Here is a 114,004-nt window from a genome sequence, read left to right on the forward strand (position 1 = left end):
GCATGTGTGGCATGAATATTATTTTACATGAAATGTATTATGATATGAAGGATTTTACGAACAAAGTATGATTTCAAGTATTATGAAAAGATGAGTTATGTTGTGATGAATTTGACGAATATATGATAAATGATTTATTTTCATAATATATATATACTTGAAATGATTTTGGCGCGAGGCCATGTATTTATGTTATCGGCATGAGGCCGTATTTATGTTATCGGCACGAGGCCATATTTATGTTATCGGCACGAGACCGTATTTATGTTTTTGCACGAGGCCATACTTATGAAATTATGAAAATGCTATATTACCATGTACTATATGTTATCAGAACTCGGATGTTAGCTTAGTTCAGTTCAGGAGCTCGGTACCGTAGCTATATTGTAGATCAAATATCTACGTTAGATTAGTGCTAACCATCCCACAAGGGGATGGGAGATGGATAGTCGATGTGGCTTTTAGTAAAGTGTGGACGTCCACCTGGTAGTCCGGACCAAGGTGTGGCGAGCCCATCGTACTTACAGACATATTTGATTCGGCAATGGTCGGCTAGCCATTGTCGAGTCCCGCCTTCGGGCTGCACAACCCGTCATGGGGGGTAATACATGACACCAGCTAGCTATTCATCCTGGGTATATTTTCAGTATTACAGTTATAACGGATGTTTTATGTACGTTATGAGTTATTAGCAAATACAAAAATGTATGATTATTCAGTATGATATGATGAATGTTTTCCTGATTTATGAAACGTACTGTATATGTATAATTGCATTAAATATTCATGTTGCCACACAACTGTATTTAGTTTATTTTCCCTTACTAAGAAGTGTCTCACCCCCGAATATTAAATGATTTTCAGGAAATCCAGAGAGAACGGCGGGCCAGGGCCGCCGTTGAGTGATTGGAGCTTCCCTACTAGAAGGATAAGCGTTGAACTAGGATCGGGAGTTTTTGTTCTTTGATCCTAGTGTTATTTTGACTTTTTGGAGGTTGTATATAGTAACAGTATTTTGATGATATAGTAAACTCTGCTATGGATGACAGGTGTCCTCGTTACCCACGAGTTCGGGTTGACCATTTATTCATTATATTACATTTTACGTTAAAGACAATTAGGGTCGCTACAGGAAACATATAATCACAATATTGTAAATACAAAACATCCACACATTACTACAAATACCAGAGTCACTATACCACTGTATTTCAGTATATACACATCTCAAACAAAATCTAGGGACATTTCCCCCAAAAATTCAATTGTCCCTACCAAAGCTTACCCTTCAAAAAGGGCAGACAGTAGCTTTAATTCAGCGGGGCTTTTCCCGTTTTCCTATCTAGGGCTCCTGAAAAGTTTATAAAATTTAGGGGTGAGACACCTCTCAGTAAGGGAAATAAACTAATATCAGTGTGTGGCAACATGATTTTGTGTTCTACATATACCATAACTAACATATTTAGTAACTGTTTTGTCAAATCTAGGAAAACATATATATATCAAATCATGGCAGCACATATTGCATTTTCATAATCATATTTCATCTCATAAAATAATAATAACTTAAAAACATTCCTAGTAGGTTAGCTGGTTGTTGTCATGTATTACCCCCACATGACTGGGTTGTGTGGCCCGAAGGCCAGACCTGACAATGGTTGGCCGACCACTACCAAGTCAAAAGTACAATCTGTAAGTCTGATGGGTCTACCTGACCTGGTCCGTATACCAAGGGCGATCACACACTTCTTAAAACCACATCGACCATCCAATCTCACACCACTCCGTACAGTGGCGTTAACGCAAATATCATGATCACGAAGACCATAGACACATAGCAACAGTATCGTGCAAGTGCTAGCCTAGACCAACCCAATCAGGTTCTGATACCATATAACGTATATTAAAACTGTGATACATGGATATTTCATATCATTAATTTTCACGTCAATCATATCATTTTGCATATATACGTATATCATGAAAATCATTAGCTCATAAGCCGGTATTACACATTTTATCATAGCTCGGCCTGTACGCCGGCAAATCATAGCATAGCCCGTACGCTGGCAAATCACATCATAGCACGGCCCGTACCCCGGCAAACATATCATAGCACAACCCGTACGCTGGCAAATCACATCATAGCATGGTTCGTACGCCGGCAAACATATCATAGCACAGCCCATACGCTGACAAATCACATCATAGCATGGCCCGTATGCCGGCAAACATATCATAGCACGGCCCATACGCCAGTTTTTTCCCATTATAAAAATCCGTATCACAATCCCATTCCAGAAAACAGTATTTCGTATCATTTTATACTCATACCACACTAACAGATTTTTCATATATTCAACATATCATCATTTTCAATAGTATTTTCCCAAATATAAATCATATATATGTAAACATATTTACTTTCCTGAAATCAAATGCTATATATATATATACATTTTCTCAAAAGAACTAGCTTAGTTTATCCCCTTACCTAGCTACTGAGAAAGCCCCCAAAATATTATAGTCTAACACCTATAGGATTTCCTGACCAATACCCTGAAAATGAAAACTCTCAGTATTAAACTTCAGTATTTCCACGTGTATATCATTTCCTATAACTATCGCAAGACCAAATTTGGTTTAAAAAGTCTTACCTCAACTCAGGGATGATTTCCAACTTGCTTTCACCAATAATCTGCTCCGGCAGATTTTGAGAGAACTTCCCCAAAAGCGTCATGGTGGCTTCGGATTGTCGATCCGGTGTAAATTTAGCCCAAAATCGATGTAAGAGAGAGAGAGAGAACCGAAGGGGAGAGAGGGAGAAGAGAGATTTCTTTAATTTGAAAGTAAAAATATGGATTTTGATATTTATAGAGCAGGGTATTCATCGACGAGCCACGTCATTCGTCGAAGAATCCTTTAATAAATTCGTTGACAAAATTCAGTCCTCGTCGACGAAATTCAGTTGGCTCGAACCTCTCTCGGTTAGGGGTGAGCAAACGGTCGGTTCGGTTAAATTCGGGTAATTAACCGAATTAACCGAAAAATTCGGTTAATATAAACCATTAACCGAACCGACCGAATTAACGAAAGACACCGAACCGACCCCGACCGAATTGCCCATTCGGGTAATTCGGTTAACCGATTTTAACCGAAATCATTTAAAATTAATTGTTAGAAATATAATACAATTATAATTTTTTTTTAAAACCAAATCCAACTTAATTAAATACCTTATTTATTAATTTTATTAATGAAAATAATATTTTACCATAGAACAAAGAATCCAAATAGGTTAATTAAACTTCTTAATGCACTTACATAAGCAAAATTTATATTCATAAATTATATTTAAATCTAATTAATTAGTAATTCGGTTAATTCGGTTAACCGAAATTTTTTTCACCCTTAACCGAACCGAAACCGATTAACCGAAATTTTGTAGAATTATAACCGAACCGACCGAACTGGGATTTTTACCCGAACCGAACCGACCAATTTCGGCCGGTTAATTCGGTTTTCACCGAATTTTGCTCACCCCTACTCTCGGTATTTTTTTGTCGATGAATCCCCTGTATTCGTCGATGAATTCTCTTATACCCTCGTCAACAAGTCCCCTATATTCGTCGACGAATTTTCGTATACCTTCGTCGACGAATCCCCTATATTCGTTGATGAAACCCTGATGATTCCCCTTGGTTATTCCTTCCAAAGTGCAATGTCGTCGACGAAGTCGACTTCCTCCTTCTGTTACGGTCTCCATTTCACTTTCTCTTTATTATTTAAATCCCATTATTATTCAGGTCGTTACAAAACTAATCGATCAGGGTTCTGCTACCATATAATACATAATATAACTGTAACATGTCTCGTTTTCATATTTCTGCTTCAAAACTATTATATTATAATTTATGAATAAACTGTCATATCATAATTTCTTAATAATCTGTTATGTCATAATTTATAAATAAATTGTTATATCATAATTAATGAATAAACTATTATATCATAATTGATCACAGCATAAAGTTGGTTGAACTGTCATAGCACTAGGTTGGCTGAAATGTCATAACACTACACCGGCTGAACTATCACGGCACTGGGCCAACTGAACTGTCACAGTACTGGGCCAGTTGAACTATCACATTTATACTGAACAATATTATACTTTTTGTAATATTTATAACATTTTCTAAAAATCATTATCAAATCGTACTTGTTCTATGTAATCATAAAATAATCTGGTATGCTTATATATACTGTGAAATTTTCATACTCATGCCACACAAGTGAGTATTACTCTATAATATACCATGTTGACCCTATTGGTCATGTCCCGATTTTGATAATGACAAATACTCTGGTATTTAATATCTGTCAAGTTTGTGTGCAGGTTCATAATAATAAGATCATTTGATGGCACGTGAAAACTGAAGACCCTAAAGACTATTTTCATGTTGTAATTCATTTCTCTATTATTGGGTCTGCAATATTTAAGTAGGAAAAGTCTGTAATAATCATTGCATGACATGCATATAGGAACTATAAAGCTCAAGACCTTAGAAATGACCCTAGGTCGACCAACGTTGGATTTTTTAAGTAAGAAAAATGGCCTTAGAAATGACCCTAGGTCCTTGCACAACACTCTGAAAAGTCCCCATTATCACATATGTTATCAGGGGAATATTTTAATTTAAATCTGGACCAAAATGCACATTTTTAATGTGTTCGGTCAACTGAACTGTAATGCACAGAAGCATTCGGTCGACCGAACCTTCACCAGGTCAACAGTTTGACCATGGCTCGGTCGACCAAACTAGACCAGTTCAATTATGTTGGTCGACCGAACATTCCCTGGTCAACACTTTGACCTTTTAGTTGACCGACTAAGAAAGTACTTCAATGCCTTGATCGACCGAAGATCCTCAGGAGATGCCCTAACGCCCTGGTCGACCGAACATCATAGTTCAAAGTGTCCCGGTCAACCAAACCGCTCTAAATTGGAAAATCACTTTCAAATCTCCTGAGACTGTCGTCCAACAACTCAGTTCATTTTTCTCCATGGTCAACCGAACTTGGACACTTGGTCAACCGAATCTCACGTTCGGTCAACCGGTGCTCTCAGGTTGGCAAATTTTTTTTACCACGGTTAAAGTTTTTAAACAGGGTTAAGTTTCTTAATAATTTTTAAAACAAATTTAATAATACCCTTGGTGTTCCCAACGGTCATAATTTTGCCCATGCCTATATATATTTCTTCATTTGCAAAATTAAGGTAAGATTAGCAAATAAGATTAAACCAAAATTCTCTGAAAAATTTCGAATCCTATTTTCTCCTATTAAGTTCATAACACTCAAATACCTTCATTCCTTTGAGAAATCCTACTTTGTGAGTGTTTTATTAATCATTTTTTAAATTGCTAAGAAACCCTCAGTTGCTTTGCTTGTGATTTTCATATAGAGGGTTTAGCTTGATTTTTCCCTCGATTTTATTTGATAAATCTTTGTGTAGAAAAAATTTTACAGCTAAGTGAGTCTTTGCATTGTCATTGAAAGACTCATTAGGGCTTATAATTTTTTGTGTGCAAAAATATTTTACAAACTCGGATTTGAATATCTCATTATGTATTGTTATTGAGAAAATTATTTTGGAGATATTCTAGATTTCTATTAATTTGAATCTTTGAAACCCTAAACTAAGATTGAGAGTTTATCCTTACTTAGTTTCAAAGATTACCTTGTATATACAATTATGTGCTTAACTTGAGATAATCACTATACTAAGTGTTGATTGCGCACGTAGAGCACCGAACTTATAGTTCATACATCACTGAGGTGCATTGATTATATTATGCGTATTGTAGTACATACTTGCTTAGTTGAGAAACACATTTCCGTGTACGTAAATTCATATTGATTGTATTCCAGGCGTGGGCCTGAAGAGGGAGACTAGCCTTTTTGAATAGTCCTGAGCTGGCTTAAACCCGGTTAGGAAAGCTAAGTGCACCATCTTGGTAAGGCGTGATGGTTGTGGTCAGCCTCGTTAATTTACTTGGTTGTAACCGGTGCTGCTCCACTCGTTAAGTAAGCTTTAGTGGAATCATCGGGCTTGCGAGTTAGAGGCGGGGACGTAGGCACAGTTGGCCGAACCCCGATAACATTTCTCGTGCGTGCTTTTAATTTCTGAATTTTAAATGTAACGACCCAAAGAATTATGATATTTAAATAATAAAGAGAAAGGAAAATAGAAACAGTAACAGAAGGAGGCAGACATTCATCGACGACATTGGACTTTGGAGGTGATAATTTCAAAAAAATTTCCTAGGCCTCGTCGACGAACACAGGGGTTTCGTCCACGAAGGTTCTTCAGGACCTTGTCGACGAGGTCCCGTCTCGTTGGCGATAAGATACCGAGAAAGGATTTTTGGGAATTCTAAAATTCGTCGACAAGGGTGCAGATTCATCGACGAACTTTCTACAGGACTCGTCAACGAGGTGTCAACAAATCCTGCAATATAAATAGTGCAAAACCTTGGTTAAACGCAGAAAATCAGCGCCGCTCTCTCTCTCCTACTACCTCTCCTCCATCTCTTTTCGATTTCGGCCCCGTCAGTTGCCGGATCAAATATCTAAGGCCACCACAACGCTCTTGGCGGAGTTCTCTTCAAGTCTGTTAGGGCGGATCGTCGGTGGGATCGAGTCGAATTTCTTCCAAAAATCAAGGTAAGACCTTTAAGTCAATATTTGGCTTTCCAGCAGCTGTAGAAAATGCTATAAACGTAGAAATAGTGACGTTTTGTTCTGGGATATATGGTTTTTAGGGTATTGAGTGGAGAATCCAGTGGGTGTAGGACCAGTCTCAGTAAGGGGTTTTTAGCAGAAAGCATGCAAGGGAAATATGTTATGTTAGGTAGTTCTAAAATGATTTCCAGTATGAAATGTATATTTTTACCAGTTTATTATTCACAGCAAGACATTATACAGATTATTAATTATGAATATTATGTATTAAATCACCGTGTGGCTTGAGAATATAAATACAGTACAGAAGCATGTTTTACAGTATTTTCAAGGTATGTTTTATAGAATATACAGCTAGTGGATATGTTTTATAGTAATTACAGAATACCATGATTATATAGTTTCCAATACCATGACTTACAAATTACAATTCAGTTCAGAAATATAGTTGACACAGTTACAGTTTATTTCAGTGTCATGGTTAATACAGTTATTTCAGAATCATGGTAAATCAGATAGTTGTATATAGAGATGTATTATATAGAATCAGACTCTATTGGACCATACAGTTACAGAGCACGGTACCGTAGCTACAGATATTTTCAGTTCAGAGTGCAACCACCTATTTAGATAATACGTGGTAGTAGCTCGATCGTGCCTAGACGTGGATAGGCTCCCCATCAGATATGGGTTGATCTGACTGAGGGAGTATAGTGGTTTACCCTGGTTGGCTAGCCAAGGTAGATCCCGCTTACGGGCCGCACAACCCTGTCATGAAGGGTTAAATCATGACACATAGTTATCCACAGAGAAATTTCTAGTTATTATTATGTATACATAGATTTACTGAGATAGAAATTATACTTATTTATATTAGAAGTATTTTGAGTAGAAACCTAAAATACAGATATATTAAGTAACATAGAAATGGGGATGGTTTCTATTATTTGTACTGTATTTACAGGTTCAGTTATACATGATTATATAGCAACAGATTTGCCACACACTAGCAATAACATATTTCGTCTTACTGAGTGTTGGCTCATCTCGTTACTTTAACAATTTTCAGGTGATCCAGGTAGGCGAGCAGACCAGGCTCGCAGATAGAGGGGCCTCAGTATTGCCCTAACAGTAGAGTGAGTATTTTTGGGAGTATTTTTATATAGCCCTAGCCAGTTGAGGGTATTTTGGGAAACATTTTAGCACTCTGGTATTATATATAATTACATATGGTTATGTTTATTGATTTATGCTTCTTGCTGCCAAGGTTATTGGTTGGGTTAAATCCAATTTAGTATCAAAGCATTATAAATGTTATAGTATAAAATAAAATAAAAACATGCAGATAAATGTCAGGTCGTTACATTAAATTTCAGCACATGAATGTTTATATTTTACTATTGTGAATGATTGGATTTATAATTACATAGACAGACCCTAGGTTGAGTCATACTACTGTTAAACCGATTGACATAAGTGATAATTTTAAATACCCAATTCACCCCCTTTTTGGGAATACACCAAAGACAACAATTGGTATCAGAGTCTCGTGGCATTGACGTAAACGTTTTTTTCTAAAAGATCAAGATGACTCATATTGGTGTATCCCCATTTGGAGAGGGACAATCACTGTTGACCTTATAGGTCATATCCCTGTTTTGATTATGACAAATATTCAGGTATTTAATGTCTATCGAGTTGATGTACAGGTATTCTAATTGGCAGATCATAGTGATAGCACAAAGAGGAACTGAAGCTGAAGACCCAATTTACAATTGTATTGTATTTCATATCTATGCAAAGGGTATGTAATAGTAAATAGAGATTGGTTTGTAATAAGCTCACACACATCACATGCATGATCTAATAGGTAAGCTTAAACCAACCGTAAACTAAAAATGACCTTAGAAAGACCTTAGGGAATCCCCTTTGGTCGACCGACATCAGATTTTTTCAGTATCTTCAAAAAGACCTAGAAATGACCTTAGGACACTCACCATTGCACTTGTATGTGTTAGGTGTCACACCCTGAACCCGAAAATGGGACCCGAGGGTGAAAATATAATCTAACCTGTCCCTGTATCATACAAATCATCACAGATACAGTACAAAGGATAAGGGTCCAACCCCGTGGAGTTCCCAGGCACCCTAAACACATCCAATCATAATCATATACGCAGCGGAAAAAGTCATTCTATATCAACATATGCAGTACCATACCAGAGTCTATACAAGAGCAGAACATGACTCTAACAAAACGTACAAATTGGGTGCCCAAATACAACTCAAAATGGCAACCCAACAAAACTACAGTCCTAGCACTTACCCAAGTGCTAACGCAGTACACCGCCACTACGCTCCTTACACCAGGATGCTAGTTCCGGTTACCCGAAGGACCTGTGAAAATGTACGTATAGTAGGGGTGAGACACCTATCAGTAAGGAAGAACACAAGTTATATCGGTGTGTGGCATTTGAGTGTTATCATGATACAACATACACGCAGTTAAATGCATTCCAGTACTAATTTACACAGTGCATACACGCACACATACGGCGGCCATTTATACACAGCCCTATCACAATACATACACATGGTCAGTAATCCTCAGTGTCGTCACACTCTTTGGCCCAAAGCCGGCCTGCGACATACGGCATTGGGCCATAGCCAACCCACGAACACGGCGCTACTGGCATATGGCTAGTCCTCGACTCCTAAGGCATCGTATCGGTCCTAAACTGGTGGATCCACACCCTTCGGCTTGATCTGTCGGAATAGGCTCATGCCCTCGGATATAGAGCCGGACACTCTTGCCTACATGGCAGGCGATAACACGCCCTCGGATATAGAGCTGGACACTCTCAGTACCTGGGACAATTTCGAAACCGCATTCCTACTAGCATTTCAACATATCACACACACATGCATGCTCATATAACCAAACAAACCACACTCATTTGGTAATCTAAATCATGGTTTTCCAAAAAAATACAGTTTAAACAAAGTCAAGGTACGGTCATCCCAATATCACTGTATAAATCAAACATATACTCGGTTTTCAACAAAACCCGGGATTCAACCCGTTGCCCCCTTTTTTCCAAAACTGTAATAATGAAAAACCCATAATTTTCCCCTTTAGAACCCCCCAAATAAGTAGTCAAAACACACACAAGACCGTGGACAATAGTTCCACCAAGTCTAATTTCAAAAATAACCAATATAAACATAGTTCCCCTGAACTTAACCCCGTAAGCAAATTCCAAACTCTAAGGTCCCTAAACAGCGAATCGAGTTCCAAAACCTACAAATCACAGTACAAAATATGTTCACAAGATAGTTACCTACAAATCTACCGGATAAGAATTCGAAACCGAGCCTAATCTCGATTTTACGCCGAAACCCAAAAATCTCCGAAACGGGATTTCGATCCGTAGAAGTTGTAGAGAATCCTTCCACGATCCTCGTGGTAGCTTCCGTTTTTCGATTCCGTCAATGATCGGCGAATAATTCTAGAGAGAAGGAGTAGGGAGAGGTTTAGAGAGAGAGAGAGGGAGATAGAAATCTAAGTTTGCTTAGCTTGGAAGAAATGAGAATTTCCTTTTATAGCCCTTTGACTTGGACAATTTCCAATTTTGCCCCTCTCTTAATATTTAAACCCATTTTTCATATTTCAGGTTCTTATAATCTCCCCCCTTTACAAAAATTTCGTCCTCGAAATTTGCCATCTCTCATTCCCAGATTCATACATACAATCAAATACATAGACACAACTTAAGAGCGAACTGGCGATCATCATAGCGCAGTCCCATCATACACATACACATAGACACAACTCAAGACCAAACTGGCGATCACCACAGCGCAGTCCCATCTTACACATACACATACATACCCTCACTTATGACGGAGGAATACCATGGTTACATATACAACAGTCTCAGGAGTTCACAATACTCACACTCTCGACGACTAACCACCTATCCCAACCCCACAGTAGGATCATGTACAAGTGCTCAAAATAACTGTGGATACTTCCAGCGTATTTCAGTTTCCAGTTCGCAAGAAGCTTCCTCAACCTCGTGGTTTCACCACAATACCTTCACTAACGGTATTTCTCTGGTACGAAGCTTCTGAACTTTACAGTCCAGAACTTGAACAGGTATCTCCTTATACGCTAAAGTATCCCCAATTTCCAACTCATCATAACTAATCACATATGAAGGATCCAACACGTACCTCCTCAACATGGAGACGTGAAACACATCATAGACCCTTGAAAGTGCTGGAGGTAATGCAACTCTGTAGGCCACCGGACCCACTCGCTCAAATACCTCGAATGGTCCGATATACCTCGGGCTCAGCTTGCCATTTCTACCGAATCTCATCACTCCTTTCATCGGAGCAATACGCAAAAATACCTTACCTCCCACTTCAAACTCTAACTCACGGTAGCGAACATCTGCATAACTCTTCTGCCGACTCTGAGCCGATTTAATCCTCTCCCGGATCAAACCCACCTTCTCAGACGCCTGCTGCATAAGTTCAAGTCCTAACACCTGACGTTCACCAACTTTATCCCAACACAAAGGAGATAGACACCTCTGACCATAAAAAGCCTCGAACGGTGCCATCTCAATACTAGATTGGAAGCTGTTGTTATAAGCAAACTCCACAAGTGGCATAAACTGTATCCAGCTACCACCAAAGTCTAACACCCAAGCTCGCAACATATCTTCCAATATCTGTATCGTCCTCTCCGACTGTCCATTAGTCTAGGGGTGGAACGCTGTATTGAAAGTAAGCTTCGTCCCTAATGCCTCCTGCAAGCTCATCCAAAATTGGGAAGTAAACCTTGAGTCCCGATTTGATACTATGGACACCGGTATCCTGTGCATTCTCACAATCTCATGCATATACAAATCTGCTAGCCTACTCAAAGGATAGCTAACTTTCATCGGTATGAAATGAGCAGATTTCGTCAATTTATCCACGATCACCCAAATAGCATTCTGCCCATGAAGCGCTGGTGGAAAATTGGTCACAAAATCCATGAAAATATGCTCCCATTTCCACACTGGAATAGGTAAAGGCTGCAACGACCCTGCCGACCTCTGATGTTCAGCTTTCACCTGTTGACACGTCAGACACTGCTCCACGAACTGAGCAATTTGCCTCTTTATACCAAACCACCAGAAGGTCTCATGCAAGTCCCGATACATCTTTGTACCACCAGGATGTACCGTATACATAGAACGATGCGCCTTCTCTAGAATCGTCCTTCTGATCTCATCATCGTTTGGAACACACAGTCTGGTCCCAAAACTCAACACACCTCCCTCAGAGATGTTAAACTCTGTAGCCAATCCTTGCTGTACCTTTTCCATAGCCTCTGCCAACTCTGCATCACTAGCCTGCACAGTTTTTATATGCTCAAATAGGGTCGATTGGACCACCAAACCAGCAAAATAAGCCTGATGATCACCAACCACCAAATCTATACCTGAGCTCTCCAAATCCCCTCTAATGTGACACTGAGTTACAACCGCAAATAAAGTTGTAGGTCCTGACTTCCGACTCAACGCATCAGCCACCACATTTGCCTTCCCCGGGTGATAACTGATCGTGCAATTGTAGTCCTTCATCAACTCTAGCCACCGCCTCTGCCTCATATTCAACTCCTTCTGCGTAAAGAAATACCTGAGGCTCTTATGGTCCGTGAAGATCTCACACTGCACCCCGTACAAATAGTGTCGCCATATTTTCGGTGCATACACAACAGCAGCCAACTCTAGATCATGCGTAGGATAATTATTCTCATAATTCTTCAGTTGCCGAGAAGCATACGCCACAACCTTATCCTGCTGCATAAGCACACATCCTAAGCCCTTTAGAGACGCGTCGCTATAAATCATAAATCCACCATCCCCCGAAAGAATGGTCAACACTGGAGTAGTAACCAGCAGGTGCTTCAACTTCTGAAAGCACTGCTCGCAATCATTGGTCCACTCAAACTGGACTCCCTTCTTGGTCAATCGAGTCAGAGGTCCAGACAGTTTAGAGAAACCCTCTACGAACCGACAATAGTAACCCGCTAGTCCTAGAAAACTTTGAACCTCCTGCACATTCTTCGGCCTTACCCAGTCAATCACAGCTTTAATCTTGCTAAGATCAACTGATATTCCATCCCCAATAACCACATGGCCTAAGAACGCAATCTGACTCAACCAAAATTCACACTTCTTCAACTTAGCATACAACTTCTTCTCCCTCAGAATTTGTAACACTATCCTCAAATGTTCCACGTGCTCTTCCATACTCCTCGAGTATACTAGAATGTCATCAATGAATACCACCACAAACCGATCTAGGTACTCATGGAAAATCCTGTTCATTAAATCCATGAACACCGTCGGAGCATTCGTCAACCCAAAAGGCATGACTAAGAACTCGTAGTGGCCATATCTGGTTCTGAAAGCCACCTTCACTACATTCTCCGCTTTAACCCTCACCTGATGATATCCTGACCACAAATCGATCTTCAAAAAGACCTGCGTCCCCTGCAACTCGTCAAAGAGATCATCTATACGAGGTAAAGGATAACGATTCTTCACAGTTACCTTGTTAATCTCACGGTAATCAATGCACATCCGCATCGACCTGTCCTTCTTCTTTATAAACAGTACTAGAGCTCCCCAAGGCGAAACACTAGGTCGAATGAATCCCCTGTCCAGTAATTCCTACAGCTGCTCCTTCAACTCCCGAAGTTCTACTGGAGCCATCCGGTATGGAGCTTTAGAGATCGGCGCCTTACTAGGCAGCAACCCTATTGCAAACTCGACCTCACGATCTGGAGGTAAATCGCAAACTCCACACAAGCTAAGTACCCCTGACATCCGTCCAAGAGTAGCCTCCTCGCCTGTAGTGCCGACATAATCTGTGGCACTGAACGCACAAACGATCCCACGAACTCGTACTCCTGCTCCCCAGGAGGTCTGAAAACTACCACTTTTCTACGACAGTCAATCATTGCATAACTGGAGAACAACCAGCCCATCCCTAGAATGACGTCAAACCCTGACATGTCGTATGCCACAAGATTCACCGGTAACAGCTTTCCCTGAATTTTCACTGGGCAGTCTATCAACATCTTTCTACAGAAAGATACACTCCCAGATGCCGTAGTAACAGCTAATACCTCATTTATGTCTCGGGTCTCAATCCCACACCATCCCATAAAATTTACAGATAAAAAAGAATGGGTTGCACCCGAATCAAACAGAACAGAAACTTTATTCGAAAGTAATAATGAGGTACCTGTCACCACGTTACCTGCATGCTCAGTGTCCATTGGAGTAGGAGAGTATACGTTAGCCAGAGCTGTATTCGTTTAAGCAGTTCCCCGAGGTATCTGATTACTCCCTCGGTCCCCACTAACTACAGGAACGTCTTGCCTCGGTGCTCGACAATCACGAGACATGTGGCCTGGCTGGCCATAGTTGTAGTAACTACCCCCAAATGACCGACACTCTCCCTCGTGCCACTTGTGACATTTGGTACAACGACCACCGGTCTGGTTCATCTAAGAGTCCTGGCGCTTGGTATTCTGGCGGTAACCCGAGCCCTTGCTCCTCTTCTTCCATGATCCCTGACGAGATCCTGTCCGAGAACCAGAAGGTACAGTCCTCTTCCTCAATTCTTGATCCACCTCGTCCTCTCGGATACCAGTCTCGATCATCGTGGCTTTATCCACCAACACCAAGAACTCGCAGATCTGAAGCATACCCACTAGTCTGCGGATATCCTTCCTTAAACCCTTCTCGAACCTCTGAGTCTTCTCATACTCGCCCGAGATCATACATGGTGCAAAGCGAGACAGCTCTATGTATCGAGCCCCTGCACCGTCAAACTCCCTTGAGTCAGCGCAGAAAACTCATCTGCCTTCACATCTCGTACGGAAGCTGGGAAGTATCTATCAAAGAACACCTCCTTGAATGGGCTCCATGTCATCTCCTCAGGACCAGCTCTCTGCTTCTCCAACAGATTCACCGCAGTCCACCATCGACCTGCGTCCCCAAACAGCTAGAAGGTAGCATAAAGAACTCACTGCCTATCCGTGCAGTGCAGGACCTTCAAGATCCTCTCAGTCTTTTCCATCCAATCCTCTGCTGTCGTCGGGTTAGGTCCTCCAGAGAACGTCGGAGGATGCATGCGTGTGAACCTCTTAATGGTGCACCTCGCAGTAGTAAGAGAGCGTTCGCGTCTCCTTACACTCCACCCTATCTCCCGTAATACCTGCCTTGTCAAACCCTGAGGCACAGAAGGAGACTCATCATTCGCAGTCTCCTCGGAGCCACTTCCTAGGTTATAATCTTTGGGCTCCATTCTGCAACACAATAGGAATCTATCATTATCCCTATAACACATGCAGTTAACACAATGATCTACACTAATCGTGTTAACTACTTCCTTCCAGGTCTAGGTATGTCCTTTCACACCAACACGAAAGTCATCAATGATCTGCCCTGCTTTTACTAGAATCGTCATCCCAGGAAAAACACGGAATACCATCGACAATTTTCGGTATAGCAACCGAACAACCCCTAACCAGCTCTACCCATATCCACATCCTATACTCTGGTATGTACTCATAACTAAGCCTAACCAAGTCTACAAGATCTAGTAACTTAGTTAGCTCTAATACCAAGCTGTCACGTCCTGAACTCGAAAATGGGACCCGAGGGTGAAAATATATTCTAACATGTCTCTGTATCATACAAATCATCGCAGATACAGTACAAAGGATGAGGGTCCGACCTCGTGGGGTTCCCAAACTCCCTAAACACATCCAATCATAATCATATAGGCAGCGGAAAAAGTCATTTTATATCAACATATTCAGTACCATACCAGAGTCTATACAAGAGCAGAACATGACTCTAACAAAACCTACAAACTGGGTGCTTAAATACAACTCAAAATGGCAACCCAACAAAACTACAATCCTAGCACTTACCTAAACGCTAACGCAGTACACTGGCCACTATGCTCTCTACACTAGGACGCTAGTTCTGGTTACCCGAAGGACCTGTAAAAATGTACGTACAGTAGGGGTGAGACACCTCTCAGTAAGGAAGAACATAGGTTATATCGGTGTGTGGCATTTGAGTGTTATCATGATACAACATACACGCAGTTAAACGCATTCTAGTACTAATTTACATAGTGCATACACGCACACATACGACGACCATTTATACGTAGCCTCGTCACAATACATACACATAATCAGTAATCCTCAGTGTCGTCACACTCTTCGACCCAAAGCCGGCCCGCGACATACGGCGTTCACCCGTAGCCAACCCACGAACATGGCACCACCGGCACATGGCTAGTCCCCAACTCCCATGACATCGTACTAGCACTAAACTGGTGGATCCACACCCTTCGGCCTGATCTGTCGGAATAGGCTCACGCCCTCGGATATAAAGCCAGACACTCTTGCCTACATGGCAGGCGATAACACACTCTCGGATATAGAGCCGGATACTCTCAGTACTTGGGACAATTTCAAAACCGCGTTCCTACTAGCATTTCAACATATCACACACACATGCATGCTCATATAATCAAACAAACCACACTCATTTGGTAATCTAAATCATGATTTTCCAAACAAATACAGTTTAAACAAAGTCAAGGCACGACCATCCCAATATCACAGTGTAAATCACACATATACTCGGTTTTCAACAAAACCCGGGATTCAGCCCGTCGCCCCTTTTTCCCAAAATTGTAATAATGAAAAACCCATAGTTTTCCCCATTAGATGCCCCCAAATGAGTAGCCAAAACATACACAGGATTGTGGACCACAGTTCCACCGAGTCCGATTTCAAAAATAACCAATATAAATATAGTTCCCCTTACCTTAACCCCGTAAGCAAATCCCGAACTCCAAGGTCCCTAAACAACGAACCGAGTTCCAAAACCTACAAATCACAGTACAGAATATGTTCACAAGACAGTTACCTACAAATCTACCGGATCAGAATTGAAAACCGAGCCTTACCTCGATTTTACGCTGAAACCCAAAAATCTCCGAAACGAGATTCCGATCCGTAGAAGTTGTAGAGAATCCTTCCACGATCCTCATTGTAGCTTCTGTTTTCCAATTCCGTCAATGATCGGCGAAGAATTCTAGAGAGAATGAGTAGGGAGAGGTTTAGAGAGAGAAAGAGAGAGAAAAGTCTAAGTTTGCTTAGCTTGAAAGAAATGAGAATTTTCTTTTATAGCCCTTTGACCCGGGCAATTTCCAATTTTGCCCCTCTCTTAATATTTAAACCCATTTTTCATATTTCGGGTTCTTACATTAGGCACTTGAATAGGGTGATTGTGGAATAAAACAGGATCGCACTGCACAAGTTATGCACTTTCGGTCGACCAACTAATACAGGTCATTTTGCCCCTAGTCGACTGAATCAGGTCTGGGTCAACATGTTGACTGCAGTCCGGTCGACCGAGCTTCTAAAGATCATTTGACCCCCGTCGATCGAATACCCTTGAAGTCAATAGTTTGACATCCTGGTCGACCGAGCGAAATTTGTATTACACTAACCTGGTCGACCGAGGGTCCTCGAGAGTTGTCCCAACAGTCTAGTCAACCGACCAACTTAGTTCATTCTAGCCCTAATTGACTGAACTGCGTAGATTTTGAAAAATCGCCTCAGATATGCCATTCTGGTCGACCGACGAGTTAGTTCACTTTCACCCCAGTCGACCGAATTTCGCTGATTTGAAAAAATCGCCTCAAACATACTCGTCCGATCGACCGACCTAGGCAATTCATTTCTAGCTCGGTCGACCGAACCATATGAGCTTGGGTCGACCAAAAGTATTCTAGTCGACTGGTGCTCTCGGGTTGCCTTACATTTTTATCGTGGTTAAATATTTTTAAACAGGGTTAATTAGAGTTAAAATGATTTTAAACAATATTAATAATACCCTACATGTCCTAACGACTATAATTCTTCCAACATATATAAATAGCCATCATTTGCAAAGATTAGCAGAGGATTAACAATCTTGATTAGGAGAAATTCCTTGAAAATCCCAAAATTCATACTACTCATTTTCTCACCTCATTCACTCATACTTATCTTCTATTATTGCCTAAACTCTCCGTAAGTTGATTGAGTATTTGTTTGGAAATGTTTGCTCTCTCTGTTTTGCTTGGTTGATCTGATTTTCTTGAGAGACAAACTTAAGTGTTCTTAGGGGACTTTGTTAATAAGTCTCTCCTAAAAAGACTTACATTAAACTTCCGAGTATTGCACATTTATTGCAATATCTTGGGAAGTCTGTATTTGTTTTTGGATTGCAAAAACTCTTTCAAAACATTTTCAAATATCTATTGCGCTTTATCTTGAAAAATATTTAAAGAGACATTTGTTTATGTGATCTTGATCTTTGTGGCAATATTCATTGAGTTATCTATTTTCCCGTATACAAAGATTAAATCTCTTTTTACAAACCAAACATATACACTACTCGAGCATCATACGATTGAGAAAATCTGCTGATTGAAATATATACTTATATATATATATATATATTATTTGGCTAATATCTTTGTTTGAGCACATTGATTGAATACCTTGTGACACAAAGATTATACTGGTCTACACTCTCACACACACATTACACTAATAGTAAATATATTTAAGAGTTGATATATTAAACCACATTGAGCTTACATATTATATCATTTGGTGGTGTATGTGATTGTGCGTAATTGGGTACATATCTGCTTTACATGAAAGTATAATCACTGTACCATTGTATTGTATTTCAAATCTATTGTATTTCCAGGCATGGACCTGAAGAGAGAGACTAGCCCTTTGAAATAGTCCTGGATTGGCTTAGACCTGGTTAGGAAAGTTAGGTGCGCCATCTTGGTAAAGCGTGTTTGTAACGACCTGCTTAATTAACATAATTTTTTTTTCCACTGAAGTAATTAACATACTCTGATACCATAGTATTAACCTAAGCAGCAGGAAGCAGAATCATACAAACATAACCATTATATACAATACAAAACCAATACCAGAGTACTACTGTGTTTCCCAAAATATACACATATAACTGTTTTTCAAAAATTCCCTCAACTATACTGGGATATACAAAAACGATCCCAAAAATGATACTCACTCTCTGCCAGGGCACTACTGAAGCTCTTTGATTTGCGAGCCTAGTCTGCTCGCCTACCTTGATCACTTGAAAAATATATCAACATTGGGATGAGCCAACGCTCAGTAAGGAGAAGTATGCTATTACTAGTGTGTGGCAAATGAGCTACTATATATATCATGAAATCTATTTTCATATAAACACGAATAACTGAATACAAAGTACAGTACCAATAATAAAATACACGACCCCTTTTCCCTATTGCTTAACACATCAGTATTATGGTTATAATTCAGAATACTTCTAATGTATATAAGTAGGATCCCTGTTACTATAAATCTATACATATGTAATAGTAACTGAAACTGTTCCCTGTGGCTATCTGTGTCATGAGATGCTCCTCATGACGAGGTTGTGCGGCCCATAGGCTGGATCTATCCTGACTGGCCAACTAGGAATAAATCACTGAACTCCGTCAGTCGACCTGCCCACCTCAACCCATATCTGGATGGGGAGCCTATCCTCTTCAAAGGCCTAGGTGGTAGACCTTACCACGTATTATCTGAATAGGTGGTCGCACTAAATAAGTAACATAGTATCTGTAATAACGGTACCGTGCTCTATAGCTGCAAGTCCAACAGGGTCTGATATCATATAATATATTTCTATATATATATATCTATTTGATTTATCATGATTCTGGAGCACTGAAATAACCATGATGCTGCATAAACTGTACTGTAAATCTGAGAACTACATAATCATAATGTTGTAACTGCATAATCATAATACTGTAACTGCGTAATCATAATACTGTAACTGCGTAATCATAATATTGATGTTCATATAATCATGGTACTGAAGTATCGTAAAACTAGAATACTAAAATATCGTAAAACATATCTCTGTACTGTATTCATAATCACAAGTCACACATTACTTAAATACATAATTTTCGTAAATTAATACACTGTATAATATTTAGAAATTTCCTAACATAGCATATTTCCCTTACCTTAACTTTGAAAAGCCCATAGGAAAAACAAGTCTAACACCCGCAGGGCCCCCTACAAAACACCCTTAAATCAACATATGCTAGAACAAAACATCAGTATTTTTCCGTATATATCATTTCCTATAGCTGCCAGAAAGCCAAAAACTAGCTAAAAGGCCTTACCCTAAATTTGGGACGAAATCCAACTTCGTGTTCCTGACAATCCACTCTGGTAGATGCGTAGAGAACTCCACCAGGAGCGTCGTGGTAGCTTCGGATCGTCGATTCGGCTACTGGTGGGGCCGAAAACGAAGAGAGAAGGGAGAGAGAGTCGTAGGAGAGAGAGAGGAGAGAGAGAGCGGCGAGAGAAATGGTAAAAATCCCGGGTTTCCACTATTTATAGGGCCAGGTTCGTCGACGAGACACGTCACCTCATCGACGAGCCCTTCACAAAATTCGTCGATGAGACCCTGTGTTTGTCGACGAAGCTGGGCAATTTCTTGAATTTATGATTATTTAATATTATCTCCAAAATTCTGGTTTCATTTCTCTCCCTCTTAATATTACTAAAATGCTATTATTATTCGGGTCACTACAGTGTTGGTTAAGGTCAGCCCCTTTAATCGACCTGGTTGTAAAGGTTGAGGTCAGCCCTGTGCTAATTGACCTAATTGTAATCGGTGCTACTCCACCCTTTAAGTGAACCTTTAGTGGAATCCTCGGGCTTGCAAGCATGAGGCGGAGACGTAGGCACAGTTGGCCAAACCTCGATAACATATCGTGTGTTTGTTTATATTTCCGCACTCTATATTTACCACACGTATATGTTATGGTGTGAATAATGCGCATGATTTAAATTTCCGTACATTATATCTACTTGCGCATTTGAGATTGTATAGAAAGACCCTAGGTAGCTAAATCATATTGACTTCTGATTTAACCTAGGAGAAAAGTTTAAAATTTCAATTCACCTCCCCTTTTGGGAATACACCAATTCTAGCAGTCACCTACTAGTCCTCTATTATTTTGTGGTGTCGATTACACCACCTGAAAAATTAGAATGATCATATTTTTAAAATCTATGGACTGGAGGGTCTAGCTTGTGACTGCTAAACAAAGATGTGCTCAAATAAATGAAAATGATTTTAACATGATTAATTCTATTACCATGGATATATTATACTGTGCTTTAGAGTCTAGTATTTTGCTTGAGGTTTTGGCATGTGTAAGTGCAGGTGCAAAGGATATCTGGGATGAACTTGAAAGAAAATATGGAGAGACCCAGGAGAAAGAGATCACTCCTCCGGATGCTCAAAGTTCAAATGATCAGGAGGAGGTAAATCATGAGCATGTAGCATTTACAGTTAGTGAAGTACATGATTCTCACTCTATCTCTTTTGATGACCCCTATTGCGAATCCTATTATATAACATGTACTAAATCTAATGATAAATCGATTGATGATCCCTGTGCTGAATGCTATGTTGTGTCACATGTTGAATCATCTATTGAACATAATGATAATTCTTTTAATATTGTGTGTGATGATTCATCTATTGATTCTTATAATTTATTTTGTGATGAATCTTCAAATGTTTCTTCTGATGATGATGGTATGAATGCATGCAATGATTCATGTGTTGTTCAGTTTGATAAATCCTGTGATGAATCATTTGATGAGATGCCTTCATGTGGAAAATTAGAAAAGACTTCATTTAAAATGCATAGAATTCTAGTTGAGATTTCAAAGAAGAAAACATTTTTGAAAAATGAAAATGAAAAGGTGGCAAAACACTTAAATGATTTGAAAGAATATCAAGCCACTCTAGAAAGGAGAAAAATTGAGAAGGTTTTGAAAATATTTGCTTAGAAAGAAAAATTAAAATTTATTCTAAAATGTTTTTCAAATCCTCGAGTGATAAAGATAACCTAAACAACCCCTTCTGACTTAAAAAGAATTCTTTTTAAAAAGGATTCAGGTTGTTTACATAAAACCAATAGTTTAGTTTCTCTGAGGAAAAATATAATAAATAAGCACAATCTTTTATATATATTCAATACCTGCTTATTTTGCAAAACTATGTGGCACGTATGGTTTAATTGCTTCCTTAGAAGTGTCAGAGGTATAGAAAAGGAAATGAAATGGATAATCAGCAAAGCAAACCTCATAGGACTTAAAGAAAAGCGGATTCAAATTGAAATTATCTTTTAGTTAATTTTTCCTTAGTTTCTAGGTTTAGGGGTTGTGTGTGTATTAAGATAAAAAACATAACAAAATTACGTTATAATATTATATATTTTGTACAAGCTAACCTAAATTTTTAAAATTTAAAATTTAAAATTTATTTTTTGAACACCTAATGTATGCTCCATAATTGATAGGAAAATATATTGCATTCATTATTTCATTTCATTTATTGTTTTTTTAAAAAATTAATAGCGGGATCGATATTTAGTGGCCAAATCACTTCCTCCTTTTTTTTTTTTCTATTTAAAAAAATGATTTCAATATTAGCAATGCGTCGCACATAATGATTGAATATTAAAAATGAATGATGAATGGATATCCATTTTAAGATAAAATAATAGTAAATAATTCGATGGTAATGATATTAGATGTTTTTATTATCATATCACGTAGGCCTCGTTTGATTATATAAAGAATCAATTAATCCAAATAAAATTGAAATGGAAAAATCGGATCCGATATAACAAAAATAGGAATAAAATTTGAAATGATAATAATTATATGATAGTTGGGAAATCAAAGCCGAAACGAAGAAAAAGTTTATCCAATTATTTCTAAAATGATTCAGCCAAATTTTCTGATCTCATGAAGAGATGTTAGTGGTAGATTTCTTCTCAAAGGAACTCAAATGAAATAAATAAATACATTAATAAGAAAATTTAAGAAGAAGGGTCCGATTACTAAAAACAAAAGGAAATTTGGGACCATGAATATATTGATTTGTGTTTGAATATTGTATTTATTTTATTTCTAGGAGAGTGAAAGTTAAAGAAAGATTCATTCATCCCATTAATTAGTCAACCCAATTATTATTAGGTTTTTTTTTTTTTGAAAAGAGCTGGAAGTCACCTATATAGGGGCTCCGTCCAAAGTTTATTAATAACTTTCACTTATGGGGGAAGAATACTATGAAAACAAAAGGACACTTGAGGCTTACATAATAACCAATAAAATTTTTTTAAAAAAAATTCAGGGATTGGGCAAAATCTGTAGGGTAGAAAAAATGAAAAATAAAATAAAGGTCCTCTAGTACTCTAGGCTCTAAGTCCATCAACACACAAATGATAAACAAAGAATTAAATTTGTCTTTAGTGATTTATATTTCCTTACAACCAAATAAGAAAAAACAAATTCTCCAAATATTTTTGCTTCCCACCAAGTTTCAAATGGGGTCTTAATGTGTGCAATGATCTTTCAACACTTACCTAGTAATATCACATGCTGCACTTTTCTTGTAGATTAGACTGATGCAAATCGTAAGCTGCCTCTCTTTTGAGGCTTCAATAAACCTTAACTTTGTTTTCGAATTGGATAATCCTTCGAGCAAGTTGGGAGCACATTTTCATCGAACCAAGCTGCCAGGCATGGCTGAAATGGGCGGGTGTCACGAGCTAAGCTTGTTCAGGGCATTATGCTTGCCTGTGACCGCTTATCTCGTGTGCTTAGGATGGGTTTCCATCATGTAAATACTAGTGTAGGGTTAATTTCTACTAGTAGAGTCTTTGTAAGCCAAATAAGTCAGTATGACTCATCGGTCACTTTGATGTTTCCTAGTGTCAGGATGATAATTACGTAAAAATCTCTTTAGGGGAGGGTGAGTGTTCATCAATAATTGTAAAACTCACTAGCAATTGTCAACGGGCTTAGCCTACTTGCCTCCCTCGCTAAGTACAACATGTCAACGGAGGATTTGTTAATGAATTACGTTTGCTTCAATGTTTACTGCTTGGTTGCCACGATTTTCATGAATTGATTATTATTTCCGCTGCTATCTGAATGAATGTTAATGAAAGTGCTTTGTGGATGAATGTTGGTAAACGATAGGCTGGCTAGTTAAGTAAGAGTGCTTTAGCTAGCGCCGCACGGCCCTTCACAGCGGTGTGAAAAGAGGCGGACCGTGACAGCGGGCCACGTTACGTAATTCCTGCAAAACAAAGTTGATAAAAGGAAAAAAATATAAGAATTAAGAACCCATCATACCTAGTAAAATCAGGATGATGTATAAATATGACAACATGATCAAAGATGGACGAGCAAAAACCCATACTGGTGATTTTTAGCCCAACACTTTTTCAATTGCCCCGCCAGCTTGTGGATGACCTAGTGAGAACTGGGTCGTAGACTGGTTGGATGAGCAAACAAGGATCAGGCAATGCCCATGATATTACAGACAAACAACAACATATAAATATTTATAAAACTAAAAAGGGGAACATATTATACAGTTAAGTCAACGTATTTGTATAAAAAAGTGCCTTTTGCACCATTTCAGTTGAGGTGTGCACATTTCAGATGTACATATCTTCTGTTACATTTAGCTAGAACCAGTTAATTAGGATGCCCTATATTTGATTAGAATAAGTTACCTAGTTGTAACTTAGATCATGAAAAAAATTTGAACTCCTTAATGCTTCAATTGTCATTTGGAATGGTTTACTTGATGAATGAACTCGATTTACAGCTATTTGAGCATAGATATTTGAATTTCTTGTAAAATTTTACTTGTAATTTCTTACTTATTCTTTATATATATATATATATGTGTGTGTGTGTGTGTGTGTAATTTACATGTTTGAATCTAGAAAATTAAAACCTGCAAAAGACTTATGTCGTAGCGCTATGAGGTTTATGCCTTGCTCATGCCTTTTGATTTCTAAACTTTGTACATGTTAATGCAAATTTGGCCTTGTGCTAGTTTTGTTCTAGATTTCCAACATAACACCAAAATTATGGTTATAGCGAATAAAGACCCTACAATTCTGTACTCGTTTAGGTTTAAATTTCCCTTGACATGGGGATGGTACAAACGGCCAAATTTGAGAATGTTGAGGCGTGCAGTGGTAGTTATAGTCTTACAAGAGAAAGACTGTTTAGGAGTCTAGGTTGAAGGACTGGGAGTGATTGCCCATTTGCCTTTGCTTGGCAAGGATCCTTGTCATTTGGAATACTAGGTTTGCCCATACAGTTGATTGGATTTTGGGGTCTTCTTTTGGTGCGACTCTTTTTGATGTGAGGGATAGAGGTTAGTGGTTGAGAGTTATGGTATATTCCCAAGAGGGGGGTGAATTGGGTATAAAAAATTTCTAGGTCGGGTATCTTAATTTAAGCACAATCAGTATTTCATAATCTAGGGTCCTACTAGCAATCTCAAAGCAATAACAATTTAAAAGCTAACAATACTTAAAGCAAGCACAATAATCACAATAACATAAATGAAAGCACACAAGTGCGGAAATAAAATAGTGTAAGGAAGAGAGAGCGCAAATACAAAGTTTTTAACGAGGTTTGGTAAATCTCGCCTACATCCTCGCCTTGAGCAAACCACCCAAGGATTCCACTATCCGCTCCTTAAAATCGGACGGAGCTTCCCGTTACAATCGGCTTCTTCACAGGGCTAAACTTCCTTTTACAATCCGCTACTTCCACACGAGGTGTAGCTACCTCTCCACAGTTCACAATTTGAACCGCTAATACAAATGATATAAAAATATTTTTGTGTACAACCATATGCTTCTCAAAAAACTTATGTGTACAATTTGAAACACTAAACGCACTCTCAAATAATTTATAAATGAAGCTTGATGGAGTTAAAGAATTATCTCAAAAAATATTTTGTAATTAAACCAAGAGTATGGAGTTTCTTCAAATTTGACTTTTGATAAAATCAAATGAATAAAAACTTTCAAGCAATATATATATATATATATGAATGTATTTATATGCTCAAATCTTTAGAATATACCTTAAAATATTTTCTACAAAAAAATATATTTAAAAAATAAAGAGTGGGAAAAATATTTTATATAAGATTGACCTTTTGAATGCAAGAAGGTTCTCAAGCAAAATATATAAATATAAATATAAGCTCAAGCCTTGCTTGTATAACCCAAGCCTTCTTCAAAGAGATTTGAAAATAAAGGGTAGGAGAAAAATAAACTTTGATCTTCAATGGGCAAAAAAGCTTTTAAGCAATATATATGAGTGATATATGCTTAAACCTTGCAAAGATAACTAAAAAATTTCTCCAAAGAGATTTGAAAATGAAGAATAGGAGAAGTATGACCTTGATCCTCAAAATGGAGTACAAAAATATATTTGGGAATCAAATAATAATGAAGTATGCTTCCAATCTCTTTCTCTAACATTTTTCAAATGTTTTAAGCTTGTATTTATAGGTAAAAACCAAAACTAACCGTTTTACGGCCATTGGGATATTAAAATATAATTTAATTTGAAAATTAGCCGTTTTTCTTCTGTTGGGGCGCTTTATGGGTGGATACCATTAAGTTTTTCAGACATAACTTTTTCTATACATTTCCAATTAGACGTTTTTGATATCAATAGAAAGTTAAGAGAAAATCCCACAACTTTCATGTTGAATAATTTTTAAGATAAGGAGTGATTGATTGATAAAATCGCTCATCAATGAAATGAAAGAAACATGAAGAGAATTTTTCTGCTGTGGATACCTTTCAGTATTTTGTGCATAACTTTTAATATACAACTCTAAATTGAGCGTACTTGTATCAACAGAAAGATAAGAGAAAATCTCTTAACTTTCATGTTTGACACTTTTTAAGATAAGGAGTACTTGATAGATAAAAGTGTTCATTAATGTGACTAAAAAAGCATGAAGGGGTTTTTTGAAGAATTTTGTTCTGGAAAAATGTTTTCATAAAAAGTTTATGTGCCCTAAGATTAATCTAAGGTCATGGTTATTTTGTGAGAGCTTCAATTTTAAATCATGTAAGCATGCATGCACAATTAAACCTTAATTACTATTACACAGGGCCGGCTCTTCACAATATGAGGCCCTAGACGAATGATTTCATATTTGGATTCATATTTTCTCGTTGACATAATTAAATTTCAAAATTAACACTAACTATAAATTGACAAATTATGTCCCAAATAAAAATAAATTTAATAAATCTATAGAAATAGTAGATTGAAACAATATAATCTGATTATTATTATTATTGCAAATCGATTGGCGAGCGAGACTTTAGAGATATCAGATTCTTGCCGGATACAACGCTCTAACCTCAAAGCTTCCAAAATCTAAGAAAAAATAGAAAAAAAAATTTTCAAAGTGAAAATAATATACAAACATTGAAATCAAAATTATAGTTGATGAAAATTACAGAGAATCGGAGGCTCGAAGATGATGAATACAATAGTCGGAGCAAAAATCATAGAGAGACCAAGAGAGTGTGAGAGATGAAAAAAAATTTTTAGAGAGACTAAGAGAGAGAGATGGGAGTAATAGATAATTTGAAATACAATAAAATTGTTAGTTGGGAAGTATAAGACTTGAAAAAAAAAACAGAATTAAATTGTATTTATTTTATATTTTAAAATATAATTTCATTTATTTGTTAGTTGGGAAGTCAATTATGGGAATAGAACATAATAAATAATATTAATATTATTTAATTTTAAAAAAATTTGGGATCCAAAAATTATATTATTATATTAAGAAAAAATTGAGGGCCCAAAAAATTTGGGGGCCCTAGGCGGGCGCCTCAATTGCCTAAAGGCAAGGCCGCCCCTTCTATTACAATACAACTAGAGAAAATAAACAAAAATCTTCATGCTCTACTCCTTTGCAACATAGAATGCGCCGAATGGTGTGTGCGTTTAAGTAATTCTCGGTTTCCATTTTTCATCTGTCATCCGTATTTAGAAAAATGAACTTGGTCATACACTTGACACACATATGAGATATTGTGATTTGTCATAATCAAAACAGGGATCAAACTCAAAAAGTCAATAATTTTTTTTTTTAAATGAAAGTTACCTAAAGTAAGAAATGGTGAAAAAAAATTACTTTATATATTATATGTCAATTCATCTCCTCTAGGTAATTGGCATGGGATTGACTCCCGCGACTTCTTTGGAAAAGCATATAAGAACACAACATCAACATGTAACAGATTATGAATGTCCGGCCGGCAGATTGAAATTTGAGTTTCCGTAGACAGCAGGTGATGCTTAATTTCTAAACAAACCTTACCTAACCCAGTGAAGAAAATCTTTAATGGAACACTAGCTAGAAGTTGAGCAACCTTAATGAATTAGCTATTCTTAATAAAAACAGAGTATGCATATAAATTTTCTAACCTACCTTAACCTCATAAATGATATTCCTGCAAGCCACCTTCCCAATACAAGCAAACTACAGCAAATCTCAAATTATTAATACTACTTTCTCGGATACCAATCAATCAACTAATTAAATCTCAAGCCATCTTATATATGTAGGCATGTATAATTATACATGTTTATTAATTAGTCTCTGCATTATATTTTAATTGCTGCGAGCCCTTCTGCTGAGTCAGTCACAAAGTAGGCTGCCAATTTGCATGAGAATGTTAGAAATCCGGTAGAGACGACAGAGGACGTAAAGACTTACAGACTAAATGAAGCTAGCTAGCAAATTAAATGTGAAAGAAAGACTAAAACGCCTATACCCCAAATGAACAAAACAACAAAAAAACAGGGTTCACATTTCACACAGATTAAATCTTAAGCCATATTTTATATATATATACACGCTTATACATGTGTATTAATTAATCTCTGAATTAATTAATTTCCCTTTATATTTTAATTACTGTGAGCCCTTTTAGCGGGTTATGATCACAGGTAGGCTGCCTATTTGGCTATTTGCATGAGAAGCCTGGAAATCTGGTGGAGACGATGGAGGACACAGAGACTTACAGACTAAGTGAAACTAGCTAGCAAATTAAATGTGAAAGAAAGATTAAAACGCTTATACCCCAAATGAATAAAAAAAAAAAAACAGGGTTCACACTTCATACAAAAATTTTCTGCGTCTTGCTGTAATGCGTGGACAGCGTAGATCGACCCACGCATCAAGGTCTTTGATCCATCACTATTTAGCTGCATATGTGTAAGGTTTTCTGCTAATAAGAAATTAATTTTAGTGCGTACGTTGAAACTAATAATAACGGTTCAGTTCATGCAACTCACGCTCTCTAACTCCGTGACTTGTGCACATAGAAGCAGAAAAAACTTACGGTGGAGGACTTAACTAGATTTATAACTTAATTATGCACTAGTCCTATTCTTTGCGATATCAAGGCATGATAAGGCATTTTGGTATCTCTGAATACAAGATAATAGAATTCATAATTAAGGTTAACACTTTTGTTAGATTTAATACATCATCGCCTGTTTAGTTAGAATAGAAATATTTGTATTAAGAACAGTTATACCACATAAGTAAACGTTATTTTACCACATAACTAAATGTTATATTAATGTTTGGGTTTACTAAAGTAATGCAGTATCTCTAAATTATTTGTAGCTACACTCAATCATACCTCTATGGATCCAAGTGTTATAGCTTGAACTCCTTTAATGTTAGAATTCAAATCTTAACTATGAGGAGAAATATCGCAGCCTAGTTGAGAAATTAGAAATACCATACAGAACACAAAACCTAAGACATCAAGCACGTGCCTTTTCACACACACACACACACACACACACACACACTGTTAGGACTGGAGGAGCCAATGGATGGGCTTGATACACATGGGTGAACACCAACTTGACCCAAAAGCTCAAGCCATTTGGGTCTTGGGTCCATCCATGTATATAAGCACCTATCATCCACTTTTAATTTTCTAATGTGGGACAAGTTCACAAGTGGAATTCTCAAGAATCTCCCCCTCACTTATGAGTTCCTGCTGCTCTCCTTTAAACAGAAATCGTCTCCCTTCTGAGACAATTCTCCAACAGTTGCTCAAGTGGGCTTTACCACTGATGCCTTACATGTGTCAGATTGCATTCCACATGCCTCCGAACCAATCCTACCTCTCACGTCTTGACCCTATTCGAATCCATCCGCAGCCTAGATGATCCTTATTGGTCTCAGCCACACACTTGGTCCTCCAACTGTTAGCACGTCAGGAAAATTAGCTTCCCTTCTTAACTTTTACGATGTCGCTCACCCAGAGTTACGAACTGTCGGCTCTAATACCACTTATTAGGAACCTGTGAGCATCCAGATCAAAGTGACACCAAAGATTTAACGTGGTTCGGTCAATAACGACCTACATCCACGGAGCACATACCAAATATTTACTATCGCTGGAAAAATTACAATTCTCTCTTCCTCCCTTCCTCTCTACTCTCTCTGAGCTTCTCACTCTTCTGTACTCTATATTACCACTGCCACAACCCTCTATTTATAGGGCTTGAAATTTAAATCACAATTAAAATAAAATCAATCGTGAATGGAAGTTACAATGGAGAGGTAAATAGTGGATAAATGCACCGCCTTTCTGACTCAGCTCCTAGCTTGCAACGCGTCTCTAGCCGTGTCTCCTGACTCTATTTATAACACACACACACACTCATATATATATATATACATACAGAAAAATGCTTTAAATCATAAGTTGTGACATCAAGAACTCACATTGTAGTAATAAAGTTGAAAGAGCCACATGTAAGTATATGCATTCTCCACTGTGTTTATGAGACTCATACATTGGAAATGACTTCTTAGTCTTATATAAGAACATAACACACTAACACTACTTATGGGGCGTTTGTTTCATGACATCTCATCATTCTTGCATTTGTTTGAGTATGGAAATTTAACATGCCTACATATTCACATTCAAGGGAATATAAAGATTCTCATAAAACATGGGTATCCTACTCACATCTCCCCTATGGGTAAGTTTCATGAGAATCATATTCTCATAGGAATCTTATTTTTTAGACTAAATTGCCCTTAACATTTTAGATTTTTGACTATAATGCTCCTATAATACAATGTAATGACACTCTATCATTAGATTTTAATAATAAATTACTAATAAAATAAAAGTAAAAAATTTTAATATATAAAATGTTAATTAAAATATTATTATAAAGTTTTAATTAAAATTCAATTCATTATTAATTAGGAAACAATTAAAATTTTAATTGAAAATATTAAAGTGGACATTAAAAAATAATTAACATAAATTTTAGTTAATTTTCAAAGTAGAAATATTTAAAATGTTAATTACGAATATTGATTAGAAAATTTGAATTAATTTTTAATAAAAAATGTTTAAAATATTTATTAAAAGTGTTAATATTTATGCTAATAAATATTTTAAATTTATTAAAAAAATTAATATTATTATTTTGTTAAAATTTAATATATTAGTTAATATGTAAAAATTATATCGCCCTCTATTATTTCGATTAATCGATTATTAAGTGTTAACTATCTAAATTTATAATAATTAAAAATTTTAGGATATAGATTTAATTAAGTACATATACTTAATAAGTTATATATTAAAAAATATAATTATCTTTCATATACTAGTTATATACATATTAAGCTCTTAATAGTCATATTGATATAAAAATTGTGTATATTTTTAAAAATTTCACAAATATATTCACACGAGAAAACAATCTAGATTCCCAAAAATATTATTCTTCCCCTATATTTTCTGGAAAAGTACATAAGTCTTGCATGTTGGGTGATTTAGGGTCTTCTCAATCCCAAAAGCAAACTTATGGGTTAAGGTTTTCCCTCACACTTAATAACTGACCACTAGCTCCTTTCACAACCAATGTGGAATAATCTCAACAATCTCCCCCTCACATATCAGGCTCCAAATCGGTAGCACCACTTACCCGACATATCAAGGAGAATGTTGAACCATGGTTCTGATACCACTTGTTGGGAAAAAATAAAAGTGATTCCCACAAATAAATCAATGGAATAATGCAAATAAATAAATAAATAAAGTAAGATACAAGAAATTTAACGTGGCTCCTTCAAATATTGAGGTACGTTTATGGGACACTATGGTCCAAATTCACTATCACCAAGGTTCGTACAAAGTTGGTACAAAAGACACAAACCTTACAAATACACAAAAGTGTATAACAGATGTAACAAGTGGTATCAAAGCTATGTTATTTGGACTCATTAGAATTGTGTAAATCATGGATGGTAATGTCGGTCGTATGATTAGCTTCAATGGAAGCAATTGAGTAACTTGGAAAATAAAAATGTAAGATCTTTTATTTTGTAAAGATTTAGATGGATCTATTGAGAGTGATGGCCGAAAGCCCCAAAACATGAGTAATGATGAGTGGAATAGACTTAATAGAAAAGCCGTTGGTGTCATCCGTCAATGGATTGATGATAGTATTTTTCATCATGTTTTTACTGAAACTTATGAAAAAAATTGGAGGGTCTTTATGATAGAAATTCGGTTACAAATAAAGTTTTCCTTTTTCAAAAATTGTTGAACTTGAAATATAAAGATGATGGTCATATTACCGAATATTTGAATGAGATGAAAAATGTTATCAATCAACTTACTATTATGAAAATAATTTTTGATGATAAATTACAGGCCCTAATGCTTTTTAGCTCTTTGCGAGAAAGTTGGGAGACTTTAGTTGTTTCAATTAGTAATTCGGTTCCCGATAAAATTGTTAGTATGCACCAAATAACTATCAGCTTGTTGAATGAAGAAATTAGAAGAAAATCTGTTGGCTCTGATACCATACCATATCAGTGTTGGGTAATCGAGGGTCTTCTCAACCCCAATCGATATGGGATAACTTGAACCACGTAGCTAGCATGCCAAGCAGAATGTTGAACCATGACTCTGATACCAGTGTTGGGTGATTCAGAGTCTTCTCAACCTCAAAAGTTAGCTTATAGGGTGAGACTTTTTCTCACACTTAATAACTGACCATCTGCCCCTTCCACAACCCATGTAGGATAACCCCAAAATTGCATTGATTCTAAAAAAAGTATATAAAATATATGTGCCTTAGTGCTAGGAAACTAAATATATAACCCCTCCTAAATCACATTATTAATGCATCCAAAAATCAACAAGCATAATGCAGTGCAATTTAAAAGCTGCAAAGTCGAGAGATATGCGTGACTCCCGCAAGTCTGCTTTTTCTCATTGTACCATTCCGGACCACATGCTATACAATTTTGTTTCCAGGAAGTTGTTGGAGTTAAGTAATCAAATCTTTGTTACCTTAACGTGGCGTATAATGTTAGTATGTTGCCTTAAAATATGAATCGCCCTCAGAAGAAAGAGAAACACAGTAAACCAAATAGAAAAATACATATAAAAAGGAAGGAAGGAAGGAAGGAAAGTAGTTGTAAACCGATAAGCTGCCACACTCCACCATTAGACATCCAGGCCGGTTCAAATTCAATCCCTTCAACCCTTATAATCCCTCTCATCTCTCCCACCCTAAACCAACCATATAATATCCACCAACGTACAAACCTAGGAAGCTCTACCCAGCTAATGGAATCATCGCCGCCGCCACAGCCGCCCCCACCATCGGTGGTCTCGGAGCTGGAGGGAACTCTTCTGAAGGACCAAGATCCTTTCCCCTACTTCATGCTCTTAGCGTTCGAGGCCTCCGGCCTGGTCCGGTTCGCCCTACTCCTGATTCTGTGGCCGGTGATTCGCCTCCTCGACGCCGTGGGGATGGGGGACGCCGGGCTTCGGCTGACCATCTTTGTCGCCGTCGCTGGTCTCCGGGAGCCAGACATCAAATCGGTGGGGAGAGCGGTAATGCCGAAGTTTTACGTAGATGATGTGGAGATGGAAGCTTGGAGGGTGTTTAGCTCCTTCGACAAGAGAGTTGTGGTGAGCAAAATGCCTACGATTATGGTGGAGAGGTTCGTGAAGGAACACTTGCGAGCCGACCAAGTTATTGGGACTGAACTGGTTGTGAATCGGTTCGGGTTTGCTACCGGGTTCGTTAGGGACAAAGTTGGTTCGGTTTCTGATCGCGTCGCCGGACTGTTCGGGGATGAGCCGCCCTGTTTAGGATTGGGAAGGTCCCGACGTGGATCCAGTTCTTCCTTCTTGTCATTGTGCAAGGTAAGTAAAAATTAATGTCACATTGTTTGCTACGAGTAGAATAGAATGAAATTTTGAATAAAAAATAAGTAAAGATTATTAATCACAATTTCCCTCGTCCATTATTACTTACGTAACATAAACCATGCAATTAAGTTTTATTCAATTACGTACATGTATGCAGGAACAGTCCCACCCGCCATTCACCGCCAACCAAAACAACACCGACCACCACCTCCGCCCGTTGCCTGTGATTTTCCACGACGGACGGCTCGTAAAGCGCCCGACACCATCAACCGCTCTCCTCATCATCCTGTGGATCCCTCTGGGCATTTTGCTCGCTACCATTCGCATCCTCATCGGACTTATACTCCCACTGTCCACCATTCCCTACGTCTCCAGCATATTCGGCGCCAAAGTCATCATCAAAGGAAAGCCGCCGCCGGCAGTGTCCGGCACCAACACCGGCGTCCTATTCGTCTGCACCCATCGATCCTTAATGGACCCCGTCGTCCTCTCCACCGTGCTCCGGCGAAAGATCACGGCTGTCACCTACTCCATTTCTCGGCTGTCGGAGATCCTCTCGCCGATACCCACCGTCCGGCTAACGAGGGTCCGGAATTTAGACGCCGAGATGATCAAGCAAGAACTGGCGAAAGGAGATCTGGTGGTGTGTCCGGAGGGAACCACATGTCGGGAACCCTTTCTTCTGAGGTTTAGCGCGCTCTTCGCGGAGTTAACGGATCGGATCGTGCCCGTGGCGATGAACTACCGGGTCGGGTTCTTTCACGCGACGACGGCGAGGGGGTGGAAGGGTTTGGACCCGGTTTTCTTCTTCATGAACCCTCGGCCGGTGTACGAGGTGACGTTCCTGAGCGAGTTGCCGGCGGAGGCCACGTGCTCGGCTGGAAAAAGCCCTCATGACGTGGCGAATTACGTGCAGAGGATCTTGGCTGCTACGCTTGGGTTTGAGTGCACCAACTTTACTAGGAAGGACAAGTATCAGCTTCTCGCCGGGAATGATGGAACTGTGACGTCGTCGTCGCCGGCTAGCTCGTACGGTAAAGCGAAGAAGGTCGTGGACGCATTTAAGCCGTCTATTCACTAAAAATTAATAAGATGAGAGTTATCTCTCTGTTTTATTTTTCTTCTTCATTATGATATATTTTTACTCCATTATGGTGCGTGCATGCATATATATGATATCTCTTTGTACAAAAGATTATGGTGTTTGGTTTTTTTTTTTTTTTTTTTTTAGCCCTTTAATTTTTTTATTTTTTTATAAAAATATTGAATAATAATTTACAGGATGTGACCAAGCTTATCATTTTTATTAGCTATTAAATGTTAGTTATCTAGCTTGTTATGGGATGAGAGGAGATATTATTTTATGTTTGGTTTGCCAAATGGGTGGTTAGTAGAATAGATTGTAATGAAAAATTTTAAAAATAATTATAAATTTGATTTTCATTTTATTTTTATCTACTAAATATAATTTGCAAGCTTGAGACATACTCAGAAGAGATTGATATGCATTTAAGATTTGAAATTCACAAATAATAAGATATTTTGTTAATATTTGAATATAGATGGAGAACCTGCGTCATTTCAAGTGGTTCACTTGTATGGATCTAAAATATTAATATGTTATCTTACAATTAATGAAATTCAATTTTTACGTGTACAAATACTCCATTACAGTTTTTTCTAGTTTATTCATAATTAAGTTGCCTATCTTTTTTGAGTAGAAAATTTGAAATGAAAAGCTTAGCCTAAAATTTAAAAAAAAAAAAAAAATTAGAAAGTATAGAGCGGTGATTAAAAATCGATACAGCAGGCATGCTAGCTACTAAAAAATTATAAAAAGACAAAAAAAAAAAATGTCGAAGTCATATTATTACTTAGTTGTCAACTTTAACCCTATGTTTAGAGAAAACTTTCTAATTTATATTTGTATGAATTTAAATAAAATATAATGTAAAATTGTATTAAATTTCTTGTAAGTTCATATCATGTATAATTTGTACTTTAGTGTAACATTATGTCTCTTTCATAATAAATATATCCAAGGTTCATTTTCAAACACCTTTTCCAATCCAATACTACCTACCACCTTTTGCTGAAGAATTGCTAGTAAACTTATGCTGAATAAAAAATTTGGATAATCTTGGACTAGACATATATACTTTATATCACATATTAATTAACTATGTCTCCTCTTGATCGAACTCTTCTCTACTTGTTATTAAGTTTTAAATACGATAAGACCATGAGTTGAGATGGCCGGCAGCCTAGCTCAGCCCAAGCCCAATTATAGGGCCTTAGCCGCAGACCCCAAACGATGGGCCACATGTGCATAAGTTTTCTCCTTTTTGGGCCACTGAGAAACCTTGTAGATCATCGGCCCATAATTTTTCGTCCTAGTGTTTCAATTAACATTTGGTTACCCAAAAAAAAAAAAGAACTAAAAGAAAACACTTCCTAGTCAGCAATGGCATTTCATAATTTCATTTTTTTTTTTTACATAGAAGTCCTAGATCTATTAGATTTATTGCTTTATGAGTGAGGCAAAAATGTATTTTTCAGTAGGGACAAATTTTTAATTTGTCAAGAAGTCATTTTATTTTTAAAATTTCAATTGAGGCATTTGCCCTTTTTGAGTCACACACGGGTCTGCTATTGCTTGAACTTGTACAAGCCAAAGATATGTTTTAATGTGAATCCCAATAATTATATACCGCATCTTTACTAAATCTAGATATTTACATAACATTTAATGATGAACAAATTTCAAATCTCACATAGATGAATCCTTTATTTTAAGTTTACATTTCGGAGTTCAAAACTCTAGTATTAAAATCATTTAAATTTCTTTAAAATAAATTAAACATTATACACATAAATGTGGTTGCTTGTTATTTTTGTGTGTGTGTGTGTGTGTGTTTTTTTTTTCACTTTTCTATTGCTTTGCAACCCCCTCCAAACCCCAACAACCCCACCCCAAAAACTACCAAAAAAAAAAAAAAGTCTTAGAGTTGGTAGTTTGGCATGGCAATTGAAATCTTCAATTTTTGTGGACTACTGCTTTATTATATATATAATTATAGGTGCAGCAACTTTGACCTTTTTCCTTTATAAAAAATTATTTTGTGTATTTGTTTGGTATGATATGACTATAGACATTTGAGAAGAATGCCTAGTTATCTTAAGGTTCGAGTGTTTTGACTCACTACCCTTTCGAGGAGCTACGATGGTATTTCCAATAGAATGAATGTTTTGGTGGACTACTTGCAAAATTCAAGCCGTCAAGTCACAAAAATATAAAGTTAAAATAAAAAAATATGTAAATTTGTATTCTTTGAATTATTTATTTATCTTGTTGAATTTTTGAAAGTGACATCAATATCGTTTCAACTATTATTTTAATTATAAACAACTCCTTTTACAAGTGAAAATCATTGAATTTAAACGATTATCATCATCTTTTCAATTTATGAATATATAATTAATATTTTTTTTCGGCAAGTTGTCTTTCCAAGTTTAAAGATGATTATGATTAATTAAATTTGCTATATGAGCATGACGGATATATACGTCTATTTTTTACATGTGTTAGAAAATTTTTATAAGAAGGATCTTCAAAAGCAAGAAATTCAAAACATACCTTACAATATTTCCATCGAGATAATCAAATTTCGATGCACTTAACTCTTCTTTCCTTCTATTCCTACTGATCAAATTTCTATTATGTGGGAAATTACTTGACCTTCACTCCCGATACTCACTCTTATGTTTGACTTAGTGATGAAAATTCTATCAAACTTAATTATTGAATGGTGAGAGGGACCAAGAGCCATTTATATAAAAATCCATAAGAGACTCAATCCATCAAAGAATCATAAACATACATGTGACAATTCCCTTCTGCCAAGGTGAATGTACATTGATTAAACGAGATATATTCCTTAGTGATACGCTAATAAATGAGATTCATGACTTTGGTCAACGCATCTCCATTATACATGACTTTGATCATTATATCTTACATACCAATTAATAAGCCACTTGACTTTTGTCAATGTAACTTAATATCCAATGATATTTATTTGGACTTAATCTGAATTTGGCATCGTTAGCCTTATATTTGGGAGTTCAGGTTCGCATATTAAATTCGAATTTGTGTGGATTTGTATAAAACAGAATATAGATATTGTATCAAGTCCCATCTAATTGATAAAGAAATTCAGAGTTTGAATATATATCTCCAAAAGTTGAGCTAACTTGAGCTCGAGTTCATCTTATTTGGCTTGAACTTAGCCAAGCCATACCAACCAAATTCAAGATATTTGCAAATAATATTTTATCGGTTGCCCCCACCTACAAAATGTTTTTCTATTTTTTAAAGTACAAAGAATAAAGAAAGTAAAGTATCTCTTGAAAACAAAATTAGGCACTAGATAGTTGAGGAAGCTAGCTTCCTAGTTTCTTCCCCCACCTTGACTAAGAATTGGTTCCTTCCGGAAGAATATGGTTGAAGCATTATTTCAAACTCTAGATTGAAGGAATAAATTTTTTTTTTTTGTGAAAAATAGAATTGTTCAAGTGTTTATAGTGGGAAAAAAAAAAAAAAGGATTTTTTTTTAACATTAATGGTAGAGACTCATGTGAAAATACTCAAGTCAACTGATAATAAAGCAAAATAAGACAAGGAATCTAAAAGGTGTAAAGTGATCAAGAGTGTTACTTCGTAAATTTGAATGCTATAATTAATAATGGCATACGAGGTGGAAAAATTAGAAAAAGTAATATGAAAATTAATTCTTAAAAATGACTAGATGTGTATTTAATATTGAACATTTTTTATATAATTATTTTTTAAAAAAAATAACGTGAAATGTGATTGCCCCTCCTTTAAGATTTATCAAAAAAAAAATGTGAACCTTCCATAATGTTTAAAAATGAAACTGATATAATCTTATTTTAACATTGAAACAATTTAACCCGTTTCTTAGGCCACGTTTGAAACTCATAAAATATTAGGAGAAAAAAGGAAAAATATCAAGGAATTTACATTTTCATCTTTGGTTATCAAGGAAAATGATAAAGAAAATAATAAAAAAAAAATCCCAAATTTTATAAACAAAAATTTGATTTTACACATTATTAATATTTAGCTTTTTTTATTTTTAGTCATATAAAAATAAACTTTCAGTTTTGATAGTATTTTATATAAAAGGAAAATACAAGAGAAAATAAGTTTCCTACTTTTTTTTTTTCACTTCCTTTCTCTAAACAAGAGAATAAAAATTAATGAAAGAAATTCATTTTTTACTATGCTTTCCCTCAATATAAAATATTACTAAAAACAGAGATTTATTTTAATTTGGTTAAAATATAAAGTAATGTTGCGTATTACATGGTCCGCAAAACTTTCAAAAAATTTATTTGCTGTACAATAAATGTTTGGCTTCAAAATGACTTGGTAAAGTAGATAGAAATGTTTACTTTAATTGATACCTAAAAGTGATAATTTTTTTTGTTGTTATTTTGGATGAACTGTCACTAAAATATTGATCGAGTGATGGAGGAGGCTAGATATTGTACAAAGAATATTACACATGTATAAAAGAAGATAACTAGAAAACAATGAATTACAATGTTAGTCACAATTTAATGTGAATCTTCAATAGAAAAAAATGATTAATATTAAACCTTCTTCAACTTTGTTAACTAATGTTTGCGCATAGCTAAAATTTAATGTAAGTTATTTCTTATACATTCTAACATTTGCAAAAAAAATATATATATATTATGCTCTACTTCATAAAAATGATTATATATTCTTTTAATATTTTACTGAAATTTATTAGTCCATGTGCCTTTGCACATATCGTACTGCTAGTTACAATATTTAGTTTGAAAAGTTAAAATTGTTAGCATGTAGTTAAATTTAACTATGCCTATTTTTTTTTGTTTTAATTTTGATTAATCACTTTTCATTCATGTTTTTCGAATTTCAAATGAGGCTTAAATGACGTAAAAAGTTCCTAAGAATTTTTTTTTTATTTGTATAGCATAAATTTTGAGAGAGGGGACTTGCCTCTCTATGTTGTTTGTGTGTCTAATTTTTAGGCTTTAACATGTGGCAAGAAATTATAGAAGGGACTTGCTCATTTATGTTGTCTCAGTCTATTTTTGTAGCAAATGAATCCTCCTCCTTTTATACATGGTATTAATGAACCTAAAACACGTTAATCATATGTTTAACATTTAAAAAAATAAGCAACATGTGAGAATAGGTCTCTTATATATATTTTTGGCACATAGAATTAGAATCTTAAATTTAAATTTTTTTATATTTGGATGAAATATATTCTAAAATTATATGGCCTTCTCCCAAGCTTACAAAAATTTTAATTTTAATTTCAAAATTCTTGTTTTCAAATACTATCTAAGAAAATATTTAAATAAGTAATGCTTGAGGTTGTATATTGAAATTCTAATTTGAATGCTAGGGGAAAAGGAAAGGTGGGAGGGATGAGACAGACTCTAATCAAATTTAGAATATGGATAACTCAAGACAATCAGCAAAGCAAAGTAAACATTGCACATTCCAGGGTGCACCCATTTTGGTAAAGACTCAAGAAAAGCATAAAGCTGGTCGAGCTTTTCCAAAGATGTAACTTGGAGTGCTTTAAAGTCCCATTTTTGTATTTGAAACTTAGAAAATGCTAAGGAAAGGAAAGAAAAATATCAAAGAATCTATATTTTTATATTTGATTATCAAGAAAAATGATAAATAAAATAAAAAATTTATCAAATCTATGAACAAAAAATTGATTTTACAAATCATTATCATTCAGTTTTTTTTTATTTTTAGTTATAATAAAATAAGCTTTTTTTTTTTTTTTTTTTTTATAGTATCTTATATGGAAGGAAAATACAAGGGAGAATAAGTTTTATCCTTATTTTCATTTCCTTTTCTTTCTTCAAATAAAAACCTCAATCCAAACAGACCCAAGGGAAGAAGTAAGAAATTGCAAAGAATTGAAGAAAAAAAAAAGCAAAACATAAAATAATAATAATTAAGACAAAAGACAATCACCTCTTCTAAGATTTGGTAAAAAAATAAAAATCTATCATCAGATTTTAAAAATGATACTTTGAGATTTTAAAAATATTACAAACCTTCTCTGAGATTTATCAAAAGACACGGACATCCTCTCAAAAAAACTTATATTTTTACAATATATAAGGAAATCTTTGTGTTTTTGGCAAACCTCAAAAAAGGTTTTTGAAATTCTCAAAATGTTCATATAAATTTTAAAATTTTATGATAGGTCAATATTTTTTGCCCTAAATATAATGATAATAATAACATAAAGGGAAAAAAAAGTAAAGAAAGAATAGTAGAAGCATCTCCTTTAATTAAGATTTTACTTGTGGTTAATTTTTTTTTTTAATTTAATTTTTAAGCCTTTATAGTTAGAACTGGTGGATAAAAGAAGATCAATGAACTGACTAATGACTTATTTGATATAAAAAAATAAAGTGGAATGAAAACTTATAAAAAATTTTAAAATTAAATTTATTCTATTTTCTTGTACCAAATATTGAAAAATAAGAAAAAGAGGAATTAATTTGATTTATATTACAATTATTGAAAGGTATGTGATAGCTTCTGGTGGGGTAGTAGACTGCTCGTGCAGTCAACTTTTTCTGAAATTAAAAGGCGAACAGAAGAAGCCAAAAAAGATGAAGTCTTCGTGCACATCAATAATTGTAAAATCTCCTAACCTGGGGTCTTTCATGAATAACAAATATATATTAAAATATTTTTATTTTATATTTGGTGGCTCGAAATTCAGAATTTGAAAATTTTCAATCTCGAGTTTGAATTTATACAATATTTGAATGATACGGAATATAATTTTGCAATTCATTTTATACAAATTTATAACTCATCTATACTCCGAGTTAAATTAATTCAAAATTTTAAAGTTTATAATAGAGTTTTATAGTTTTGTATATATTTTGTTTAATAACTTGGTCAAAAAAAAATAATAGACAAATCCAGTATTATTAGACCCGAGTTTAACTTTGCTTTGACAAATATACAGAGTCTTGAGGTCATTTATTTTTTTTTTTTTGGGTACGACCCGGGTATCCGCCTACCGTCAACGACGTCCGTTTTACGGTCCGTCGCACCGGCCAGCGACTAATCCCACGCCCCGTGGATCCGGCCCCACATCACCACGAGGAGGGTAAACCAGGAGCCCAGGGGCTGAATCGAACCCGGGAGGCTCATTGCTGACCTCGTGAGAGGCACACCTGTAGTTCGCTCAACCACCTGAGCTACGCCCTGGGGGCGTCTTGAGGTCATTTATTCAATCTATGGCCAATGGTTAAATCAAAAGGTAAAAAGTTATTTCATATATTTTGAAATTAAAATAAAATTTAAAAAATAAAATAACTACTTTTAAAATATAATTGAGAGAGAGAGAGCCATTACACGGTTAATATCTTGATTTTTATTAATTTTATCCAAATTAGATTTCAATTTATATATATATATATATTCAAATCAAATAAAAAAAAAATTGAAACAGCAATCTATCTATATATATATATTTTTTAAAATGTTAGTTATTTAACACGTGCAAAAATGTTTGAATTAAAAAAATATTAACTTAAAATAATTTTATGTACACCTTAATTTTGATTCCTGTGAACTTAAATAGTTTTAATGTATCTATATATTAAAATTAGCTATGACACAAACGTCACTTAAAATCCTAAATTTAAGTTTTTTATGAAAATAATAAGAGAATTAGAGATAATGAAGTGTTGTTATGAGTAGTTTTTTAAGGAATATAAATTTTCTAATTAACTGTTAGTTGGTATTTTCTTTTTTAATGTCAAAATTACGATAAAAGGGTATTTTAGGAATGATGACAAAAATGATACCAATTGAACTGTGAAAATTATAATCTTTTTTTTAATTAATAATATAAATTTATTTAAGTTCACATAATTTCAAATTTAAATAAATTTTCATTTCAAAACAAAAGTTGTTTGTGTAAAAATATCAAATAATTCTATCTCCTATGAAATTTTATAAAATTTAAATATACAGATTTGAAAAAAAAATTCACTATAAAATTATACTAACTTCCATTTAAATCTATAAGATTTTAAATAAGAACGAAATTTTATTATTTCAAACACAACCTAAATCGGAGAATCGCCTAATCAACCCACACAACAGCTTTTCCACTCTCACATAAGACTTTATTTCCTCCTCCAAAAAAACACAGGCAAACACAGCCCTAAGGAAAGAGGGGACGGGAAGCACGCAAGATAAGCATACGATGGATGAGGTGTAGGGCGAGGACAGGTTCCACTGCTCTCAAATTCAATAGTTTCGTTCATACTTGTGCCACGTGTAGAAGGATGAGAGGGCATCCCGGCCCCACCTTTGTTTTCTTACTCATAATTCTTGTGCGCGCCAGCCTGCGCTCTTCCGGTGAGCCGCCAGTAATGAAACTTTTGAAAATAAATAAATAATTACTTGATCGTGAATTGTTTAATTATTTTTATAACATGGAGGAGCTTAGAAGGCATTAAAGAAGAAAAAAAAAATTGAAAAAAAAACAAATGTTTATGTTTAGTTATCTAATAGGGTATAAACAAAATAAATATATGTCAAAGTAATTAATTAAATATTAATTTTAAGTTGATTTGATCCTCTTCCATAAGGTTGGTTACACTACCAGACCAGTAATGAATGTCTGGCGATTTTCTTCTACTAACCCTACCCTTAATCTTTCGAGGTCCATCCTGATCTCATGCTGAATCTCGATTGCTGAGATTGATGCAGACACTGACTTCCGACTCAAAGCATTAGTTAGCACATAAATATGGTAACTAATAGTACAGTTGTAGTCTTTAATCAATTCAAGTCGCTTGCGTTGCCACATATTCAACTCCTTTTAGGTGAAAAAGTATTTGAAACTCTTATGATCAGTAAAGATTTCGCACTTTTCACCGTATAAGTAGTGCCGCCAAATCTTTAGTGCAAACACCACTGCTGTTAGCTTTAAGTCATGCGTAGGGTAGTTCTTCTCATACTCCTTGAGTTGGCGAGAAGCATACGTAATAACTTTCCCTAATTACATGAAAACACACCTAAGCCCTTTCTGGGATGTGTCACTATAGATCACGTAACCACCATCCTCTGATGGAATGGTCAACACTGGGGCTGTGACAAGACGTTGCTTCAACTTCTGGAAGCTCTTCTCACACTTACTAGTCCAGTTAAACCTACTATTCTTTTTCGTAATGTAAAGACCCCGACCCGCCACGCAGGCCTAGAGTGCTACTTTAGTGACGTTAGTGTACCTAATACCTTATTCATCAATTATAAAATACACATACGCAGCGGAAATAAAATATAAAATCCTCAAATTACATTACAGAGTTCTAATTATCTTTATACGCAAATATATCTATTTTCACATAATTACATGCCACAAAATTAAACAAAAACAAAATTTCTATCTACACACTACCTACATAAAATTCACATCACTAGCCCAGTTCCTCTAGCCTACTAGACCCGATCTTTAGGATTTCCTGAAAAGACAGTTTGTAAAGTAGGGGGTGAAGGTATTGTAGCGAAACCATGAGATTGAGGAAGCTTCTTGGGAACTGGAAACGGAAATACGCCAAAAATATCTGCAGTTGTTTTGAGTAGTACTTGGATAACAGGATGGTATGAGTATGTATATATGTAAACCTCTGTTATTGTATTGTATTTAGTGGTTAGTCTCTAGGAGAGTCTTATTGTATTGTAAGCTCCCGAGGCCGTGTATGTATGTAGCCACAGTATTCTTCCATCATAAGTTAGGAAGAGTATGTATGTATGTATGATAACGGGGCTGCGTATAAATGGCCGCCGTATTTTCTAGAGTATGTATGTATGTATCGTAATGAGACTGCGTATAAATGACCAACGTACTCTCTAGAGGTTGTATGTATGTATCGTGACGGGGCTGCATATAAATGGCCGCCGTATTCTCATAGTATGTAGGTATGTAGTAGTAGTATGAATGTGGTCGTAACGAGAGATTACAAATTTCGAGGACGAAATTTTTGTAAAGAGGGGAGGTTGTAAGAACCCGAACCGTGATATATGGACTTATTATGTAAAGAGGGGTAAAAATGGAATTTGACAAATTTCGTCGATGAGACCATAATTCGTCGACGAAAGCTGAAGGCTTCTCGTCAACGAAATTCAGAAGCTCATCGACGAGGCTACCGACTCGACGACGAGGCTAGTGAAGAATTCATCGACGAGGACCCCAATTCGTCGACGAATCCCCTCGGGTTAAAGGTGTTATAAAAGGATATTTTGAGTTTGCTTTGGGGCTAAGTTTTCCCCAAGCTCTCTCTCTCTCTCTAGAACTCTCCCTACACACTCTCTCTCTCTCTCTCTAGTTTTGGTTACAGATCATTGCCTGGTTCGTAAATCCAAAGTTACTGCGAGGATCAGTGAAGGATTTTCTATGTTTCTAGCGGATCGGAATCTCGTTTCGAGCGATTTCGAGTTTTAGGCTAAAATCGAGGTAAGGCTCGGTTTTCATTAATGATTAAGTATATGTATAGTAGTACGGATTGTAAGCATGTACTGTACTGTGGTTTGTAGGTTTCGGAGTCTCGGTTCGTAGTTTTAAGGACCGTAGAGTTCGTAGTTGGATTTCGGGTTAAGGTAAGGGAATTCAGTTTATATCAGTTTATTTTCGAAATCAGGATTGGTAAGCTTGTAGGCTACGATCGTATATATGTTTTGGCAACTTATTTGGGGAAATCTATAAGGTAAAAATACGGGATTTTCGGGTTACAGTTTTAGAGAAAAATTGGGGATTTCAGGTATCATCTCTACTTTGTTTTGGAAAATGTTGGTTATGTTAAAATTGTACTATTGAGGTGACCGTAATCCATATTTTCATAATATGTATACTTTAAATTGTAATTGATATGATTTGCCGTAAACCAAATAAGTGTGGTGTGTATGGGTATATGTATTTGTTTCAAGTATTTGTAAAACAGTTATGTAGCGGCTAATTACCGTACGCTGAAATATATAGGAACGTGAGTTCCAAAATGATTCCAAGATTTTGTAAAACAGTCATGTATCGGTTAACTACCATAGGCGAGAGTCGCCGGCTCTATATCCAGGGTGTGAAATATCACCAGTATGTTTCGGCTGATCACCGAAGGGTGTGTTCTACACTGTATGTAGCAATGTAATCACTGTGGGCCTAGGTCGTCATAGCGTAATTGTGCATGTGGCAATGTAATCGTGGTGAGACTGGGTGACCTTTTGTAGTTGCGTATGTGGCAATGTAATCACAGTGGGTCTGAGTTGTCACTTCGTAGTTGCTTGTGTAGTAATGTAATCGCTGTGAGACTAGGTGACCTTGTGTAGTTGCGTATGTAGCAATGTAATCACTATTGGGCCCGAGTCGTCGCATTGTGGTTGCGTATGTAGCAATGTAATCGATGTGAGACTAGGTGACCCTGTGTAGTTGCGTATGGAGCAATGTAATCACTATTGGGTCTCTGTCATCACAGCGTAGTTGCGTATGTAACAATGTAATCGCTATGAGATGAGGTGACCTTGTGTTGTTATGAACTAGTGTGACGACACTGACTGTATGTTTTGGGTATTGTATGTATTGGAATGGTTTTTGTGAAAAAACTAGAACTGTATGGAACTGTATGTATATGTATGAAACTGTACGAAAATGTTTCAACTGTATCGTATTTTTTATAGTGTTATGAAGTATGTAAAATGACACTAGTATGTCACACACTGATATAACGTACTTTCTTCCTTACTGAGAGGTGTCTCATCTTGAATGTACGTACAATATTTTTCAGGTCCCTCAAGTAGCCGTAAGTAGCATCCTAGCATCTGGGAGCAAGGGTGTCGTAGCTACTGCTAGTACCTACTAGGTACGAGTTTTGGTATCAAGGTTGTCGGGATAGTTTTGTGGACACCTGGGATATGTGTTGTAATTGTGGGAATGTATATCCTAGTTTATGTAGACTTTGGTATGATACTGGTTATGTATAAAAGATCGTATTTTGCTGCGTATATTTGGATGAGTATGGATGTTGTATGTATGTATATAGGGCATCCGTTCACCCCACGGGGTCGAACCCTCTTTTTGTGTTGTATCATGTATGTTCTAATTGATACAGAGACAGGTTAGGTTACTTAAATTCACCCCTGGGTCCCATTTCCAGGTTCGGGGCGTGATAAAGACTTCCCTAAAACAGCTCCAGGTAATAAATGCATACCCTGGCCGCTGTTCCTCCACTAGTTTAGGAGATCTCCACCATCTCGTTGCCTCTCCCACCGGTTTAAAGGTGGAAAACCTCACTTTCTGCTCCTTCGTGCATTCCAGCACATCGAACAGTTCCTCCATCTCTTGAATCCAGTCTTCCACTGCAATCGAGTTCAGTCCTCCCGATAATGTCGGCAGACTCGTCCGAGAAAACTACTGGAATGTGCAGCCTCTATTAGTCGCTAGCTGACCTTGCTTTCGAGAATCCCTCTGAGTTTCTTTCTTAACCCGTCATGCTATACTACGTAGCACGACCGAGGCCTCAACGTCATCTTCGCTGGAGGTATTCACATGATTGTCCCCTTCGGCCATAACCTCCTTTTCCCTGAGATCCATCCTGAAGATAGGATAGAAACCGATTTATAAATTTCACATTTATCAAGGTTGATGCAAGTATGAAATGACTAATAGTTAAAACATACAAATTTGTAGTTAAAGGAATCACTTATAAATTTATGCTACAAAACTGCCAAGGTTTCGGTCCCTAATCATGACACTGACATTACATACATACTTTTCCAACTTTTTGCTCCCAACGTAATTTTCGAGCCCCAGTCCCTCAATCTAGAAACGAAACCATTGATGGATTTACCATGGTTTTCCTAAAATCTTCATTCCAGGAAAAGCACAGAAGACCATTGAAAGAAATCCGCCTCCAAGCCTCCAGACTAAAACCTGTCTAACTTACTAACTCTTATCCTAATCTCATCTCAACCTATACTCTAGTAATCCTTAACCGTCAAAGTTTGTAGAACCTAGCAAACCTAGTCTCTAATACCACCTGTAACGCCCCGACCCGCCACGTGGGCTCGGGGTGCTACTTAAGTGACGTCTGTGTACCTGATACCATATTTATCATAATAAATGCAGCAAAAGTAATGAAACATTTTCCAAACATAAATTACCAGAGTTCTAAGTTCCTTTCATATATAAAGGTTTTCAAACATCCATATTACAATTCGACCCAAAAAGGACAACTAATTCGGTCCATATAACCATTATAAAAGTCCAGAGACTTACAACATAATTTACATACACCTAAGACCATACGAATCTTCACAAAAAGACTATTCTAACTTTCACCTTCTGATCCTGCTAAACACGATACTTGTTATTTTTTGAAAAGATGATTTGTATATTGGAGTGAGACCCTTCTCAATAAGAATGATCAAGTTAATATCAATGTGTGGGCAACATGCATTTAGTGCTTACAGAAAACATCCACTTTTCATTTAACCAAAAATAACTACTTTACATTGTACGTATTGATATAGTTGGAAATACTTTCATATTCCTGATATAAACATTTCATTAATTACATAACATCATTTACATAAATCTACATATATGCATAAAAGACAATCTCTAGGACTAAACGCCATGTATAGACCCCCATGATCAGGGTTGTATAGCCCGAAGGCTGGACAAAGCCCAGGTGATCAACCTAGACAAAGTCAAGCATACATTCGCGTCTTACTCCGATTACACATACATCCGCGTCTCGCTTGCATGGTTCCAATTGCACTACCATGTCCTGAAAGTTCGGGCTTCGAGGGAAGGTACACCCTCTATTGAGGCTAATCGGTTGAAACCACCCACACCACTCTTGCAGTACAGTGTGGGCGCACACGACCAAATAAAGAATCTCTAGCAACGGTACCATGCTCATAACATAAGGGTCCTCTAGGTACCTAAAGCATATCATGCAATTTAAGTAATATAAAAACCATATTTCATATCCATTGCATATAAAGTCTGTCATTTTAAACCCTCGGCCCTTGACCATCACATAAAACTCCTCTCACAGCCATTAAACGTAATCATAGCCCTCACGACCTCAAACATAATTATGACCCTCGTGGCCGTAAACATATTCCTATTCTTTCATAAACAGTTCCAGTATCTCACAAACATTCATCATTTCAGTTATAAAATAATACATACATATCATTCACCTGCCACACAATTCCTTGTATTTTGAACATAGCCCGTAGGCAACCAAGAAAAACATAGCATATACGGTTTAAAACATAAAACCAGGCGCCTCACCGTTCATTTGTACTTAAAATATAATAACATATATCCTAGGTTTGAAAATGGGTCTTTTGAACGGTCGGTTTTTGAAACATCAATTGAAAACATAAATATACTTACTCAAAAAACATTTCGTACGGTTCAAATTCATTAAAAAGTTGACTTAACTTAATCCTCTTACCTGATTCTGAAAAAGAAACCGAAATGGATGAAAAAATAGAAACCCTACCTTTTTGAACCGGTGAAACTACAAGATCCTATGAGCCGGGAAAGGAGAGAGTGATATGGGAGTAAGAGAGAGCCCGTAGGAGCCTTTTAGTGAAAAATAATCGAAATCCTAGTAGAGCTCCAAAAGAAGGATTTTGAAATTTTCTAAAAAAATGAGCTCACTTCTATTTATAAGTGAGTAGCCCAGGAGAAAACTGACGTCTTTTTCCCCTGTTCCCACAAAACCGTCGCCGATTTTGTTGTTGACTCACCCAGTTGACCCAAAACTGACGATGATTTTTCTCTGCTCTAAAAAATAGTCAACAGTTTTGGTCCTGCCAACTGAATTTCTTTCTTTTTCTTTTATTTTCATTTATTCATTTTTTATATTCATTTTCTTCTATTTTTCAGGTTTAAATTTCTACACTGGTTTTGTGATTATAGGGAATATCAGCCACCGCTTGCTCCCGTGGATGTTGGTACATTATCGAACCACATTAATTCTTGTGTCATTGTTATTTGCTTTCCTTATTATGTCATAACCTGCTCATTTTTCCACGTATATTTTTTTTCAATAATAATATCATCACAAAATCAATACGATATATCCCACAATCCAACTCAGCAGGTCACCATCCACCTGGACCCGTGGGTACCAGGGATATAACAAAACATACAGTAGAAGCCTACGCAGTAGAAAATATAAAAATTATATACATCTCATCATAATGTGCATAACATATATCAGAGTATTACAACCACTAATCTCAGTATATACAACCCAAAAATAAATCTAGGGATAATTCCCTCAAAATCTAATTGTCCCTACCAAAACTTACCCTTCGCAAAGGGCAGATAAACAACACTAATTCTACGAGGCTCTTCCCGCTCTCCTATCTAGGACTCCTGAAAAGTTAATGAAATTTAGGGGTGAGACACCTCTCAGTATGAGAAACAAACTAATGCTAGTGTGTGGCAACATGAGTATATCGTGTTCTGCATATACCATACATAACATATTCAATACTGTTTATCAAATCTAGGAAAACATATGTATTATCAAAACATGGCAGAACATATTGCATTTTCATAAACATTTCTTATCTCATATCATAATAATAATAACATAAAAACCATCCTGGTAGGTTAGCTGGCTGTTGTCATGTATTACCCCCACATGACTGGGTTGTGTGGCCCGAAGGTGGGACCTAACAATGGTTGGCCGACCATTGCCAAGTCAATAGTCTAGTTTGTAGGTCCGATGGGTCTACTCAGACTGGTCCGTACACCAGGGGCGATAACAGCACACTCCTCGAACATAACCACATCGACCATCCAATCTCACACCACTCCGTACAGCGACGTTAACACAGATATCATGATCATGAGGACCATGGACACATAGCAACGGTACTATGCAAGTGCTAGCCTAAACCAAGCCAACCAGGTTCTGATATCATATACATATACTGAAACCATGATACATAAATATTTCATATCATTTATTTTCACATCAATCACATCATTCACATATATACATGTATCATAAAAATCATCAGCCGGTACGCCGGTATTTCATATTTTATCATAGCTCGGCCTGTACGCTAGCTACACATAGCATAGCCCGTACGCTGGCAAACAGTAATCACATAGTACGGCTCGTACGCTGGCAAATCATATCTTATAGCACGGCCTGTACGCCGGCAAATCACATAGCACGGCCCATAAGTCGGCAAATCACATCCATATATATATATATGAAAACATCTCGGCCTGTACGCCGGTTTTCCATCATAAAATTCCATCTCATCCACATTCCCAGAAAACAGCATTTAATAACATTTTTACTCATGCTACATAGTAGATTTTTCACATATTCAACATACGATCATTTTCACAGTATTTTGCAAATATAAAACATATATATATATATATAATCATATACATTTTCCATAAATCAAATGATAACTATATGTATATATAAACATTTTCCAAAACAATACTAGTTTAGTTTATCCCCTTCCCTAATTCCTGGAAAGCCCCTAATAAAACTGTCTCGCACTCGCTGGGTTCCTAACTCAACACCTTAAAAATGAAAAATCCTAGAATTAAAGTTCAGTATTTCGAAGCATACAATATTTCCCTCAACTTCCAAAAAACCCAAATATTGGGTAGAAAGTTTTCACCCAAAAGCATTCAAGTTTAACACTTGAGGGGTTCCCTGACCAATACTCCGAAACTGAAAACCCCTAGTATTAAATTTCAATATTTTTATGGGCACAACATTTCTTATAACTAGCGTAAGACCAAATATGACTTAAAAAGCCTTACCTCAACTCTGGGATGATTTTCAATTAACTTTCTCCCACGATCCGCTCCAGCAGATTTGGAGAGAACTCCCCCAGGAGCGTCGTGGTGGCTTCGGATCGTCGATCTGACGACTGGTGGGGCCAGAAACGTAGAGAGAAGGGAGAGAGAACCGTAGAGAGAGAGAGAGGCTTCGTACGAAATGATATTTCTCCTGGATTTTTCATTCTTATAAAACAGGATTTCGTCGACGAGCCCGACTTTCGTCGACTAGTCCTTCACAAATTTCGTCGACGAGATCCTGTATTCGTCGACGAAATTTAGGCTGCCTCAGAACCTCTCTCGGTATTTTCTTGTCGACAAAGCCCTGAAACTCCCCCTTTTTGTGTTTTTTTTTTCCCTTCCGAAATGCAATGTCGTCGACAAACTCCTTCTGTTTCCGATTTCCATTTCCCTTTCCTTATTATTTAAATTTCATTTTAAATTCGGGTCGTTACATATTATCTATGCGTGATTGTGTTTCCGTATTGTTCATTGTTGGTTGCTGCATTGCGCAATTCGAGTTTGTTTCCGCTACACATTGATTTGCACAACAATTAATTATCTTGAAAAAGATCATATACCTTGGGATGAGTTGTGTATCTATATTTAATTAGGTTATTCATTCATGTATTTCATAAATGCATGAAAATTATGAGAGTGTGCCTTAAATCTAGTGTACCTATTTAATATATATGCATCTTATTTATTAAGTGTATGGATAATGTAAGGTCATATCGTGTCTATAAATAGACTTTTAAGGCATTGGCGCCATACATAAATTTGTTCACATCATTCTCATCATGTCATCATTATTTCAAGTTTAAAAAGTTTGACAAGCAAAGAAATGTGTTTTTATTTTTTTTCGTTGAACTTTGAACTCTTCAGTTTGTGCAGAATTAGAGAGAGTCATACAATTCAAATAGGGTCGTTGTATCTTGGGAGAGACAAGTCTTAAGGGGTTCTACTGCACCGGTTCGTGAACTAAACTAAAAATCGCAGAGGGCTTGAATCTCCTTAAAAAGAACAAGATATCCGTGTCTCAACCTATTTCTAAATCGTATTTATATTTGTATTTATATTTGTGTTTAAGTTTATTTTTTATTTTATATTAAAATTCCTAACAAGATAAATTTATTTTGATAATATTAAATATTAAAAAATGTAATGGAAAATAAGCTTTCTTTTTAGTCTCCTTTTATTTTCTCTACCCAAAGAAAAAAATTAATTCAAATGATTGTAATATGATAGAATTACTTTATAATTTATTGAATATTTATTTAAATATACTTTATACTTATAATTATTTAAATATAAAATATTTGAATTGAAGACTTACTTTAGAGTTTCTTTGTAAATTCTATTTTTCAATAATGATTATTTAATTTTTTATTTTAATTTTTTTACATACATAATAAAAGAATCAATTTTGTCAATGTAAGTTGTTGAAAATTATATAATTTAATGGCAACTTTATTTTTGAATTTACTATTAAATAATTGTGGTTTCTTGACCATGCGCAAGTAAAACAAAATAGCAACTTAAAAATTAAATTTAATAAAATAATTACAAGATTCGTAGTTTTATACAATTTTTCATATTACATGTGCAATTTTTTCTATTGTACGGTTGTTTGGAGAAAAAACATAATTTTTTTTTAATTTTAAATTATTAGCTCTAATTTTAATAAATTATTCGGACTCACCTAAACAACACCAAATTATGAGAATGGAAACATTGCTGGCCATCCATCAACGCATCTATAGCAATTCATCAGCCAAATCAAATCACAAGCGGAGAATGGAACCTTGGATCTTGAGGCAACTATAGTCCAACTTCATATTTACTACTTGAGTAAATCTAGTTGGGTAAAATAGAAAATTCTATTAAAATTTGGGAGAGGGGTAGATAAAAAGAAAGAGGTGAATTGAAAAATAATGTATTTTTTTTGAATTAAAATTGACCTTAATTTGATCCCAAACATAACCTTCTTCATTGTATTATAATGCTAATTGGTGTATGATGTCTTGCATAATTTAATTTAAAAATAATAAGTTATTAAATAATTAAATTTAACTAATTCATTATTCTAAGTTTGAATTCAGAATAAGTTTCCAATTTGAACCTCACGTTAAGAGTCGACTAATCAATGTTAAATTTCACATGATAATAGGAGGAGAAGCAAGATTTGATTCCAATGCTTTTATTTTTTTTAAAAAATTGCGATATTGTAAAATTCTAATTACAACTGACCTTAATTTATTGCAATAAAAAAGAAAAAGGAAAAAGCAGCTGACCGCTCCTACAAAAGTAGCCATTGATTAACGAGGAGTGTGCCACGTCATCAAGCCGTTCGACCCACGCTGACTCGCTTTTGAGTCAAAGACGCGCCCAGCGTCCATCTCAAACGGCGCGCCTCAAATCGGCTGAGCCGGCTAGCTCCACCCACTGATCGAAAACCACGTGTCGTAATTTATAGGCGTAGATAACACGCAAACAAGACGACGACGCGTTTTTGCCGTTACGACCTCCCCCTCCCTAACCTCTTCGTTATAATCATCCTTCCTCGGGTTTCTCTCCTCCCAAACGCCACCCAATCTTCGCCGCCTCGTTCTCTTTTTCTTGGGAGAGAAATTTTTCGATTTATCTGTTTTGGTTTGCTTTTTCTCTGCCAGAATCTCACAATAAAGATTTGATTTTGGGGTTTGTGTTTATTTTGGTGGGAGGGTGAGAATTTGGGGATTTTATTTTGAGATTTTTAAGAAGATCGGAAATTACGGAAGATCGAAAAATAGGGTTCGTGCCGAGCTAGATGTCTTCTTCGTCATCGTCGTCGTACTGGTGCTACAGATGTTGTCGGTTCGTTAGGGTTTGGACGCGAGACGCGGTCGCCTGCCCCGATTGTAACAGCGGGTTTATAGAAGCAATCGATAATTCGACCCGATCCGATTCACTGCATCGGCGGCGATTATCTCCCGCCGCGATGTACATGGTGGGGAACAGGTCGAATTCGGGTCCGGGGATTCGGAGCCGTAGAAGGAATGGCGGCGATCGGTCGCCTTTCAATCCGGTAATCGTCCTCCGTGGGCCGTCCGATGATGGGCCTGGCGGCGGGGAGAGGAGCGGTGCTTTTGACCTTTATTACGATGACGGCGGCGGGTCGGGGCTCCGGCCGTTGCCCCCAAGCATGTCAGAGTTCTTGCTTGGATCAGGCTTCGATCGCCTTCTTGATCAGCTCACTCAGATTGAAATCAACGGTATTGGGAGATTTGATCAACCGCCTGCTTCGAAAGCGGCGATCGAGTCAATGCCCACGATTCAGATCGTCGAGGCTCACATACACAGCGAATCACACTGTGCCGTTTGCAAAGAACCCTTCGAAATTGGTTCAGAGGCTCGCGAAATGCCCTGTAAGCACATATATCACACTGATTGCATACTCCCTTGGCTCGCTATTCGTAACTCGTGCCCCGTCTGCCGCCATGAATTGCCCTCCGATAACCAAGGATCGCCGGAGACAGATAGTCGGCGGAATGAACAATTGAGTGAAGAAGAAACGGTGGGACTGACGATATGGAGGCTTCCGGGAGGTGGGTTTGCGGTTGGGAGGTTCTCTGGGGGAAGAAGAGGCGAGGTGAGAGAGTTCCCAATGGTGTACACAGAGGTGGATGGAGGGTTCAACAATGGCGGTGCTCCGAGGAGGGTTTCGTGGGAGACAAGGAACGATGGAAGAAGAGGGAGTGGTGGCTTGCGCCGGGCTCTTCGCGGTTTGTTTTCTTGTTTTGGGGGTTCTGATAATAATGGAGCTAGCTCTTCATCTTCTAGGTCTAGTCCTAATTCCAGGGCAACACAGAGGAGTAACCCCCTGTTGGCCTTTAGAACAGCCTCGCAGAGACGCAGGGCATGGGCTTTTGAATTTAATAATAGAGGCAGGTGGGGATAATAGATGAATGCCCATGCCCTTGTGGGCACTTTCATTTGTTGGAGGTAGGAAGGAGATGTTTGTAGAATGGGGTAGTTGAATCAGCAATGTAAATATAAAAGGAATGAAAAGAGTGAAGGTTCCGTTGATCCATTATACAGCCCAGGATAGTTGCCAGTGATCTGAAGCAACTACTGAATCTCCTTGATATGAGCAACAGCAAGAAGAAGAAGAAGAAGAAGAAGAAGAAGGCCTTATAGTGGGGAACTTTGCAGTTGTCTGTTATGACATAAGAAGGTACATAAGCTTATGTGCTTCTAGGTTGTAGCTATTTTCCGTTGGCTGTCTCCTATATTCAGTCATTTTCCCCCACAAATTAAATTCATAATGTGTATTCTGTTCAGCATATGAAGCATGTTGGATAATTTCTTCTGTGTTCGTAGGTTATTTGTTTGGGGACTGCCTGCCTGCGTTCCTATTCTGGCTTTCTTTTTCCTTTTGTGATCTCATTGGATTGGACCATGTAATTTGTTTTCCAAAGTGAAAATTCCTACACAAATCCACCAATTTGTTTTTATTTCTGTGTTATTCGGCATTCATATTTTACAGTGGTATGAAACGATGAATTGTGAACGGATTTGGGACCAAAGGAAAACTTTGGAGAGGGTTGTTTGGTAGATGGTTTGGCCAGTAGGGAGCCCTTATAAACTGGAAATTAAATTGGTGATTTCATCAATTGATGGAATATTATAGCTTAAAGATTGCAGGCATTTATGAATTTGTCCTTGGTAGGTTTGAAGTTTGATCAGGGAAGATGGATTCAAAGTAGCATTTGCTTAACAAATCTTAGAAGAATTTATGTACCAGAAGCATTGGGCTTTTGTTGTGTGTGTTTTAGGGGCTGGGTGGGTGGAACAATAATAAGGGATTCATTGAAATCCAGATATCAAATAAAATCAAGTATATGAACTGGTTCGGGACCAAGATTGAAAAGATGGTGCCTTAGGTAAAACCCATAGGAGCCAACCTGTATACCATGCATATGGGGGCAGCTCCGTTCTTATGTTTCATCGTCCATTCCCTAACTCAAGCCATAGCATTGACTGACTTTGCTAAATTTGAATTTTTGTTTCCTAATTTTCAACTTAAAGAGAATCCTTATAACACTTATCATTTAAAATAACTATTTTTATAAAAATAATAATTATGTTTGGCTTGCAATGCAATAAATCTTTATATATTAAAAGACTGAAAGGAGCTAAGAACAGTGTAAATGATCCATTTTTCTGTGGTGATCGTTTTGTCCTCTTTCAATAGCCTTTAGAGCCTACTAATTGGGGGTAAATGAAGGTTCCCAAGGGAGTCTTAGGCCTAATAGCTTGTTGGGCATGCAAAAACCATACTGCCTGCCTCAGTACATGCATCCTCGACCCAGTCTTCTTCTTCTTCTTATTATTCTTCTTCTTTGAAGAACCCTAGAATGAGCTTCTGTTTTGTGAAGCAAGTGTGCGGGAGAGGAGCTTCTACATGCGTGCCTATGGCTTGACTCTCATCCGCTAGAGTCAAGATAAACATTCCTTGCTCAGGTCATCAACCATGAAAAGAGTGTTGCAGCAGAACTTGCTGCTGTTTGTTCACAAATGGCTGTGGGGAGGAGGCTTATTTGTGATGGAGAAAAGTAAGCTGCTTTGTTGATCCATTCAAATGTGTGTGTGTCTACATATATATATATATATATATATATTGTAAGAAGTGTGATTATAAATTGTGGTTACAAGCTAGCATTAATAAATCAGTTATTTTAGCTAAAAAAATCGATTCATTTGCTGCTATTTCACCTTAATTGCATTAATTAGCAGCAGCACATTGTAATATCATTTGTGCTTAAATTTCATGGATGGTTGCATTACACAATGACCTGACCTCGGCCATTACATAAAATCATGGCTTTCAGGGAATAGAAAATAATGCGATCATTATCAAAGATAAATTTAATCTATAGTGAAGTGAATGGTCTACCTATAACAATATGGTTAATCATTTGCAATTATATTTTTTTGGTTTTGAATGTATGCAGTGGGCCCTAATTTTTTGTTCTTTTATAATATATGCCTTCTATTTTTTATATTTCTGAAATATGAGACGGAAGTGAGAAAAATCCATGTGTAGTTTTTGTTCTTTACGTTTTCTTTAGGTTGTTCTTTTTTAGATCTACATGTTGATTCTATGAACTAGTTTAATTATGAATTTCCTGACCGTTTTGTACTATTTATTTGCCACTGTTTTTTAATTAGCCGATGGAGTATGTTTTAATAATACTTCTACATCAGAACTTCATCTCTATAAATTTTAGGAGAAGATCTCTTGCAAATTTGGAAGAACTCAAAACCTTACTTTTATGTGCTATTGCTATGAAACTCAATGTGGACTTTCCATTCATGTATTGACATTGTTATAGGCTTAATTGCCTAATAGAAGTGCAGCAAAGCACCAGCAAATTCGAAGGACCATTTTAGTTTCGTGCAAAAAATGAGATGGGTGTTTTTGATGCAAGGATCCTATGAGAGTATGTGAGGGAGAAGGGAAGAATGAGGAGGACGAGGGAAGAGAGGATCCTATCACACATTCAATTCAATTCTCTACTCAAATTCATCAACCAACTATAACATATGGCTTTAAGAGAGTTGGGCATGGTTCCGTTAATTGAATTGAAATTTTGATTCACCAAAAAATACAAACGGAAATCCAACCATTTTGAGTGATCAACTAAAATTTGATTAGCTAGTTGTTGATTGATATTTAGCTGTTAATCAAATTAAGCTATCTGATATAATTTAATTTTTTTAATAGTCACTAGAATTGATTTTTCCCCCCTGTCATCAAAATTAACATTTAAAATTTAAATTGAAGTATTAAAATTCGAGCATCATTAGGATTTAAATTTATAAAATTTTAAATTACTATCTTAAATAAGCTTAAAAACGTCACCCATGAATTTGAACATAAACAAAATCCATAAATTGTTGTTAAAAAACAAAAAATTAAATTAAATTATATATTTATAAGATATGGTTTAGTTTGGTTAATTCTGGTTAATTAATTTTTCGATTATATCTGGTTCATCTTTTTGTTTTTTGATGCTCGAAAATATGAATTTATACATTTACCCCTAAAATTTCATTAAATTACAAATATGCTCTTATAATAGATTAGCATTACAAACAAACTATCAAATACACATAATCATATGCTAATTAAATATTGCTAATCAAATCCAAGAATCATTTGACGTGATTTTTTTTAATTATTCTCTTGCAAGGATTTTCCAAAGCTCTTTTTTCTTGTTTTATATTAGTGTTTTGCTTTTTCTTCTTGCTCTTACTCAATCGACTTACTCGTGAGATTTGTTCCTTGCTTTCTTAATGCAATTTATTTATGTATTTTTTTTTTCATTATTTTCTATCTATTGATTCATTGTGTTGCACTATTTCACTACATACTTAGGGGCCCCGTTTGGAATTCGGAGAATATTAGAAAAAGGAAATAAAAATATAAAGGAATCCTCATTTTCATGTTCGGTTATCAAGGAAAATGAGAAAGTAAAAAAACATACATCTAAATAATTATCCCATATATTGTGTATAAGAAGTTCTACTTGTAATGGTAACAAATGCTATTTCGAACAAGCATGAAAAAATTAATCATATTTCTTTATCTTTTGCGGGATGCGTTCACTCAACATCTTAGTCTCCATATTCGAGTACAGGTTTTTGTAGGTTGAAAAATCAAATGAGTTCCAAGTTGAGTTTTCTGAAATGTATCAATGAACTAAATTTTTAAAAAAAATTTAAACATAATATCAATGCTTTTTCGAAACATTGGAAATAAAAGCTGGGTGCTTCGTAAGTATCTTTATTGCACTTTTGGTACTAAATAATGAAATAAAATCGTCGGAGAAAATATAATCAAATTTATCACTTGATTCGCATTAGCAAAATCTTTCCACCTCCAAACTAGTCGTTAGTGTACAGGACAGTGAAATGCTCTAGGTTTTCAATCATTCCATTTGCCTATGGGAATATAAGAAGTGAACATTATGAATACAAAGGCTACTGATCATTTGGGCCACATGCTGGTATTTTCTATAGCAACCAAGGCTATTTTTGAAGCTGTATGAGAAAAAGAAGCTCATTGTATGTTTGGCACGTATGAATGGAATGGAATGAAATTGCTCCATTCCATTGAGAAAAATCGAGTTGAAATTATTAATTGATTTTGCCATACTCTTCATCAAAATTTTATTATATTTGTTTTCTTACCCCATTTCATTTTGCAAACTAAAGTATCAGTATTGTTAATGAAATGGGTGTCCGATATTATAATTCACTTATTTACAACTACTTACCTATATTGCTTTTGGGAATAGCCACAAGAGCTAAGTCACATTTAAAAACAAATTCAAAGTCAATACTCTTTTATGGGATGTTTCAATGACCAAAGACATGATTTACATGTTGAAAGTTTCGAATTCAAATTTTAAAAGGGGTTAAAATAAAAGTAAAAGATGAGAAACGAATTACCTCTTATTGTATAAGTCATTCTCGCGTAATGCATACCTCTAACATTAAACCAAAAAATATATAAATTTTAATTTGTGTGGTTTACCAAATGGAAGCATGATTTGTCATATGGAAGGGCTCTTTCTCAAAAAGCGAGCATGCTATTATACAAAGCAAAACTCTCATTGTAGGAGAAAGAAAAAAACGTCATCATTCTACTAACTGCTCAATGCAGAAAAGCTCAAGAACTATCTTTTTTAAGCATATTCAAATCATAATTTTTAAATGTAGGATATTGGATGTAGTGATCTTAAAAAAAAAATTAAAATAAAATAAAATTATTTAAAAAATGAAAATGAAAATGAAAATTAAATTAAATTAAAATTTTTAAAAAATAATTAAATTATGATTAATTAAATAATATAATATAATAATAATATAAATATTATAATAATATGTTTATATAGATAAGAATGGGTGAATCAATCCTGAGATTTCTCAGGATTGAATTCACTAAAAGTGCCCCCCCGCTCTCTGATGCTGCGTGTTTCTTCGTCCCCTCTCTCTCACTCTCCTCCATCTCATTTTTGTTATTTGACCGATCAAAAATCCAAAAATATCGTTGGGCTCTGCTTGTCGCCATCGACATTCCTACTAGAGCGGATCTGTCGTGGGAGCGGCGTAAACATATCTCCTAGGGTAACGTCAAATCTCAAACTTACCTCAATTTCTCTTAAACTATAAGCTCCATTAACGAACAGAGATTGTCAAGAGACTCGTGGGGAGATTCTCTACAATCTAACCGAAGCGAGTTTTGGAGCTCCGAGGTACCAATCTTAAATCGGGTGTAAGTTTGATAATTTAGACTATTATTAGGCTATTTAGGAGATGCAGAACTAAGGAAAATTTTAGGGAAAATTATACTAGGAATTGTGACGAATAATATGGTGAAATTTGAATTTCAAGATTTCAGGGGTTTTTGAACACTTGGGATGTAAGCCGGGGTGTTAGTGGGCTTTTCAGGAATTAGGTAAGGGGATTAAGTTAAGTCAGTAATTTTATAAAAATTGAATCAATTTAATTATTATGTTCATATAAATATATTTATTTACTCATTTGGGAATTTAAAAGTTATTTGAAAATCAACCGTTCGAAATGAATTTTACAAACTTAGGATATATGACATGTTATTTTTGAATAAAATGAACGGTGGAAAGTTGGTTTGTTCATATGGATATATTAAAATGTGAAAAATCGTGTGGCAGATGATTTAATTTGTATGGATTATTGTATATTTGGATTTGGGATTTTGAAATACTGAATTATTTGTAAGTACTGAATTATTTGAGAAATACTGAAAATGCTTGTGAAAATACTGGAACTGTTTATGAAATGCAAGAGTTTGAAATAACGGCTAGTGGTCAAGTACTGTTTGATTGGCCAAGGGCCAGAATTATTATTTGACGGTTGAAAGCCGAGTTTTAATTGATGGTTATATGCTGGGTTGTATTTTGTGGCCGGGGACCAGGTTTTTGGAAATATATGTGAATTGATATTTTAAATAATGATTTCTATTATCTAAATTACATGATATGCTTTAGGAACCCTGGGGACCAGTGTATTGTGAGCACAGTACCGCTGCTAGAGATTTGTTATGTGGTCGTGTGCGCCCACACCTGTGCTGAAAGGTGTAGGATGGCCTTGTCCGATTTGCCTACGTGAGGAGAATGCACCCTTGGGTGAGGGCAATCGAACCAGCAGTTGGAGTTGCGTTTACCCGCGGAGTATGTTAGCGGAGAGTATAGATGACTACTGTCTGGGTGAATCCTCCAGGACATTAGTCTAGCCTTCGGGCCGCACAACTTGTGACATGGGGATGTAAATGGCGTGTTTGTCACAGGGAGTGTCTTATATGCATATCTGTTTTTTTTTTTTTGGTAAAAGAGGGCAGCACCTCCATTTATTTATTAAAAAACCCTCACTTTTGGCGGAGGAATACCAAAGTTACAAGTTAAAACCAACCAACCAAATTAGGACAAACAAAATTAAATATAACTAACAAAGAAGATAAAAACATAAAAACAATAAAAAAAAACAAAATGAAATACCCCAAACGAAACTCTAAAGATGAACTAACGACGAAAGGAAACAAGACCCCACCTATCCATACAAAGGATACCTTTTAAATAACGTGGTAGAAGGTGTTGTTCTTCGTAGATTACATTTTTTCCTATTTCTCCTTTTTTAGCAAGAAAATTAGCCGCACTATTGCCTTCCCTATATTGATGCATCACCATGACATTCACTCTTTCTAACTCTGCCACGAGCTCCTCCCAATATTCCCAAAGATACCACAAAGTACATCTACCTTTCCGAAGGCTAGACTACCACAAAGTATTCACATATCTGTTAATTTATATGAATACGGTTAATTAATAAGATAATTGTAACGACCCAAATTTAAATTGGAAATTTGAGTAATAAAGAGAGCAGGAAATAGAGACAAAAACAGAAGGAGACCGTAGACTTCATCGACGACATTGCATTTGGGGGTTAAAAGTAATTTTTAAGATTGCTTGAATTCGTCGACGAACACAGGGTTTCGTCGACGAACATAGGGCTTTGTATGGAGCCGACTGAATTTCGTTGACGAAAACTGAATTTCATCGACGAAATTAATGAGAATTCGTCGACAAAGGGTGCTGCTCGTCGATGAAATCCCCTGTATAAATATGGAAAAACCCGATTTTTAATTCATTTGAAGATTCCTCTCTCTCTCTCTCTCCTCTCTCTCCTCTTCAGCTCTCTCACTCTCTCTCTCTTCGATTTTGGGATGGTTTTACGCCGGATCGAAGATCTGAGGCTACCACGACACTCCTAGCGAAGTTCCCTACAAGTTTGCCGGAGCGAATCTGTAACGACCCAGAAAATATTGATATTCAAATATTAAAGAGAGAGGAAAATAGATACAGAAACAGAAGGAGGTCGTAGACTTCGTCGATGACATTACATTTTGGAGAATAAAAGAAATTCAAGAAATTACAAGGACTCATCGACGAATACAAGGATTCGTCGACGAGTGGTTAAGAAATTTCATCGACGAACACAGGGTTTCGTCGACGAGAAAATACCGAGAGGGGTTCTGAGGCAGCCTGAATTTCATCGACGAATACGGGGTCTCGTCGACGAAATCTGTGAAGGACTCATCAACGAACACAGGGTCTTGTCGACGAAATCCCCTGGTTTATAAATAGTAAAAATCCGGGATATTTTTCATTTTTCACCGAGCTCTCTCTCTCTCCTTTCTCTCCCTTCTCTCTTCGTTTTCGGCCCCACCAGTCGCCAGATCGACGATCCGAGGCTACCACGACGCTCCTAGTGAAATTCCCTACAAGTTTGATGGAGCGGATCGTCGAGAAAACAAAGTTGGATTTCATCCCAAATTCTGGGTAAGGTCTTTTATTGAGTTTTTGACTTTATGGTAGTTATAAGAAATGATGTAGGCGGAAAAATAATAATATTTTGTTCTGGGATATTGTGTTTTCAGGAGGTTAATCTAGGAATCCTGCAGGTATAGAGCCAGATTTTTATAGGGGCTTTTCAAAATTGAGGTAAGGGAAATATGCTATGCTAGGAGTTTTAATAGAGTTCATAGAGATTTCATAAACATATTTTTATGTCAGTTTATTATACTGTTTTTAAAGAAAATGAGCATAAATGTTTGTGTGGCCTAAGTAGACTTTTCATGTGAAGAATGAACTTATACAGTTGTTATGAAACATCATACTATACTAAATACAAAGATATAGATAATATATACATTTGATATGGTTTTCCAGCATATGAGATGATGCAGAGATAGATTTATATTCGCAGAGAAATGTACATGCATATACAATTTTATATGAATAGTTCATGAAACGGTTATATACATATATTCAAATACATGTATATAGATGCTCAGATCAGTATTTTATATTATAGTTTATTACAAAACGGTATATACATATATACAGTGTTATAACATGCCATGTTTTTCCTATTACCATAACATACAGAACACGGATAGAGTATATATATATATATACAGAATGCACAGATAGATATACAGAGGTAGCATCAAGATGCTACAGATACAGTGTTTATAGTACAGAAAGACAGAGTTATGATAATTTTGGAAACACGATGAAAACAGTAAAAGAGTATATATATGTATATATAGGTTACAGAGCACGGTACCATTGCTAGATACAAATAGAGTGTAACCACATAGCTCAGATAGTATGTGGGTACCGTCAGCCGTGCTCGGAGAGTATGCAGCTCCCCAGTACACTGGGTTGAGGGGGCCGGTTTAGTAGCCAGTCCCGAGCTTAGGAGAGGATGCAGTTTGGCCGGGCTGAGGTAGTGTAGAGTATGATGACCTATCTGGAGGGCTGACCAGATAGAGTCCCGCCTACGAGCCGCACAACCCTATCATGAGGGGTCAATTCATGACGTATAGAGTCCCAGGGATAAAGTACAGATATTTATATATTTACAGTTTTACAGTATAGTATGATATTATCCATATGAAAAGTAGAAAAATACAGATGATACAGTGTACTTTAAATTGAGAAGGAAAGATATGTTTGAAAGATATGATTTACAGATTGTTTATTGCATTACAAAACAGTTATTATTTTAAAAGCATACTTAACTTAGTTGCCACACACTAGTGATAGCATATTTCCACTTACTGAGCGTCGACTCACCCCTTTATTCTAACATTTTTCAGGTGAGCCAGATAGGTGAGCAGATCAGGCTCGCGGATAGAGAGAGTGTTTGGACACCCTGGTTATAGGGTGAGTTTTTGGCAAAATTGTGTATGTTTTTGGGATAGATGATACTAGAGTGGCATTTTTGTATGGTCTGTATATTCTAGAATCTTGTATTGTACAGTTTATGTATAAATGGTTTCATGATATATGTTTCTGCTGCGTAGGAATGTTTACTGTATATATTTAAAAAAAAAAAAATTGATAGAATTTTGAGGTCGTTACAGGATCGTTGGGGAAACGAAGTTGGAAATCATCTCAGAGTTGAGGTAAGACTTTTTAAGTCAAATTAGACTTTATGGTAGTTATAGGAATTGATGTACGCATGAAAATACTGATGTTTAGTACTAGAGATTTTGAGTTTCAGGGTATTGAGTAGGAAATCCTACAGAAGTCAGGCTAGGAAATTTGAGGGGCTTTCTCAATAGCCAGGTAAGAGAGTAAACTAAAACAATTCTTTTCCATGCAAATTATTATTGATTATGAGTAGTTTTATTTTCAAAAGAACATATGATATATTCGTTTATTATGAATGAAATGTACGATTGGGAAAATACTACTATGATGCTTAAAAAGTATATGTATGTATGTATGAGATGTCAGAAAATCATGATTTTAAAATATGAAGTATGACTTTTAATAGAGCATGTGTGACATGAATATTATTTTACGTGAAATGAGATAAGATATGAATGTTTTTACGAGTAAAACACATTTTTAGGTATTTTGGAAAGATGGGTTATGTTATATTGAGTTGACGAATATATGATAAATAAGTTATTTTCAAATGTAAATAACTGAAATGTATTTGGCGGGAGGCCATATTTATGTTATCGGCGCGAGGCCGTATTTATTATGCTATCGGCGCGAGGCCGTATTTATTATGCTATCGGCACGAGGCCGTAATGATATTATTGGCACGAGACCATATATATATATATATATATATATATATATTTACTATGATTTTGGCACGAGGCCATACGTATGATTTTGGCGCGAGGCCGTATCTATGTTTTCGGCACGAGGCCGTGTGGATGTTACGTATGTTCATGTATTATATGTTATTGCAACCAGGATATTAGTTTAGTTCAGACCAGGAGCTCGGTACCGTAGCTATGGATAGATCAGATTTGGCACGAGGCCGTATTAGTGCTAACCATTCCACGAGGGGATGGGAGATGGATAGTCAATGTGACTTTCAGTAGAGTGTGGACGTCCACCTGGCAGTTCGGACCAAGGTGTGGCGGACCCATCGTACTTACAAACATATTTGATTCGGCAGTGGTTGGCCGGTCATTGTCGGGTCCCGCCTTAGGGCTGCACAACCCGTCATGGGGGGTAATACATGACATTAGCTAATTATTCATTCTAAGTATATTTTCAGTAATACGAGTTATAACAGATGTTTATGTATGTTATGATTTATTAACGAATATGAAAATACATGATTATCTAGCATGATATTATGATTATTTCCAGAGTTATGAAATATACAGTATATGTATAAGCACTTTAAATATTCATGTTGCCACACAACTGTATTTAGTTTACTTTCCCTTACTGAGAAGCGTCTCACCCCCAACATTAATATATTTTTTAGGAAACCCAGAGAGACCGGCAAGTCAAGGCCACCGTTGAGTGATTGGTGCTTCCCTACTAGAAGGGTAAGCCCTGAGCTAGGACTAGGAGATTTTTGGTTGAATAGTCCTAGTGTTATTTTGACTTTTTGGAGATTGTACATATGAACAGTATATTGATGTTAATAGAAAGCTCTGGTATTATGTTTTATGGATGGATATATGAATTTTTATGTTTACTGCTGCTAGGTTTTTCGTTGTGTATGACAGGTGTCCCTATTACCCACGGGTTCGGGTTGACCATTTATTTATTATGTTGTATTTTATTAAGGGATGTTACAATAATTTTGTGGGCTTACTGAGAAATGTGAGTGCCCTGGTAGCAATAATGGTACTAGAGCAGAGGGAAGCTGCTTGTATAGGCGGATAATCTTCCCTATCTTCGGCTAATTATGTGTGCGAATGTGAACTAAGAATGTTTTCATAAATGTGTTTACCTACTTGGTGAACTAGTTATTTTCTGTACACTAAATGCATATTGGCCACACACTGACATTAACTTAGTTTTTTCCTTACTGAGTTGTGTCTCACCCCTACTTTACAAACTGTCTTTTCAAAAAATTCTAAGGATAGAGTCTAGCGGGCTAGAGGAGCTAGACTAGAGGTGTAAATTTACGTAGGTAGTATATAGATAGAGATTTTATTTTTGTTTAGTTTTATGGGATGTAATTATGTGAAAATGAATATATTTGTGTATAAAGATAGTTAGAACTCTGGTAATGTAATTTAAGGATTTTATATTTTATTTTCGGTGCGTATGTGTGTTTTATATTTGGTGAATAAGGTATTAGGTATACTGACGTCACTCAAGTAGTACTCTGGGCTCACGTGGTGGGTCGGGGTCATTACATTGAATCTTTAAGAATTTGTTCGGATTAAGAATTTTAGTGAGAAATGAAAAGAAAACTTATTTTCCATTGTATTTTCCTCTCTTTATATCAAATATTACTAAAAATAAAAGTTTACTCTAATATATTTAAAAATTATGAAAATTTAAATATTAATAGTGTACAAAACCAAATTTTTGTTCATTGCTTTTATATATATTTTATTTTCTTTTTAATTTTTCCTTGATAAACAAGCATGAGAAATTGGATTCATTTATATTTTTCTTTTCTTTCATTCATATTTTTCAAGTTCCAAACGGACCCAAGTATATCATGATTCTGTGAATACAGTTAATTTTCGTGCAAATGACTAAAATTATACAACATTCATTGTAAGTTAATTTTGTTTTATTGGAAACATTTAGGCTTCGTTTAGAACTTGGATAACGTCAGAGAAAGGAAGGGAAAATATGAATGAATTAATTTTTCATATTTGATTATAAGAAAAGCAAAAATTAACTAAAATCCTTGATCCAAACAGTTCATTAGTTATTTGTAGAAACTGAAACAAATTTTGAGTACAAAGAAATAATAAAATAGATAGATAATACTAAGCCTTTATTTGAGAGCACTTAAAATAAGTGTTTTATAACACTTATGACTTATGCACTTTTACGAAAAAAGTGACACTTGACTTGTTAGGGATCACTTTTCTTAGAACTATTTCAATGATTTTTTATAACAAATCTAAACTAATTTTTTGTCACTTATAATCGTACTATTCATAGATAAGATCAATTTTATAAATATAAAAAAAATTTCATGATTATCTCATTATTATAAAAAAATATATTAGAAGATAATCATATATTATTTTATTATGTATTATAATATATTAATTATTGATGATTTTTACTTAATAAAAATATTTAAATTTTAAATTAAAATTAACATAAATAGGTATTAATTAAATTATTAAGTAAAAATATTATATTTAAAATTAAAAATATGTTAAAAATAGTCATATAAAATTTTGTAATTATTATAATGCATTAATTATTAATAAAATATAATTACTTTTTAAAATAAATAAAAAATCATCTATAAAATAAGTTAATATTAATTAAATAAATTAAAATAGACCAAAACATACTCACCTCTCACGAGGCTTGGCAAAAAGACAAAAACCTCCCATGAGGTTTTTAAAATGTCACAAACCTCCCTTAATGTTTCAAAAATGTCATAACATAATAATATCAATATTTTACAAATTATTATGACACCTTGTTGAAGTTACGAGGAGGGAAAACTTGAATTGGTCATGATGTTATATATTTGCATGTGTGCATCACGCTTTCATGGTTAAAAAAGTATATATGTTTTTGAGAATTAATATTATTTTTATTGACATATGTTGTGACAATATCAAATTTAATGCTCATTCTGACTCATATGGTTGAATCAACATAGAGAATCCTCATGTTTTTGCATGTGATGTATTAATTTTGTTCTATTTTATTTTAACTTATTAGACTTGACCTTGTCATTGAACTTGTAGGTATGCACAAGAGCTATTTTAGAATATAATTGGCGACTCAAGATCCGCTCACAAGCCCTAATTTATTTTTAAGAGTTGGGAGATGATCATTGAATCTATGAAAGCTACACCACTTGACAGTATATATTAAGGAGAACTCATTTTTCATCTTACATTCTTTTGCATTACTTCTAATAAGATTAAAATTCGAAACTTTTAATATGAAAATCTCACCATTTAACCATTATAATAAGATCTCTACAGAGACACTCTTTTACAAGACATGCATATGCTCGTTCTTCCTTTTCAATAGCTGGAAGATTGTTTTTTTATTATTACTTATAAATAAAAATTTATTTCAACGCAACATCCTCTGACTAGCAAAATAACGGATATCATGACTAACTTAAGTACAACATAACAAAAGAATTTTAAAATAGATTCATAAACAAAAAACACAAAATAATTAATATTCATTTTTACGAAAAAAGTAAAAATCATATCACTATAAAATTACTTTCATGAAATATCCCATGTCCTCGTTGTGTCTATATTAAATACGATCATCAATGTATAATAACAAAAATAATAACAATTTCGAGCATCGTTCTGATCTAAAAGGAGAGCAAAAATTAAGAAAAATGTTTCGAGTCATGACATGGGCCTCTGAGATAATTCAAGAGAAGTTATAGGATTGTAAGCACCATCTTATTTAGATTGCCTTGCATTGATGACTAATCCATTGAAAAAATTAAATATAAAAAAAATTATGTACCTGGCAAATCAAATCATTCAATGCCAAATTAAACACTATTAATTACTAATTATCAAAAAAATTAATTATAATATTTTTTAGGATTGATGGATTGATTTGGAACACAGGTCACAGGGCATGGCCGCCGTGGGAGACCAAAGTCTCCATTTTTGCCGCTTGGGAGACTTCAAAATTCGGAGTGGGGCGGAGGACTCCTCATTTTCCATTAATAAAAAACAATTTTGGTTGTTTCTTCACACCCAAATTCCCCCCCAGTCCACGGCAATGGGCTTTTCCTTTAATCCTTTTGATGGGCGGCTTCTTCTTTGTGGGCTCAGGGCCCACCTACCCGCCTGCCCTTGTCCTTTTCCGGCCCACTTTCCAGCACTTCTCTTCTCTGTCTCCCACTCGGACCTCCTGGACTCCATTCGCTTTTTCCCATAAGGGCATGTCGGTCATTCTACATCTCCGAGTAGCTCCTGGGTGGGGTGGGGTCCCTGTTTGCAGTAAACATTTTTTAAAAAAAATAAAAAAATTGAGATTAAAATTAATTACAATAATAATAATAATAATTGAAGTTGTTGAACAAAAGAGCTTTGGAGTGAGCTTCAGCAACCCCCACTTGTGCGTATTGTCGTACGCCATTACAGCTGTTCTATCTTTGACTTTATTAAAAAAAAACAAAAATCAATTACTTGTGTCTTGACTTCTCTTGAAATTGAAATTTTGTTGTCTGCAGATGGTTAATTAAAGTCGTATAATTAAAATTAATAGTTCAACACTTCAATTATTTAACACATAAAATAATGTACAAATAAATATAAAATATTTGATGGAAAATAAATTTACTAATTAAAATTGATGGTCTTTTGAGGTTTATTTGGCGTGATGCGATGAATAATAATAAGAGTGATGATAAATTTGATATACGAGAAAAAAGAGAAGAAAAATTGTTGGCCACCGAATTTAATGGTCACATTTTATAGTAGATTATTAAAAAAAATGACATAACTAAAGTTATGTATTAAAAATATATTTAGTAGTTTTTATGTCAACGTCTTAGATTAAGATGTTTATATATAATTGGACTAAAGTCTATCGCATAAAATGCATTAATTAAGGACGCGCTAACTAAAATAAGATGCATGAAATAAAGCAAAATATGACGCATATTATGAATTTTATGAGTAAAAATTTAAAATAGAATTTTACAAGAATCTTTTTTGGCTCATGCGTGTATACTATATTGAAAAGAAAATTTTATGATTCCATATATATTATTTAATCACTTTTCATTGTCAACTCTTATTTAAATTTATAATTATGAAAACCCTAAATTCTAAGATTAGAATGCACCATAAGACACAAAACATATGACTTATATACAAGATTTTTTTTTTCTTCAAATTCATTTTGATTGTTGTTTCCATTTGCAATTATGATACGTAGCAAAGTCATGGTTAGTGTTTGGACAAAAAGAAATTTTATTTATTTTTAAATTTTAAATCAAATGTCATACTATCATTACAAATGCATAAAATTTAAGTGCTAGCTGGTCAAACTTTATACAGTTATGTAGTTTATAAGTATATCAAAATTATGTTTGGAAATATGACTTTTAAGTATAAGATTAAAATTTGACATTAAATTTTGTTTAAATTCATTTAAATTTAAATTAAAGATTTGAACTCTAAAGTAGATTGAAAGATCAAGATAAAATTATCCAATGAAAGATAATTCATTCTCTTCCAAAATTTAAAATTTTAAACACAAAAGGGAACCTCTCCTAAAGGACTGGGAGTATGAATAATAGTAAATAAGTAAATTAATTATATGTCAAAATTTTAAATAATTCAATATGACTCTGCATGTTTTTTTTCTTGGAAGAAGACATTCTTAGAAAAATAAATGATGTTAAGGTGTATAAAAAAATAATTGAATTTTATATATTCAGTTTTTTAAATAGGTACACAAATATACTGTGTTTTTATTTCTAAATTTTTATTTAAAAAATTGATTTTTTCGTAATTATAAATATTTTTATAAAAACTATACAAATAATAAATTTATATTCTTATAATTATTTAAAATGAAAAAAAGTTTCACAACTAATGAACCGGTCTTAAAACTTTTGAATAATACATCAGATTTTCTTGCGAAGGAAATTATTTCAAAATAGTATTATAAACTCAATTTTAAAAACACGTTTCGTCATAGAAAATCAGTCGGCGTCATACGCAAAAACTGTCGTAATTAGTAATTGTCATTGGAAACCAAACTTAGAAAGCGAAAAAACGAGCACTATAAATGAACCCACCATGAATTTCAATCACAGCTCAGCCAGAGACCACGCCCACGCCACCACACACTCTCACTACATCCCCAACCGCACACTCCTTCCATTCCTCCCATCTTCAATTCTTTCTTCTTCCTCTTCTTCTTCCAATCACTGCTTCATAATATTCCATGGCCTTTCCAGATATTTCTCAGCTTCTTATTTTCTTTTTCTTCATCATTCAAATTCAATTCCACATCTCTTGGTGTTCGCCGGCGGCAACTGTTATATTACCCCTCAAAACTCAGGCAATTCCGTCCAAGTACTCCCGGAGACCCGTCCCGAAACCGTCCAGCAACAAGCTAGCCTTCCACCACAACGTCACCTTGACGGTGTCCCTCACCGTGGGCACGCCGCCGCAGCCGGTGACCATGGTGCTCGACACCGGCAGCGAACTCTCGTGGCTTCATTGCAAAAAGTACGACCGCAACCTTACCTTCATTTTCAACCCCTCTCGCTCCTCTTCTTACTCTACTTTCTCCTGTTCCTCCCCCACTTGCACGACCCGGACCAAAGACTTCACCACGCCCGCTTCCTGCGGCCCGAATAAGCGCTGCCACGCCACGCTCTCCTACGCCGACGCATCCTCCACCGAGGGTACCCTCGCCGCCGACACCTTCCGCATCGGAACATCGGCGCTGCCCAGCACGGTCTTCGGATGCATGGACTCGGGTACAAGTAGCAACATCGAAGAGGATTCGAAGACAACCGGGTTGATGGGCATGAACCGCGGATCCTTATCCTTCGTTACCCAAATGGGTTTCAAGAAGTTCTCGTACTGCATATCGGGTCGGGACTCCTCCGGCGTTTTGCTTTTCGGGGACGCAAGCTTCAAGTGGCTCAGGCCACTGAACTACACCCCGCTGTTTCAGATGTCCACTCCGTTGCCCTACTTCAACCGGGTGGCCTACACGGTTCATCTGGAGGCGATCAAGGTGTCGGGCAAACCGCTCCGAATCTCGAAGTCTCTGCTGGAGCCGGACCACACCGGGGCGGGTCAGACGATGGTCGACTCGGGAACGCAGTTCACGTTCCTGCTGGGCCCGGTTTACGAGGCGTTGAAGAACGAGTTCGCGAACCACGTGAACCGAACGAACCGGGTACTGAAACCCCTGGGAGAACCCAACTTCATTTTCCAAGGGGCCATGGACCTGTGCTACCGGGCGCGAAAGAAAATACGCGATCTGAGGCCGTTGCCCGCCGTGACGCTAGCTTTTCGGGGGGCAGAAATCACCGTGTCGGGGAAGAGGTTATTGTACCGGGTCCCGGGTCAGGACAGAGGATCCGACTCGGTACACTGCTTCACGTTTGGGAATTCGGAGCTGCTGGGCATAGAGGCGTACTTGATCGGAAACCATCACCAGCAGAACGTGTGGCTGGAGTACGATCTAGCAAACTCCCGCGTCGGGTTTGCAGAGGTTAGGTGCGACATCGCGAGTCAACGGCTAGGCCTAGGCATGTAGGAAAGAAATGTTCGGGTGTATCTGTAATCTGGGCTCTCACTGTTACAATTGCCCAATCCATGGTCTACGAGCGAGAGATGGCTGGCTCATCTGATCGGAGGGGCGTGGCCGTGGGGCGGTTGAAGGGGTAAAATAGTAAATATGACACGGCTGTAGATGTTAGAACTATATCTTTAATTTAAGACATTAAATATTTTAATTTTGGGTATGTGTGTTGGAAAAATATCTTCTGCGAATCGTTGTGCCTGCTGCGACGGACAACAAGTGGGCTTCTAGAGTCGTCTTTTCTGTTTCCTCGTTTCGTTTGTCGTAAAATTATAGAGATTTTCGTTAATTAAGGCTTAATTTCACTTTGTCTGCCTTAAAAGGGTCATTCTCGGTGTCTCCACGAAAAATATATTTAAATGGATTATTATTATTATTATTATGTTGTCCGCCATCCAACCTTGCTTTGATTTTGGATTTAATATCAATCTGGTTCTTAATATTTGTAAATTAGGGAGAGATTAAAAATGATCGCAATTTTCGGAGAAAAGGGTGTATGGAGGTTGATGATAGAGGTGCGATGCATGGAAGGAAAAAAAAGGGGGGGATGAGATTCAAAAGGACGACTGCTGCGGGCTTAGCTGGAGATGTCAGTTCATGGGATGACATCATTATAATATATTTGTGGAAAGTACGCTTTAATCATTATTATACCCGAAAAGTAAATTTAATTTAATCTAATTTTGCTCAAATTCAAACATACCCTGGATGATCTATGCATCCTTTGCACGCCTTCGCCCTCCCCTCCTCACGTTCGCCTTATGAACGCGTCTCCTCCCACCGACGCGCCAATTTAATTATTCTCATTTATCACTCTTTTTGTCGGCTACAATTTAATGAATTATTATTAATGCGATGCAGTGGGCAGTTGGTTACTAATACATCTTATCTTTCTTAACTATTGTCAAAGATGACCTGTTTTTTCTTACTTTTCCAAATTTTCCTAACAAATTACAAGTAATTAAGTCTATAATTTTTTTACCCTCTTACAAAATAATTAATAGTGAATTTTTTTTAAGAAAATTAAATATGCAAGGTATATTTATAGCACAAATTTTCAAAATTTAAATTAGAGTTTGTTTTAAAAAAAATAATATAAAAGCATATTAAGTTGATGTTTAGGAGCATGTATTTCACAATTTGTATTTAAATTTTATATTATATTTTGCCTAAATTTACTTAAATACAAATATAAACCTCTAATTTTGTGTATTTAAATGCGAGATTATGTCTTTAAAGTCTGAATAAAATCAAATATAAATTTCGCAATTCACACGCTCAAATGTTATTTAAATGATATTTTAATTTTCATACCACTTATTTAAAATGAAATTTAAATTTTTATAGGAAACTTTTAAGAATATATTGGGGGGTTCGACGTCAACTAGCAAATGAAATATATTATTCTACTTAAAAATAAAAAATGGTTAGTGTTATTATTGAATATATATTTTTATACAGAAAAATGTTAATGTGCATTATTTTTATATTTAAAATTTATAAGTTGCGACAAATATATGTGCTTTTTGCTTTCATATGTGTCCAAGTTGCACCGAATGCATGTACTTGCCTTTTAAGTTTCAGCATAGCTAATTATGCACCACTTGATTTTGCTTTGTTGAATAGGCATAATAATACTTATTTTTTGTTTTATATTGCATAAAAAGGAGAAATGTTTCAAGTGTACTATGTGATCATAGAATACCCTTAAAATTAAAAGGAAAGTTTTATAAGATAGCTATAGCGCTCCGAACCCAATGGGATGCGGAGTGCTAATATTTCATAAATAACCCTATAATACTTTGATGCCACTATATCAACATCTATAATTAATATAAGACTACAGCTAATGAAAGTAAAATATATTTATACAACCATACATACCAGAATACTTCTCTCAACCAACATTACTAAAATTTTCCAAAAAATTATCCAACCCAGAATGAACGAAAACAACCAAACATTACAAAATAGTATCCTACCAAGCCCACTCTCGGCTAGATTGTCTAGGTCCTGCCCGGAGCTCTTAGACTCAATTTCTTGTATGTCATGAAAAATTGATAGATTTACTGGAGTGAAACACTTATCAGTAAGACGGAATCGATTAGTATTAATGTGTGGCTAACATGAGTTTCAGTGAACTTAAACACATTCTTAAATTTACTTTATCTGGCATATATGACAGCTTGAAAATACGCATTTCTTTCATAATATAGTAAGGATTTAATGTCTTTAAATCTGTCAAAAAAAAAATGATCTATGATCGTATAAATTAACAGAACAAAATTCATATAATCGATCCCACTTAGTGGGACTTAAAAGTTTGGTTTTGTTGTTATTGTTATTGGGTTTTGTAATTTTTTATTCATTTGTATGAAGTGGTTAGAGATGAGTTGGTATTTGTTTATTAACAATATTTTGTGTCTTTTAAACAAGCTTTAATAGTTAAATATTAAGACTTTTGTTTTGGTAAATTTTAGGTTCAAATTTGAAGAAAGAGTTAAAAGAAATATACAAGAGAATATGAGATGCCTGTTGTTGTACCTAATCCAAGGGTAATGTAGGCTTCAAATAGATTGCAAAAAGAAATAAAATAAAAGGAATAGATTTTGTCATTAAATTTCTTAATAGCGGTGGGTCCTCAAATAAATAATTGAGTATAGGGTATAGATATATTTGTCTAGGGGCACTTTGGTCTATGTGCATATATTAGGCTTAAATTTATTTTATTATGTATTTATTCTGTTTATATTGGAGCCAGTGAGCTCAATGAATGCTGGCCTGCGCAGCCGCTTGCTCTCTCTTGTTCAACCTTGCATGGCCTATGAATTTCTTACATAGGGCCCGGCTAAAAAATTTTATAATTTTAAAAAATATAAATTATTTTAAATTTAAATAAAGGAAGAAAGCATTTGGTGGCTAATGTGATTAAAGGCACACATTTATATTACGCATGCATCGTTTAAAAATGTTAGTTTCTCAGTTAAAAGTTTTAAAACAAAAAATGAAGAATTAATCTTCCAATTGAGATTATTTGAGAAGTGGGAAAAAATTTAACATAAACAATAATATTAAATAAATAAATTATTTCTTTTTTCCCGAAATAGAACCCAAGGTGGAAGTGAGAAGTGGAGGGGGGGAAATCAGTAGTCGCAAACCACGCGTCAATCATAAATTGATGCCATTGCCACCTCAAACTTTCATGTTTCCTTCCTCCTAATTTATGTCACCTACTTCTCTGCCCAATTTACATTCGGGTCAAAACACGACCCGCCTGTTAATTTATGGGTCTTTTCAAAGCGATGTGATGTCCTTGACCTTGACACCATTTTACTATTTTGGCAAGCAAGCTATACACGCGGCGCACGCACAAGTTAAAATGACTCCTTCAACTTACACGTGGGCTGGGCTTTGCCACCACAACCAATTAATTATTTAAAAAAAAAAAACTTTACGTCTACTCAATATAACTAGAAATTCGAATTATTTTTAAGATTTTTTCTGATTTTTTTAAAAACACCAATATCCCACTACCTTGCATCTTTAATTTTTTTGTTTTCTTTTTTGATGCTCTCACTCCTTTGTACAACTAGCTGATGATTTCCAAATCCCAAAAATAGACATTTTGATTTTACAAAAAAAAAAAAAAATAGTTGTAAAGCACAAATTGCTTTTTTTGTTTTTGTTTTTCCAGCGCTGGCACGATACAAGGAACGACCGCTGCAATTATTAATTTTGTTCTTTCAAGATTTGGTTCCATTCTCTTTTCTTTGTTATATTTGTTTGTGTTTGATTTGTCTTAAGAATCATGACTTTTTGGTAGCTAAAGCTAAAATCCTCTACAAATATCTTGAGCCATAAATAAATATCTTCGATTTTTGAAACCATTTGAAGCGAAATCCAAATTCAAATGCCACAAAAATCTGACATGCAGATGCAAACCAAATTGAAATTGAAATGATACCCTCAAATTCCACTTAAAATCCAAATAGGTGGGGAGCATTCGCTTTCCCACCCACCCAACATTTTGTTATTTTCTAAGCTAGGGTGGCACATGAGCCTACGCACATATTTGGATCCAAGATTGGTAAAAAATATTTACAACATTAGTTACTCTGCATCAATGCTTCATTCTCCATCAAATCTAAGCCAAGAACAAAATCATTACAAAATAAGGCAGCACAATTGGAAAACAGAAAACTAGATGTGCAGAACTGAGTTCTAAAATTCCCGGAAAAAAAATATGCACATACATAAATAGGTTTGATCTTGAGCAAACTTCTGCAGAATGCACACGAAGGCACTTCTGCTGCTAAAAAGCAATTTCCACCACCCGTGTAATGGGATTATGCTCCGTCCTCATCTTAGAAACTCCTTCAATCCCCTACAAAACAATATCCACGGGGCCAAAATTAGAATCGGCAAAGTTCTTAAGTAATATAATCACAAAAAGCTTCAGTAATGTGGCATTTCCCATGTTTTAGTCTTCATTCGATATACAATTAGAGAAGCAACAATCAGACATTTGCAAACCAAGACTTAATAAATATGAACAGCAACAGATGTTGTATTTGAGAACAATTTACTTGCAAAGGTTATCCAATCATACAAAGACATTGAATGTTCATCGAGGAAATGCTCACTTCACTTTCGTCGAAGGTTCCCACTTCAAGTTGCCTTTTTCATTTCATCAAAATTCATCCCTTGAAATAATCAACAGATGGCCATAACATCAAATTCCCACTTCAAATTCCCACATCTTCAGTGTTAGTTCTTCCATAATAATTTTGGTTCCTACCAATTCTTTTACTACTTCTCAAGTTTTTCCCTCTCTCACAATCAGATCTTTCTCAATCCGTATCATGATTTCATTAATTTTTTTTCTATTAAAGAAAAAAATCTTACGAACACAATCATTGAAGGTTTTCATTTGTCAAATATATAAATACATACATGTGTGTGTGTGTGTGTGTGTAATATTGTCTCCATTTCTATATCTAACTAAATAAAAAGGTGATTGAAGATGAAATTCCAAATGGCTCTGACGCCAATAGAAGATAACAATTGCTATCATCCCAACTATGGAAGTTTTTATCCATATCTTTTTAATTCCACTAAAATTTTTAATAGGACCAAGACTGTTCGCTTATCATTTAGCCCACACCTGTATTCAAATGAGTGTCAGAGGAAAATGTTACTTTGAATTCAAACAGTGAAACCACGACTGCCACATAGAACAGTACAGATTAAATAAAATAACCTATATGTGAACAAATATCGAGTGATACAGACAGCATTAATGAAAAGAGAGATTCTGCGGAGCATTCAATAGAGTTAGTTTCCATAATCAACAATAAATTTACACGTAACTTACAAATCAACAATTAACATTCATTAATAACATCCAGCATTAGACATCTTAGGTTCCCTCCAATGAGGAGGATGGCCCAAATGTGTGGAATGATCAACTTAGATGTCTTGGTTAGTGGTCATGTGGTATCCATGCCTACGGTAAAGTAGAAGGTTTTTATGCTTGGTGGTGGCCCACTTAGTTGTCATGCAAAGAGTGGTTCAGTAGTTAGTGGTGGCTTGCTTCAGGAGATACAACAACAACACAACCAAGTTTTAGTCCCACTAAATGGGGTCGGTTATATGAATCATTTTCCGCCAATTTATGCGATTATGGACTATTTCTTTTGATAGATTCAAGGATATTAAATCCTTACTCACTATCTCCTCTCAAATTATTTTAGATCTGCCTCTACCCCTTCTACTGCCCCCTACAGTAATTAAGTCACTCTTCCTCACAGATGCACTATAAGGCTTACGTTGCAAGTGTCCATACCATCTGAGTCGTCCCTCCCTTATCTTATCTTCTATAGGAGCTACACCTAACTTACCACGAATATGTTCATTTCTTAATTTATCTTTCAATGTTATACCATTCATCCATCTAAGCATTCTCATCTCGACAACTTTTACTTTTTAGATATTACATTTCTTCGTTGCCCAAGATTCCGATCCATATAACATAACTGGTCTTATAACTGTCCTATAAAACTTTCCTTTCAATTTTAAGGGTATTCTACGATCACATAGCACACTTGAAGCACTTCTCCATTTTACCCAACCTGCTTTAACTCTATGCATTACATCATCTTCAATTTCTCCTTCAGCTTGCATAATGGATCCAAGGTATCAAAATCTACAAGTATTATTTATTTCTTCAACATCAAGTTTAACTTTGTCTCCAATATTCCTCCTATCATTACTAAAATTACATTTCATATATTCTATTTTATTTCTACTTATCCTAAAGCCTCTAGATTCCAAAGCTTCTCTCCATAAATTTAACTCAGCCTCTACTCCGTCCCTAGTTTTGTCAATTAATACAATATCATCTCCAAACAACATACACCATGGAACCTCCTTTTGAATACTCTTAGTCAATTGGTCTATCACTAAAGCAAAAGGATAAGGACTCAAAGCAGATCCTTGATGTACACCTATGGTAATTGGAAATTCTCTAGTTTCTCCATCTATAGTCCTTACACTAGTCATTACTCCATCGTACATATACTTAATGACATTGGTATACCTACAACATGCACCCTTTTTTTTCTAAAACTCACCATAAAACTTCCCTAGGTATCCTATCATATGCTTTCTCAAGGTCAATAAATATCAAATGCAAGTCCCTCTTCTTTTCCCTAAACTTTTCCATTAATCTTCTTAAAAGATAAATAACTTCTGTGGTAGATCTCACAAGCATAAAACCAAATTGATTTTCTGAGATCTTCGTTTCTAACCTTAATCTTTGTTCAATTACCCTTTCCCATAGTTTCATCGTATGACTCATAAGTTTAATTCCACGATAGTTATTACAATTTTGAATATCTCCTTTATTTTTGTATATAGGTATTAAAGTGTCTTTCCTCAATTCATCTGGCATTTTCTTAATTTTTATAATTGTATTAAATAAATTAGTTAACCATATAATTTCGTTATCACCCAAGCATTTCCAAACTTCAATTGGGATGTTATCTAGTCCCATAACTTTCCCATTTTTCATTCAATTGGGATGTTATCTGGTCCCATAACTTTCCCATTTTTCATTTTTTTTAGTGCAAACTTAACTTCGTTAACTACAATTTTGTGAATAAATCTTATATTTTTAGTTTTTTCCTCACTTGACAATTTTAAGTTTAAGTCTTCTATTTGATTTTCGTTAAACAACTTACTAAAATAACTTCGCCATCTTTGTTTAATATCTTCGTCCTTAACTAATACAATATCATCCTCACTTTTTATACATTTTACATTTCCTAAGTCCTTGCTCTTTCTTTCTCTAACTTTAACAAGTTTAAATATATCTTTTTCCCTTTCTTTTGTACCTAATCTATCATACAAACTATTAAATGATTTATATTTAGCTTCACTAACGGCCATTTTTACATCTTTTCTTGTCTCCTTATATTTTTCAAAGTTATCTCTGTTTCTACATTTTTGCCACATTTTATACCAAATTCTTTTTATCTTTATGATTTTTTGTACATCTTTATCCCACGACCAACTTTCTTTGCTATTCGAGAATCTTCCCCTTGATTCACCTAAAATCTCTTTTGCTATTTTTTAATAGAGCTAACTAATCTATTCCAAAGAATATTTGTATCTATCCCATCCTCTAAGGTCCAATCCCCCATCTTTGATCATTTTATCTTTAAATTTTATTATATTTTCTCCTTTTAGGTTCCACCATCTAGTTCTCCTACACTAGTTTATTTTATCCTTTTTCTTCCATTTTTTAATACATATATCTAACACTAAAACTCTATGTTATGTGGTTAGGCTTTCACCTAAAATAACTTCACAATCCTTGCATGATAAACGATCTACCCACCTAGTTAAAAAAAAATCTATTTGACTTCTATTTTGTCCACTTTTAAAGGTTATTAAGTGTTCTTCTCTCTTCTTAAAACAAGTATTCATTATACTAAAATCATATGATATAGCAAAGTCTATGATCATCTCCCCAAACTCATTTTTGTCTCCATATCCATATCCTCTATGTATCCTCTTATAATTTTTATCATCTCTTCCAACGTGTCCATTCAGATCTCCTCCTATAAATATTTTCTCATTTCCTGGTATGCCTTGTATAATACTATTCATATCTTCCCAAAATTGTCTCTTAAGATTTTCTGCTAAGCCAACTTGAGGAGCATAAGCACTAATGATATTTATTATCTCTCGTCCTAATACCATCTTGATTTTTATAATTCTATCACTTACTCTAGTTACATCCACAACGCTATATTTTAAGTTTTTGTCTACAATAATGTCTACTCCATTCTTATGTTTTTCTTTTCCAGTATACCAAAGTTTAAATCCTGATTTATCGGTTTCTCTAGCTTTCTCCCCCACCCACTTAGTTTCTTGAAGGCAAGGCTTGCTTCAGAAGATGAATGATCATTTTTAGAACAGTTAAATCAATTAATTTGGAAAATTATTGCTGGCAGTTAAGAGTGTTTTATGCATCCTTAAAGATGGCCAAGAAGAGCGCGAGGGAGGAGAGAATAAAACACTTTGCTGAAAAGTTAGGGTCAAAGGTGCCTCAATAGTCAACTTGATCTTGATGATCAGATGGTGATATCTCCTCCAATAAAGCCAGAAATTTGATAGCTTGTTCAGAACTCATCCTTCTTCATTTTAGATGGTTTAAATGTTATTTGAAGTTATGCAGACCTAGTTTCATGGCTGGGGCAGCAGCCTCTATTCATGGGAGTGATTTCTCTATTTCTCCTTGAAGTTTGATTCCACCTTGTTTTGTGATGACTCATATTACTTTGTATTCCAAGAATTTGTTATTCTTGATTATTGCAGTTGATGCATGTCTCTAGTTCAACTAGGGAATGATTATTGTAACATACTATTTTGACATAGTTGAAGATTGAAATCAGGGTTCGGCCCGGTGGTTTTCCCCTTCACACCAAAGGGTTTTTCACAGAAGTCTTGGTGTTCTCTTTGTGATTGTGTGGCTGGTTTGTGTTTTACACTGCTGATTACTTCTGAGTTTTGATAATCGACCATTCTACTTAGTGTTGATTTGAATAAGGGGAAGAATTCTTGGACTACTGCGTATTTTGCTATCACCTCTACACCTCCCTTATCCAACAAGAAAATGAACACCAAATAAACAATTTTTCATAGGCAATAATTATTTATCAATCGACAACAGAGAGGAGAATTTAAATGCTCAATGCATGAAAGACAAACCTTCTATATAGCTCATAATCACCCTTCCACACCTTTCTTGTTAGTTAAACAACACAGGAACAACTGACAAAAAAATGTTTGCCATAGATTGCCAACAAATTCGGAGCCTTTTAGATCTAGAAATATATTACTGTCTGCCACAAAACTACATTGAGTTGATGCAACTAGACGTGGCAAAAGTGACTTAATTCTATTGACAATTGTGAGTTTCCTCATATAGGAATTCTCATCAAAATAGCAGGATGAACCCACAAATTAAGATTTAGCTTCACATTGGACTTGAAAATTCACAGAACATGTAAAACATTATTTCACCCTGCTCGACTCAAAATTCAATCATGTCAAACTCCAATCCTCATATCCAAGCCCATTTGAATCCCCACTCCCCATGTCAATATCCAAATTGAAAGTTCATCTTACTTTCACATGCAAATTGAAACAAAAATTTACCTTGAAACAGATCTTAACTAGAATTTTTAAAATTGAAACTCAATTGAAACTCATATTTACCCAAGTAAACGAAACTCAAAGCAGGTTTCCCTCCAACATTCAAAGTAAACCCAAATTCATTCCCACATGCAATTTGAAACTCAATTTCATTTCAACACTAGAATGAGAACAAATTTCATCCCAGTTCAACACAATGTCACTCTTCATGCAACATTGTTCAACTAAATTTGACAAGAAATCAAAATCTAATTTCAGACACATACTACAATTTAAACCCATCTCACGTGATAAATAAATATTCAATGCAATCATGCAAACAAAATCCAAATTCAAATGCCAAATAAATCTGACATGTAGATGCAAATGGAATCAAAATGATACCCTCAAATGCCACTTGTTCCTCCAAAATGGGGATATTCCCTTTCCCAACCACCTAACATTTTGTTATTTTCTAAACTATGGGGTGCATGAGCTACACACAAATTTGTATCATTAAAGGATCCAAGAATGGTAAAATAACAGTATAATATTTACAACATTAGTTACCCTACACCAATGCTTGATTCTCAATAAAATCTGTGGAAAAAAAAAATTGCAAACAGAAAGTACAAAATAAGGCAGCACAATTAGAAAAAGGAAAGTAAGATGAGCAAAACTCCCTAAACAAGTGCACATACATAAATAGGTTTGATCTTGAGCAAACTTCAGCAGAATGCATGTTATGACAGTCCTGCTAAAAAGTAATTTACAGCACCCACATGTGGGATTATGTTCTGGGCTGATCTTGGAAACTCTTCCAATCCCTACAAGACAATACCTGCAGTGCCAAAATTAGAATCAACAAAATTCCAAAGTAACATAAACAACCAGCTATAAATCATGTTAAAATTTTGGTTCCTCTCCCTTTCTCTCAACACAAACATTATTTAAGAAAAATAAAAGGTATAGTAATCTGGTACTGTAGTTGTACCACAATGCCACCATTTTACCTTGTTTTCGTCTTCATTCAAGGCACAATTAGAGAAGCAACAATCAAAAATTCCAAACCAGGAATAAGAAAATACAAACAGCAAAAAATATTGTATGTGAAAATAATTTACTTGTAAAGGTTATCCAATCATACAAAGACTTTGAATGAACTGCAAGGAAATGTTCACTTCCATAGAAGGTTCCACTTCTTGCTTTTTTAATTTCATCAAAATTCATTCCTCAAAATAATCAACAGAGGGCAATAACGAGGCCCTAACATCAAATTCCCACTTCAAGTTGCCATATCTTCAGACTTCAGTGTTAGTTCTTCCATAATCATTTTCATAACCTTCCAATTCGTTTAACACTTCAAGTTTTTCCCTTCTCTCAGAATCAGATCTTTCTCAATATGCATCATGCCGTAATTAATTTTTTATTGAAGAAAAATTTTTTAAAAACACTATCATGGATAGTTTTCTTTTGTCAAATATATACATATATATACATATGTGTGTGTAGTAACTTGGAATTCAGCCATCTGGTTTAGAGGAAATGTCCCTAAATTTTCTTTCATTTCTTGGTTGACAACTTTGCATAGGCTCTCTACTCTAGAAAAATTATGCTCTTGGGGAATAGTTGCAAGTCCAAACTGCAAAATTTGTGGCAATTCCATTGAAGTCAGAGACCATTTTTTATTCTTTACATGTGACTTCACAAAAAACATCTATATTGAAGCTTATGCCAGATTCAATATAAGCAGACATTTCAATTCTTGGACTGAAGAGCTGATTTGGATTTCTTCTTTGAGAAATAATAAGAAGCCCAACCCCATGAAACTGATATGAACAGCAACCATTTATCATACATGGAGAGGCTGTAATTCACTTCTTTATAGCTAAATTCCTTTTCATAAGAAGGAATAGTCTGCAAAATATACAAACATGTATACCTCAGAATAGGCAACTTTTGATAACTCAGGTAAAGGTGTTGAAAAGTGCTTCGGCTAACTAATCTGGAGTCTGATATAGTAGCTGGGAGTTTTTGATATATTAAAGTTGTCCTCCTCATTGTAGAGTTGTTGCTTGTTGATCTTCTTGCTCCTTTTCTTGAAGTTTTACTGTAATCTCTTATGTTTTCCCAGAGCTAATAAAGTCTTTATTACCTTAAAAAAAGAAAAGAAAAGAAAAGATTAAAAAAAACTAAAACTAAAACTGTTCCTATCATCCCAATTATGGAAGTTTTTATTCGTGTCTTTTAAAACCAATCTTCAATTCCACTAAAACTTTTAATAGGACCCAGACCATTCACTTATTACTTAGCCCACACAGTGTTCAAATGAATGTCGAGGAAAATGTAATTTTGAATTCAAACAGTGAAATCAAGATTGACAAAAACAAGTAGAGATTTAATAAATAACCTACATGCGGAACAAATAACAAGTGATACGAACAACATCAATGAAAAAACAGAATCTGTAGAGCATTCAATAGGGTTACTCCTCATAATCAACCAATGAATTTACATGTAAATAACATGTGTACAGTAAATCCTAGAACTTTCATTAATAACATCAAGTGTTAGAAATGTTGGGTGCCATCCTATGTGGAGGGCGCCCCATGTGTAGGATGGTTTAGTTAGATGTCTTGGCAAATGCTCATGTGAAATTCATGCCCAAGTGGAAGTAGAAGACTTTTATGCTTGGTGACAGCCTAAGTAGTAAATTATTGCTAAGTGAAAAATAATTGCTACAGTTAGAGAGTCTCATACGTCCTCGAAGACAGCCAAGAAGACAGTGAGGGAGATAAGAAACACTTTGCTGAAAAATTAGGGTCAAAGGTGCCTATGTAGTAAGTTTGTCGTGATGATCGCAAGTGATTTCTCGCCCAATTGATAACAACAACAACAAAGCAAACCTTAAAGACGCTAGGTGGGGTCGGTTACATGAATATTTTTTCACCAATTCTTTGATCATAAGCAATTTCCTTACAAATTCAGGACTACTAAATCTTTACTTACTATTTCATTTCTAAATATTTTAAATCTACCTCTACCCCTTTTATTGTCCCTCATAGTCACTAACTCTCTCTTCCTCACTGACACACTATTTAGTCTACGTTGCAGGTGCCCAAACCATTTGAGTCATCCCTTCTTTATCTTATATTCTATAAGAGTTACGTCTTATCGTAAACATGTTTATTCCTTCATTTATCTTTTAATGTTATACCACTCATCCATCTTAGCTTTCTCATCTTGGAAAATTTTACTTTCTTGTCCAATTGAGCTGTAATTTTAATAGCTTGTTCGTGATTTGTATTTTCCATTCTAGACAATTTAATTGTTATTTGAAATTTTGTAGACCCAATTTCATGACTAGGACAGCAACCCCTTTTTGGGATGAGATCTCTATATTTCTCATTTTAATTCTACCTTGTTGGTGATGACTCATATTACTTTGTGTGCTAGGATTTATTACTCTTGATGATTATAGTTGATGTATGCCTATAGTTTCAACTATGAAAACCTATTGTAACAAACTACTTTAATACAATCTAAGATTGATAGCGGACTTCGGTCCCATGTTTTTTCCCTTCAAACTTCAGTTCATATTGAGGGTTTTCCACCTGGTCATCTCTCTGTAGTTGTGGTTTGTTTTTTTGTTTGCTGCTAGTTCTGATTTTTAGTAATTGATTCTACTTAGTGTTAATTTGAACAAAGGGAAGAGATCTTGGACTATTGTGTATTTTGTTATCAGTTCCACACCTCCCTTCCACGACAAGAAAAGCAAAACACCAAACAAAGTGAACAATTTAAGTAAACAATTTTTCTATAGGCAATAACTTTTGTCATTACAAACCTTTTGCTAATGAACAAATGACAAAAAATTTGCCAAAGATCAACAAATTTGAGGAAAAATAACATGAAGTGGGCACTTTTTTAAATCTTGGAAATTCTATTACTGGGAAAATCAATGTCTCCAACCAACCAAGACTACCAAACACGTCTTAGCTTTAGTTGATATTAGCTTTGCTTCCCCCAAACCCCCCCCCCCCCCAAAAAAATTTTCTGAAAAAGAAATAGCATACATTAGGAAACCCAATTCATGCACGTGACGAATACATGCCTCACCAAACCAACACACCATCGCAGTGATTTCACAGGCAAAAACACATCAATCCGAAACGCCCATGACTCATATTCATGATCTCAATCACATGTTTGGAAAAATAAATAAACAAACATAAATATATACAATAAAGGAAGACGGAATAGATGAGTAAAGACTAGGGGAAGCGGTCGCGGTTTGGAGGTCGTTTGGCTCGCCATAATCTAACAAAGGGTGTATTTGAGGAGAGAGAGAGAGACAGAGTTGAGGAGGATGCAGTTGCAGAGAGTGTGAGAAAGAGAGGAGGATCAAGAGGCTAAGGGACTTACCAGTTCTAGGCTCAGGATTTAAGCACGAAGGTACGCCTCTATTGGCACGGCGGCTTACGGAGGGGTGTCAGCAATGGCGGATCGCGAGGGCTTGAGTTTCTTTCTGTTCTCCAGAAAAAGAAAATCTGAGAGGAGAAGAGAGGGCACCAGTAGCGTGCGACCGGACGCCATGCTGGCAGCCGACCATGGTGGCCAAGGCCATGCTGCATTGCTGCGCGGGTATTAGGGTTTTCGCGCATGGAAGAAAACGTTTGACTGTGTGAATCAGAAGACGAAATTGAGAAAAAATTAGGTCTCCGGCGGGACAGGGTGCTTACATTGAATACAATTCGCCGATGCTCAGTCGATTTATACGTGATCGGGCATTTTTAATTTAGATTCATATGGAAGTAGAGGAAGATATAATTAATATAAATTATATTTAAATTTAAATTTTAAAGTTTGAAATTTATGTTTTTAAGTATAATTTTTATAGTGAAATACTTTGATAAAAAAAAAAAATAAATTTTAAAATTTTAAAAATATTAAAAAAATATCATTAACTTTACTTAAAGTTTGCTAAAAAGACATATACCTCTTCATAAAAAATTAGTCATTTTGCAAAATATAAGCAAATGTTTGTCTTTGATAAACTTTAAGGGAGATTTTTAGGATTTTTGAAATTTTAATGGAGGTGCCTAAAATTTTTAAAAGATTAGCAGAAGTTATTATCCGTTGGAAATGATGTGATCCCAAGAGGGGGCTGAATTGAGTTTTTAAAACTTTTTAACTAATTTAAAAATTTGTCGATTCACCACATATCATATCACATTGGATATTATAGCGTGTGTGTAAATTGATTAAGTTATAAGTGCGAACATGCATGTGCAGTGTATAGACCCGAAGAATTATAGTAATTAAATAATAAAAAAATGAGAGAAAAGGAAAATTCCAAGGGGGACTCAAGAGGGTCTCGTCAACGAGCGCAGAGTGTTCTTTGACAAGCAGCCTACTTGGACTCATCGACATGGATACGTGTCTCGTCGACAAGAACTTATTGAGAGGGTTATTCTCAGGGCCTAAAACTCGTCGACGAGAGTTATATGCTCGTCGACGAACTTCCTTCTTGGACTTGTCGACGACGTGTCGTGGCTCGTCAACGAGGTCACGTGGACAACACTTTATATAAAGCCAAAAACACATTTTTCTACAAGAAATCTCATGCAAACTCTCTCTCTCTCTCTCTCTAGAAACCGACTCCTTCACCTTCTCTTTAGATTTCTAGTTTCGTTCTTCCCCGGTTCAACGATCGGAAGCCGCCACGTTACTCCTAGGAAGATTCTCTACAAGTCTACTAGAGTAGTTTGTTAATTAGGCTAACTTGAGCACCATCCCAAAAATATGGGTAAGTTGGTTATTTTATATTTTATAAGGTATTTGGTATTTCTGGACTAAGGAAATATATTAGATGGAATAATACTGGAGTTCTGTTGGGAAAAAATGTAAATTTTAGGGTGTTGAGTTGGGAACACCATGGATGTATGTTTGAAGTAATTTGTGGGTTTCTCGGTAAGTCAGGTAAGGGGATAAATTAAGTCATCATTTTTCATGAAATTATTTATTGTCATACAATATTTATTTTCAGAAAAATACGTAAGTTATAAAATTATGTTTGGGAATACTGTTGTTGAACAGGGAAATAATTTTAACACATTTTATAAGAAATATGATTTCAGAACAGATTATAAGTCTATAAGGTTACTTACATTTGTGTGACATTAGTATAATTTCTATGAAAATTATATTATATTAAAATATTATGATTTTTCCAAGATAAGCATGTTATAACAGTTTTCAAGAAAAACCATTAAAACAGTACAGGAACTATGGTCCTAGAATATTATGTTAAACAGTGCAAGAATTTCATGTTTATTATGTTATGGATTATGCCGGTGCAGATGTCGTGATTTTTACGTTATGATTTATGCCAGAGTAGATGCCGTGATTTTTATGTTATGAATTATGCCGGTGTAGATGCCGTGATTTTTACATTATGATTTATGTCAGCATAGACTCCGTGATTATTTATGATATGTAAGAAATCATAAAATATGATTATGTCAAATATTACTCTGAAATACGAAACAGTCATGTTTTAATAATATGAAATGTATTATATGTTATTAGAAACAGAATGACTTAGTTTAGTTTTACGAAGTACAATACCATAGTTATATGTTCACGATTATGTTTATGTTAGTGCTACCGTACATCTCAAATAGAGTGTGGAAGATGGTAGTCGATGTGACTTTATGGGAGTGTTGTAATTCCCCTAGTAGTCCGACACAGGTGGAACAAGTTCATCGTACTTACACACCAATGTTTGACTTAGCATGGTCCGTCGGCCATTACTAGATCCCACCTACAGGCCGCACAACCCTATCATGTGGGGGGTAAGACATGACAACAACTAGCTATCTATCATGGGTAATATTTTAGTATGGTATGGTTATATAAGAAGATTTTATGCACAATAATTTAGTTATGTTAAATTATGTTATGACGAAACATGTTTTATTCATAAATGATACAAACGGTTTTTACCAAATATGAATTATGTACTGTTTATATGTATAACACGAAAATACTCATATTGTCACACATTGATATTACTTTATCTTCCCTAGTTAGAGGTGTCTCACCCCAGCATTACAAACATTTTAGGAAATCCATGTAAGAGGGCGGATAAAGCCCTGCAGCAGTAGAAGTTAACCGAGCTACCCTATCAGAAGGGTAAGTAGTTGAGTTAGGGTCAGATGGGTTTTTGGATTAAGACCCTAGGATACTTTAGGACTTTTTGTGGATGATTGTATATATATAAATGACATACTTTGTATAACTCTGTAGGCTAGGAAGGAAACTCGGAGAGATTCTCGAGTGCAGGAACAGCTAGCGGCTGATAAAGGCTGCACGTTCCAGCAGTTTACTCGGACGAATCAGCCGGCATTTTCTGGAGGAACAAACCCGATTGCGGCTGAAGACTGGGTTCAGGAGATGGAGAAGCTGTTGGGTGTGCTGAAATGCACGGAAGAGCAGAAGGTGAGGTTTGCTCCATTTAAATTAAATGGGGTCACACACAGAAAGATATGGAAATAATAAATTCAGATGAGTGTAAGAAAATCCTGCAATAAGAAATCATATTACTAGCCTATAGAAATGTATGCAACACCCAAGGGAATATTAACATGTAAAAGAGACTACGATGCATAAGGTGTCTTAGGACTCGTCCCATGATCAATCAGGTCAGTCATCTCAGATTTGGAAGTTACAATTCTTACATATGTTTAATAAGATAATCTAGTATATTAATTTGATGAGTTAGGGAAAAATTTAGTTGGAAACCATCAAAGTTTTTCAATGTATGGAATTAGAATTCAAATAAATGAGTGCACATATATAGTATAGAAGCGAAACTTCCACAAAATAGTGTCAGATTGAAAGAGAACCTTGCAATTTGCAAGTGGAAAAATTAGATGGGGTGTTTTGGTTGCTTGGAGGAGAAAATCCAAATTTGCAGCTAATGGGGGTTAGATTCCCTTATTTGGTAGTTAGATGTTAGATTCCCTTATTTGGTAGTTAGATGAATTTTATTTGGAATTATGTTTATCAAATTTCGAGGACGATATTTTTATAAGGAGGGAAGAATGTAACGACCCCAAAAATAATATATGTGTAAGTATAATAAAAATTTATTTATTTATTTAAATAATAATAATTATTAATTATATAATATAATATAATATTATAATATATATAAGTAAAAAGGTCTCCTGAACATTCAGGAGACCAAAATAAATCTCAAATCCCCCCCCCAATCTCACGAATTCTCTCTCTCCCTCTCTCTCTCTCTTCAATTGATTGGCATTTCTCGGCCAAATTGAAAAACGAACACCATATCTAGGTCCCAACTCCACTTCTAAACACTTTAACCGAAGTAGATTCGTCGTTTGGACGTCGTAGGCACCACTACATGTGTAAGAACCTGACTCGTGAGATAAGGAATAAATAAATAAGAAAAGGGTAAAATAGTAATTTGAGCAGGCTTCGTCGACGAAGCCAGTGTTTTTGTCGACGAAGGCCCTTCTATAGTTCGGCGACGAAATTCAGAGGTTCGGTGACAAGGAGAAGCCGAGAGGTTTTGGGAAATCCTAAAACTCAAGCTCGTCGACGAGGCCGCCATGACGTCGACGAACTCCCTTCGTTGACTCGTCGACGAAGACGTCGCCTCATCGATGACGTTGGCTGGGTTAAAGGTTGCATAAATATATTTTCTTTGCTTCTTGGCTAAGATATCCAAATTTTTTTTTTCTCTCTCTCTCTCTAGATTTCTTTGTCGTTCGTTGTTAGAATCGACAATCCAAAGTTACTACAAGGATCAGGGAGGGAATCTTTACATGTTCTGTGGAACGGATCTTCGTTTTGAGGTCTTCGGGTTTTGACCCAATCGAGGTAAGACTCGATTTTCATTTCTGTTTCAATAGATCTGTAGAGAGTAAGATTGTAAGTAATTATTGTACTGTGATGTATGGGTTTTGGGAACTCGATTCGTTGTTTAGGAGCCGTAGAGTTCGTGTTAAATTTTCAGGGAAAGGTAAGGGGTTTCTGTTTATATTAGTTATTTTTTAAATCGAAATCAGTGAAACTTTTGTTTACGATTATATGTATGATTTGGTTACTTATTTGGGAAAATCTGACGATTCAAATTATGGGGTTTTCAAGTTACAGTTTTGGAAAAAAGGGGGTTCATATTGCATCTCTGGTTTCGTAAAAAAACCGTATGCATATTATTAAGTATATTGTATGGAGATGGGCGTACCTTGACTTGTTTTTGAACTGCATTCTTGAAATTGTAGTTATGTATTTACCAAATAAGTGTGGAATGAACTATTTTATTGGAAATGTTCTAGGTTTGTGAAAGGCAGAACCGGTTGTGTACCGTAGAATATGATTTGTTAAAATAAGTTATAGGGACGTGAGTTCCCAAAATATTCCAAGTTCTGTGAAAATGCCGAGTCAGAATAAGGCCGAACGTTGATGATAATCGAAGCACGCCGGCTCATCCCCGAAGGCTTAGATGTGGAAACGAGTTGGTATAATACCGTAGGCAGAAGGTGTGAAATATCACTTTCTATACCGGTTGATCACCGAAGGGTGTGGGTTCACTAGATATCGTATCGGCAACCCATGGGAGCCTAGGGCTGCGTCATATGTCGGGGACACCGTGTAATGCGGACTGGCTTCAGGCCGAAGAGTGTGATGACACTGGATGTGGATTATGTGTTTGTAAGATATATTGGAATTGTATTGTGATTATACTGTAATTGCATTGAGAAAATACTGGAATTGTGTTATGTTTTATGTTATAATAACAATCATATGTCACACAATGATATAACCTGATTTGTCCTTATTGAGAGGTATCTTTGTAACGACCTGAATTTAAAATGGTATTTAAATAATAGAAGAAAGGGGAATGGAAACCGAAAACAGAAGGAAGCAGTCGACTTCATCGATGAACGTTTTGCGTTCGTCGACGACATTGCATTTTGGAAGAAATAATGGAAAAGGGGATCATCAAGGTTTCGTCGACGAATATAGGGGATTCGTTGACGAAGGCTTAAGAAGATTCATCGACGAACACAAGAGATTCGTCGACGAAGAAATACCAAGAGGGGGTTTTTTAGCCGACTGAATTTCATCGACAAAGACTGAATTTCGTCAACAAAATTAATGAGAATTCGTCGACGAAGGACGTGGCTCGTCGACGAATCCTGTTCTATAAATACAATAAATCCAATTTTTAACTTACAGAGGAAGCCACCTTTTTTTTTTTCTCTCTCTCTCTCCCCTTCGGTTCTCCCTATTTATTTCATCGATTTCGAACCAGTTCTTCGCCGGATCGACAATCCAAAGTCACCACGACGCTCCTGGGGAAGTTCTCTCCAAATCTGTTGGAGCGGATTGTTGGTGAAAGTTAGGTGGAAACCATCCCAAATCCAGGGTAAGGCTTTTTACTCAATATTTGGATTTTTGACAGTTGAGAAAAGAGTTATATGCTTAGAAATACTGAACTTTAATACTGGGAGTTTTCATTTCCAAAGGTGTTGAATCAGGAACGTTGGAAATCATCCCTAAGTTGAGGTAAGGCTTTTTAAACCGAATTTGACTTAACGGTAGTTATAAGAAGTGTTATGCACGTAGAAATATTGAAGTTTAATACTAGGGGTTTGCATTTTCAGGGTGTTGAGTTGGGAACCCTGCGGGTGCAAGGAAGATTTTCTTAGGAGCTTTGCAGGATTCAGGTAAGGGGATAAACTAAGCTAGTTCTTTTGAGAAAATGTTTGTATATATATAGTATTTGATTTCTAGAAAGTAAAAATGTTATATATATATATATATAATTTATATTTGAAAAAATACTGTTTAAATGATGATATGTTGAATACGTGAAAAATCTGTTTTGTGTGGCATGAGTATAAAATGTTATGGAATACTGTTTTCTAGAATGGGATTATGATATTGATTTTTATGATGGGAAAACTGGCGTACGGGCCGAGATTTTGATATATGTTTGCCGACGCACGGGCCATGCTATGATGTGATTTGCCAGCGTACGGGCTATGTTATGATATGATTTGCCGGTGTACGGGCCGAGCTATGATAAAATGTGTAATACCGGCGTACGGACCAATGATTGATGTGAAAATAAATGATATAAGATATCTATGTATCACGATTTTAGTATATGTTATATGATAGCAGAACTTGGTTGGCTTGGTCTCGGCTAGCACTTGCACGGTACCATTGCTATGTGTCCATGGTCTTCGTGATCATGATATTTGTGTTAACACCGTTGTACGGAGTGGTGTGAGATTGGATGGTCGATGTGGTTATTAAAGAAGTGTGCGGTGATCGCCCCTGGTGTACGGACTAGGTCTGGCAGACCCATCGGACCTATAGACTACTGTTTGACTTGGCAATGGTCGGCCAACCATTGTCAGGTCCTACCTTCGGGCCACACAACCCAGTCATGTGGGGGTAATACATGACAACAGCCAACTAACCTACCAGAAATGTTTTTATGATATTATTATTGTATGAGATGAGATATGTTTATGAAAATGCAGTATGTTTTGCCATGTGTTGATATATATATATGTTTTCTAGATTTGAGGAAATAGTACTGAATATGTTATATATGGTATATGTAGAACACATAATACTCATGTTGCCACACACTGGTATTAGTTTATTTCCCTTACTGAGAGGTGTCTCACTCCTTAATCTTATAAACTTTTCAGGAGCCCTTGATAGGAGAGCGGGAAAAGCCCCGCTGACCTAGTGCTAGGTATCTACCCTTTTTGAATGGTGAGTTTCTTTTTGTAGGGATAGTTAGATTTTGTGGGAAATATACCTAGATTTATTTTGGGATGTATATATGGAAATACTGTGGACTATAGCAACTCTAATATATTGTAATATATGGTATTGAGATGTACATTATTATATGTTTTCTACTGCAAGGACTTCTGCTATATGTTCTGATATATTTCTAGTACCCACGGGTCCAGGTGGATTGTGACCTGCTGAACTTGAATATGGGAAATGTGTAATTGATATTATTATTATTATTATTATAAAAAAAATGAGGAAAATGAGCAGGTCGTGACAATCTTACCCTGATTATACAAATGTGTTTCAGGTCCCTTGAATAGTCGGAACTAACGTTTTAGCATTGGGAGCATGGTTATCGGTTTAGCTGCGTTTAGTACTAGCATAAGTACTGGTTTATGGCCGAGTTGTCATATTGGGTTTTGTAGACACCCGGGGCTTTGGTTTGTATTATGGGACCTAGATATTGGGTTGTATAGACTCTGGTATGTTATGGCATGTTTTAATATTTCGACTATTTTCCGCTGCGTAAACCGTGTTGGTAAATGTGATTATGGTGTACGGGAACCCCACGGAGTCGGACCCTTACATTATATAGTATGATGTGTGTTTGAATGATACATGGATAGGTTAGGTTACTACATCACACCCTAGGTCCAATTACCAAGTTCGGGGCGTGACACCAGGGCTAAGGCAAGGGGAATAGATTATGTCAATTATTTTTAGAAAATTTAACTAATTAAATTATAGTATTTGATTATATCAATTTTTAGGAATATTTTAGAATTAAATCAAATTGTAGGGATTTTTTTATATCGGGTTTTTGGGATATAATGGAATTAAATTAATAGGTGAAATTGATTGTACCCGCATTTTTATTTGAATTTACTGAATATATGTTTGTGAAAATTTCATGGATACTTTATGAAATTATGAATTATCACTCAAATTGTGCGACATGAGTATGATTATTTTTACTATATAAATAAGCTTGTTAGAATATTTTATGATGATACACAACAAAGTATGATTTTATAATGATTTCAAAAAATGTCATGATCATATGGAAATATGATATTGTAACGACCCAAGGAATAATGGTACTTAAATAATAAGAGGGAAGAAAATGGAAACAGTAATAGAAGGAAGTAGCTGACTTTGTCAACGAACGCTTCGAGTTCTCCAAGCCTCGTCGACAAACACAGGGATTTCATCGACGAGGGTTCTTCAGGATCTCGTCGCCAAGGTCCCATCTCGTCGATGAGAAAATACCGAGAGAGGATTTTTGGAAAGTCTGAAATTCATCGACGAGGGTGCATATTCGTCGACGAACTTTCTACAGGACTCGTCGACGAGGTGACGTGGCTCGTCAACGAATTCCACAGTATAAATAGCCTAAAATCGGGTTAAATGCATAAATTTTCAGCAAAATTCACTCTCTCTCTCTCTCCTACGGCTCCACCTCCATCTCTCTTCGATTTCAGTTCGGTCGTTCATCGAATCAACGATTTAAGGCCACCACAACGCTCATGGGGAAGTTCTCTTCAAGTATATTGGAGCGGATCGTTGGTGGGACGAAGTTGGATTTCATCCCAAATTTAGGGTAAAGTCTTTTATTCGAAATTAGGCTTTTTGGCAGTTGTAGAAAGTGTAGAAGACATAGAAATAATGATGTTTTGTTTTGAGATTTATGGTTTTTAAGGTGTTTAGCGGAATACCCTGCGGGTGTAGGACCCGTCACAGTAGAAGGATTTTAACAGAAATCAAGTAAGGAAAATATGTTATGCTAGACAAAACTAGTATAATTTCAGTATAAATTATATGTTTTTACTAGATTATTATCCACGACATAAATTTATACAGTTTATCCATTATGTATGATATGTTTTAAATTACTGTGTGGCTTGAGAAGATAAATATAGTACAAAGACATGCTTTACAGTATTTTCAGAGCTATGTTTTATAGAATATACAGACAGTGAATATATTTTATAGTAATTACATAGTACCATGATTATACAATTGATACAAATACAATTTACAATATCATGACATACAGTTTTACAATTCATTTCAGAAATACAGTTGATACATGTACAGTTTATCACAGTGTCATGATTTATATAGTTATTACAGAATCATGGTAAAACAGATAGTTGTATATAAAACTGTACTATATAGTATCAGATCCTGTTGGACCATACAATTTATAGAGCACGGTACCGTTGCTACATACAGTATAGAGTGTAACCACCTATTCAGATAATATATGGTATGAAAGTTGATCATATAGAGCCCACGAGTGGACAGACTCCCCATCAGATATGGGTTGAGGAGGACTGATCAGACTGATGGAGTATAGTGGTTTATTATAGTCGGCCAGCTAGGGTAGATCCCACTTACGGGCCGCACAACCCTATCATGAGGGATTAAATCATGACATACAGTTATCCATAGAGAAGTTTTCAGCTATTAGATGTACATACGGTTCTACAATAACAGTGGGGGGTACTTATATATAGTAGAAGTATTATGAATGGAAAACTTATAAAAATAGATATGTTAAACAACATGGGTACAGGTGGTGGTTTTATATGTTATTTGTACGTATATTCTCATATTCAGTTATACATGATTATTTAGAAATAGATCTTTAAAGTATTGTAACTCATTTGCCACACACTAGCAATAACATATTTCGTCTTATTGAGCGTCGTCTTATCCCATTACTTTAACATTTTTTAGGTGATCCAGGTAGGCAAGCATATCAGGCTTGCAGATAGAAGGGCCTCAGTACTACCCTGTCAGTAGAGTGAGTATTTTTTAGAGTATTTATATATAGCCCTAGCCCAGTCGAGGGTATTTTGGGAAATAGTCATATATATATATATATATATATATATATTTTGGAGACACATTTTAGCACTCTGGTATTGTATATTTTCTGATTGTGTTTATATGGATTCCACTTCTCGCTGCTTAGGTTGATGGTTGGGTTTAATCCAGTTTGGTATCAGAGCATTATAAATTTTATAATATAAAAATAAATCAGAACTGGAAAAGAAATAGGAGGTCGTTACAGATATGATATGATGGCTTTATACCGATTATGATTTAACAGATATGATGTGATAATGAAAACATGATTTACACAGATTTATGAAATAATAAATATGAAATGAGATCACGTTAACAATTATATTATAAATTGTACTATATGATATCAGAACCCTGATGGACTAATTATGTTCAGAGCACTGTATCATAGCTAGCTAGTTAGCAGAATTAGACAGTGTAACCCCCCTGTGTTCGACCCAAGAAATGTTGTGGAGAGCAGGATAAGTTCAGACCAGGTTGGGTGTACAGATAAGAAAGTGCAACCACACTATTCAGAAAGTGTTGGTAATAGAGTTGATTAGCCTCAAAGTGTTGCAGAGAGCAGGATACCCCTTAAGTCTGGCATGAGAAGTGTTGCGGAGAGCAGGATGGGTTCGGACCAACCTGGGTGGGCAATCGTACTACAAACGTGACACATTTGACATAGCCTGGTAGGCCAGCCATGGTTAAGTCCAACCTTTGGGCCGCACAACCCAATCATGTGGGGTTAATTCATGATGTTACAGTATTTTCCAATCAGGGAAAACTCTTTTATGTATACATAGAGCAAATGGTTTATGTATATAGAGAAATCTATTACGTTAAAGTATGTTTATGGTGAAGTATGTATTTTCCAAATACAAGTATATGCGTGAGTATAGTTTTATATTATGTTTTCTCTGTTAAAGTTATTTATTTAAAGGATATGTATATGTTACACAAGATGTCACGTCCCGAACCAGGCAATGGGATCCAGGGTGTGATGTAGTAACCTAACTTGTCCCTGTATCATACAAAACGCCAATGATACTATAATGAATGAGGGTCCGACCCCGTGGGGTTCCCTTACACCCTATACACATTCACACACACGACATATACACAGTGGAAAATGTTATTTCTATACATACATTGTACCATACCAGAGTCTATACAAAAGGAGTCTAAGCTCCACAATACAGCACATGAATCTGGGTGCCAGCCACAACCCAAAACGACAACTCGATGTAGTCCTAGTACTTACACAAGTACTTTATGCAGTATACGGACCACTACGCTCCCAACACAAGGGCGCTAGTTTCGGTTACTCGAAAGACCTAAAAAACACGTACGTACGATAGGGGTGAGACACCTCTTAGTAAGGCAGATCTAGGTTATATCGGTGTGTGGCAATGAGTGTTATCATGACATAAAACATACACAGTTCAAACAATTCCAGTATTTTCACAAAACAGTTCTACTATAGTGCTCATCACACACACACACACACATGATTAGGAAACCCAATGTCGTCACACCCTTTGGCCTGAAGCTGGCTCGCATTACACGGCATCCCCGGCACACGACGTAGCCCCAGGCTCCTATGACATCGTACCGATACATCCGGTGGATCCACACCCTTCGGTGATCAGCTAAAAAGGCTCACACCCTCGGATATAGAGTTGGACACTCTTGACACTGGCAGGTGATATTTCACACCCTCGGATATAGAGTGGACACTCTTTCACAACCTGGAACAATTCAAAACCCCGTTCCCATATCTCATTTCAGAAAATCACAACTCAAGCATGTTCATATAACAAGTCATTCCACACTCATTTGGTAATCTCAACAATCATGATTTTCAAAATACAGTTTAAAACAAGTCAAGGCACGGTCATCTCCATAACACAATATATATCACAATATATCCACGGTTTTCCAACAAAACCAGAGATGCAACCCAATGCCCCATTTTTTCCCAAAACTGTAACATGAAAATCCCATAATTTTACCTGTTAGATTTCCCCAAATAAGTAGTCAAAACACGCGCAAGACCGTGAACCACAGTTCTACCAAATCCTATTTAAAAAATAACCGATATAAATAGAATCCCCTTACCTTTCCCCAAAAAATCCAAACCCAAACTCTACGACTCCTAAACAACGAACTGAGTTCCCAAAACCTATAAATCACAGTACAAAACATGCTTATAATTCAATTTCCTACAGAACTACCAAAATGGAAATGAAAACCGAGCCTTACCTCGATTTTGGGTCAAATCTTGAAAATGCTCGAAATGAAGATCCGTTTCACAAAACTCGAAGAGAATCCTTCTCTGATCCTCATAGTAACATCGGATCATCGATTCTAACAACGTATGGCAAAGAAATCTAGAGAGAGAAAGTGGAGTTCGAGTTCTTAGAGAGAGAGAGAGAGAAAACTTGATAACTTAACTTCTAAGCAACCCAAATGGATATTTATAGCACCTTTGACTCAACCAACCTCGTTGACGAGGCGGCATCTTTGTCGACGAGTCAACATAGGTAGTTCATCGACGAACCTGAGATTTTCAGATTTTCCGAAACCTCTCAGCTTCTTCTCGTTGACGAGCCTCTACATTTCATCGCCAAACAACAGAAGGGCCTTTATCGATGAACTCTGGCTTTGTCAACGAAGCCTGCTCAATTCACTATTTTGCCCTTTCCTTATTTATTTATTCCAGATCTCATCGATCGGGTTCTTAGACTAGAACTCATGTTGATACACACTGATGATAATCTATTCCGTCTTACCGAGAGGTGTCTCACCCCATGATTATCCAATATTTTTCAGATGTCATATGGAGTATAACAGTGATCAGAGTAGCGCAATAAAGTGTGAGGGGGGGGGATAGAAGGTTTTACTTAGAATATATCTTTATTAAATTATGTTTTTGATGTATTTGGAATTTTAGGGGTGTTAATTGTGATATTAGAAATGATATTGTTGTATTGGGATAATTAGTACTTTGGTAGTTAGCATTTAAGGACTTCCGCTCTCTTTATCAGTGATTATTATAGTATGAAATATTCAAGTTATTACGGGTGGTATCAGAGAAATTTGAAGCAAAATTTTTCGGGTCACTACATCTTGTCTTCTTCAACTTGGTTTTCAGCAGTCTAGATATGATTCTTCTTTGTTTATCTACAATTGTGATGATGTTACTCTCTATTTTCTAGTATATGTGGACGATCACTAACTCACTGGAAGTAATTCAGCTGCTATCTCTAAGGTTGTTCAGCAGCTTGGTCATTGATTTTCTTTGAAGTATATTGGTCCCTTATATTATTTTCTTGGTGTCGAGGTGATTTCAGTTACCCGTAGGCTATTCCTCTCCAAAAAAAAGTATATTTGGGATCTTCTTTCTTGCACCAAGATGGAAGGTACTAAGGCAGTGATGACTCCACTTGCCACAAAGGATCTTCTTTGACTTCAAGATGGTTTTTCTCCTGCTGATTCGACTGAGTCTCGCCAAGTTATAGGAGCTCTCCAATATTTATCTCTTACTCAGCCTGACATTGCCTTCACAGTCAATAAGTTGGTTTAGTTCATGCATAAACCATCTCAGCTTCATTGGACTGTTGCCAAACGTGTTATGTGATACTTGAAGGGCACTCTTCATCATAACATTCTCCTAAAGCGCACTGGGAATCTCACTCTTCAAGGGTTTTCTGATGCAAATTGGGCAAGTCAAAGGGAAACCAGATCCTCCACCTCTGCCTATCTTATTTTTATGGGTGATTGTCCCATTTCCTGGAGCACACGCAAGCAACATGTTGTGGCCCATTCCTCCACTGAGGCGGAATATCGGACTCTTGCTTCAATCACCTCTGAGCTTGTTTGGATTCGCTCATTGTTTCATGAACTCTGTATTCCAATTACTAAGCCCCCACATTTTTGTGTGTGATAATATTGGTGTTATTCAGTTGAATTTTAATCCTGTTATGCTTTCACGGACAAAGCATATTGTCATTAATCTTCATTTTGTTTGTGATCTGGTCACCAAATGTATGCTACAAGTACCTCATGTTAGCACCCATGATCAGCTTGCAGATCTCTTGACTAAAACTCTATCACGCCATAAATTTCACTCTTTGTGCTCCAATATCGGCTTAACTGATGGCACACCTATCTTGAGGGGGGCATATACAGGAAATTGTGTAGTTTTCCGACCAATAGTCAACGATTTTTATATACCTATCGACAGATTTAGACAGAAAGATTTATAGGAGAAAATCATCAACAGTTTGCTAAAACCATTAACGGTTATGTTGGTTTCTGAATTGCTGAGAACCTGTGTAGCTGAAGATTGATTGACATCTGATAGTCAGCGATAGTCTGGGATTTTTTAGTTGTATTATTTGAATATTTGTTTGTATATGATAGTATATGATATTTTGATTTGATATTTAAATACTTTTGAATTTGTAACAACCATACTTTGTACAAGTCCTATATATAGGACATCTTCACATCAATGAAAGTGTTCTACACTTTCTAAAGAGTGAGAGAGAGGCTTGACCCTAAATCAACCATGGATCATTAGGCTAGTTTGGTTTATTCCCAGTATTGCCAACAACTATATTTAATTATTTGTACAATAATAAGTTTTTGGTCTAATATATAATTGATATTTATTAATTTAAAACAACATGATAGTAATAGTGATTTTTATGTTTTTTTTTTCTCACTTTTTTTTATATGAATAACAGTGATTTAAAACCACAAAATTAGAATAAACATACTATTCTTTTAAAATAGAATATGAGTTTGCTAATTTTTCAAGAATATTTATGTTCTATTTAAGATCATACAATAGTACACATCTAAGTATTAATTTTCTAGTTGCATTTGATCCTATAAACCAAAGTTAAACATTGAGACATTGTGCACTTACAATATGTAAAAAATAATTTTATTTCCTTTTCTAACTTTTCAAATAATTACAAAAACACCCAACATTTTTCATTTTTTTAAAATTTGTGTAGAAAAGTTGGAAATGATTCTTTTATGGTTTCCTAAAATTTCATTTTGAAAATTAGAAAATAAGGTTTAAATTTTCAAATAAAAGATAAAAATTAATTTTCTTAGTTAAACATGTACGATATATTATGTCTAAGGTTATGTCTGATTTGTGGAATAAGTATACCTAGAAATAAGATAAAATATGATAAAAAATTTGGAAATAATGATTATACTTATTATCATTTATTCCTTAATTCAAGCCTACATGGAATAGACATTTTCTAAAATGAAATTTAGAAATATTTATTTTTTATTTATTCTATATTATGAATTTATAAAAAAAAAATTACATTATCATTTATTTTATGGTACCGACATTATTTTTCAACATAGACTATCAAATTCTTTAATTATAACTATTTTAAATGTTGAATAACAAATTCCAACCACAACATTTATCAATCTCATGCACAAAAGCCTTAATTTCAGCCAGTCAAGTTCCCCTATTTGTTGTTTATCCTCCAAATTCCCCTATTGTTTAACACTACTGTTGTTTATGTTTAGGGCCATAGGCATAAAATTCATTCTTGGCACCATTATTCCATAGTCTTTTTCCTCGAAACAAGTAAAAGGCTGTAAATTTTTTCTCTAACTTAGAAAAACTTTTTAAAAAGTATCACATCCCCAAGAGTTCTTCAATTGATATATTTTTCTTTTGACGAGATGTCTCATTAACCAAAACATTCTATTATAGTAGTAGTTACTTTGTCTTTTATTATTTACTTTTTTTTTTATATGAATAGCAATGATTTCTAAACCACCCAATTAGATGAAACATGCTCTTTTATTAAAGGAAAAAAGTACATCAATTTACCGAGAATATTTATAATATTTTGTTTAGGAGCATATGTTTTAGACTTTGAACATTAGATTTGGTATTATGTAGATATAACACAATTTTACATTGTACATGTTTAAACTTAATTCATAAAAATCTAAACCTATAACTCAAATTTATGCTCCCAAACCCTAATAGGATAAATTAGTTGTTATAAATTTATTAGATTTTAAACTCTAAGGCAATATATAATATAAATTTTTGGTGCGCATATTTTATCCAAATTATTATCAATCTAATAATCTGAGATTCAAATTCCATACCTTGATTAAAATATGGGATTAAGATGCATTAATTGAAATTAGGTTATCTGAGATAATTTATTAGTGATACGTATGTTTGCTCAATTGTCGATATAACACAAATGTTGAATTGCAACATGACTCTTAAAACCCTAGAAATGGATTAATTTGTGTAGAATTAATAACATTAGAAAACATAAATTATATTGCCTTTGGTATGCAGTACAATTGTACAAAACTCTGAATTCAATGCTTAAGTTCCAATTTTGATTTTGCAATATTTTGGCCAGCCAATTTCTAGGCAAAGAACATTATGCTAAACAATCTGACAATAACTATTTAAATAAGATTCATTAATTAGTGATAATTATATCCATTTTTGTACAGTATAATTTTTAACAAAACGAACAGTAAAATATTAGTTTCTTCTTAACATTTATCAACCTTTAAATAAAAAATTAACACCAATATATTATTGTTTAATTATTAAATGTCCCTTAAAAAAATGCTTCACATTCATATTTAAAATTCGACTATATTTTTACGTGTGCAAATAAAAATAACTAATAAAATTGCATAAGAGATATACCCATACATGGTATATAAGTTGAGTAATTATATAACAAATGTAATTATTTTTTCTTAGCACTAGCCCATCAAATGTGATACTTTAATACTTTTTGTACTATAGTAGGTTATCACTTTTATAATTAACATAATTAAGCACAACACGCAAGTAATGGTAATTTTCAAGTTCCTCTTGTCCTTTTATAAATAAAAAATTTTTAAACTAAGTAGCCATGTGAAATATATATTTTTTTTTAATTGAGTTTGCTAATTTATCAATAATATTAATATTTTTTTGGGAGCATGTAAATTGGTAATTTTGAATCTTAGATTTGACTAAAATATAACATAATTTTGCATTATACATATATTGCCTGTTGAGGATTACACAACTCATTCCACCAAGACTTCCCAAATACAACTGCATTGACCCCCATGATTGTAGAAATTTCATTCATTCAAAGATATTAGTTTCCATTATATATACGGTATCATTTAATTGTAATTATTCTTTGTAATTATAAATATAGTATTCACACCCACGTCAATGTGTGGCGGTTTCTCAAAATATTCACATGGTATATGTTCCAAGTTTCACCATCATCTTGGTCTATGTAGACGGTATTATTTTGGCCAAAAACAACTTAGAACAAATCAACGGACTTAAAAAATACTTGGGATAATGCTTCAAATTGAAGGATCTTGATCCCTTGAAATACTTTCTAGGGATAGAGGTGGCTCGCTCCAAAATTGAAATTTCCCGTCACACAGGAAATATGCCTTGGAGATACTTGAGGAGACTGGTTTCCTTGGGGCTAAACCATGTAATCTACCAATGGAACCAAACCTGACACTTAGTGAGACGGATGGAGAATTTATCTCGGATCCATCTTTATATCGAAGACTGGTTGGGAAACTGATATATTTGACTATCATTATACCAGATTTGGCATATGTGTTGCACACATTGAGCCAATTCATGGATAAGCCTCGAACTTCCCACTTGGATGCAGCACGTCGGGTTTTGCGCTATCTTAAACAGTCATCTAGGCAATGAATTCTTTTGTCAACTTCCAATGGTATTCAATTACATGCATTTTGTGATGCCGATTGGACTCGGTGCAGAAATACTTAGCGATCTATTACTGGGTACTGTATTTTACTAGAAAAATCACCAATCTCTTGGAAAACCAAGAAGCAAACAACAATTTCATGATCCTCATCTGAAGCAAAATACCACTCTATGACATTAACCTGTTGTGAAATTACTTGGTTAAAGCAACTTTTGACATATCTCCAGATAACTCACCCACAACCAATCAAGTTGTATTGTGATAATAAAGCAGCTATTCACATCGCATATAATCCAGTTTTCCACGAGCGAACAAAGCATATAAAGATCTATTGCCATATTGTACGGAAGAATATCCAAAACTAAGTTATTCAAACTATTCACATGCCCACAAGTCGGCAGCCTGTAGATTTATTCACAAAAGCACTCGGACCCACACAATTCAACCATTTACTGAGCAAGTTGAGCATGATCACTATCTACTCCAACTTTAGGGGGAGTGTTGAGGATCACATAACTCATTCCACCAAGGCTTCCCAAATATAGCTGCATTGACCCCCATGATTGTAGATATTTCATTCATTCTAGGATATTATTTTCCATTATATATACGGTATCATTTAATTGTAATTATTCTTTGTAATTATAAATATAACATTCACATCCACATTAATGTGTGGTGGTTTCTCAAAATATCCACATTGTCCTATATCTGAAACTAAAAGTTTATGCCACACACATTAGGTTTGGATGTTAGATGTCATTCAACAAGCTAAATTTAGAACGAATGGGACAAAATATAATATAAATTTGCAACACTCATTTTTTTTCAAGGTAAAAGACATAGACTTCTCATAAGGTTTGGCGAAAATACATGAATCTTTTTTGAGATTTCAAAAATCCAAGGGCATCTAGGCTGATGTTTCAAAAATTCCTGTTAGAACCCTATAAGCAATCATAAAAATTGAGACACTAGAAATTTACGTTGTTCGGTCAAGATCAACCTACGTCCACAGGGCACACCACAATTCACTTAAACCATCGGGAAAAAAATACAAATCTCTCAAGCCTCTCTTCCTCACACTCTCTTCTCCCTCTCTGCTTTTCCCTGTGTATCATCTCTCCACAGCTCCTCTATTTATAGGTAGCTGGTAATCAATCATAACAAATTACAATAAACCAAATTTGAGGAATTACATTCATCTAAATTAAATGGCCGCAGATAACAGCTTGCAAACGCGTCTCCAGCTCAACTCACATCTCCTGGCTCCAACACAACAATCTCCCACTTGGAGACGGAGACACCTCCTCAATTAGTATTAGTATATGAATAAATGATGTGCTCAAAATATGTCTTCACTCGTGAAGACCTACTGAAGTTGAACACAACTTCAGCTTCTTTATAGTCACCACTTTAGTTAACATATCTGCCAGATTTCTACTACCTTAGATTTTTTCAAGTGTCAACACGCCATCCTCTATCAGAGATCTGACGAAATGATAATGCAATCCAATATGTTTAGTTCTATAATGAAATGCGGAGTTCTTTGGTACAAAACATTCCTCTCTTGCTTTAATCCAAACTCCGTTAACAAACCCTGAAACCAAATCATCTCTTTACTGGCTTCTGTCACTACTACATACTCAGCTTCTGTAGTGGATAGAACAACAATCTTCTGTATCTGTGACATCCAACTAACAGCTGTTGTGCCAACAATAAATATATATCTGGTGGTGCTTCTACGATGATTAATTTCACCTGCAAAATCAATAACTACAAATCCTTGGATTTTCAAATCGCTTTTGCTGAAACATAGACACTTATCAATAATGCCACATAGATATCTCAAAATCCACTTCACTGCTTCCCAGTGTGTCTTCCCTGAATTTGACATATACCTGCTAACAGTTCCCACTGCTTGGCCAATATCTGGTCTGGTACCAACCATAGCATACATGAGACTTCCAACGGTTGAGGCGTATGGTACCTTAGCTATGAAGTCTTTTTCTTCATCCGTATGGGGAGAGTGATCCTTAAAGAGACAAAAGTGATCTGCCAATGGTGTATTTACAGCTTTGGCGTTGCTCGTGTTGAACCTCTGTAAAACACGACTGAAGTACTCTGACTGAGATAACCGCAACATACCTTGTTGCTTATCTTTAGAGATCCGCATCCTAAGAATCTGCTTTGCAGGACCCAAGTATTTCATATCAAATTCCTCTCACAATTGTTGCTTCAATTTTTTGATCTCTTCTATATTTGATCCTACGACTAACATATCATCAACATATAACAATAGGATGATATAGCTAATACGATACCTCTTGAAGTAGCAACAGTTGTCGACATTGCACTTCTGAATAGGATTTAAAGTTTTACATAAAAACAAAAATAGAGATGCTGGTTAAAGATGAGATTTTAAAGTAATGTATGACTTTATTCTTTCGAGCATTCTTTGTGCCAATAAGTAATAACTTTGTTTGCTAAGACAATTGCATGCAAGGGTGGAGCAAGTTGTGGAGGTTATGAAAGTTGAACCCTAACTATTAAATCATATCATTTTTTTTTTATTACATAGGAACTCCAGCCACCAATGAGCCATTCAGATCCTCTGGTGCTGCACCAAACCTACAGATTAGCATCCTCCGCCCCTAAGTCTCGCTGATCAGGGTAAAATCCGGATGCGGACACGACTTCCGTGCATCAGTTGGACGTTCTACAAACCCGAATAATATCACGTTTTTGCTTTAAAGGCATGGTCATAAACACGAACTAGAGTGTTCCTTCATTCTCATTAAGCTACATGGTTTCATCTTACCATTGCTCCATGATTCCAATAAAAACAATGTTATATTACTATTTTTGATGTATATATGAACGTGTCATTTTATATTTTATGATATAATGATATTGTTGAACTTTTATTAGTTCATAACCATTTTTTATACTAGTATTTTGTCCTAAAACCTTTAATCAAATTTAATTTACAAACTCCTTAAGAATTTTGATTTTCTAGGTGGGGGGTTCCAGTTGGGGAGACGATAAAGATAGAATTAAAGCAAATACACGTGGTTCATAAATATAGAAGGATTTGATGAATCAATACAAAATTATTCTCATTTAGCTATTTTATAAGAGTCACATATTCATTCAATGAATCATATTAATTTTTACACCGCATAATTTTAGAAATATCAAATCAATATCTATACCAAAACATATTTAAGATATATTTTTAATTTATTAATGCTAAGATGAGCATATTTTAATGAAAAACAATGTATTGTCAATTATAGAATCTAATTAGTCTAACACTAGCACCATAGCACAATTTGTGCTCTCATATTCTTAGTATGAGTTCTAAAACTTGCCTTCATTTTATATAACGTTGACGTATCTCAAATAGATATGTGGTTTTAAAAGCGGGAAGAAGAAATCAAGATGACAAAATTTAGAAATAGAGCAAAAATGCCAAGCTTCAAGTGACTTGTTTTAAATGTTTTATTTAACTAGGTAAGGGGGAAATGAGAGTTTTGACAAGACAACAAATTTGTTTTTTCTACAAAAAATCAATACTTATTTTAATACAAGTATATTATCAATAAATTATTATTTTGTCCCTAAATAAAAGCACATGCCTACAGATCCTTATTTAAAATTTTATATGCTTTTGTGGGTATAAATTAAAACTGGCAAAACACATGAATGATATGTCTAAATGGCACGCATATTGAGCAATTATTATAATTGCAATTCCCCTTTTAGCATTTAAAACTAAAAAGAATAATTCATATAGTGATAAACCTAGAAAATGATTTGTCGAGTGTTTCTTTTCTCAACCTATTCAAAAAAGATTTTGGCTTGCCAAGTGATACACATAGGTAGGGGTATAAGATTGATTCAAAAGGAGTTAATGACAACAAAACATATTTGCATGCTTCAAATCATAATTCATTAGCACGAGGCATTGAAGTTGCAGTTCCCTTTTGTGGATTGCCAACTTTTTTAATTTCTAAAGTTAAAGGTATCACCAAACACTGACATGTTTTGCTACTAGTAACTCCATTTGGATCAACCCTGTACCCTTATCTATGTATATCACTTTCCCCTATATGGGTTGCCAAATTTTTCGATTTCTAAAGTTAACCGGTATCATCAAATAGTGACATTCTTGTTTACCCACATTCAAAAGTGACGTCATTGTGTTAATTTTAGCAAATAAGTTGCATCTGGATTCATACCAAGTAACAACTCCATCACATTGCATGTGGAATGTGGATCCGTGTTTGCCATCACACCATGGAAAGTATCTTTTATCGAAATAATTAAAAAAAAATGCTTATGGCTATCTAATTGTGTCTATAAACATTGTAATAATCTTTGATGCAAATTGGTCTAAATAAAGTTTGAATAGGATTTAATGTTTTACATAAAAACGAAAAATAGATATGCTAGTTAAAGATGAGATTTTAAAGTAATGTCTGATTTTTCTGTTTTGAGCATTCTTCTTGCCAATAAGTAATAACTTTGTTTGCTAAGACAATTGCAAGTGTGGAGCAAGCCGTGGATGTTATGAAAGTTGAACCCTAACAACTAAATGCTTTAAGGGCATATTGTCCTGAACACGAACTAGAGTGTTTGTTCATTCTCATTAAGCTACATGGTTTCATCTTATCGTTGCTCCATGATTCCAATAAAAACAATGTTATATTATTATTTTTGATATACATACATACATACAAACATACACACACATATATATATATATATATATCTATATATGAACATGCCATGTGCTTTATATTTTATGATACTATTGAACTTTTATACAGTTCATAACCATTTTTTGCACCAGTATTTTGTAATAAAACCTTTAATCAAATTTAATTCGCAAGCTCCTTGAGAATTTTGATTTTCTAGGTGAAGGGGGGGGGGGGACAATAAAGATATAATTAAAGCAAATGCACATGGTTCATATATGTATATATATAGAAAGATTTGATGAATCAATACAAAATTATTCTCATTTAGTTATTTTATAAGAGTCACATATTCATTCAATGAATCATATTAACTTTTACACCACAAACCAATACCTATACCAAAACATATTTAAAATATATATTTAATTAATTAATGTTAAGATGAGCATATTTTAATGAAAAACACTGTATTGTCAATTATAGAATCTAATTAGTCTAGCACTAGCACCAAAACACAATTTGTGCTCTCATGTTCTTAGTATGAGTTCTAAAACTTGCCTTCATTTTATATAATGTTGGCATATCTTAAATAAGTATTTGGTTTTAAAAGCAGGAAGAATAAACCAAGATGGTAGTATTTAGAAATAGAACAAAAATGTCAAGCTTCAAATGACTTGTATTAAATGTTTTATTATTTTTTGTCAAGAAAACAAATTTGTTGCCTGGTCAAAACTCTCAAATGACTTGTATTAAATGTTTTATTTAAGCAGGTAAAGGGGAAATGAGAGTTTTGACAATGCAACAAATTTGTTTTCTTGACAAAAAATCAATAATTATTATTTATTTAGAATCTCATATTAACTCAATAAATCTTGCTAAATAATCTCACAAAAAGTTTTCAATGTAAGCTCTGTGTCTATAAAGCAGCATATTTAATGTTACTACAATACTCTTGTCAATCATTATATTTTTAGCTTGAATAATCAAAACTTATATTACTAATAAATAGCATAAATAAGGTCATATATGTTGAAAAGTATTGATAATGTGTCACGTTTCGAACCCGAAAATGGGAGCTAGGGGTGAAATTGTAAACTAACTTGTCCCTATATCATACAAATCGTCCACAGATACAGGACAATAGATGAGGGTTCGACCCTATGGGGTTCCTAGATACCCTATACACATCCAAACATAACAGAATATACGCAGCGGAAAAAAGGTCATTCTATATATATATATGCAGTACCATACCAGAGTTTATACAAGAGCAAACACAAGGCTCTATAAAAAACGTACAAACGGGTGCCCAAATACATTTCAAAATGGCAACCCACCAAAATACAGTCCTAGCACTTACCCAAGCGCTAACCGTAGTACACCAGCCACTACACTCCCTACACCAGGACTCTAGTTCCGGTTACTCGAAGGACCTGTAAAAATGTACGTACAGCAGGGGTGAGAGACCTCTCAGTAAGGAAGAACACATATTATATCGGTGTGTGACATTTGAGTGTTATAATAATGCAACATACAAACAGTTAAATGCAGTTCCAGTACTAATTATGCGCAGTGCATTCACGCACACATACACATGATCAGCAATCCTGGTATCGTCACACCCATCGACCCGAAGCCGGCCTGCTACATACGACGTTGGCCCGTAGCTAACCCGCGAACATGGCGCCGCCGGCACATGACTAGTCCTCGACTCCCATGACATTGTACTGGTGCTAAATTGGTGGATCCACACCCTTCGGCCTGATCTGTTGGAATAGGCTCACACCCTCAGATATAGAGTCGGATACTTTGCCAATCTATGACCAGCGATTTCATACGCCTTTGGATATAGAGCCGGACACTCTCGGTACCTGGAACAATTCGGAACCGCGTTCCTACTAACATTTAAATCAATCACACACGCATGCATGCTTATATAACCAAACAAACCACACCCATTTGGTAATCTAAAATCATGGTTTTCCAAACAGTTACAGTTTAAACAAGTCAAGGCACGACCATCCCTATAACACAGTATAAATCAATATATATGCTCAGTTTTCAACAAAACCAAGGATGTAGCCCGTCGCTCATTTTTTCCCAAAACTGTAATCATGAAAAACTCATAGTTTTTCCCATTAGATCCCCCCAAATAAGTAACCAAAACACACACAGAACCGTGGACCACAGTCTACAGAGTCCAATTTCAAAAACAACCGATATAAACACAATTCCCCTTACCTTTTTCCCGAATAGCAAATCCTGAACTCTAAGGCTCCTAAACAACGAATCGAGTTCCAAAACCTACAAATCACATTATAGAAGATACTCACAACTCCGTCCTCTACCCAACTACCGGATCAGAAAAGAAAACCGAGCCTTACCTTGATTTTAAGTCGAAACTCGAAAATCTCCGAAACGGGATTCCAATCCGTAGGTTTTGTAGAAAATCCTTCCACGATCCTCGTGGTAACTTTAGATTTAGGATTCTCGCGATGAACGATGAAAAAATCTAAAGAGATAGAGAGTAGGGAGAGTTTTATATATATATATATATATATATATATATATATAGAGAGAGAGAGAGAGAGAGAGAGAGTGTGATGACCCAAAAAAAAATATATATATATATATATATATGATTAAAGTACAATAATAATAAAATAATAAAAATGGTCATTTAGTTAATATCAATATATAAGTATTTTTCTGTAGGATCCTTGATTCCATATTTGATGCCTAAGAAAGACCTTGTCTTAGCGAGTGCTCAGAGACTATTGCGGCTCAGTCGCTCCCTGGAGGTCGGCCTGGTCAAAATGGAATTTCATAGGATAAACAGGATAGACACTATTTGTACACGTAAATAAGTATATATACATAAAATAGTGTTTTGACAGACATAATTTGTCGAAATACATAATAAGATAATAATAATATAGGTATCATATGTGGGGCCCACAATACTATGTGGGGTCCACATGAGTCCCGGAGCCACAAGACACTGTTTATATAAGTAAATAAGTACATAAAATAATGTTTTAACTGATATAATTTGTAGAGATATATGATAAAATAATAATAATATAGGTATCCTATGCGGGGCCCACAAGACCATGTGGGGCCCACATGAGTCC

The 114,004-nt window shown here is 35.4% G+C and overlaps 3 protein-coding genes and 1 long non-coding RNA gene across 5 annotated transcripts; 3 read left to right on the forward strand and 1 right to left on the reverse strand.

The window, feature by feature from the left end:
- The first annotated feature begins 33,352 nt into the window (after positions 1-33,352).
- Positions 33,353-35,288, forward strand: LOC131166105 (glycerol-3-phosphate acyltransferase 5-like). 2 transcript variants are annotated; one of them, XM_058124396.1, is made up of 2 exons: positions 33,353-34,089; positions 34,253-35,288. In XM_058124396.1, the coding sequence occupies exons 1-2, from the start codon at positions 33,505-33,507 to the stop codon at positions 35,174-35,176; spliced, it is 1,509 nt and encodes a 502-aa protein (XP_057980379.1). In that variant the 5' UTR covers positions 33,353-33,504; the 3' UTR covers positions 35,177-35,288. The 2 variants fall into 2 exon arrangements, with proteins under 2 accessions (XP_057980379.1, XP_057980380.1); XM_058124397.1 differs by having other exon boundaries at positions 33,361-34,089; positions 34,259-35,288.
- Positions 35,289-54,559: 19,271 nt separating this feature from the next.
- Positions 54,560-56,569, forward strand: LOC131165289 (probable E3 ubiquitin-protein ligase RHC2A). The gene has a single exon (XM_058122947.1). It carries the CDS (start codon positions 54,883-54,885, stop codon positions 56,011-56,013), a length of 1,131 nt encoding a protein of 376 aa, XP_057978930.1. The 5' UTR covers positions 54,560-54,882; the 3' UTR covers positions 56,014-56,569.
- A 15,773-nt stretch (positions 56,570-72,342) lies between these two features.
- Positions 72,343-74,349, forward strand: LOC131165290 (aspartic proteinase PCS1-like). The gene has a single exon (XM_058122948.1). The coding sequence runs from the start codon at positions 72,590-72,592 to the stop codon at positions 73,919-73,921; it is 1,332 nt and encodes a 443-aa protein (XP_057978931.1). The 5' UTR covers positions 72,343-72,589; the 3' UTR covers positions 73,922-74,349.
- Positions 74,350-78,037: 3,688 nt separating this feature from the next.
- Positions 78,038-88,493, reverse strand: LOC131165292 (uncharacterized). Its single transcript, XR_009139529.1, has 3 exons — positions 88,094-88,493; positions 84,370-84,509; positions 78,038-78,350 (listed from the first exon to the last, which is right to left on the reverse strand). It is a non-coding gene; the product is annotated as an uncharacterized LOC131165292 (long non-coding RNA).
- Positions 88,494-114,004: the final 25,511 nt, after the last annotated feature.

The sequence above is a fragment of the Malania oleifera genome, chromosome 10 (genome assembly GCF_029873635.1).
Source record: "Malania oleifera isolate guangnan ecotype guangnan chromosome 10, ASM2987363v1, whole genome shotgun sequence".
Lineage (NCBI taxonomy): Eukaryota > Viridiplantae > Streptophyta > Magnoliopsida > Santalales > Ximeniaceae > Malania > Malania oleifera.

Bases quoted from the DNA above. Each gene is read 5' to 3' on its own strand.
- LOC131166105 (XM_058124396.1), top strand. From the start codon at position 33,505: ATGGAATCATCGCCGCCGCCACAGCCGCCCCCACCATCGGTGGTCTCG. The intron at 34,090-34,252 runs GTAAGTAAAAAT...ACATGTATGCAG, and splicing joins CCTTCTTGTCATTGTGCAAG to GAACAGTCCCACCCGCCATT.
- LOC131165289 (XM_058122947.1), top strand. From the start codon at position 54,883: ATGTCTTCTTCGTCATCGTCGTCGTACTGGTGCTACAGATGTTGTCGG.
- LOC131165290 (XM_058122948.1), top strand. From the start codon at position 72,590: ATGGCCTTTCCAGATATTTCTCAGCTTCTTATTTTCTTTTTCTTCATC.